This window comes from Peromyscus maniculatus, chromosome 6 (assembly GCF_049852395.1).
Source record: "Peromyscus maniculatus bairdii isolate BWxNUB_F1_BW_parent chromosome 6, HU_Pman_BW_mat_3.1, whole genome shotgun sequence".
Taxonomy (NCBI): Eukaryota; Metazoa; Chordata; class Mammalia; order Rodentia; family Cricetidae; genus Peromyscus; species Peromyscus maniculatus.
In genome coordinates this window covers 100,702,412-100,810,093 of record NC_134857.1, presented here as the reverse complement: position 1 = coordinate 100,810,093, position 107,682 = coordinate 100,702,412, and the positions used below count along the sequence as shown (strand labels likewise).

The 107,682-nt window shown below is 43.3% G+C and overlaps 1 protein-coding gene across 10 annotated transcripts; it reads left to right on the top strand.

The window, feature by feature from the left end:
• Nucleotides 1-1,291: 1,291 nt before the first annotated feature.
• Nucleotides 1,292-68,156, top strand: Tlcd4 (TLC domain containing 4). Of its 10 annotated transcripts, XM_042279811.2 has the most exons (10): nucleotides 1,292-1,489; nucleotides 4,288-4,337; nucleotides 12,712-12,796; nucleotides 26,816-26,954; nucleotides 44,746-44,911; nucleotides 47,983-48,072; nucleotides 50,443-50,501; nucleotides 51,944-52,038; nucleotides 67,498-67,571; nucleotides 67,821-68,156. In XM_042279811.2, exons 5-10 carry the CDS (start codon nucleotides 44,757-44,759, stop codon nucleotides 68,137-68,139), a joined length of 792 nt encoding a protein of 263 aa, XP_042135745.1. In that variant the 5' UTR covers nucleotides 1,292-1,489; nucleotides 4,288-4,337; nucleotides 12,712-12,796; nucleotides 26,816-26,954; nucleotides 44,746-44,756; the 3' UTR covers nucleotides 68,140-68,156. The 10 variants fall into 10 exon arrangements, with proteins under 10 accessions (XP_042135745.1, XP_006977910.1, XP_076430997.1 ...); XM_006977848.4 differs by lacking the exon at nucleotides 4,288-4,337; XM_076574882.1 differs by lacking the exon at nucleotides 12,712-12,796.
• Nucleotides 68,157-107,682: the final 39,526 nt, after the last annotated feature.

Here is a 107,682-nt window from a genome sequence, read left to right as displayed (position 1 = left end):
TGAAGAGGAAAATAATCAACTAAGAGATCAAATCTTAAAAAGAGAGTTGGAGGCCCTGGCAACCAAGAAGAACTTTAGGGATAAGCTGGATTTCTCCTTGCACCTTGTGTCTTGTTATCTGAAACCTGTGGGCTAAAATCAGCAGGCTTTCTTGCTCTGGTACTTGTTGGATGTGACTAATAGGGGCCTATCTGCTAGACTCTAGCAGCCAGAGGGAAGACTGTGTCCTTGAATTGGAGATCTCTGCTCTTTTTCGTCATTTTTCCTATGTATAGGTCTCCTGAGTCCTAATTCTCCCCTCGGTTAGACCATTTGGTCTAACCTCAGGTCTACCACTTCACTCCCCCTTGGTTACTGCACACACTATTCCTTGTGTTTTCTCTACTCCATTCATGCCTTTGCTAATGGTTCTTCCCTCCCTCCCTCCCTCCCTCCCTCCCTCCCTCCCTCCCTCCCTCCCTCCCTCCCTCCCCCTCTTTCCTTCCTTCCTTCCTTCCTTCCTTCCTTCCTTCCTTCCTTCCTTCCTTCCTTCCTTCCTTCCTTCCTTCCTTCCTTTCTCTTTCTTTGTTTTTTTTTCAAGACAAAGTCTCTCTGTGTAGCCCAGGATGTCCTAGAACTCACTCTGTAGACCAGGCTGGCCTTGAACTCAGAGATCTGCCTGCTTCTGTCTCCTGAGCACTGGGATCAAAGGCATGTACCTCCTGGCTTTGGCCTTTTTCTTAAAGCCTGCTTAAATGAATCTAATAGGCATGTATTATCAGTACATACAACAATATAAGACTTCAAAGGAACCAGAGTTTTTGAAAGGAGGAGAAAATGAGAAAGAGAAATGTCTTCCCCACTTCCTATGTGAATGTGAGAAACATGGTCTCTGTTTGAGAGACATACCAAGAAAATGTAGGAGAACGAGGGCTTGGCTTAAGCAGTAAAGGGGAAAAGGTGTTCCAAGATGAGAAATTCACAAGTTATATATCAAGAAAGGCAGAGGGGAACAGGGGAAGGATTTAGAGGATGAGGAATAGTGGTTGAATTAGATGGGGGAGATTTAAAAGAATGTAATTTAAAAGAATTGTGGAGATAAGACTCGATGGTATGAATGGTATGGGAGGCTTCTGGGAATTGAAGTAGTTGGGAATATAAGCAGGCTCACTTTTTTAGCCCAAATCTACCAGCACCTATTATATGGTGTTCACAAGGCTAGGCTAGGGATCCCTGGATAATGCAGTAACAGTTGACACCCAAGCAGTGACTTAACAATAAGCTGAGTATGTGGAGCACCTACCTCTTGACAGAGTCTCCTAGAGAAAAACCACCAACCCATGGGCTGCCAGTGTGTAGAGACTTGTAGAAACATAGGCAGCTAGATCCCTTCCCACCAGAGCACCCATTAGTCCTAGGAAAGACTGGCAAGTATGGACAAGAAGACCGCAGCTTTCCTGTAAGAATCAAGAAGACCGACCTTGGTCAGCATTTTGCCTTCTATGACAAGGTAGGACAAGAGCCCTCTATCTGGGTTAGAGACAGAACTGGGGCCATGTGACCACCAGGACTGGTGGTTGTACATCTTACACTAAGGTTCTCAGAAGGTTAGTGATGGAATTGTCCCAGCACAATCTCGGGACTCCTACAGACAAGACTTTTTCTAGTTTTATACACTAGCAGCTATTTTGAGTCATAACTAGTAAAGCCAGTATAGGACCCTTGAGTGATAACCCTTGAAGGAAGCATCTATGTAGTACTTTATTGTAAGTATTCTGATCATTTGTGTGTGCTCCTTGTATGCCAAGCACTCAGACCACGAATTATCTAATTTAATTCTCATAAAAATGCTATGAGACAGATACTATTAGGATCTTCCTTTTACAAATGAGGACACTGAGTTACAGAAAGGTCATGTCATTTTCTCTGGGTACAAAGGCAAGGGTCCATAAAATCAGGATTCAATTCTTATCAGTCTAATTCTATGTTTTATATTATGTATCATCTATAGTATCATTAAAACTATTGTAACTTGGGGTCTGGAGAGATGGCTCAGCTGTTAAGAGCAATAGCTTCTCTTCCAGAGGACTTGGGTTCAATTTCCAGCATCCACATGGCAGCTCACAACTGTCTAACTCCAGTTCCCCAAAATCCCGACACCCTCCCACACACAAATGTGCACATAAAATAAAAACTTAAAGTAAAATAAAAAACCATTGTAACTTATGTAAGTTACTATTCTATAAACAGAGTAAAATAGAAATATGCTATATGCTATTTTTTTTACTATATTTACTATACCTGACTTTTCACTTATAAAATTTAAAAGGAATAGATTTCTTTTCTTTTCTTTTCTTTTCTTTTCTTTTCTTTTCTTTTCTTTTCTTTTCTTTTCTTTTCTTTTCTTTTCTTTTCTTTTCTTTTCTTTTCTTTTCTTTTTCCGAGACAAGGTTTCTCTGTGTAGTTTTGCTCCTGTCCTGGAACTCACAAAGATCTGCCTGGCTCTGCCTCCCAAGTGCTAGGATTAAAGGCATGCACCACCACCACCCAGTGATTTCTTTCTTTCTTTCTTTCTTTTTTTTTTTTGAAGCAAGGTCTCATGAAGCTCAGGTTGGCCTCAGACTTACTATATAACTGAGGATGGCCTTGAATTTCTGATCTTGCCTCCATCTCTCCAAATGTTAGCATTAGAGCTGAGTCATAGGGATCAGGCTCAGGGCCTAGTGCATGCTAGGTGACCATTCTATTAACTGAGCCCCGTCCTCAGCCCAGGAAAAGTTTGTTTTGTTTTGTTTTTTAAACAATGTACTTTTAACATTTCAGTAAAGAATTACTTTTTCAAGCCACGTATGGTAGTATATACATCCTGGCACTCAGGAGGCTAAGGCAGGAGGATCATCTTGAGTTAGAGAATGTCTTGTGCTATAGAGTGAGACTCTATCTCAGAACAACAAAAATATACAACAGAGGTATGGTAGCACATACCTATAATCTCAACACAGTCGGAAGCAGGCTACCCTGGACAACATAAGACTCTACTTTAAAAACACTGCCACCACCACCACCAATCAGAAAAACAACAAGTATACAACAAGTATATTCCTAGACTATTGCGGGAAATAAACCATGACATTTTAAAAATGATAATCACAAGAGTGATTTTAGCTTTCAACGTTATCAGGTTTATAGGTTGTGATCAATAAATAAATGTTAACGAGGTTTTCTTCACTAAACACTCCTCGTCTTTGTCATTCAATCTTCTTGCCTTCCTGATCCTCCACTCATCACAAAACCTCTCCTTTCTTATGTTTACTGCCCCTGACACCCCTTTTTTTCCTTTAAAACATTCCTTTCTGCTTCCTCAGAGCTTTTTGTCATTGACAGAAATACAAATTCTGTCTTTATTCCTATCTAATTATTAACCCTTAACTTTAATGCAAAGAAAAAGCACAGTAAAGTTCTTGTGAAATTTGTGTGTATGTGTAATGGCCTCCTGCAGCCATCTAATGAATGTGAACCATTTTGTTAGTGAGGAAATGGAGACTTGACCATGCTAAATGAATACTGTTGGTGTCTTGATTTCCAGTGTTTGTGTTGTGGCCATCTAGTGGCTTCAGAATATGGTGGTAGTTGGGGAAGGTACTTGTAATGGCTATTCCTGGTTGTCAGTTTGACTATATCTGGAACAAACTGCAATCCAGAAATGCAGAGCACACCTGTGGGAGATTACTTTTTCTTGGTTTCAAGTGGATGAATCTACTTCTAGTCCAGACCTTTTTTTTTTTTTTTTTTTTTTTTTAAAAGATTTTTTTATTTATTATGTATACAGTGTTCTGTCTGCATGTATCCCTGCAGGCCAGAAGAGGGCACCAGATCTCATTACAGATGGTTGTGAGCCACCATATGGGTGCTGGGAATTGAACTCAGGACCTCTGGAAGAACAGCCAGTGTTCCTAACCTCTGAGCCATCTCTCCAGCCCCTAGTCCAGACCTTTGAAGTAGGAAGACACATACCTTTGATTTGAATCTTGAGGTGGGAAGATACATACCTTTAATCCAAATCTTGAGGCAGGAAGACATACCTTTAATCTGGGCCATACCTTCTGCTGGAAGTCTATATAAGGACATAGACAAAGGGAGCTTTTGTCTTTGCCTGCTTGCCCTCACCTTGCTAGAACATCCATTACACACACACACACACACACACACACACACATATATGGAGAGAAAGAGAGATTCATTCCTTAAGTTCTGTGACTCTAGAGAACCCTGACTAATACAGTACTTAATACAGAAAATATTTTACAGAAAAGAAAAAAGGATCAGAAAAATGGAATTTTCAGAAGTGCTACTTAAAGGTCAGTGCTATTTTCTCTGGGAACTTTTGTAAAATAATCAATGCATATACTTAACAGCAGGACTAAACAGATCTTATCACTTTTTAATTGTGTGTGTATGGTGTGTGTGTATATATGTGGTGTGCACATATGTGTGCAGGTGTAGGCGCACGCCCCTGTTGCACACATGTGGATGCCAGAAGAAGGTGTTGGGCATCCTCTTCATTACGCTTAGCCTTATTCCTCGAGGCAGGCCTCTCCCTGAACCTGGAGCTCACAGTTTTGACCAGGCCGAGAGTCAACAAGTTCCAGGGGTTCCTTTGCCTCTGCCTCCTACAACGCTGGGGTTGCAGGCATGTGGGACGTGGTATGCGGGTGCTGGGATCTGAACTCAGGTCTTCGACTTTTCAGCCCCTTACCCTCTCAAGTTAATCTGCTGGCTTCTCAGCATGACTGTGACATATGTAATATGCTGTTCATCATTTATCAACATTAGGTGCCCTGTCCATTTTGAATCCCTTCTCATTTTTTTTTAATGAAAACAGTCTTGCTAATTTACTAGCATTTAAAAAAAATATAAAACTTAGATGATGTAACTATTTGGCATGAAGATTGCCTCGTCCTCTACACCAGTGCTCAGGTGGACTTTTTGCTGATTGTGCTCACTTTGAGAAGGTTGAACATAAGAGAAAGGAGCCCAGGGAAGCAGTTTAACAGTTTGTAAGACTTGGTACATGTCTGCTAATGGAACCTCTATTTTAACTCAAAACTCGGAAGAAGCCAATCCCTTTCCCCCATCAATTCTGTCCTCTCTTCCTCTCCCTAATCTTGTCCCAGTAACTGTCAACTGTGTCCTTACTCTTAGCCAGCAAAACACTCTCAAATTTTTCTCATTAAAAAGTAAAGACAAAATCAATAATGTCCTCCTTCAGCCAGTCTGGCTCAGCTCGACTTCTGTGACCTCCACAGCCCAGCCACTTAAAAATGGCACCACAGTCTTTACCCCCGGCTTTTCTCCCTTTGATGGAGTGTTTGTCTATTTTTATGCAGCCAGACTATGTCACTGGATGGAAGCTGAGCACAGAGCAGAGTTGTATATCAGATGCTGAGATGTAGTCATCCCGAACACAAGTTCCCAGTGATTGGTTGGTTGATTGATACAGGGTCTCACTGTGCATCCCAGTCTGGTGAAGTCACCATCCTCCTGTCTCAGACTACTAGGAACTGAAAGTATAGGCAGGCACAACACTCCCTCCAGCCCTCAGGGATCTTGCTATAGGAGCTTATAATGCCACTCAAGAGAAGAACCTTCCAGATGAAGGGCTCACAAACATTTCCCCGTCCTTCCCTGTAAGCTTTCTCTCCAGGCTTGTGTTTCTTCTTTCTAAACTTTTCAGTCTGGAGACTCATTTCTTTTCTTCAACCATTTTCCATAAAAGTTTCAATCTTTTACGTATTTCGTGTCATCACGCCTCAGACATCACCTGAGCGAGCATTCAGTCAAGTCCTATGAATGAGGTTAAAGATGGATCTCTCAATGGCGACTCAGTCCTGTTCTACCCATAACAGTGGTACACATTGCAATGAGAAGCAGTTGCTTTCTGCAAAAACAAAAATCTGCATATTTCTCTACGAAATACATTTTCTTTTTTAGGGCAATTTTGTATTTATCTTTATGTACAGAAAACCTAACAATGAGCATTTAATCGTTTAGAAGTGTGTTCTTTGGCCTTTGCTTTTTCTTGCTTGGCAACCTGAGCCCCAGATTTGGGACCCAGGACATTGCCCTGCCAATGGCAGCAGATCTCATGGTAGCTGTTGTCGTTATTGGTCCAGATATCTTCTACCAGCTTAGCCCGAGAGCCTTTGCCTTCTGAGTTAACCTGTGTGAAGGCCACAGTGGTGCATTGTCTTCCTGAGCTCCAGCCGCCCTGCCCCAGCCTGGCCTTCCTCTAGATGATGCAATAGAGGACTCCCATCTTGAGACACAGGGCAAACAGGAAGACCAACAGCTCAATGGGGTCTATGTTGTAGGCAATCACCAAGAGGGGAGCCTTCTTGTTCTCTACCAAAGCTGTGATTGTCCTGCTTGAAAGGACAGGTGGTCTCTTAGTTGGGACATCCCCTTTGCCAGCAGCCTTTGCTTCTTCTCCTGCTTTGTTTCTGGCCTGTCCTTGTGGGCAAAGTTCAGCAGCTGGGTAGCTGTTTGCCGGTCCCAGGCCTGGGGGACCTGGTCAATGGCAGAGGAGGTACTTTGAGCCACTTATGGAGGATGGCCCTTTGCCGACGCAGCCTGAGCAGCTGGGCCATTTGACAAAGCAGGTGAGATCTCTTTTGAGCTGGATGTCCAGTCCAGTGCCGAAGTTCTTAGGCCTTTCCTCAGTGAGGACTCACCACCTTTTTGGCCTCCCGTTTCTTGACGATGCTGGCGGCTGGGGCTACCTCCTTCCTCTTGGCCTTCTTTTCTTTGGGCACTTTGCTCTGCTGGAGGAAGGCTTCCTAGCCCCCTTAAAAGACATTTGGGCCTTTTCATAGGAGAACAAGAGATTCCTGTTTTCTTTGCCACAAAAAAAAAACAAAAATAACAAACAAACAAACAAACAAAAACAACAAAACAAAACAAAAAACCCACCTCAACATTTTTATCAGTTCTTTGAGAATTTCATATACTGTTTTGATCATACCTCCCCCTCCCCCAAATCTTCCCAGTCACCCATCTTCCTTACCCTACCTTCTGTCTTTTCTTTGCCACTTTGAGAAAAAAGTTTTATGAACTTTAATCAGAATTAGACTCAATGTGTCTTCCGTTAGGATTTCTGAATAGCAGGTAGCCACAAATCCAGTTGAGTCCCTTGACCTTGATAAGCTTTATGGTTGCTGACCCATAGCTTTTTATCTGCTCAAACTCACTTGTGCAGCTGTGATAGTTGACCTGTGAGAATTTGGGTGGGAGTATGATTTCTGGAGGGCCCAGCATCTCATGCAACTACCACCCCCGTGACACTTTACATACTCTCTTCATGGGAAAAGGGCAATGGGGATGTAGACAATTTTAGAAGGTTGGTAATTTACTTTTTTTCAAGCCAGGGTTTCTCTGTGTAGCTTTGGTGCCTGTCCTGGATCTCGCTCTGTAGACCAGGGTGGCCTCAAACTCACAGAGGTCTACCTGGCTCTGCCTCCCGAGTGCAGGGATTAGAGGCGTGCACCACCCCACCCAGCAGTAATTTACTTTTATTACAAATTAACAAGGCCAGAAAAACAGACATGGCTTGGGACCTTGTTGTTCATCTGGCTTTTCTTCCTATCAAGAAGTAGAATTCAGGTTTCTACCTCCTTTTGTCTAGGTTGGCCGGGAGGCTGGGCAATACAGCAAAAGCGATGATAGGGAAATTATGGGTTAGGCCTTCAGAGACATTGTTCTCACTCTCCTGTTGTCACGGAGAGAAACCTGGGTGAGCCTTTCTAGGATGGGAGGTGACATGGAGAAAGATGCCCAGCTGGCACCAGCAGCAACTTCCAGAAGAGCCGGTAGCATAAGTTGCCTGGCCCAGTGGATTCCTTGTTCCACAACTATCAAGAGCTTCAAGATGCTGAGAGCCGAAAACAAAGCAAGCATGTGCTCTCGAGAGAACCAGTCCCGATCACCTGGAAGACTGTCTCGGGTCGAGTTCCAGTACGCTCCTAGCTAACCGTCAATACATGGTTGAGTCCATTTGAAAACAGGAATTATTTCCAAGTCCAGTCTAATACTGACTCAGGCTAGCTAATAAATGAATGTTGGTTGAAGCCACTAAGTTTATGATAGTTTATTAGGCAGCAATAAACAATAAATATAAACTCCCTTATCGCCTATCAAGGATTCTTGAAACCTGAGTTGTTCAGCTTCACCACGCTTGCCCCTATCTGAGGAGGGCTGGGGGATGCTTCACTCTGTCACACATTCCCTTTACACACCTACATGTGTGGACTATTACTAATTGTGTGACTTGGATCACACTTGAGTTTTTCTTTGATTTTGAGATAGGGCCTTGGTATGTAGGCCTTGAACTTGAGATCCTCCTGCCTCAGCTTCTTGAGTGTTGCAATTCCAGGTGGGCACCATGGGAGAATATCCCTTCACTTCCTTTTGTGCCCATATTTCCTCATGTGCAAAGTAGAGATAGGTCTGTGGAACTCGCATGTCCTGACACCTGAACAGTACTTAGCCAATGCCTTGTTGAACTGTGCTGTATGCAACCACACCGCCCTTAAAATCCAGGATGAGACTTGCAGCAGAGCCACAGAAGGCATGTACCCAGAGAGGTGAGAATGGACGTGGCCCCGCTTACTGGGAAGGACGGGGAGGAGGCAATGAGCCCTGGAGACAGTCAGGCTCTTCTTCCTTCATAGCTCAGCACCACCATTGTTCTGTTCCTCTGCATGACACTCCATCCAGCATTAGCTTTGTTGGTGTAAAGCATCAATAACAAAGAGAGTCTATGGAGTGTCAGTGGGAGGGTTGCACAGAGACTCAAACCAAGCTCTGGGGCCTATGCCTACCACATGATATTTAACATGTGAGTGTTGGTCAGAAATGCAAGCCAAGGTCACTGAGAGGAAAATGACCAAATTTGCTTTGTATTGGACAGTATTGGGAAACCTCGGGATGTATGCTTCCCAAGCCTCCGAGCAAACCATGACAGCCTGTTCTAGCAGCAACTTCCCTTAAAAAGAAAGAGACCAAGCAATCCCAGTTTATGATCTACCATTTAGGCCCCAGGAACACCTTCCATCTTTATCTTCAGCCTACTGCCCCCTTTCTTCCTTACTCTTAAGTTTTAAAAAAACCTATGTGTTCATCATTTTTTTTTTTTTTTTTGAGTGCTTGGGAGTACACAGTCATACATAGAGATTCTGATTAATAGGAGCTTCATGCCATGAACCAGCAATCTCAACACACCGAGAGCGTGAGAAGAGTTGCTGAAGGCTTCCTGGGGGAAGTCATATTTAATGTGTAACCTATAACATAGATGAGTGACATCAACTGAGCTGGGGGCTGAGGGAGAGTGGGGGTGAGTGCAGCTGATGAGAAAGAGATCGGAGGCATCATTTACAGTTGCGTAGAAGGAAGAGAAAACTTGGAACTTGGGAATTTTAAAGTAGATAGATATTGATGAAAAAATGAGTTAGAAAGTGGAAGTGGTCAGAAAGGAAGCTAATGGAGGTAATTTGTTTATCCGGTTAAGAAATTTGACCTTTATCCTAAGAGCAATCAATGGGAAATCATTTAGTATTTAAACAGAAGAGTGACATTTAGAAATAGCATTCCCTGACTATAATATGAGGAACAGAGGGCAGGTCAGAAGGCTTGCCACTTGTTATTGTAAATAAAGTTTTATTGGCAGCCATACACATTAATTTGTATTGTCTTTTAGGTCTTAGGCGTCCAGCTTAGTAAATGACCATCTGGCTCACAAACCCTGAGCTATTTACTACCTGGCCCTTTTAAGAATATTTGTTGAGTTTAGGTACTGTTAATATAACTTGGAGGAAAATAATAATAGCTAGCTAGCTTTGGGAAAGGCACAGGAGGAATTTTGTAAAGGGGGTTTGAGGAATTAATCACACAATTCTTGTTGGATTTTTAAAACATTCTGTTAATTATTCAGACATCTGATTTTAGCTTTACCTTGGGGACTCCACTCCTATAAGAACCAAGATTACAGTTGTAATATAAACAGCTAAGGGTTAAGTGTTGTAAATGAGAGAGAAGGCCAGGGGCCAAGCACAGTGGTTCATGCCTTTAATCTTAGCACTTGGGAACCTGAGGCCATCCTGGTCTACACAATGAGTTGCAGGCTAAGGCTACCCAGTGAGAACCTGTTTAAACTGTAGATTCCTTATAAATTATTATTATAAGAAAAAGATTCCTTAACACTCTCTCTCTCTCTCTCTCTCTCTCTCTCTCTCTCTCTCTCTCTCTCTCTCTCTCTCACTCTCTCTCTCTCTGTGTGTGTGTGTGTGTGTGTACACTCAGGTATGTACATCAGTTAAACAGTGTGAGACATATAGTAGGACACAAGATGTATTTGGTTAACTGAACCCTTAACATCATGATGTTCCTGATACCTGCTTTGTGGTCCTGAAACTCTGCTGTTTGATACAGATTGACCTACAATGTCTGACCAAATCAAACAAAGCACCTTTTTATTCTATTTTATTTTATTATTTTGCTTTTTAAACAACCTCAGTAAAACAACACCAGCAAGTGTCTTTAATTTGTCCTTCCTTCAAGAAGACCAAAGCTGGGTCTCAGTCTATTTACATCACAATAGTAATAGCAATAAACAAGTTAGTATAACTCCCATTGTTCATTGAGTGCCTACTAGATCTGAAATACAGCACAGACACTCACCTAGGTTCTTCAGTCCCTCTAGCAAACATCATTATTGTCGTCATGTGTAGATGAGGAGACTGTAGCTCAAGGGTTCTCTTTTCTAAGGTCATGCCCATATCAGTGTGTCTGACGTTAACAATCTTCCTCTCAGTCACACAAGCTCTTGCTGCCTCATAGCAGGTCACACTGCCTCCTCCTTCTCAGTTTTTTATCTCCTCAGTCCATTGCCTAAAACCCCCCACTGTCTTCTCATCTCCTGAGCAGAGTCTACATAATTTAGAGTGGCATAATTTATTTTTAATAATCTCTCATCGCCTTAGTGGCCTCGGCTTCTGCGGCCGTTTCTGTAAGTGTATGTCGTATACTCCTGATTTGGGGGGCTCTCGAGGGCAGGGGGGATATTCTGGGTCCCTCCATGCTTCTGTGGATTTACATGTTCCTTCTCTTTCTGGAGACTTCTTCCTTCACATCTGCCTGGGCTTTGAGCTAAAAATCCCAAGTTCTAGCCAGTCTCTCTTGTGAGATCTAACCTCTCGGTGTTTTATTCTCCTACTGGGAAATGGCTATCCGTTTCCTAGAAATGGTTATATGGAAAGAACTGCGGCTTTCCCATCCACTGCTTGATCTCTGGAAATGCCTGGCTTCTGTAAGCCATGTGGTTTTTTTTTTTTTTTTTTTTTTTTAAACCTTTTTATTTATAAAATAGGTTAATATGGGGCGGTGGTGGTACACACCTTTAATCCCAGCACTTGGGAGGCAGAGGCAGGCGGATCTCTGTGAGTTCGAGGCCAGCCTGGGCTACAGAGTGAGTTCCAGGACAGGCTCCAAAGCTACACAGAGAAACCCTGTCTCGGAAAAAAAAAAAAAAAAAAAAAAAGGGTAATATGATGCTTTGGTGTTGCCTGATACATTATAAGTACTCAGAATAAACAGTCATTACTCAGTTCCTGTGCAATTAAATAAGAGTCACATATATTAGTCTAGCACAATAATTTTGAGCACACTCTTCTTCCTTAGTGATGCTCTGGCCACCCTTTGAATAGGTTCAACACAAACTATTTTGTGATTTATTTGTTTCCATGTGTGTGGTAGGTTGCGCTTGTAGACATCTGTTTGTAGTCCTGAAGTTGACGTCAGACGTCTTCCTCAGTCATTGCACACCTTATTCATCAAGGCCAAGTTTCTGAATTACACTCAGAGCTGGTTGAAAAGACCAGCTCTAACTAGCCAGCTTGCTCTGGGAATCCCTTCTCTCTGCCTTCAGTGCAGTCTGCCACACCCACCTTTGCATCTCCAAGGGTGCTGGGGGTCCCAACTCAGGTCCTCCTCCTGCTCGCACAGCATGCGCCTTGTCCGCGGGGCCATCTCTCCGACCTCTTTTTCCGTAAACATTCTATACATTTAACCCATGGTTGGCCGTGTGTGTCTCAGTTCTCGTCTCCTCTGCTAGCCTGGAACTCTGTGAGCACAGGGACTATGGTTGATCTACCCCAACCTAGTAGACACTGGTATTTAATACACGTTGGCTGATTGGCTGCCTGGATATACCCATGAATGGACAAAAAGTGAGCCTCACAGGACTTAACTGAGTGACAGTATGCCCAGTAGTGTTGGTTTGATTTGGCAGTGTTTACTGAGTGTAGTTTGCTTCACCCTTTTCTCTTTCACAGTAGTGGACTTGAACCTAAGGCCTCACACATGCTGGGCAAGCGCTCTGCTGCTGAGGTCCATCCCCGACTCGACTCTCTCTCTCTCTCTCTCTTTTATTTTGAGACTGGATCTCCCAATGTTGCCCAGGTGGTCTCGAACTCATTCTGTAGCACAGCCTGGAACTTGAGGTTCTCCTGTTTCAGTCTCCCAAGCAGCCAGGAGACTGCACGACCAGATCTGGCTTCCATACCCAAAACTGTTGGAGCTCAGTGATTCCGTTTAATTCCCACAGAAACTCAAGTTAGGTCTTAGCCTCGTGAAATCTATTTAAAAAAAAAATTATTCAAGGTTATTATCACTGTTTTTCAGATAAAATAACTGAGGTCGACATAGCCTACTTCAAGTCCCACTGCTAGTAAGAGATGTAAAAACCGGCATTGCGTCACCAGCAAAGGTGAGAGGACACCGTCTGGGAGGCAGTTTTTCCCCTCATGGGTCCCAGGGATTGAACTCAGGTTTATCAGTCTTAGCCGCAAGCACCCTTACCTGCTGAGCCATCTTGCCAGCCCCAATGGGCTATGTGTGTGTGTGATTTTATGTGTTTATTTCTTTTCACAAGGTTCTAGTTATTTTGCCACAGCTGGTTTGAAAGATATAATTTTGAGCATCCATCACTATGATACCAGTTTACTTGTAAAAATAAAATATGTGTGTATGTAAAATGTACACTTATAAGCTTGTTGAAATTTTTAAAGGAAAGAGCATGAGGGGAGCTATGGGGACACGAAAAGAGGTTTATTGGAGGGACTGGTAGTTGCATTTGGGGAGACGGAGCTGAGACCTGGGATGAACATGTAGGGTATGGTGGTAGAGGGAGGTCTGAGCAAGAATGGAGGAATTTCATGCAAGGCAGCCCTGAGTCCAGTCCCCAGCACCACATAAACTAGGTATAGCTGCACCTGCGTGTAATCCCAGCACTTGGAAGTGGAGGCAGGTGGATCAGAATTTCATGGTCACCCTCAACTATCAAGTGAATCTGAGACTAGCACATGTGAGTCAGAGGACAGCTTGCGGGAGTCCCATGTGGGTTCCGGGGATCGAACTTGGGTTGTCAGGCTTGGCAGCGGGTGCCTTTACTTATTCAGCCACCTCTCTCTCACCGGCCCCCAACAATTGAAGTCTCTGAGTTGGATGACTCGAGGCACGATGCGTCCACAGCAGAGAAAGCTAGAGAAAGAAGAGTATGGCTTACCCACCATGCTACCCTGAATGCACCCCATCTCACCTGATCCTGAGAGCTGGACCTGACTAGTATGTGGGAGGAAGAATGAAGAACCTGGAGAGGAGAGACAATGTGTTCTATATTTTACTACACTGGATCTGGGAAAACATACCAGCACACTAGGAACGTAGGTCTGGAGCTCAAGAGAGTTCTCCACGGCTAGTGGACAGTAGGGTTGATGTCAGACATGTTGGGAGCATGGAGAGACAGGACAGACAGTAAGGTACAGATGAGATAAGGTTAGCAGTGGGCGAGGTCATCACCTGGGTCAGGAGGAAATGAACTGAGTTAAAGGTTAATTGCAAAACACCGATTAAGTACCAGAGGAGGAAAGCACAAATGTTCCTGGTTTCTAGGAGCCATGCATACTTTGACATGAACAGCCCAAGGGCTCAGGGATGTCGGCAAGAGCTTATTGAGACATAAGAGCTGAAGGTTGATCAAGTAAGACCACTGTGTGTGTGCGTGTGTGCATATGTGCATGTTATCTCTGGGTGGGGGTGTGCTTACCTGTGTACATGCATATGGAATCAGAAGTCAGGTCAAGCTGGATGTCTTTCCCCTCCTGTGCTCTGCCTCACAGAGCCTCTCACTGAAGCAGGAGCTTGCCATTTTGGTTAAAATAGATGGCCAGTGAAGCCCTGGGATCCGCCTGCTTCTCCTGTCCCCTGAGGGTGCAGGTGTGCGGGCACACCCAGCTTTTTTCTTTTTATTAAGAATTTTTAAAAATTTAAGCCGGGCGTTGTTGGCGCATGCCTTTAATCCCAGCACTTGGGAGGCAGAGCCAGGCGGATCTCTGTGAGTTCGAGGCCAGCCTGGGCTACCAAGTGAGCTCCAGGAAAGGCGCAAAGCTACACAGAGAAACCCTGTCTCGAAAAACCAAAAAAAAAAAAAAAATTTTTTTAAAAATTCATTTTACATACCAAAGAGTCCCCTCTTCCCTCCTCCCATCCCTCTAGCCTCCCCCTCCCGACACCTCCCCAATCCCTCCTACAAGAAGGTAAGGCCTCCCCTGGGGAGGTACATTTAGTAGGGGCAGGTCCAAGCCCCTCCCCCTGCCTCAAGGCACACACCCAGCTTTTTAAGTGAGTCCTGGATTCAGAATCAGATGAAAGGGCAATGAATTTGAGAATAAAAGACAATAAACCTCTTTTCTCGTCCCCATAGCTCCCCTCATGCTCTTTCCTTTAAAAATTTCAATAAGCTTATAAGTGTACATTTTACATACACATGCTACTACTACCTAGAATTCACCAAAAAGAAAAAAAAAAGGGAGGGGGTGGGAATTTCAAGGAAATGAAAGACAATATTGTAGGTAAGATTGAAGGAAACCCTGTAGTGTTCAATGTAACCAATGGAAAAAAGACTCATTCTAAGATACATTATTGGGAAGTTTCAGACTTTTAAGCATAATGGGAAAATCTAGGAAGAAAAGAAGTCAGAGAGGCGTAGGAACTGTGGAGACATCAGCTGTTTCAGCACCACTGAGAACAGGAAAAGGACATTTTCTGACGGTGTGCTTCTTGTGTGCCTCTCCGAACAAGGTGGTGTTGAGTCTGTGCTTCAGCAACACCAGAGTCAAGTCAGTGGCATGTTTGGGTGTTAGAAGACATTACCCATGGGTATTTGGTGGATATGTTAAGAAATTTGGACAGCATTTTGGCTAGATACATGTTCTAAAAGGCAAATAAAGCACGGTCAGTTATTAACTCCAGAGGGGAAACATTCAAGAAAAATGTTACCACGTACTCTACTTGGCAATGCATTCTGTTCACCTGGTCAGGATGATGTAAGCCTTAATTACTGTTTATCAACTGTGATGAGGCTAATTTGGGAGCAAGGGCAGGGCAGGTGTCGGGGGATGTGGCGGCAATGGTGCTGTGGGAAAGAGCTAGATCCTCAAATACAGTGACAAGATGTCAGTCAATAACGCCTGGAACTGAAAATCAAGAAACTGTACAGGAGTGGTATTAGGGGCTGGAGAGATGGCTCAGAGGTTAAAAGCACTGACTGCTCTTCCAGAGGTCCTGAGTTCAAGTCCCAGCAACCGCATGGTGGCTCATAACCATCTATAATGAGATCTGGTGCCCTCTTCTGGTGTGCAGACATATATACAAACAGAACACTGTATACATAATAAATAAATAAATAAATAAATCTTTAAAAAAGAATGGTATTAGAAAATAGGGAATACAAAGCAGGGGTTGAGGCCGGGCTGAAGATAGGTGAGAAGTGGGCAGGCTATGGCTTTTACTTGAAACTTTAAAAATTTCATATATATATATATTAATTTTATTAAAATAAAATGGAAATAAAAGTAATACATATATATTCAGTGAGAAAAGCATACAATGTAAGCAAAAAGAACCCAAAAGTTATCCAGACTGTCACCCCCACAGGGATAACATTTCTTAGTATTTTCAGACAGTTCCTTCCTAAAACACTGTTGAAAGTACTTTCAAATACTTGATGTCTGGCAAAAAAAAATTCTTGATATCCTAAAAATTCTAAAGCAGTTATTCATTCTTATTACTAACTGAACCAACAACCCCCCCCCATTCCCTCCCCTCCCCTCCCCTCCTCTCTCCCTCCCCTCCCCTCCTCTCTCCCTCCCCTCCCCTCCTCCCCTCCCCTCCTCTCTCCCACTCCTGTGCTGCAGATGAACCCAGGGCCTTGTACATGCCAGGCAAGAGCTCTGCCTCGGAGCCATATTCCTAGCTCTAGCCAAAACTTTCTGATCGGAATGTGTGGTACCATTTAGGCCCCATCTCTCCAATAGTCAGAGGAGAACCGAGGCAGTTTTTGGACACTTTTTCCTGAGCTACCTTGCTATTTTAAAAACAAAGTCATTTCCAGCCTCAATTTTACAATCAGCTCTATTTAGAAGTGTAAGGATTTTTTTTTGGGAAACTAATTCATCAGGGAAATTTGCAGCATTTAAGGGAATTTCTCTATTTTTTTCTTTTTAAGAGTAAATGAATAAACACTTTTACTTCCCTTGAGCTGTTTCTATGATCAAAAGCATTAAAAGTACAACTTAGCCTTGATGTCCACATTAAGAGTGCAGAAGGACTTCAGAGAGTAAACACAGAATTTTGAGGAAGTTTCATTAGTTTCCTTTATTCACCAAACTAGGATTTAAGGTGAATAAAGGAAATGAACTGTCTAAAGAAATTAAACTGCATAAAAATTTCAGAAAACATTCAGTTGATATTCTCTCCTAAAGTCATTTTTTAAATTGGTTTAAAAGTTTTAACATTCAAGCTGGGTGTGTATTACAGTGAATCTTGTATGAATTAGTTGCCAGCCTGGGATACCTGAGACTGTCTCCGGGGAGAGGTCGAGAAAAGTAAGTTTTGAGATTCAACTAGTATTTTCTGAACTCTTTGCAGATCCCAGACTTTGTCCTTAATATAGTCACTACGTATGATCTCAGTACACTCTTGCAGTTGGTGATGCATTCCTAGAGGCCTAATAGGAAGGAACAGTGAGACATCCAGTGTATTCCTGTAGGCTTGCTTGGCTTGCTTGAATTATAGATGTCAAAGGTAATGATGGTGCATTTATCAGGGGTGAACAGAGCAACTGACAACCCACAATGATAAGCGAGGCGAGTGCCTGTAGATGACTGACTCCGGAGATAGCACTGTGAAATTTGTCCTATCTGGACTGGCACCGCAGATATCTGCATATAACCATCACAAGCCCACAGAGTTATGAGAGAGCTCCGTGAGTACATGGAGCAGCTATGGATCAAAGCAAAACAGTCAAGGCCTATGCAGGTTGTGAAGTATCCATAATGTCACAGGTGTGGCCACAGCGCTGCTGTCCTGGAATGCTCTGAGTGTCTTGGGCAGAACGTGGGGGATAGCTTGCATAGTCTTCCTGGTTGTGTTTCTGACCCTGTCGCCGATTAGAGGTTTTTCTCCGGGCCAACACCTGGGGCTTTCAGAAATAACTGAATTGCTGTTCCATTTATATAGATGAAGACATTGAGCTTCAGTGAGGTCAGTTAGCTGAAGACAGCGCTACTAAAAGGAATTCTAGGTTCTAATAAATAGGATTTCAGTTCTATTACTTTCCTGTTGAATATAAATACATGTTATGTGATGTGATGTTATGTGTGCATTTTCTGGCCTAATTCGGCAGCAGATGTGTCGCTGTGTGTGTACATATTAGGTCAAATAATAAGCTTTATTGTCTTTCTCAAAACTGCCCTACGTCATTAGTGGTGGAATTTCTAAATGATTCCATTTATTTAGAACTTACTTCTTTCCAAAAATAGGATTTGTGACTGCATTTTGCAAATTATAGAGCTTATATGTGCTTTTTCATTATTATTATTATTATTATTATTATTATTATTATTATTATTATTATTATTATTTCCTCCCAGGCAATTCTGTCTGGTTGATACAGCAGATCAGAAAGCACAAGTTTATGAATTTGGCAACTTGGGATACTCAGCCTGTATAAAAATGTCCAGTCCTACTTAAACACCATGAACACAGGGGGGGTCCCGGATGTAGATAGATTGCTCATGTATCCATTTTTGTTACGTGGAAATAGAATCCAGGGCCTTGGGCATGCTAGGCAGGAGCTACACTCGCAGACTGCTTGCGGGCCCTTCAAGGGTGTTCTCCAGAGGTTTGGGAAGAGGCTGCTGGGGAGACAACACGCCTCTTCTGCACACACGCCTCCTACCCGGTTTGGCACGCACCTGCAGCCTCAAACCAGAACGGGGCGGGGCTCGACTTTGGCCATGTCAGACGTGGCAGGAAAAAAAAAAGCGATTGCCCTTTCGTCCCCTTCCCGATAAGCAAAACATGCCGATCACTTGCCCAGCATTTGGGCATATAAAGCAGAATTCAGCACTGGGAAAGGTTTTGGGTTACGTGGCGAGCCAGGGCGCTGACCGCCGCGGGGGCGGACTCACATACTTCTCCCCACTTGCGAGGTCTGTGACTTGCTGGGAAAGCCCGCGAACCACACACTCCCGGCCCCCGGGGGCGAGGGTGAGCTCTCGGGCTCCCATCGCAGCCCACCGCCGGAGCTCGGCCACTGCGAGCCCCCGCCGAGACCGAAGTTCCAGCGCGGGGAGGTGGGCCCCACGCGCGGCCTCCGGGCCCCGCCCACTCTGGCCTGGGGTCGGAGCCGCGGCGAGCGCCAGCCGAGTGCGAGCGGCCGCGGCCCCTTTAAGGAGCCGCTCTGCGGTAACCCGAGCCCGCAGTCCGGGCGGGCGGGCGCGGCGGCAGCGGCGGCGCGAGCCTCGGCGACTGCTCCTCCAGGCGTCCCCGGCTCTCCCGCGAGCATCTCGCGCGTGGCTCCGGCCGCCGCAGCCCTCGGGCCGGGCCGGATGACCAGGCGCCTGTGAGCTCCGCGGCGCTCTCCCGGCCCCGCGCAGCCGCCGCCCGCGCGAGTCATCCCGGGACCCGGCACAGGTGACGCCGTTTGGACGGGATCCGGGAGGAGGGCGGCCTCGCCCCAGCGCAGCTTTCGGGCACGGCGCCGCGGCGCACCGGCCTAAGGCGGCCGAGCTCGGGCGCCCGAGGCGGGTGGGAGCGCGCGGGAGGCTCCGGCAGGTGTGCGGCGGCGCAGCATCCTTCCTGCCGCCGGCCGGCCCCGCGACGCGTGGCTTGGAGCAGATGATGTCCCGGGCCCCGCGGCCCCCCGCGCCGCCCCGAGATCCACTCTTGCGGGCTGCTCGGTCCGGTGGTCCGTCCGGGCTTTCTGCTTGGCTAGCGGCGCCTAAGGGGTCTGAGCCCAAAGCGGGTGGGTGCAACCTCTGGGCCTGCAGGGGACGCTTTCTTTCAAGAGACCCAGCTCACAGTCGGGCGCATCAAGTGGCATTCCCCCCTCCACCCCAGCCTCTTTCTAAAACAAGTAGCTTTTATTTACCCCTGCGGTTCTCAAGTGGGTCCCATTTTTAGCAACCCCAAGTGCTGAAGTCTAGTGGAGGGGGAATTGGTTTTTCTTTTCAGCACTATATAATAACCACTGGCAAGTTGATTAAACTAAGTGCCTTGGTTTACCCTGTCAGGAAATAGGGTCTCTAATGCCAGTATTGATTTTTCCCACCTTTCCGAGATGGTCGGGAAGCCTCTGTGAAAGTAGTTTTGAGTTGTTCATGTTCATTTAAGGGTCACTTGCTGGCCTGTGTGGTTGTTGTTGTTGTTGTTGTTTTTCATTGCATTTGCGAGTCCGTGGGAACGTGTATGTAAAATTGCGAAATATTAAAAAGTGATCTTTGATGTTTAAATTAATTCAGATACCAGTTTGGAGGCAGTGTGGAAGAGTTTGTGTGGATGGTGGGAATTAATGTGTTTAGAGTAGACACAAGTCTGTCTTTGTATTTAGCAAAACCTTTACATGGTCCCGAAATTGAGGGAGGAAAGGATCTTGGATGGCGAAATGCTTCTGTACGAACACGTGCTGGGTGGAACATTGCTTTACCTTTATAAGAAGCTCCTAAATGAATAAATTCAGGAATCCCACTTCCCGTTTCTTAAGTGCTCTATCAAGTTAAAGATGTTTTCTCTTTTCTTTTCCTTAACTTGTGTGGATGAAACTAATTTAGAAACGTGTGCCCGCAATGTCAAACTTGAAAGGCTAGCTTGTGGAGCTTCCCTTCTGCTATGCCATGTGGTGATCCAGAGAATTTATTTTGAAGGTGCTTCTTTGTCTCCCTTCTGAGTCCCTGCAACTCCTCCTCCTCCTCCTCCTCCTCCTCCTCCTCCTCCTCCTCCTCCTCCTCCTCCTCCTCCTCTTCACCACACTGCCTCTGTCCAGTGTTTGGCTCTTTACTGTGTCATTTTGCACGAGTTTTATCTGTTTGGGCTGGATGCCTTTGACCCAGTTGCTTAGTCATTATTAGTAGCTTTGTGTTTCTATTCCTTCCAGTAAAAGCCTTCATCACTTGGGGAAAAGAATTACGGCTCTCACCACTCATGTCCTAGACTCACTTGGAAGGGACTAGGGAGGACAGTTGTCAGAAGGTTGGAACATCAGTCACCAGAGAAGATGGTCGTTTGCTAAGGGTTTTCTGAATAGACCCACAGAGGAAAGATGCAAAAGTTGGCCTGTCCTTGTGTGGTTTCCTGAAATCTCCGTCGGGGAGATTCCCTTGGATTGCCATCAGAGGCCCTGGGAGCACTGAGTTCTCAGAAGGCCTGCTGGAGTGCTCAGCTAGGTAAGAGCATTCCCTGCAAAGGACTGGGAAGAAGTGGTACCTCCGTAGGCAGGGTTGGCCGCCCTCCTGGCCTCACATAACTAATGGGCAAGAGAGCCTGGTTTCCGAAGGGAAACAGGAGAGGGGCTGCCGGGGAGTGAGGAGGGAGCGGAGTAGGCTTGAGGTTGATCAGTCACTCTCTGAGTATTTATTGTCCCTCACCATCAAGGGCAGCTGTGTTATAGTCATCAGACCTGTTCACTCAGCTCCCTTGGTGCTCTAAAGGAGACCTGGCATGTCTGCATTCTTCTCAAAGCCCTGCATTTATTAGAGGACACCACACAGTTGAGTTCATGAGAAACCCTTCAGACCTCAAATCTTCCCCCACCTGCTTCCAAGTTAATGTTCTTTATCTTATCTTTTGAGCTTGAGTATCGCTTGGGAGGTTAAGAAGACCGTGAAGGGTTAGTTAGGCTGTGGACATGAGATACAGAAAACGGCGGTGTTTCTTTTGAGGAAGGTGGTGAACTCGTCAGAATAGTGGGCGTATGTACAGGGGTGGGCAGCCTGGAGGGTAGAGTTATGAGAGTTATGTTGGATAGCTCGCACCATCATCCTTGAGCAGGGAAGGTGTCCCAGCAAGTGCAGTTTCCTCGTGCTTCCCTATGTCCACTTGCCCCTGTGAAGGGAGAGCCGTGTGGAGGTGGAGTAACCGTGTGTCCTTGGGATGGATAAACACACTTGAACTGGGTGATAGGGACCGCTATATTCACCTGACACTGGCCATGGTGCTCTCTGTATGAATACATCACATCAGGAAAGAGGTGCTTTTATAAGGAAACCTGAAGTACTTTGGCAGTGCTTTTCTTTGAAGGATGAAAGGTGGCACACTGAGAAGCCGAGCCCTGCTGCTCTGAGGCCTGTAGTTCCGTGGAAGGCCTTGGATGTGCAGCCAGCGGATCCCAGGCCGGAGAAGCTCCGATAAAGTGGAACTAGAAAAGGGGTTTCTTGGCTCAGATAACATGGGTGTATTTAGGAAGAGGTAATCCCGTGGAGACATAAGGAGCTTGGAAAGTAGTGTAAAAGGCCACTGTTCTTGAAAATACCCCCCCCCCCAGTAAGATAGCTGCACATCTGCTCCGAGCTTGAACCACATGGGAGAAGGGAGCTGGTGAACAATGGGACCGATGTCCTAGGCCTGTCTGAAGCAATGTTCCAAACTTCTGGGGCTAAGGACGTCAGAAAGTGCATTTTTACTTTGAGACCCAGAACATGAATAAGTACATGAGTGTCTGAAGCAAGTTTTGTTCTTACTCTGTTTCTAGTCTGAGTTTTTAGGAACTCCTCACCTCCAGTCCCCTATTTGTTTAATCAATGGAAAGCCATGTTTATTGGGGGTCAGGGTGGGGTGGAGGTGGAGATGCTGGGGGAGGTGATTGAGAGCTGTCTGGATCTGTCAATGGGGACAGAAGAGCGTGTGGGAACTCATCTGGTTTGTGAGGGTATGAGACTCATACAGACGCAAGGCAGCTGGATGGGGAAGATGGGAACAGGGACTTCCCACTTTGTCCCTTTTACTGCAAAGCCAAGCAATTGCTTTTGAAGGGCCAGGAGGAGGAAGAAGTGTGGAAAGGAAGTTGCGTTTGGATTTCAAAGCAGATTTCTTTGGAGCAGCGGCTTTCTCTCCGCAGAGTGAAGAAATAAATGGCCCTGAACAAAGTAGCTGATGGATTTAGGTCATGTCCTCTTCTGCGGGCTGCCTCGGGCAGCGCGGGGGCTTAGATGTGGGAAGATGAGTAGGAGGCTCCTACTTCCTGGCTTTGAGGGGTTCTGAGCGAAGCTCAGGGAGTGTGTTGTGTTGTTTTTAAGCCTCCCTTGGTGTTTGAACTCAGTAAGAAGTTGGCTGCTGGCCTCACCAAGAATTGGAACAGTTTTCTCATTCTCTTTTATCACACAGCGAGGCTATCAGGACTTCCTCAGAGGCCTATTTCATGACCCATGATCAAATTCAAGTTTCTGCCTCGGCCAGTGTCAGGCAGCGAATTCTAATGTGTGCCCTGGAGTTGACTAAGGGCCGAGACTCTTCTTTGGGTTTTTGATTTCCTTTTTCATCACAATTAACATTTGATTCCCAACACCTAACACCTTGACACTTCTCTCCGCCGGTGAAATGAAGCCTACCGAAAAAGGGACACAGGTATCAGAGTCCACCCTAGCCCGTTGCTTAGTGACTTCGTGCTTTCGTCATTGACATTCGACCTAGTTGGAGCCCCTCTTTGAAGCATCTGGATTCCTTATGTGCCGTTCTTTACTGCAGGTGACATTTTTTAGGTGTTTGAGTTCACCCGGTTTCATCTGCCTGGCATTTGTCCAATGCTTCCAGTTCTGGTTTCACTAATATTATCTCTCACCTCCCCTAACTTTGGGTATCTGCCCAGCGACTCCCGTGAGCCCAGTTTTGGATCCTGGATTCTAGAAACAACTATACACCAACTAGCTGTCTATACTGGCTTTCATTTGACTTTCAGTTTGGGGGATAAGGAGAAACGATCTTGGTCAAGTTCATTTTACTTAGTTTTTACCATTGAATCCACTGAGAGATATATTTGGGGGGCTGGGAATGAACACAGTAGGGTGACACAGCCCGGTTTAAGCCTCTGCATTTAGCCTCCAGCACTACAAAGGACGAGAAAAAGGAAAGTGTGTATAGACAGCGTTGAAGATGCCTTTCGTGCTGCTATGTATTTACTTAATGGAATGGCAGCAAAAAGAAATTTTAACTGATGAAGTTTTAGGGCTTTTTTTTTTTTTTTTTTTTTTTTTTTTTTTTTTTTTTTTGAGACAGGGTTTCTCTGTGTTGCATTGTGCCTTTCCTGGAACTCACTCTGTAGCCCAGGCTGGCCTCGAACTCACAGAGATCCGCCTGCCTCTGCCTCCCAAGTGCTGGGATTAAAGGCGTGCGCCATTCCCCCCGCCCCCTTGAATTTTTAGTTTTTTTAATTAAATGTAAAAGCCCCCTAGACAGAGTGTTGCATTTTTAAAATGGGACACAGTTTTTAAAACTAGTCTTGCTGGATTAACATGCTTGCTCTAATACATGTAAAAATACTGGGGCACATGAATTTAGTCAAATTTTGTCATTTGTTAATGCTTTTTTAAAAAAATTATGTGCATTTGTGTGAAGGTATCAGATCCCCTGGAACTGGAGTTACAGACAGCTGTGAGCTGCCATGTGGGTGCTGGGAATTGAATCCAGGTCCCCCTGAAGAACAGCCAACAGCCAGTGCTATTTACCACTGAGCCATGTCTTCAGCCCCCTGTTAAAGCTTCTTTAAGGACTCATAAAGATTACAGCTTTGCTCAGATTGAGCAATATCCTTTGTCTTTTTTTTTAAAATTTGTTGTGTGTGTATATGTAGGTGTGTGTGTGAGTGTGTGTGTGTGTATGAGTGTGTGTATGTGTGTGTGTATGTATGTGTGAGTGTGTGTGAGTGTGTGTGTATGTATGTGTGTGAGTGTGTGCGCGCGCGCGCGCGCGCGCGCGCGCGCGTGTGTGTGTGTGTGTGTGTGTGTGTGTGTATGTGTGTGTGTGTGTGTGTGTAAGCCAGGAATCCACATCCATGTCTTTCCCAAGCACTCTCCACCTTGTTTGTTTGTTTTTAAAGACAGGGCCTCACTCTGTAGCCCTGGCTGTCCTGAAACTCACTATGTAGACCAGGCTGGCCTCAAACTCAGAGATCCACCTGCCTCTGCAGACTGGAATTAAAGGCATGGGCTCTCTCATGCCCACCGGGTGCTTTCCACCTAGGTTTTAAAGACAGCATCACCTGCTGAAACTGGAGCTCAGTGTTGGCTAGACTAGTTGGCCAGAAAGCCCCTGGATCCTCCTGTTTCTGCAGGTGGGAGCCACCCCCGGTGAGGGTGGGGGCGGAGGTGGGGGTGGAGGTGGGAGGAGGCTGGAGATCCTAACTCACTCAGGTCCTCGTGACGGCACAGCAGCTCTTTACCCACTGAGCCATCCCTCCAGGTCCGCTTTTCAGATTTTTGAAAGCCTGTGTGTTACTGAAAAGATTTCTTACTTTTGTGTTTTGTAGAAAAATGAAGTGCTGTAGGGCAAGATAAAGGTTGGGGTGGGAGGCCAGGAGGGAGGACTTATCCCTGAAGCGAAGGCAGCCTTCTGGCAACTCCTAGATTCTCGTCTTAGAAGCAAGCCCTCAGACACTGTGGGTTTGGAGGGCTTGATAATGACTCCTTATGGCCCAGGATAATAAATGTTTTCCCAACCATGTGTGGTACATTCTCATTAGGTACTTAGGACTCTGAGGCAAGAGGATTGCAAGTTTGAAGCCAGCCTCGGGACTTAGTGAGACCTAAGTCTCAAAATAAAAGTGGGTAAAGAGGAAGCCAGCTGTGGTGGCACATAATCACAGCACTTGGGAAGCCGAGGCAGGGTCATCAGGAGTCACCAACAGTCTGTGCTTTGTAAGGAGTTGGAGGCCAGAATGGGCTATATGAGACCCTGTCATAAGTAAAGAAATACAGCCAGGCGGTGGTGGCGCACGCCTTTAATCCCAGCACCCGGGAAGCAGAGCCAGGCGGATCTCTGAGTTTGAGGCCCATCTGGGCTACAGAGTGAGTTCCAGGAAAGGTGCAAATCTACACAGGGAAACCCTGTCTCGAACAACAACAACAACAACAACAACAACAACAAAGGAATACGTGGATTGGGATGTAGCTCAGGAGTGTGATATGCCTAGCATATATCAAAGCCCTGAGATCAGTCACAGCATTGGAGCTGGGCGGAGAAGAAGGGATTTGGGACAACATGAAAATATATATACACTATAGCAACATAAACTAAATTTAGGGGGAAAACATAAAAGCAGTGAGGTGTGAGTAAAGCTGCCTTGTGTACTTTGCAGTCCTGTTCTCTCCTTGCTCCCAGCTCTGGTTGGTAGTACTCCAGTGACCAACAAGGATACTGCACAGGGAGACCAGAGAACTTGGACTGTTCCTGGTTCCGAGGATCCCAGGGCCTTTCTGACCAGCTAGCCTAGCTATTCACTGAGCTCCAGTTTCAGCGGGCTGTGTGGTCTTTGAAAACAAGGTGGGGAGTATTTGAGGAAACACTGAATGAAGACTCGTGGTTTCCACACACACTTTCACATGTGTGACACCCCCCACACCCCATACCTATACAACACAAATTTCTCCTTTGAGTTTTTACTCGAGGCAACACCGTATCTGCAGAGGCTATGTTCACACCAACCATCTGTGCTTCATACAGTAAAACCTCGTGGCTTGGCTTTCTGATGCCATTTCAGATCAAGTTCTCCAGTGCTAGCCAGGGCGCTCCGTAAAAGTCAGTGGGGTGAGGTGTAAGTTCATAGGCTTAACCCAGAAATAGCTTTAACAGGACCTAAAGGGACACATGACCAAAATAAACAGCAACGTGACACTCTTCCTGGATAGCTTTTCTTCACAAGGTAGTACACAGTATGTGATTCTTTTATATATTAGCCCAACCCTAGTTCATAAAGCTGGGGAAACTGACGACTCAGAAGTGCTGGGGGGTGGGGTGAGGGATGGGTCTGAGCTTCTGGACGCATAGTCACCAAATGCTTGTCTGAGCAACAGCGTCCTAGGGCAGATCTCTGTAGCCCAGGCAGAGCCTACCTGTGATCCTCCTCTTCAGCCTCTCAGGTAGCTGGAATTACAGACCTGCATCATCAAGCCAGGCTTTCAGAACAGCCCTTTGTGATGGAGGCTGTGGGCCATGCTTAGTTCCTTTTGCATGATTCACTGTGTGTCATGAATCCAAATGTGAGATTTGTAGTTAAACTTGAGGCCATGTGAAGTGAAATGTGTGACGTGAGTGAAACATTGCTCTGGCCTGCATGTTAACCCACTAGGTTATGAAGTGGTTAACAAACAAACAAAAACAAACAAACAAACAAAAACACATCAGTGGGGTGTGGTGGCACACACCTTTAATCTCACAAGCTGATCTCTGTAAATTCAAGGTCAGCCTGGTCAATATAGTGAGTTCCAGGACTTCCAGCTCTGTGTGGAGAGATCCTGTCTCAACAGCAAAAATCAAGAACGCCAACCACATCATTTTGCTTGACTACCTGACGGGTTCCACACTGGACACTGAATCAGGTCGGTAAATGTCAACTTCCTTGGCTAATAGTGTGGCTAGATCTGGCCTTAGGTGAAGGCAGTCAGTCTCACAGGAAGAGATTAGAAAAACTGTACTCAGTACTTTGAGTGATTTTAAGTGGCCCTTAGGTAGCAGAATAAAAGACTACCTAAAGAATGTGTATAATCCATGGAGGTCTTATTGTTTTATTTTTTAAAAAAGTTTATTTTTTCTCAAGTAGTCCTGTTTCTAGGACTAGGGGGGTGGAGCAGAGGAAAAGAAGGTGCTGGGAGGTGAATGTGATCAAAGAACAATGATAGGCATACATGAAGATGTCAGAATGAAATCCACCGTGCTGCATGCTAATTAAGACAGAGTTGCCATTTACATGTTTATAAATTGTGGGTTCCACACTTGATAAAATATGTAATATTTGTCATTTCCCCACTTCTTACCCTCCTTTGTTCCCCTCCTGAAGCTAGTTCTTTTCCCCCAAGTAGTTTTTCCTCTTGCCCCTTCCGCTTCCATGTCATTTACATTAAACAACAAATAACTAGATTCCGCACAGGACAGAAAACACGCAGGATCTGTCTTTCTGAACCTGGCTTGTTTCACACAGCATGGCAGTTTATAGTCTCACTCATTTCCTGCAGATGGTAATTTTGTTCTTTGTTATGACTGACTAGAACTCCATCGTTTTCTCTTCCTTTGCCTGTCGATGGACGACACCTCAGCTGATTCCATAATCGGCTGTTGTGACTAGTGTTGCCTGTAAACCTGGGGGTGCAGCCTGTCTCTGTGGTATGCTGACTGAGATTCCTTTGGGTATATCCCCAGGAGTGGTATGGCAGGGTCAGGTGGTAGTTCTAATATTGGGCATTTAAGGGACCTTCATATTGATTCTCTCAGTGGCCTCACTGATTGGCATTCCCTCAGCAGTGTGAGTTCCTTACTCCCACGTCACCCAGGTCCTGACAACCTTCTATTATTTGTGTTCTTGAGGAGAGCTTAACGACTGGGCCGAGATGGCTCTCATTAGAGTTTTGATTTGCAGTTCCTTGATGACCAAACATGTCCCCCATATAGTTCCTGGCCATTTGTGCTTCTTTTGAGAATTGTCCAATTCACTTGCATGTTTTTGGTTTTTTGTTTGTTTGTTGTTTGTTTTTTCCGAGACAAGGTTTCTCTGTGTAGCTTTGGAGCCTGTCCTGAAACTCTCTCTGTAGATGAGGCTGGCCTCAAACTCACAGAGATCCACCTGGCTCTGCCTCCTGAGTGCTAAGATTAAAGGCGTGCGCCACCACTGCCTGGCTGAGATGAAGTTTTTGTTGTCCCCCCTCCTCCCATCTGAGGACCGAACCCAGGGCCTTTCGCTTGCTAGGCAAGTGCTCTACCACTGAGCTAAATCCCAAACCCCTCACTTGCACATTTATAGATTGGATATCTTAGTATTTGTTTTTGGGTTTGTTTGTTTGTTTGACAGGGTTTCTCTTTGTAGCTTTGGAGCCTGTTCTGGAGCTCATTCTGTAGCCCAGACTGGCCTTGAACTCACAGAGATCCGCCTGCCTCCGCTTCCCCAGTGCTGGGAATTAAAGGCGTGCTCTACCACGCCCGGCTTGAGTTCTTTGTATATTCTATTAGAGTCCCCTGTTAGAGTATAGCTAGCAGAGATGTTCTTCCCTTCTGTGGGCTGTCTCTTCATGCTGTTTTCTTTGCTGTGAGATGTCTTCTTAACTAAGCTACCCAACTCAGATCAGATCATAATGTAGATGAGCTTCAGGGCCTTTAGGCCTAGGAGAAAAAGAAGGACTTAGATGCTGATGGATTTAGATACAGACTGCCAGATTGTATGATTTGGGGCTGCCAGAGAAGTAGGTGTGACATTTCTTGCTAAGGAAAGGACTTCTAGTACAAAGCACTGTTTTATATATATTTGGTTTTTTAAAGACAAGGTCTCGCTCTGTATCCTTGACTGGCCTGGAACATACTGGCTGGCCTCTGCATCCCCAGTGGTGGGATTAAAGGCCAAGCTCTATTTTATTTGGGTTTGAGAGAGGCTCTCTGCTAGCCTCTGTTGGCCTTGGGCTCCCTATGTAGCCAAGGATGACCTTGCTTTCCTGATCCTCCTGATTCCACCTTGCAAGTTTTCATGTGCCACCCCACAGGGATCACCATTCTTGACTGAGCAACTTAAAACAACGTTTTCTTATTTTTGAGATATAGGGGGTGGCTAGGAAGTTCCTCTGCGGGGTACAGACTCAGGAATTGTGCGCATTAGGGGGGTCACTGGACTGGAAGATTCCAGATGGCCTACTGATGTGGTTGGTTCTAACTGTTGGCTGCCAACTGCAATTTCCAGCCTCAGTTTCCTTCTCATGGCTTCACGGCCAGCACAACGGTCGAGGAGCATGCAGGGCAGACAGAGTGACTACAAGGCTGCCCCTGCCCTATAACCGTCACCCTCTCCCTTCTCCCGTCTTCTGTGGAGAGATGGCAAGGCCAGCCCAGATGGATGAAGGGAGAGACAGGCTCTGCTTTGGTTGGGAATGGCAGTGTCACGTTACAAAGTGATTGATGGTCATTAAGTGGTTTGTTACACATAGCTGCATGTATTGTGTGCTATACTAGGTACAGTTAAGGCATTATCTCACTTAAACTATATGATCACCTGGCAATCGAGGCATTCTTATACCTGCGATATAGAATTTGTAGGTTAGAGAGAATATCTCCTCCTCCTCCTTTTTAGAGGCAAGGTTTCTCTATTAGGTAGCTCTGGCTGTCCTGGAACTCACAGAGCTCCACCTGGGATTAAAGGTGTATGCCATCACTCCTGGCCTGGCCAGGCTGTATTCTTTTCAACCAAGGCCACTGAAAAGACCTGGGACTGCCTCCCACACATGTGCATACCTGAAGACACACACAAAAATCCGCACTTATGCACACAATAAAATGTGCTACCAGTGTTTAAAGGAAGAGTTGGGGCTGGGATTTGATTCTGGTTCTTCAGCTAAATGGAGTAAGTCTTCTGAACCCATTGAGTGGCTCTTCATCTTCTCTGACCCCACTTAATACTTTGTGGGAAACAGGAAGGAAAAGCACAAGGTAGGAGGCTGCTGAGGCTTGCCTCAGCCGCTTCTCTGCACACCAAGGATTTCCCCGTGGCCTGTTGATTTGGAGGTGAGAAGAACCTTCAGCTCTTTAGGTTCTGACTTCCTGGGAAGCCTGGCAGGTATCCCAATCCTGCCCTCCCCCACCTTAAAAATAGAACAAACTATGGGGGAGGGAGTGCGTGTTGTCCAGTCTTCCCTTGATTTCACAGTGTTGGCAGAGGGCCAGAAGATGTTCTAAGCCAAACAGCTCCTGCCGGGATCTCTCTCCGGGAAGGGAAGGGCACTGATTTGAAAATAAGCATATCAGAAGCTGGGAAGAAAAAGATGGCTGAGAGCCTTCCAGTTGATGCTGGGCCACCTGCGCCCTCAGTGTCAGGACCCTGTCAGTGCGGACTCCTGAGACTGGGGTCTCGTGCTGCATTGGAAATGTTCATTTTTTTAAAGGACAAGCTCTCAAATGGTCCCAGCTTCCTTCCAAACCTTCCATCCTTTTGATTTGTGCCAGCTCCCGCAGTTAGTAGTGTGTGTGACTTCCCAAATACTGTGGCTCCTGGCTCCAGACGTTCTGGTTTATCCAAAATTCAGTGGCTGTAATCAGGAACTTGGAAGGTTAAAGAACAAAAGCTTCTTTATAAAAAGTTTTAAGTGGGGTGAGACGAGAGAAAGCAGTGTTTATCACGGAAATCACATGTGCCGCCTGCACTCTGAGCCTGTGGGCCCTAGAAACTCAACTGATTTCCTATGAGTAGGTAGAATTTGTGGCAGTTGGAGGTGAGAAGCAGGGGGCAGGGGGAGAACTCACTGGTAAAGGGTCTTTGCCTGTGGGTCAGTAAGTAACCCATTACTTGTTAGACATTGTTGCAAGCGAAGTCAAAGTCTGGGGATTAATGCCTACTGCAAAGATGAAAGCAGGAAAAAATACGACAGGAGACAAACATTGATGTGCAATATGAATTCTACTAGATTTCATTTATTTTTAAAATAAAAGCTAAAACATGAATCATGGGGAGGAAGGCAAGGAAGACGGAAAGGTTAAGGCCACCCTGAGCAACTTAGAGCCTTTCTCAAATAGAAAATACGAAGAGGGCTGGAGATAGAGCGCAGTGTTAGAGTGCTTGCCTAGCACATGAAGGTTTAATCTTGAGTGCTGAAAACAAGCAAAACCAGCAAAACCCCCAGCTACAACAACAAAGTACCCCAAACTAAAGCATGTAAAAAACTTTGAGGTCGTTGAGGAAAATATGAATACAGATTGTTAAAATCCCAGTTAATAACCGCTGTAATAGAAAGGAAACCTGATCAGAGGGAACAGGGATTCTCAGGGAGAAACCAAGGATGGGGACCCCCCCCCCCCACTTGCCATGTCGGACAATGTTGGCAGGGACTAATGGACTCTGAGAAAAATCTTTATCTGAAATCCTTTTCCTCTAAAATAAACTTCAGAAAGGAAGACCTCAAGATGGGTGTGCTGGCTGGTCCCTGAAATCTTAGCACTTGGGAAGCAGAGGCAGGAGGATTGCAGGGAATTCAGACCTCTCCTTGGGTTGTTCCTAAGCTATAGAGTCCCTGTCACCCTCTCCCTGCAAAAGAGTAATAAAAACAACAGTGGCCACAGAAACAGTCCACAGGGCAGAGAAAGAGTCCTAGAGGGCATTCAGACTAGTAAGTAGCAAAGAGACAAGATTATGTCAGATGAGGCGAAATCTTTGGTTAAAGCAGTTTCAGTAGAGATAGGAATTGTTAAGAGTTCTCTGCCCTGAGGTGGCGAGGGTGGGGCCACCTGCATTGTAGACACTCTATGGGTGATCCACACAGAGCCTCAATTAGGGAATAGATTTCATTTCCTTCCTGTCCTGGAATCGAGAGGAAAAGACAAGCCAGTTAGAAATGTACAAATGTATAGCATATATACATATCTTATGCTTTATCATCATCTAAACAACTGTTAAGCATCAGTTGCCCCAGTCTGTAGCAGGCAGAATTGAAGAGTTTGTTTTCAACTTAAATTCTGTTACATGATGCTGGGTGCAGAAAGGTTGGAACGTTATTACCAGACTTAGGGGGTCACAGCCTACACTCCAACATGCCAAGTTTGGCTCAGTAAGCCAACTAAAGGAGCCAAATTAATAGTGGAAAGCAGTTTTTTTCAGCGTGACCACTTTGGGAAGAGGGCCAGGGAGCTCCTGTGAGCTCCCCAGTCTATCTGCAGGAGGTACTGAGGTGAGGGTAGGCCTTAAGGCGTGGTCTCTGGCCCACCATTGTCTGAGCAGAGTCTTCCCTGGAAGGTCATCTTCTCCCCAAGTTGTAACTCTCCTAGAGACAGGTTCCTCCTCTAAATACCCACAGGGCGTCCTCCATTTCCTGTCTGCAGGAGAGGAAGTACTAATTTCTTGGATTCATTCCTTAAACAGTCTAATTAGCTGAAGAAGAGAGTTCCTGACTCTCTAGAATGTATTCATTCCTGCCAGGCAGGTCAGTTACAGGACTGTCCTGTGAACTCACACACAGACCATGAAATACACACACTAAATACATACCTACACACACACACACACACACACACACACACACACACACACACACACACACGGCTTTTAGAGGGTTTTTATGGATTGCCTGCTGTTCCTGTGCCCTGCAGACTTTCAGCCATGCTGATGGTTCTTGAATTTGATGCTCAGGAAATAAAAAGGAGACATACTTGATGAACGTAATTCTCCTAACTTTTTCATGTAACTGTCAAATCATAATTTAAAAATAATAAAAACAAGGGTTAAGAGAAATCCCTTAACTGTTAAGAGCACTGTCTGCTCTTCCAGAGGACCCAGGTTTGACTCCTAGCACTTAAATGTTGGCTCACAACTGTTCCTAACTCCAGTTCTAGGGGATTGGATGTCCTTTCCTGATTTCCTTGGGCATTCAGCATACATGTGGTGCACAGATACTGGCAGAACATCTATTAAACATAAAATAATAAAACAGTCCAGGGCTGGTGGCACGCATCAGTAATCCTAGTTCCTTGGGAGGCCAAAGCCAGAATATATGAGTTCAAGGCCAGCAAGAGAACTCAGTGAGACCCTGTCCTTGTTAGGCGTGTAGCTCAGTGGTAGAGCGGTTGTTTTGCATATGGGAGGCCCCAAATTCAACCCCAAATACCACATAAAAGTTAAAAAGTAAAACAAAAAGGCAAAAACCAAAAGCCTGTAACAGCAGTTAGCTGAGATGTTTGTGCATTTGCCTAAATGCTTGCCAGTTTCTACATGGGTGGAAAGTTCCAAGTGTGGTGTGACGGTGTGGTGTACAGAAATTGTAAAACCCGTGATCAGTTATGGACCTTTTGTCAGCATTTGGACAGATCCTGCAATGAGCCAGGAGCCTCTCCTCAGCTTTCAGTCGGTTTCTAGTTTGTTGGGCTTGGAGTTAGCTCTCTTCGTTCATTTGCATGTTCAGTTTGCAGATAAGAGATCTAATTAGGTCCTACAGTGTTAGGCCCATGAGAATGGTAAATGACTCTACATTAATAATCAGGCAGTTGCTAAGACTTTAAAACTATAGTGCAGATTGTTGTATGTTTTTGAATGCATGTCACATGTTGGATGGAGGGAATTAAAGATGGAAAATATTGTAGCAGTATTAATTCATCTCTGTTGGCACTCTGCTTTTGGACATTTTTAGAAATGAGATCCTTTCAAAGTCAACATACATTTATGCTGTGGTAGCTGGGTTGTCAATTTAGAAAATATATGGTAATTGATGAAGTACTTGCAGAATAGCAATCACTTATCAGATCAGGAATGTCTACCAACATGGATGAGAGGGACTCATGAACCTCCAACCCTTCATGAGGAGCTGTTGACAGTTGGCGGCTGCTGGGGAGGGAAGAGTTAGTTTTCTTTAGGGGTGTGTGGTTTTGGAAGAACATTGGTAGGTTGATCAGTATGTGGGCTGCACAATTGGGCTCTGCAGGTTATTTTAAAAAAGGACATGAAGTTGGGAGTAGCCTGCACAAACACACACACACACACACACACACACACACACACACACACACACACACACATATATATGGAGAGATCTAGTCTTAGATATATCTAGTCTTAGATATATCTAGAGGTGGAGAGGAGGTGCATATGAGAGAAATATGTATATGAGCATGAAACTGTCAAAGAATAAATAAAAATAAACAATAAAAGGAACAAAAGGAATGGGAATGTCATTATTAATAGACATTGAACACATGCTGTGCACTTATGGCAGACCATACGTTAGATGTGGCGAGGGAAACGTGGCCAGCCTTCTGTCCTTATGGCACACACATTTGTCTGAGTTGCAGCTATAAAGGACTGTTGACAAAGTTCAGAGAAGCCTTCCTTGAGGAATTGAGGCTTGTCCCATTGCTGAAGAGCCATGGAGTTAAGTTGGGAGTGTGGGAGCAGGGTTGGGAGTTGGGGAATAGGATGTGCGAAGGCCTCATGGAAGGAGAAGGGAACCCCGAGTCTTCAATAACAGCAACAGGGTCATACAGTTGGAGAAGCAGCAAGCGAGGACAAGTGCCGGATGAGCCAGGGGAAGGCAGGGTCTTCCTCAGGAGAGCCTCGGGAAATAAGGATTTTGATGATAGGCTTAGAGGTGACATAATTGGAGATGCTCTCACAGAAGATTCCCCTGAGCCTTCCAGTCCTTCACAGTAAGGAGACCAGTGTGGACACATGCCAGGAAAAGGGAGGAGGTAGAGAGAGAGGGGGGGGGAGGGGGGGAGGGGAGAGAGGGGAGAGGAGAGGAGAGGAGAGGAGAGGAGAGGAGAGGAGAGGAGAGGAGAGGAGAGGAGAGAGATCTTTTTGAAAGCTATTTAAGGAGTAAATCCATAGGACCTCATGGTAGTTGGGTATGGTAGCACAATGGAAGGTGCTGGAAGCAGGGGACATGGGGATGACTTAGAGGTGAAGTTGTGACCTTGTTTGAGATGGCTGAGATGGCTTCAAGACCCGTGTAGTAAGGGCAAGTAGAAGCTAGCTCTGTGTACCTCAGGAATCACGGGTGCGGGGGTGCGGAGAGGGGGGGTGCAGAGGGGGGGCAAGTTAGAGGGAAGGAGGCCAGGTAGCCTAGAGAATTCCCTTATGCGATGGCCGAGTAGGGAAGCGCGGGGTTAGGAGGACACGGAACACAGAGTTTGCAGGAGGGTCAGTGGGGAAGTCTGATGTTGCTGGGAGCTCGGGTGGCGCACCAGCTGAGTCCCTGTTGATGTAATCACTAGCAGCGGCCAGCTGGCGTCGGAGAGTGATGAGGATGGGGATAAGGATGGCGAGGGCTGAAAAGTGAGATGGGAATGATGGCAAGTGTGTCTGCGAAAGAAGGGACCCGCCTTCCTAGAACCTCGTACAGGGGTGGGTGGAGCAAGAGAATGCTAGCCGGGAAGGGAAGCCAGAAAGAAGATTGAGGAGAGGGACAGCGATTATGGTGGCTACACGTCTCACCGCTGTCCATCATGATTGGAAAGGCGCGGAGGCAGAGGCATGAAGTACCAGGTTACACTGTGCCCAGAGTCAGGAAGTAGGAGAAAGGGAAAATGAGCCCCGCGGTGTAGTGAGGAGGCAGTTTAAAGTTGCAGACCAGGCACACAAAGATAATGTGTGAGATTGGCGTGATTAAAGAGGCTCTGCCTGCTCTCCAGCCAGACCAGAGGAGAGGTGCCCTGAGGGCAAGAGCGCCACCCTTGGAAGGCGCTGTCTTGTGCAAACCCAAACTCATTTGCAAAGAGATGAACGCAGGTGCTCAGCTCACTTTCTCCTTTTCTGCAGTAAAAGGTGTAGTCCACATTTAATTAAGGTGGTTCTTCCCACCTTAATTAACCTGGTCTATAGATTTCCTCAGATATGCCTAGAGGTTTATCTCCAAGGTGGTTCTAGATCCTGTCAGGTTGACAATATTCATTCCCAGAATCAAAGAAGAGGCAATGGATCTGTTGGCATCTGTTTTTACTGGGGATTTGAACTTTTCACAAAGTTAATACAGGGGCCGACATGACAGTTTGGTGGATAAAGGCACCTGCTACCAAGCCTGAGGACCTACCAGACTCCGAGTCCCAGGATCCACAGGGTGGAAGGAGAGACGTGATTTCTCTGCAAGGTGTCCTCTGACCTCTACTCATGTGTGTTATGTGTGTGCCCATATACATTTACACATGTACACACGATAAATTAAAATGTTAAAAAAAGAAGAAAGCTATGATAGCCAATTGAGGAGGAGGAGGATATACCGAGGAGGCCTGAAGGGATGACTCCGAAGCGCTCTGGTGAAAGAGGCAGGCTCCAGGTAGGCAGACAGGTAGGGCAGATGATGCAAGTGTTTGTGTGCTTGGCAATAGAGCCTGAAGATGTTCATAGCTTGGACTCTTTTATTTTTGTGCGGAAGGCTGGTGTTATCTGTTGTAATGGAGGAGACAGCTAGAGGTTTGGAGTTTTCCTGTGAAACATGAGGTTAGTAGGCCAGGGCAGTGTGCTCATAGAGCGGGTAGTCTAGAGGACTGTTGGGGCCTTGTATCCTTTCATGCTCACTAATTTCGATCCCTTCTGGCATATGGTTGCTGTGTTAGTTCCTTTTCTGTGCTGTGATAAAACAGCATGACTAAGGCCCCTTATTATAGGAGAAAAGAGTTTAGTTCGGCTTACTGTTCCAGAAGGTTACAGTCCGTAATGGTGGGGACAGCGTGGCAGCAGGCATTGGCCGTGGTACCTGGAACAGGATGCCAGAGCTAACATTGTGAACCATAGACATGAGCCAGAGAGGGAACTCAAGTGGGCAACCCCTGAAAGCCTGCCCCTAGTGACAGACTTCCTCCAGCCAGGCCACACCTCCTAAACCTCCACAAACAAAGCCCCACCCGGGGATCAAGTGTTCAAGGGATGTTTGAGGGACGTTTCTTGTTCAGACCACCACCGTGGCCTGCACCAGTGCTGTCGTCATTTGGGACTCATTGCTGAGTAAATAACTGGACAGATCCAGAGTTTGGACTTTGCCAGCCACTGACAAGGGAGTTAGAGGGTGTTAGTTAATAAGGTTGTTACTGAAATGATGGGCTCCCAAGTGTATCCACTGCCCACTGTACAGCCCCCTAGAAAACCAGAAACTTAATTAAAACACTAAGGTGGGGTGTGTGTGTGTGTGTGTGTGTGTATGTGTGTGTGTGTGTGTGTGTGTGTGTGGTAGTTCTTGGTTTGTAAGTCAGTTGTGTGGTTCTCGGTTCCACACTGATGACAACATCATGATGTAATGGAATGTCAAAAGATTGAAGTTAATAAAGGTCAAAGGGCTCACGGGGTAAAGGAACAATGAGTGATTGGAGGATTTGAAAGTGCCATTCAGAGCAATCTCGAAGGAAAGGAAGCTGAGGTCAACAAAGACAACACTTCAGCACTGTTTTGGAGGCATAACATGACGGTGAAGTCTGGAGTCTGCATGGTTGAGATGGCACACAAGTGCTATTCCAGGTGAGCTTAAAGGACTCCGTCACAGATGCTGGGCTGTCTAGATGGACAGCAAGTTACTCAAGATGATGACAGGCTTAAGGACGCCAGTGAGCTGGGGCCAGTGTCTCTGTGTGGCAGGAAGCACACAGGTTAGAAGATGATACAGATGAGAAGACGGTGGGTGGCATGGGTCCTTGGTGAAACCTAAAGGAATATTGGTGTTTTAGAGAGGCGGGAACAGAGGAGGAAGGCCTGAAGGAGAGACCATGAGCAAAGCAGGGACTTGGACCACATCTCAGTAAAGTGTGAGACCAGACTGCACTGAGAGCTGTAGGAGAAGAGGATGTCTTCAGGGTGCTTGGAAGAGACGCCAAGGGTGTGGTGCTGCATTCTGGGTATGGAGCATCAGTTCTAGGGAGCGCGTGGATGGGCTGGGTCTGGTGACGAGAAGGAATTGTGGGAGCATGGTGAAGATACTGCAGTGGATGCTGCTGACATTTTTAGTGTGGGCTGATAAAAACGGGGATGAGTTCAGGTCCAGGTGTGGTTGACAGAGGATCTTACCTCTTGGATGGAGTGACACCAGGCCCCATGAGAGCCATGCAGGGTTTGCTGTTGTGTCCAGTATGGGATGAGGAAACCGAGATTCAGTTAAGACGAGCTCAGTAGTTTGGTCAGGGCCACACAGCTGCCAACTGTGCCAGGGCAGCAGGCGTCTGTCAGCTGCCATGCCTGCTTTATATGGTGCTAGGTTTAGAAAACAAAGCTTCACTTATGCTAGGGAAGACCCCTAACCCACCGAGCTCCACTCCCAGTTCTTCCCAAGTCCTTTTGGAGAACTCTCATTCCAGAGCCCAGTAACTCTTCCCAGTGGGGTGTGTTTCCGAAGACCACTGTTTTAACAGTTCTACTGTATGATTACTGAGTAAAAGGCTACTCAGACTCACACTTTGATGGAAAGGTCAACTCTTCCCTGCCTGATTGTGAGTCTGAGGTTTGTTTCCTTGGCCATGATTTATTTATTATACTGTTATCTCTCATTGATTTGTGCCACTTAAAATATTAAGAGTCTCTCTCGCTCTCTCCCCCTGGTTTCTTAAGTGTACCTAACCGTATTTTTCCTTTGTGACTGGGAGTCATCATGTCAACTAGGAGAGAGACCCAGTTCTTTGTATGACCTGGTGTATATACTGTCTTCACTGCTGTATGTTCTGTGTAGATTAAGTCGTTAGCAGATAGAAATGGACTCACTGAAATGACCCCAAGGGGAAACCCATCGACATCAGGAGGAGCTAGCTCTCAAGTCTACTTCTTACAGGTTTACATCCAGCTTCTAGGTTTTAAGCAAAGGATTCACCAAGTTTTGCTAGCCAGTCACATTTTTTTTTCAAGTTAGCCATCAGTCCATCCCGAGAAGGGTTTGGAACTTTGCTGGAATCAAGTTGTCCTTCCTTCATTTGACATCCTCTAGGCCCTTAGGAGTTGCTGTTTGGTCACATGTGGGGGTAACAGCGGAAGGCGTCAGGGATGGCTGAGCTGATGTAGGTTGGGAAATGGGAAGTAGGATAGTGCCGTCCACTGAGCTGTGTAACCACGGAGATAGGGCTGCTTTAGGCTAGTTCATTTTGGGCCAGACAGGGGCACGGGACCTGTGTGATCCCATGTGGAGCCACCCAGAGCTGGTGCAATAGGAAGCGAGTGCTGGAGCTGTACGTAAGGAGAGCTGAATTAGGAGTGAGGAATGCATAACCAAGCGGGGTCTGGTGTACAGAGAGACGGTTCAGGGTGGAACGAGGCAGTGAACAATGTCGAGAACTCATGCCAAGTAGCCTTCATTTGCTTGTGAAATGGGAAAAAAAAAATACGTCTAACAGAAGAGAGGCACAACTGGAGATTTGGTGGTGGATGTATCTGGAATAAATGTGGGAAACAGGGAAGGGAGCTAGCTAGGGATGGAAAAGGAATGCTAAGCATGAGTGGCGCATTGTTCTCAGCTTCCTTCTGCCCTGCTGGTCTTAAAGACAAACACACAGCCCTCTCCCAGCCCCCTTTAAGGGTTTTTACCACTAAACGTCATGGCAGTGGTTCCTACTTGTTGTGTGTCTGCATGGGAACAGCTTTAGTGATTCAAACATGTTCCCTCAGGAATCCCTGCACTTACATGTGAACGCTGAACTGAGGGGAATGGGAGTCGGAGTTGTGGGGGGTGAGTGGCTGGTTCTAAACACTGCATGGAGCTGAGCTGTTTGAGCTTCAGCTGCGAAGCATCCGTCCGGTTGGTGTTTAAATAAAGGGGGAAGTCTTGGGCCGGGAGGGTGGCTCTTGCCTGGTAAGGTGCTTACCAGACAAAAACAGGAGGACCTAAGTTTGATTCTCAGAACCTATAAGCAGTTCTGGGAGTCAGGAGACAGGCAGACCCCGAGGCTCACTGTCTAGCTAGTATAGATTACTTGGGCTAGCTCCAGGCCAATGAGACAGCATGTCTCAAAAAACCAAACCAAACGAACAAACAAATGAAAGACAGAGTAGATGGCTCCTGAGGACTGACCCCAAAAGTTGTCTTCTGGCCTCCGCACACCTACATGCCCACACACATCTATACACAAAGAGAATGTCTTTTTTCTTTATCAGCCTCTCTTGTATTCAAGTTGTTCAAGCAGAACCTCCAACTCACTCCAGGGAGCGCCATCTCTCTCCAAACCCCGCCCTTAGAGAATCTCCAACAAGGAAAAGCCGCCAAAAGCCCAGTTCCCCATTCTTGGTGGCAGGCTAGCAGCTCCTCCCCGGAAGTTGCCAGCAGCCCACGACCCCGTCTAAAAGTGCGCCATAATCGGGCACAGACCCGGCTTGTGTCAGATCCGTCACCCAGCACCTATGGGGTATTTAAGCACCCTGCCTTAGATCGGCCATGTGGTTTTCTTCTGCCCCTTCTCCTGCCTCCATCTCTGGGGACTTGGGGGGCCACCCTTGAGCTGCTTTGCCCAAATAAATCTGGTCTTTTACATTTTCAATTTCAATTTACATTACAATTTCGGCTTGATCTGGCTTACTGCGTCGTCGTCGGAGAAACCTGTTATTGGGATACAGAAAACCTCTTATGTTGGTGTGGAAACCCGGGACAAGTCTTTGGATACCATTTGATATCTCTTCACTATGCACAATCTCTGCTAGGTTTTAATTCCTAGTGATCAAGGAGCATCCCATAGCACCCTGAACTTTAGGATTTTTGATAGAGACCCTTGCCTTGCTGCTGACTCACAAATGTCCCCCATTTAGCACTCCAAACACCAACCCCAAGCCTGGGATGTAGCTGACAAGTGACAGATGTAGGATGTCTTGTTGGTTCTGAAGTGAAGACGCAATCAGCCCTTTCTGTTATTTCCAGGGCCATGCCTCCAGAAATGAGAGTAAATGTCCTTCTGCAGGAGGAGGGCTTTTGTAGTGAGGAGAGAGGTCTAGGCTTGTTCTTGACCTAAGACACAGCTCCTGAAAGTTTGTGCCATCTTGTGGGAAAAGGACCAGCAAGCATCATTATACTCAGCAAGACAGTGGAAGTTTCTTTAGTGTCCACAATTCCTGTGAATCAAGACAGCTAATGATATGGTAGAATTCATTTCTTAAGTCTCGTTCATTTCTCGTGTCTGTTTCAGCCGCTTTTTTCTAGGACAGCTCCCACTAGGACGGCTTCCTATCTTCCTACCAGATGCTGCCACATGTAGAGGTGCGTGAATGAGGCTTAATGCTTCTCCACTCTCTCTGTGATCGCCTAGGCTTAGTGATTGCCAAGTCCGCAAAGGCCCTTTATCCAGGCTAATATTAGGCATCATTTGCTCTGTCCCGTTTTACCATTCCATCGTCTGATTCAGGCACCTGAAGTGAATGAACAGGGGCTGTTACTCTACCAAGAGGCCTTAGTTTTCTGGGGGGGGGGGGGAACGGGACATTTGTAATGATCTCTAGATGAGTCCTCGATGTGGCATGACTGATTGAGCAAGCAGCTGCTTATTAAGAAGCAGAGCTGAGAGAGAGTACAACAATTTAATTAGCTTCTGTCTGCTGAGCCTTTAATAGAAGTCACAGCTTGAAAATATATGGTGCTCTTTGTTTAGTTATAAATGAAACTTTTTTTTTTTTGGCAAAGAAATACTCTCATCATATAACCCAAGAAAAAAAGAAAATAAGTCTGTTGAAAATATAAAATATTGGGGGTTGGAGATGACTCATCAGTTAAAAGCACTTATCCTTGCAGAGGACCTGGATTCTAACCTCAGCACCCACCTGAGGACTGACAGCCATCCATAACTCTAATACCAGGAGGTCCGATGCCGTCTTCTGGTCTCTGCAGGCACCAGGGATGCACCGAGTGTGCGTACTTGCAGGGAAAATACTAATACACATGAAATAATAAATCTTTTAAAAGCTATAGCATATCATTCACTATAACAAATAATTCACAAAATCTAAGACTTGAGGGGAATAATTGTTTTTAAAAATCATATGTATTTAATGTGTGTCTCTGTGTGTTTCTATGCACACATGAATATGTGCGAAGGCATACATGTGGAGGTCAGAGGACAGGTTATGGGAGTTAAAGTCTCTCTTGACACCATGTGGATCCTAGGGGTGGAACTTGGTTGCCAGGTTTGGTGACAAGTACCCTGACCCACAGAGTCCCCTTTGAGCCCATACTGCTTCTCTCCCTCCCCCTCCCCCTCCCCCTCCCCCTCCCCTTTCCTCCTCCTCCCACTCCCCCTCCCCCTCTCCCTCTTCCCCCTCTCTCTGTCTTTTCTTTTGAGACAGGGTCTTGTTATATAGACCAGGTGGCCTTGAACTCAGAGAAATCTACCTACCCCTGCCTCCCTCATGCTGGGATTAGAGGCATGACCACTGGGAATAAAGGCCTGCATTTTCACGCCTGGCCCCATAATGCATTTCTTGATGGTGGATTGTTAGAATGCCTTATTTAGTGTATTAGTTAATTAATAATTCACAAACCTGGTAATAATGTGTGGTAAGTTTTATAACAACTTTCAGGAAACATTCAAGAAATGCTTGTGTATACATTGAATTTTGATGGAGTCTGCCAGCAGCCCATGCTCCAGGACCAGCGTCCCAAGTCTCCATCAAATCACCCTCACAATTGTGCTCAGAGCAGTGCTTCTCACCTGCCTAATGCTGTGAACCTTCAGTACATTTCCTCATGTTGTGGTGACCCCCAACCATAACATTACTTTGCTGCTACTCCATAACTATGATTTTGCTACTATTATGAATCGTAATGTAAATATCTGATGTGCAGGATGCCGGATACGCAAACCCCAAAGGGGTCGTGACCTACATATTGAGAACCCCTGGCTTAGACTCTCAGAACCTTCTGCTTCCTGATTCCATTTTCTTTAATTAGCCCTCCACCTGGCCGCCGGGTTTGTGCTTGCTTTGCCTTTAGAAAGGCACTTTTCCTTTCTTACGACGTCGCACATAATCAAGTACTAACACACTTAGTTGATGTACAAAGCTTAACTTTTATGTATTATTTGGTTAATAGTAAGCCTAAGCTAAAAGGCCACAAATTAATTTTTCTAATGCCTAGTACACACACATTGAAATAAAAAAATATAAAAAGTAAATGAGCAATAAAGTTAATGGAGTCTTACAGAGAAGAATTGCAATATCAATTTTACCAAGCATACACTCATAGAGAGAGGTAGTGATGGGGGGGGTATAATTCATTACAGACATGAATTCTGTCAGAAGGAGCCCCGTGGGAGACCGATTCAAATTATGATGTCCTGGTTGGCAGGGGATGAAGTGGGGTTATTGCTAGCTCAGGCAATGACTTGGTTTTTCTCTGGTGAATTGGCTTCAGTAAGTGACTTTATTTCTCCAAATTAGGAGCTTGAAAATGTGTATTGATTCATTTTCCTCTCATCTGAGGACTGGCCCTGTCAAAGGTAGAAACACTCAACTGCTGGATAGGAGCAGATGCCACAGCTCTTTTGTGAGAGGGTCTCAGGAAAATATATGGCTGTATGGTTCTGGCTCCTGGATCGCACTATGTAGATCAGGCTGGCCTCAAAATCATTGTTGCCTACCTGCTTCTGCCTTCCGAGTGCTGGGATTGAAGACCTGTCCCACTACGCCTGGCCTTAAGATTTATTTTTAGGAGTCAAATAAAAGTTCAGCCCAGCAACATAGAAAACATACTTCAAGTGTGTGTGTGTGTGTGTGTGTGTGTGTGTGTGTGTGTGTGTGTGTGCGCGCGCGCGTGCGCGCTATTCTTTTCACTAACTGTCCTTAAAACCCAAAGCTCCTTTTTTTTTTTTTTAAGTATGATAAAAGAGACAAAAAGCTATGGAAGCTTTTTGGTCTAAGGAAAAATGTTAACATTATCAGTAACTTAAAGTTACAGTGGGTTTTTTTTTTTTAAGATTTATTTGATTTTTAGTTGTGTGTATGCTTGTGGGCTTGTGTATGGTAGTGCAGTACCTGTGGAGGCCACAAGAGGGTGTTAGATTCTGTGAACCTGAAATGACAGGTGGTTGAAAGTCACCGGATGTGGGTGCTAAGGGTTACACCCCAGTCCTCTGCAGGAGTAAGCAAGGGCTCATAACTGCTGAACCGTCTCTCAGCCTCTATAGTTCTTTTTAATTACTTACTTCTTCTTAAGATGTAAATTTTGTCTTCAACATTGTGTCTCATAAAAGCAATCAGTTTTTAACTTTGTAATTTATTTTTTGTTTGTCGTTGTAGGCAATATTCTATGATTTGGGGCTTAAATATTTCTTAGAAATTACCCGACCAACTCTCAATTTATAGATGAGAATATTGAGTCAAAGAGTAATCAATTTGTCTAAATAGAATTAAAACAATATTGTTAAAAGAATAATTTCAATTGCATCAATTGAAATTTCCTCTTAATGTTAAACTCCTAAGATTAGATAAGTTTGAATTGTGATGTATAAATTTTTTTTTTATAACATGGAGATCTTTAAGGTACTAGGGTTCCTTAAAGTATTTTTGTTTTAAATAACAGATGTATGACACTTGACACACAGATGGTAAATGCGGAGAAACAGGAGGCTTGCAAATTCTCAGTTTATTTTCCTTAGACTGAAATTTTTCTTATATTCTTATAGGTGTATTAAAAATACTGAGATAAATGTATACTTGTTAAGATTTTAAAAAATATTGTAGGCTTATTGTGCGACAGCAACTTAGGGCGTCCTTTCTCTTGACAGGTTGAAGAACTATGGAAGCCAACCCCGAGCTGGTCGCCGGCACTGTTTGTGGTAGCTTTGCCGTCTTCCAGGTTCTCTTTCACTTTATAAGTTACTGGTTTTCAGCAAAAGTCTCTCCAGGTTATAATAGTCTTAGCATCGAGAAGAAGATTGAATGGAACTCAAGGTAAAGCCATGAAAACATAATGGATTGATTTAAAAATAGTTTTATGAAGTGAAAAAGTCTTCCTCTAGGTTTTTAAAAAAAGATCAAGGTCAAAATTTTTGTGTGGTCTTGGGGCTAGAAGAAAGATAAAATGTCATACAAGGAAAGTGTGAGAATTCTTACATCAGAAGATGTTGGGGCTGGGGGTGGCTCAGTGGTTAAGAGCGGTGGCTGCTTTTCCAGAGGACCTGGGTTCAGGTTCCCGGCACCCACATCCTAGTTCACACCTTCTGTAACTCCAGTCCCACGGGTTCTGACGCCGCCTTCTGGCCTCCCAGGGCAGTAGGCACACATGCAAGCAAAACATCCATATACATAAAAGAAAAATGCTAGGGACAGATTTTTCACTTTCAAGGTAAATTTGGGAACATTTAGTAGACTCCAGATGACTCTAGGAAGTTCTGGTTTGCATCCCTCTCTGAAAAATTCACAACAACAAACATGTATTCTTTTGTGGTGATAGTAAAAGAACATATTTCTTGGAGTTGTGAATAGCCCATGCAAGTTAGCCACATGCAATTTGATTGGATTTTACAGACTAGAGGGCAGAGTGTATAATCTATACCCTATCATGAACTTCTAATTACAATTTATAGCCTTCTAGATTTATCCTTTTTTTCAAATTTTTATTATTTTATGTAGTATGGGTGTTGTATGTGTGCTTTCATGTGTGTCTGTGCACCACATGCTTCATGAGTGGCTGTGGAGGTCAGAAGGGGGTGCTGGATCCCCTGGAACTGGAGTTACAGATTGGTTGGTTGCGAGTCTCCGTGTGGGTGCTGGGAATTGAACTCCTGTGCTGTGGAAGGGCAGCCAGTACTCTTAATCACTGAGCCACCCCCAGCCCCAACATCTTCTGATGTAAGAATTCTCAAACTTTCCTTGTATGACATTTTATCTTTCTTCTATCATTTTTTTTAAAAACCTCTTCTAATATTTGAAGATAGAAAGAATGGTGGGAGAGATAGAATTTCTGAGTAAATTTCGAACTCTTTTTGTTTCTCTTTCAATGTGGTTAGAATATGTAAAAGCTTTTGAATCGTGTGTAGCTGCCAACCAAAGAAATGGGGAGGGTGCAGAGAGATAGAGGCAGACATGAAAATGGAATTGGAAACTACTTTGCGTTACTCAGTCTCATCACCGTTCTGTGATGCAGGAAATTATAACATGTGAAACCAAGTTCTGCTTTGAAGAAGGAGTCTGGCCTCATACAAGATTCATTTAGCTGTTCAAATAGCGTTTTCTCGTCTCTCTCTTTCCTGCTTCCTGCTCCAGCTTGTATACTTGGAACTTAGAGATGAAGAAGAGTACAAAGGAGAGTCGGGCTGTTTCTAAAGTACATATTTATGTCTTAAGACTCAGCCTCCAGACTTGACATATGCTCCAAACCGCAGACAACGCTTTTTCGGAATCTTTCCCTTTGGTGGTTCTTTTTAGCTACTACATTTTTTGCTTTTCCAGGAATATGGTTTTAAAGAGATAAAAATTTCAAATGTTTACCAGCAGCAGTTTCTGCAAGTATAGACTTTTATTGTTGTTATTTTGCATTTTTGAGACAGAGGTTCATGTAGCCCAGGCTAGCCTGCAGCTCACTATGTAGCTCAGAAATAACCTCCTGATTTTCCTGCCTCCACCTCCCCAATGCTGTCCCGGCACTCAGCTGTAGAAGTGAAGAGTCTGGTACAGACTGATAGGTGGTTTGGAGTGTCTGCCCAGGATATGGAGAGCTTTTGACTAAACCATCTGAGAACGTACCACACTTCCGCTTACCATTTAACCCCTGTTAACACTTAAGGCCTGGGTGACAGAAATAAAATTTAAAAATCAGATTTTATTTTATAAAAGGAAACCTAAGTATTTGTATGCTTTCTGTATATTTGTATGTTTGTGGGCACATACACCATTGCATGTGTGTAGATTTTGGGAGAGTTCCTCCCTCCACCACGTGGGTCCTCCGGAACTCAGGCTCAGCAGCAGGTGCTTTTTACCTGCCGACCCGTCCTGGGAGGGAGCTGAGAAGGAAACGTTTTTGACATACGGTTACTAATCACTATTTAGGACTTCAGGAGAGGCCACTCTTTCCCCTCAGAGGATTTTGAAGAGCTGCAGGAAGCCCTCTGTGTGGCGATGTAGATGCTGTGTTTGAATGCCTGGTGGTGGTACAAGCTCTCTCTCTCCTGCAGCTGTCCTGCTGCGGATGGAACTTGGAGGTCGGAGGGTCGTGGGCCAGTTTAGGCAAGGCTGTCAACAGTGCCATCAAGTGGGTTTCCACTTTAGAACCTTAACACAGAGAAATGATTCCCCCAGAATTATAGAACTTGTTCACTTGAAAAGAAAGCTGTGGCCCTATGATTTCTAAATGACTACACTTATTATTATTACTATTACTATTATTATTATTATTATTACTGTGATGATGATGATGATGACGATGATGTTTCTTTTTTTTTTTTTTTTTTTTTTTTTTGGTTTTTCGAGACAGGGTTTCTCTGTGTAGCTTTGCGCCTTTCCTGGAACTCACTTGGTAGCCCAGGCTGGCCTCGAACTCACAGAGATCCACCTGGCTCTGCCTCCCGAGTGCTGGGATTAAAGGCGTGCGCCACCACCGCCCGGCCGATGATGTTTCTTGAGAGAGTCTTACCATATAACTCTGACTGGCATAGAACTTGATACATAGACCAGGCTGGTCTCAAACTCACAGAGATCCATCTGCCTCTGCCTTCTGAATGCTGGCATTAAAGGCGTGCACCACCACCCTGGCCCTTAATTATTAAATATGAGTGGTGCTGGGGATTGAACCTAGAACCTCATGCATGGTAGGCAAGTGCTCTGCTGCTGAGCCATGCCCCTGTCCCCTCTGGATGACAGTGTTTAGTCATCCTCAGATGTACACTGCTCCCACATTTCACTCTTTCACGTTTAACTTTTAATGCTTCGAGGTGTGAATTTTTCAGAATGGAACATGTCTTAGAGAAAGAAGTCGTTTATTGCAAGGAATCTGAGATCTGTGCGTGTGTCCTGTTTCGTTTCAGGGTAGTGTCTACGTGCCACTCTCTGCTGGTTGGGATTTTTGGCTTATACCTCTTCTTTTTTGATGAGCCTACCATAGCCGATCCACTCTGGTGAGACGCTTCTTTCCTACTTATTCATTTTGATTTATGCTTTGCTATGAATTATTAATAACAGCCTCATTTGCATTACTTAAAAACATCGATTATCTTTGATGTATGCCTTATTGAAGTGCTTCTAGTCAGTCCTACTTCAGCCAACTATATTAAAATGATTTTAGATGTGAACACAAATGGTGAGGGCCATTTTGCTTTCATATTGCAATTGCTCCCCAAAACAATGAGAGTATGATTAGTTGAGCAAAACCAAGTTACTACAAACACTGTTGTGAGCAAAACAATGTCATCATGGAGCTAGGGCAGTCATCTGGAGTAATCACGAAAGACTTGCCGTTGAACTTGTGGGTGACCTATTGTTTGCCATCAGAGAATTGAAAAGAGATTTACATATGGCCATGCAAGAGGGATTAAAATCACAGGAGAAACACTTATAAACATGATCACTGAGTACATGTAATAATCTAAGGTAACCATGAGGATGGCTCTTCCTGAAAACATTAAATATGGTTGCAATTGCAGAAATTTTGCCAACTTAGGAAGATTTAAGTTGGCTTCATGTCAGGGAGAGGCGTGTGGGAAGTACTGATGTGAGGTGACTGTGTTCTGTGGAATACAGGACAGTTTAACCAGGTGTTTGGACGACCACCATGTGACTACAAGGATACCACCCCTGCCATAGGTGTAAAATTATCCCTTTAGGATCATACTAGCCAATTCATTTTCATTAGGAATTTTTTTCCAAAGTGACTCAATTTAGCATACTTTATACCTTGACCAGGTTTTTTTATTCTTAATCTAAATAAATTGTAGCTTTAATTCCCCCATGTTTATTTTTTTCTAACATGATTGGAAACAGAACTAGTCCTTTGAGAAGTACATTTTATTAAAAAAAAAAAGAGAGGTGTGGCGCCTTGGTCAAGCTTGGCCTTGGTGAACTTTAACCTAATGTGAATTTTGTTGTTTTTTTTTCCCCCTTTGGTTCTGTGATTTATTCCAGGTCTAATTTTCCTGGATTGCATTTAAAGGTCAGAATGTATGAAGAAGATGTGACTTTTCTTCTTCATTTCCATTTTAGTTCAACTATTAACAGTTTTATTTTGTGTTAATTTTAAAGTGACACATATTATAAATCATATGAAGGATGGCGTGGAGCAAATATGTGTCATCCTAGGCTAGTGCCCAAGGCTGGAAACCTGAGTTTAAACCCTGGAACCACATAAAAGGTGAAATGAAAGAGCAGACTCCTGAAAGTTGTCCTCTGACCTACAGACACACACACACACACACACACACACACACACACACAGTAGCATGTGCACGCCTATACTCACAGATGTCATACACATATGCACAACACACATATACTACTAATAATAAATGAAATAAAACATTTTAAAGTAAATTCATTATATTGATATGCATCTGTGACCCTGGTCACAACATCGGGTCAAATTGTCCTGTTCTGATCATATTCTCAGGTAATAGGCAAATCCCTCTCATCCTCAGTACAGTAATATTGATAGGACTGTATTGCCTCAAAAAATCAGAGATGAAATAGATGATTTCTTCATTTACTTGAGTCCCTTATTCAAAGTAAGGAATTTTAAAACTCAGCATATAAAACTCTATTTCAGTCCTTATATGAACAAATCATATGAAAACACATTTATAAGTCTATATGTATATGCATGTGTAAAAAATTATGTCTATTTGTGCAGTCAGAAGTATTATCTTAACCTAACACTGTGCTTAGATAGGTTTAGAATGGAGTCTAGAATTGTTATTGACCCACTCCCCACATAGGCCAGTGGGTTCTCAGGTGTCCTCCAAAAGCTCATTGAAACTGGTGGATGCTGCCTCTGCATTTAAAGCAAAAACATACCGTGTGTTGTGCCCATGGATTGAAGCTTCTGGAATAGTTCTAAGCACTCCAGAAAATATATAGGCTGCTCTTGACCATCCTTAGGAGCTCTGTTTTTTGACACTGCAAACCCCAGTGTAGATTGGTGTTAGATGGTTTCCTAGATTTCAGCCTAGTTTAAATGCCTACAATCAATGACAAATCATCAGGAAGATTCTGGAGGCTGACTTAGCCTCTGAGTAAACTCTGTGGGAAGGATGGGCAACAGGTCTGTGATTAGAACACAGACTGTGTCGGGTGTGCTGGTGTATCCTGTGATCCCACAGGGCAAGTGGAGACAAGACTTCAGGGAAGCTAGTGAAGGCTGGCCCTAGCAAGTTTGAGGCCAGCCTGAACCACATGAAGCCTTGTCTCAATAAATCAGATGGAAAAGAAAACTGTCTGAATGTTTAAGAAGATAATGTGGTGGGTTTTTGTTTTGTTTTTGTTTTAAATATGTATAGGGGTGATTCAACGCTTGTGAAATTGAATATTGCAACTGCTTCAGGCTACCTCATTTCTGGTATGTGATAGCATTTTTTCATTGCTTGTTACTTGTTAAACTATTCATGGAGTGATGCAAAGAATCTATTGTTGATGCTTTTGGCTTATTTGAAAATTAGCTTTAAGGTTCTGTACAGGAAAAAATACAACCTTCAGTGGTGGCAAGCCTGAAACTTACTTTTTGGCTTTCTAGATTAAGCAGGTACCACCATGTGGTGCTGTGGACCAAACCCGGGCCTTTACGCATGCTAGGCAGGCACTCTACAGAGCTGCTTCCTCAGCAGTTCCGGGATAGAGTACAGAGTAAAATTATTATTAAGACTCTCCTAAATAAGATAACAATTCATGAAACACTGATCACACAAAGTAAGGTCATCTCAGTCTCTATAGAATATGCCACAAAATGGTCATAGCTTGTGACCAAGGAAAATGCAGCCAAAACAGACAGGGAAAATGGATATATCGAAAGAAAGGTATTCACTGATATTCTTATTTTTCTGGTAGTATTTAGTTTCTCTTTAAAATTTACAACTTGAATCCTCTTTCAAAATGTTTATATCTAGTTTTGTGCTAGCAATGTTTGCTTTTGAAAATGAAATCTCTATGTCCTAGAGGCTCTAATGCCACAAACGTGACCCCTCAGTGGCCTTCAGTTTCTCAGTCTATGTTTGATGTTCAACCATTTGCTAAGGGAAAGAGTTGTGTTAATATTTTGAGCAGTTTCTATTTTGTTAAACTGAACTATTTTCTGAGTCATGATATGTAGACTGAGTCTCTTAATGAGAAATTGATGTCTTCCCTTTATTTGTAGACTTTTTGAATAGTCATAGTTCTTGGTGGTTTTACTAGTTTTCCTTAACGATTATCTGTATCTTTTTTTTTTTTCCTGTTGAGGACATGGTAAGGTAGTGTATGCCTGCAATCCCAGAATTGAAATAGGAAGATTAGGAGTTCCAGGTGAACCTCAGCTACATAGCAAATTGGAAGCTAGTTGAGCTACATGAGCTCTCTCTCAAAATAAATAAATGAAATGAATAAGAAAGATTAGTATTTTAAATATGAAGGGATAATTTTGTACCTTTTATTGATATTTTACTTGTTTGCCTTGCTATAGGACTAAAAGTCAACAACTTAAACTTACATTCAACTTATTTTTGATTGATCATATTTTCAACATGTTTAACTCTGGAAACAAGTTATTTGCTTATACTTCTAGCAGTTGTTAGTACTGTTGGGTATGGCCGCTGGATTCTTTGGCTGTGAAGCTTCCCCTAGTTTGACCTTTGTGGGGAGGGCAAGGCAGGTAAAGGGAGCGGAAGTGGGTAGAGTCAGGGACTTGAAGGCTGAACTAAGCGCAGTGGCGTCAGAATGGACAGCCAAGGGTTAGTGGTCAATGAGATTAATACTCATAAACCCAAGCAGCTTTTTTCCAATGTGATATCTCATTTTTCTTTCTTCCAGACTTATTGATTATACTTTTGAATTGGAAAGTGATCGGCGACAAGTTTTTTGTAATTCACCATTGTACCGCTCTAACGGCATACTACTTTGTCTTGGTGAGTACCGGCATTCACAGCAGCCTAGCTAGCAGACAAGGCTGGAGAGAGACGCTTAAGGCTGAACACAATTCTAAGCCTGTAAGTCTTTTTATTTGTTTGTTTTGAGACAGGTTCTCTCTGTGTAGCTCTGGCTGTCCTGGAACTCACTATGTAGACCAGGCTGACTTCAAACTCAGAGATCTGCCTGCCTCTGCCTCCCGGGCTAAGGGCATGCGCCACCATGCCCAGTAATCTGTAAGTCTCAATTCACGGTGGCCGCATTCAAATGCATGCAGGGATCACTTTTAAGATAAGTTAACTTGTTTAATAACTAAAATAATAAATTCATATGTATTTTTCTACTAGTGTCGATTTGTTTAGTTTGGTTTTGGTCTTTTGAGATGGGGTGTCATGTAGCGTAGGCTGGCTGAACCTAATCTTGAATTAACACACTCCTCGCCTTCCCCTTCACACCAGTTGAACCAAATATATATTAAAAGGAAAGGCAGTTCATTGCATTACCATCTTGTCAAGGTGACTTAGGGGTCATATGCATTTCCTTAATGCTTATGGGTTCTTCTCTTTGTCTTTTTGTAACAGTCATGCTAAATTCATAGTAGGTAGCAGTGAGGCGGAAGGTACCATTAGGGTATTTCTTTTTTGAGAATTTCATACTTGAGTATACTGTATTAACATCATTTCTATCCCCCTCCTCTCCCAGCCAACTCCTCCCATGCCCCCTAAACTCTTTGCCTTCCTGCCTCCACCTCTCAAGAGGTAGAGGGATGACATGGGCCACCGTTCCTGACTTGGTGTGTCTATTTACTCCTAAACCAAGTCAGGCAAATGACACTAGTTATTTGAATTTCCACTTAAAAATCCTTAGGACCTTGCAGATGTAACTACTTGTCTTTCTAGATGCATTTGTGGTTTAACAGCCTTGGATATGTATAGATTTCTGTGTGCTATAGAAAAAATATAAACTGATAAAGTTAACGGGTCCTTTACGTGCATCTGTAAGCATAGATATTATGAACTGCTGTTCTGTCTTGACCTCTGAAATCATCAGCTTGGTAAATGGCTGGCTGTGTGTAGATTGGCAAGTTAAATGCTTAATTATATGAGATGAATACTAGTTTCCCCTTTGGACTTTTATGCCTGCTTTTAAAAAATCAAATGCATGCTGTTGTTTTAAAGGAGAAATTAACGGTTGTCTTATTTGATAAGCAAGACCCATTGCAGTCTTGCTGTTTTAATGGCTCCTTTGCTATATTGTTTTACTATGAAATATATCTAAGTTGAGTCTGTTCATAGCAAAGCAAAATGAGAGAAAAAGAAATGAAAAGATTTTGTTGTTGTTGTTTTGAGACAGGGCATCTCTATGTAGCCCTGGCTGCCCTAGAACTCTATATGTAGTACAGTTGGTCTTGAGCTCGAAGAGATCTGCCTGCCTCTGCTTTCCAAAAACTGGATTAAAGACCCTGTTGTTGAACAGTCTGCAACCAGAGTTTAGGGCAGAAATATCAGCTCTCACAGCCCAGTCAGATCATTTAATAACACCAATGGAAAAGATCAGTGATGGTGAAAAACAGAAAGGAGATGTCATTGATCCGGAGAGGAATGGATGCCCCAAGTTCATCTTCAGATTGCTGACATGAGCTTCAGTTTTAAAGAAAGGAAGACTCGGGGCAGGACTGTAGTGTGACTAGGCAGTCCTGGTCAAGGTATAGCCCTTTATTTAGATCACTTGCAGGAGGTGGTCCTGCAAGCTGGTCCACTGAGAAGTATTCATCCTCACTGTTGAGAGGACTAATCTGGTTACTCGAAGATGATTTCTCCTGCTCAAGGTGGCCTCAATATCATCACCCCTGCCCTCAGTGGGTGGGGGTCTGTCTTAGACTTGGCTGTCACTCTGGGGTAGTTTCAGTCCCCTCTTTTTAAGGGTCCTGTTGTTCCGAAATCCAAGGTGACTGCAAGTTTAGGATAATGACAGAGACCTGTGGGTGTCTTTGGGATCCTGGTGCTTTGTGAAATGCCTGAGGAGACAGAAGGAAAATGAATGCAGAGGTGCCAGGGCTTCACTGTGCTCCTAGTTATCTTGTGGACCCAAGGGAGGAGTCGGGGCTTTTTAGCAAAAGTAGTTTCTAAGTGTCTGCTATTAATAATCCTACACTTCTTTGAATATACAAAGGGTTTTTCCCCATGCAGTGAACTCACAGCCCATTCTGTTACTCTAAGAAGGCTAACAAAATAAGAATTCCTTTTTCTGGAGTAAAATGTTACAAAATTCTTATTTATAAGAATCATTATTTAAAAGCACTTTGACTTGACATGTCTGCCACTGTCTAAAGATCTTTTTACTTAAATGACCTTGTTATTGGAAGTAAATAAAAAAGCAGGAGTAGTAGAAGCAGGTTTCCTCCAGGTTTTAGATATATCCTCTAGTGAAGAAATGGTTTGAATAGCAAGATGTGGATTCAAGATATTACAGGATATACTTAGGAATTCTAAACACACTTATATATACCCATATATTTATACATATGAATGTTTTACCTACATGTATGTATGTGTACCGCATGCATGCCTGGTGCTCAGGGAAGTCAGGCAGGAGTTACAGACAGTTGTGAGCCACCGTGTGGGTGCTAATAATTGATCCTAGATCCTCTGCAAGAGCAGCAAGTGTTCTTAACCATTGAGCCATCTCTCCGGCCCCTTATACCTGGGTTTTTCAATGACCCTGTGCATGTGTCTGTACATGCTGTATGTTTGTGTGTATATGTGTGTGCATGTATGTGTGCACATGCCTGTGGAGGTCAGAGGTGCTAACCCCCTTGGTTTTTGAGACAGCATCTCTCACTGGCCTGGAACTCACCAAGTAGGTGAACCCGGCCCTTGAGCCCTTGGGATGCACCTGCCTCTTTGTCTCCCCAGAGCTGGGATTCTAAGTTCTGTGCCATCGGGCCTGGCTTTTGTATGTATGGGTGCTAGGTATTGAGTTCAGCTCCTCCTGTTTGCAGTATAAGCACTTCACTGGCTGAGCTTCTCCCCAGCCTGGGTTAGATAATATTTTCAACACTCCTTTTGCACCCCCCTCTACCACACTTACTAGATTAATTTTTTTTCTACCAGAGTAATTTAAATCTCAGGAATGCTGCTTCTGTCTGCATAGAGAGACAAACAGGTGACAGCTTTTTAAGCTCAGCTTTCACCATGCTAAAGGATGCTGATCAGCAAGGGAAGAGAGGTTATCTCTTACTGTGCGGATGTGGGTTGATTTATGTAGCTGGAGTTTTCTCCAGCCCTGCTCGGGCCCACAGCCGCTCAGACCCAAGTGAACACACAGAGACTTGTATTACTTATGAACTTGCTATCTAGTTCTTATATCTTAAATTAACCCCTTTCTATTTATCTATAAGTTGCCACGTGGCTTGTGGCTTACCCATACATCTTGCTTCTCACAGTGGCGGTGGCTGGCAGCATCTCCTGACTCAGCCTTCTACTTCCCAGAATTCTCTTCTCTGCTTATCCTGCCTGTACTATACTTTCTGCCTGGCCTCTGGCCAATCAGCATTTTATTTTTCAGTCAATCAGAGCAACACATTCACAGCATACAGAAAGACATCCCCAGCAGATTTATGCTTTAATGCATTTAAAAATATACGTATCTATTTATTTTATGTGTGGGGGTGTTTTGTGTCATGTATGTCTGTGCACTATGTATGTGCTTGGTGTCCTTGGAGACCAGATGAGGCATCAGATTCCCCCAGAACTGTAGTTACAGATGGTTGTGATCCACCATGTGGGTGCTTGGGGTCGAACCTGCGCCTATCTCTTCAGGCCCTTAATGCTTTTTTTTTTTTTTTTTTTTTTTTTTTTGGTTTTTCGAGACAGGGTTTCTCTGTGCAGCTTTGTGCCTTTCTTGGATCTCACTTCTTAGACTAGGCTGGCCTCGAACTCACAAAGATCCGCCTGCCTGTGCCAACCGAGTGCTGGGATTAAAGGCATGCACCACCACCTCCCGGCTTAATGCATTTTTTAAAGGACACTTCCCCATACTGTAGCTGCCCATCCTGATTTCCTTGGTATGCTCAGTTTTTTTTGTTGTTGTTTATTTTTCTTCTTATGACTCAATGTGCTCAGTTTCTCTTTTCTTATGACTCGCTGCATGGTCCAGCCAAACCACACCTGCGTATAATTAGTTAAGGTTTTTCCCGAAAACATGTAAACTTGAAAATCATATTGTGTGCATGCATCATTCTCAACTCTGCATTGTTGCAGGGCCCTGGTGTCTAATTATTAAACCAGTCTGCTGCAGTTTAGGGAGAAACTTTGGTTTCTGGTGGGTCTTCATGAATTTATTTAAAAGTATTGATTGCAGTGTGGTGTCTGAAGGGTCAGAATTTCTGTGCAGACTCCTTTTCTTTGTTTCATGCTTTACCCCAGTTTCTGTATTTTAAAAATACTTTTAAGCAGTTGTGTATGAAGTCCTATTGAAAGTGGAAGACTTTGTTGTGCCACGCTCACTGAAGTGGTAGTTTTCCATAGACATTAAGGATTAGGAAAATATTGGCCCCCCCTTTTTTTTATAGCATTCGCAGAAATTTCCAGGGGTTGGAGAGCTGTTGCCCAGTAAGCACGGGGACCTGAGCTTGATCCTTAGCTCTTGTGTAAAAAGTAGACATGGCAGCTCACACTTATCATCCCTGTACCGGGGAGGTGGAGCCAAGTGAGTCCTCTAACTACCTAGTTAGCCAAATAGGCATGTTCCAGACCAGCGGAAGACACTGTCTCAAAATAAATAAATAAATAAATAAATAAATAAATAAATAAATAAATAAATAAATAAATAAAAAGGGGGATTGTAACTGCAGAAAACATTGACCGCAAGCCTCTGCATGCATGAACCTGGACTCCTGCACACACACATGCATGGACATGCAAACATATACACAGCATAAATAGCTCCATACCAGTGCCATAGAATAAATGCTATTCACTAATCTTTTATGGTTAATGGAGTTAGGAAGCAAAAGCTTTATTTTAAAAAAGTTTTGGTTTTGGGGACAGGGTTTCAGTCTGCAAGCCTGACTGTTCTGGAATGTGCTATGTAGCCCAGGCTGGCTGAACTCACAGAGACCCGCCTGCCTCTACCTCCTAAGTATGTGTGGGATCATCTTAAGCTGAATTTGGCAAAGTAGATCATCCTTCTTTCGGAGTGGCAGGGCAGTTTGGGTGGTTCCCTAGCTCTAGTTTCTTCTAGTCTGGAGTCTCCTGAAGGCATTAGTGACTGGGTGAGAGTCTCCTGCAGGCATCTATGAGAGTTGTTAAACCATTGATTGTCCTGATAGCCATAGAAAAAGTGGTCACCTGATTGACAGCTCCCATTGCCTCTTCAAAAATGGCAGGTGAAAGTTTTTATTGTCACCATCTCATAGTCAACCTGTTAAGAGTTTCGGCAATGACATTCACAGTCTTGGCCGACTCTGGAACCGAAGGCGACAGCAGTGTCCCTGATCGAGGCTTCTTCTCTACCTACCTCTCCTGGTGAAGCCGTTCATTTTCCACTCTGGGCAGTTGCTGCCGTGGCTGGGCATGTGCGATGGACCTGACAGCTGTCAGTCAAGCTGCCGAGCTGCTTACAGTGATAGCTCCAGTCATTTAAAAGGAAAGATTGTGAATGCATTTAACAATTTTCTTCAGCAAGCTTGAAAAAAAATTCTTAACTTCTAGCCACTAAATAACATTAGCCTGGGCCTCCTGAGCTGTCTCAGGGTTTGGTATATGATGATAAAAAACAAAACAAAACAACTGTTAACCAAGAAGACCGAAATGTGCATCCTGCTCAGTATTTTATTCTTAAAGTAGATTTTCCTAAAAGCAAGCTTATCATGACTCCACTTATTTGAGATGCCTAGAGTAACTAAGTCCAGGTTCTGGGAGTAGAGGTGATGGTTGCATTACAGTATGAATTTCTTCATGTCACTGACTCTACACTTCTAAAACCTTCATGATGTGGATATCTTATCACAATAAATTAAGAAAGCTTATTTATGAAAAGTTTGGAGAAAAACTACTGTGTTGGACAACATATTATATTTTTAAAATAAAGCTACATACTAGAATGATAAACCTAAAGAAATGAGCTTAAATTTGCATTTAGATGTAATAACTTGTAAAAGAGAGAAATACCCTGGAGGTGGTCATTGACCACATTTCACTTCTGTCAATAGTATCTATCGCCTCTGAAAATGAAAGCGGTTTTCAGATTGAGGCATCACCAGGAAAGGCTCAGTTTCAGTTAGAAAATGTTCTAATTTGCCTGGTCAGAGCACACCCAAGGTAGCCCTTAGCTGGAGCCCCTAATCTTGCATCCGTTCAGGGGAGAAATATTCAGGGGAGCAGCCAGTTGACTGTAGAGGCAAGATTAGATTAGGACCCAGAAATGAAAGCCTGAAAAGGAGAAGTAGTTAGAGGACACTTGGAAATGTCCAAGGACTGGGAAGTGGGAGAGGGAGGAGGTTTACCCTGGTTAAGCCAGACTTTGCAACCAAAGCTGATGTGAATGGTCATGTCAAAGTACCTGGAACTAAGGTGTCGAGGGGGTGGTTGTCTCGGGTGAGGGTGTGGATCATAGAGCCTGTGGTTTCCACTGGAGAACTAATTGAGAAACAGCCAGGAGTGGTGGTGCATGCCAGGAATCCCAGCATCCTGTTGGCTAGGGCAGGAGAACACCGAGTTTGAGGCCAGCCTGTGCTACAGTATAGCAAGACCCTTTCTCAGTAATTAAGTAAACAATTAAGTAACCAATGATATGTCAGTAATACCACAGTAACTTAGAGAATGAAAAGATGTTTCATTAGCTTCTTTCTTCCTCCAAACATAGATATTTATAAAGACATTTTCTGAGTTTGTAGAAATTTATCCTTTCCTGTGTTCTCTAGGGCTCTTTCTCCAGGGCTAAGTATTGGCTGTACTTGACTCGTGTTATTACAGTTGGTGTATATCGCACTTATACACATATATAGCTTTCTGAATTTTCTGAGAGCTTTTGAGAGATGTTGGACTAAACTAGGCCTCTAAAAATACTCATATTGGGCTAGGTGTTGTGGCCCATGTTCTTTAATCCCAGCACTCGGGAGGCAGAGGCAGGCAGAACTCTGTGAGCTCAATACCAGCTAGAGCTACACAGTGAGATCCTGGCACAGCAAAAATTTATATTTAGATTGGCAGAAAAAAGTCGAGAAGGTCAGAAGACATTGTGGAGAGAATCCTTGGAAGAAGACATGCCCTCTTCCTAGGGATAGCCAGGAGTTGGGCTGGCAGGAAACGGGGTTTGTGGGGGCAGAGTAGGGGTGCACATTTGGGTAAGATGTAGCCACCCGAGGGATGGAGTGGAAATTCTAACTTAACATGTTCTGTATTTTTACAGTTCACAAAATGGTTGTAGGATCTGTAGCCAGAGAACTTGATAGAGCTGGCAAGCTGATGATGCTATGCAAGAAAGAAATCAGAACCAGGAGTGGTGGCTCACGCCTGTAATCCCAGCACTTGGGAAGCAGAGGCGGCAGATCTCCTGAGTTCGAGGCCAGCTTGGTCTGTAGGATGAGTTCCAGGACAGCCAAAACTACACAAAGAAACCCTGTGTCAAAAAGCAGGTGGTGGGGGGGGCGGGGGGAAGAGGAGAGAGAGAGAGAGAGAGAGAGAGAGAGAAGGGGAGGGGAGGGGAGGGGAGGGGAGGGGAGGGGAGGGGAGGGGAGGGGAGGGGAGGGGAGGGGAGGAGAGAGAGAGAGATTAGAATTGGGGAGGATATTCTTAGCAGGTTTCATGCAGCTGGCAGGTGCTGAAGGCTCTCTGGTGAGACCCCAGTGAGACCTGTAAAACAGCACCAGTGTGTGGTTGGTTCCTCGTTGGTTCCTCAGAGAGGTTTCAGCTTCCTGCACCTGGCAGGTTTTTCTAAAAAGGATGTTTACAGGAGACCTGGGGAGGAAGCAGGGCTTCTCCTGCGCCAGCTGTGGAGCACACAGAACGTAGATACCACAGTACTCCAGCAATCAAGTGAGTGGCCAGTGGCAACCCAGTTCAAAGAGGAGGAGGTAGCATTTCCACCCTTGCTGGGAGGAGCCTGCATGTCCCAGAGAGAAGGAATCGTGATGTCCATTTTCAGAGATTGCTCTGTCTTGGTCTGCCGGTGTTAGATAAAGTGCAGTGGAAAGGTTTTAACCCTATGTTTCTAACTGGCTTTTCTGCAGAGGTGAGTGAGCTCTTGGCCTCAGAGGTGAGGCTCCTGTTTCGGGCAAGATTCAGCTCAGGAAAAATGTGTCAACTGCTGTGCCAGGCTTTGTGGACAACAAGGCATAGGATTATAGGTACTTGGCAGGTTCTGGTCATTGTAACAGACAAGCTGAGAGATCTGCAGAGAAACTGACCTCACTGGGAGTTAAAGGGTCAGGAGGAAACTTTGCTAGAGGAAATGCAGCAGATTCTCCTGGAAAACACTGTATGGTATGGTGGAGGTGCTTGTAAGCCATCGTTAACCACAGCGAAGGGAGTTAGCTCCTTGGCACACAAACATCCCAAGCATCTCGGTTTGCTATGTGCTGGACTCACCTGCAAGCCTGTGAAGACACAGATGACTGGTCTCTAGCTCCGGGGTTGCAGAGTCAGTACGTGTGGGATCAGGCTCAAGAATATGCATATCCAGGCTTGGGGAGATGGCTCAGGGGCAAAGTGTTTGCTGTGTAAGCGTTAGGACCTGAGTTTGGATCCCCAGACCCCATGTAAAAGCCTGACTTGGCGATGTGAATCTGTTACTCCAGTGTCGGAGGGAGGGAGATAATCAGATTCTAGAAGGTAAACTCTAGGTTCAGTGAGAGGCGGGGAGGGACAGTGGGAGACAGGTGATGTCCACCTCTGGTCTCCACAAGCACAGGCATAGGTGAGTACATCCTCACACACTCATTGAGACACATGCATAAAACACATGAACATTAAAGAAAATAAGAGGCGTCGTTGAGATGGCTCGGCAGGTCGAGGCGCTTGCTGTTCAAGCCTGAGACCGTCTCTAGATCCTACAACATGGTGGAAGGAGAGAAGTGATTTTAACAGCATTGTCTACTGCCTTCCATCCATGCCATGCTCCACATGCACCCCAGACAGCCATCTCTCACACACAGTGATGATCCTTCAAAAACAAACAAAAAACCAGGGCTGGAGAGACGGCTCAGCAGTTGGGAGCACTGTCTATAATCCAGCTCAAAGTGATTTGACACCCTCATACAGACATAAATTCAGGCAAAACACCGATGCACGTAAAATAAAGAGAAATAAACCATTAAATCAAACCCTGTGCATCTCCATCAGGTTCCCAGGCCCTCCATTCCAAGCACCGTACTTTGGAGCCGCTGGAACCAAACGAGAGAGTGGAGATTTCCTTGGGGAGGACAGAATATAAAAGGCCTCAGCTTTTCTTTAATGTGGAGAATTTGCACATTGGGTGAATATGGTTAGAGAAAGATGTTTTCCAATGTACTATTTTTAGCAGTAACATGATATTTAAAGGACATCATAAAGTTATGTTGCCTCTGGTACTAATTTGGTGCCTTGGTTAACAGCCACATTTTATTCTATGACGCTATGAAAGGAGTTGGAGGAAGTGATCAGCAGCTGTTTTCAATGTAATGTATTTCCTGAACATACTTTTGAGCTTACCATTAACCAGTAAATTAAAATTAAAAATTAAAAATTAAAAAATATTGTTTCATTATCTAAAGAAAGAAAGGAAGGAAGGGAGGGAGGGAGGGAGGGAGGGAGGGAGAGAGAGAGAGAGAGAGAGAGAGAGAGAGAGAGAGAGAGAGAGAGAAAGAAAGAAAGAAAAGAAAGAAGAGAGAAAGAAAATGAATGAATTAGGGTCACCTGGAGAGATGGCTCAGCTGTTAAGAGCACTGACTGTTCTTCCAGAGGACCTGGTTCAATTCCCAGCATCTATATGGCAGCTCATAACTGTAACTCCAGTCCCAGGAGATCTGTCGCCCTCTTCTGGCCTCACTGGCACCAGGCACACATGTGATGCACATATATACTTGTAGGCAAAACACCCATACACATAAGTAAATCAGTCAATAAATAAAAACTTTTAAAAACCCACAAATTTTAGCAGTGGCTCTTACCTTAGGGCAAGCTTTGTTTTGGAGGACACAGGAAGTCATTTGTCAAGGAAGTTGGTATACTTTTGAAACATACTAGGTCATAATAGTTTGTAGATGTCTGGTTAGTCACATTCTGTAAACACTGAACATAATTGTGTCACGTGCTACAGCCTTAAAACACCTGACCCAAAGAAGAAGAAAGCTGTTAGTGAAAAACAGATTGGACGAAGAGCTGCCCTTAGCCAAGGGGAGAAAGATGATGTTGTGAGTGAGGAAATTTACCCTACAAAACAAGAACTCATGCTTATTGTACTTGTGAGTCCACTGTAGTGAGGAATAAGTCAGCGAGATGTGGTGGCACACATTTACAGTCCCTGCACTTGGAGGTCGAGCCACAAGGATCACAGGTGAGGGCTAGCCTTGGGTATATAGTGAGACTGTCTCAAAACAAAACAAGAAGTGGAGTGAGCAGAGGCAGACAGAGAGAGAGAGAAACAACCAGAAAATAGAGGAATTGTTGTAACAAAATATTTCTAAGACTTTTGTATCTGCTTCAAGTGAGAATCCCATTAAAAATAACTTTTTTCTTTGCATAATTTACTCCAAGACTTACAGATATATTTTCAAAGTTCATTTCTCTTGCTTTAATTCAGTACAGAACTTATAGAAATTCAGTTTCTTATTTCATTTGGATGATGAACAATTAAAACAGTGTTCTTCTAATCTCTTTTTTCTTTAAAAACACATTGTTTTCTTTTGACACAGGGACTTGTTATGTAGTGTAGTTTGGCTAGAACTCAGGATCTTCCTAAGTGCTAGGAAATAGATGTGTGCCAATACGCTGAGAGTCAACCTGCTTCTAAATAGAATACTCCAACTAATTGACTTTTAAAAGATTTATTATTTTTTATATGTATGTGTGAGTATGCCTTAGTGTATGTGTGGTGCATCATGTGGGTGCCTGGTACTTGCAGAGACCAGAGAGGATGTCAGGTTCCCTGGAACTAGTGTTACAAGTGGTTATGAGCTGCCATGTGGGTGCTGGGAGCCAAATCCACATCTTCTTCAAGGGTAGCAAGTTCTCTTTACAGCTGAGCCATCTCTCCAACCCTTCTAAGCAATTCTTCTGGACAGATTCATCTGTGCTTTTAAGAAGTCACCACAATTTTTTTTTTATTAAGAATACACATAAAATATGCATGAACTTGCAATGTGAGTAGCAATTTGTTTCCTGTTATTTTTAAAGTGCTTCTTCATGCTGTGCAAAGTAGAGGGGTCAGGCTGTTCTGTTTTTCATCCTTGTGTTTCCTAGCTGCAAATGTGACTTCTGTTATGTATGAAAATGAATTTATAGTAAAACAAAAATGAGTGTGACTTACCCAAGGAAGATGTGCCTCTGAAAATCCTACATCCCAGGAAACCCATGCCATGATGGGAAACTATCCATGGCAACTCTGATTTACGGTTTCTAATAATGGATCATTCATCACTGGGACATTCTGATGCAACTGAAGTATGTTGTAATTGTGAACAGCAATAGTCCCTCATAGACTTTGGGTGTTGGACTGACAGTTGTGATTTGCACTGTTTAATCTATAAGGTTGAGTTTTCTAGAGTGACTGTATTTTCTCAGAGTTTATGTAATGAAAATGAGATGGCTTATGATACTACTAGAATGCCCAGACATCACTGATAAAAGAAGGTCATCATTCTTGTATATGGAAAAATATATACTATTAATAGGCAGATAGAAATACTCATAACATTGAATTAAAGAGAAATATAGTCAAAACAGAAAATACTATGTAATATGCAGGAAAAGAATTGGGGATTCCACATTAGTATGAATTGAATTATGGTCCCACTAAGATTGCCATGTTGAATTCCTAGCTTCCAGTACCTCTGAATGTGTATTTGGAAATAGGTCCATTTGCATATATAATTAGTTAAGAGGAGTTCATTTTGCAGTAGGCTGGGTCTTTAATGAACTGTTACTGATGTCCATATTAAAAGGAGTGGGTTGGGCCAAGGAATTCTGTGTGAAGATAGAAGTTAGGCCACCAAAGTGGAGGGACCATCCGAAGCTGGCAGCAAGCGTGGAGCAGAGAATTCCTTTGACCTTCAGAGGTTTGCACCGGATGGCACCTTCACCTCAGACCTCTGGCTTCTAAAACTGATGCATTCTCTTGCTGAAACATTGTACTTTTTACCCACAACCCATTTCTTTGTTGCAACCCTCCCAGATTAATACACTTTTGGCTGAAGAGATGTAAAGGCATAGAAAGACGTGGCCTTCACAAGTCTGGGATGCAATGGGCAGCTACATCTGAATCAAGCTTGCCCTTTCCATCTTCCAGAAAGATGTTGATGCTCAGTTGAAAGCAGCCAGCTTTGAGTTAGCTTAGACAATACCATATGAACATACACATTGTGTGTTTGTCTTGATTGCTACATAACATTGAGCAAACTTGCATTTCCTAATGCCAGGGCGGCAACTCAGAAATCTTCTTGACAAAATGGGTACAGGGGGAGGATTGTGGGGCTGAAAAGGTGTTTTGACCTCTTGCAACACAGAGTTGATTGTGTCAGATGTCAGATGGGGGCAGTGTTCGGCTCTTCAGTAGTCACATCGAGTCATGGCAACAAAAAGTGCCCACCCCAAGCCCCGCTTTTGGGTGTGTTTTGAAGAGCAGAGTTAGACACTGAAATCAAAATAAGAGTTGGTGGTACGTTGTTAACATGAAGATGAGGTGTCGCTCATCTTATGTTTGGCAGGGAACACATACACATCTTTGGCCAATTTCTGTGTATAAATGTCTTGCCAAAATGGGGAAAGATATTACCTGTTAAATTCCTTGCATATCTGTACACAACTTCTGATTTTGAGGATTTTGTATTCAATCACTTATAAATTTCACCAAAACCCCCAGAACAACTTAATACATTGAGGATGAAATGTAGAAACATAGTACAGTAAAGCAAATGTTTATGGACAGTCTCTCAGAGCTCTTTGGTTTTTGAGGAGGCCACAGGAAGAAACCATCTTCATTTGAGTTGTTTAAGGTGTTTGTTACAAGAAAATAAAATCATACAATGAAGCAATTACTCAGCTTTTGAAAATGAGGTAACTTCAAAACTTCAATATGAATTATGGGATGGAAATGTAGCTCAGTGGTTCAGTGCTTGTCTAGCACACAGAGAGCTCTGGGTTTTGCCCATAGCAGCACTTAATCTGAGGCATGGTAGACGCAGGAGGTAGCACAGGCAGAAAGATCAGGAGTTCAGGGTCCTCTTTGGTTACCTAGTGAGTTCAAAGTCAGCATGTGCTGCATATGACACTGTTTCAAAAACAATAAAATTTACCAGCAAATGGGAGCCACATCAAGCAGGAGTCTATTACAGCTTGTCAGGGAGTCCCGTCTACTTTAAGTATGAAAACACCATGGCTATTCAGAGATATGCAGTGCAGCTGATGTCCTTCTACCTCCAAAGGAACTTAACAGCTAGTCCCCTAAAACAAGATTTTAGATACAAAGTGACTAGATGTTTCTGGGGAACAGGAAACTTAATAACACATTCTATATCCTAGCATCTTTGTTGGGAAACTATATAAACTAGGCTTATGTCGTAATGGATTGACAATAGAAACTGGTGCTTGGTTGGCTGAGGAGCTGAAATGCAAGTCAGAGTGAATCTCACGTGTCATTGTCGTAGTTTTACACACCGCGCTTACAAATTTCCCCTCGGGCTGCAGGTAGTCACTGGAAAGGAAGAAATGTTACTGAGAAAGAAAACAGAAAAGAAATATCCTGTGTCATGGGACAGGGAAAAATGTTATCTTTAAACTCACTCTAATTCTAATTAGTTTATATTATTCTTAAAATGTGTTATATATTCTAGAATCATATAGTATCGCCTGTTTAACTGTTCAACAGAGGTAAAAGGACAGAAAAAATGGTTGTAGAAGTACTGTCATTAAAAAACAAACCATGTTGAGTTGGTGTTGTTACTAACGGGCACTGTTACCTTTCACCATATCTAGGTGAAATCAGTAAACCCACACACAGCCTGACATCTACACATGGCTTTAGTGGCAGTGTCCCCGGTCACTGTGACAAGTTGACCCCTCATCTTGCCTGCTGGTTTGCTCTTTGGCCATCCCTCATCCCTTCCGACTCATACATTCCAATCTCACTAACGACAGTGAACTATAAAATGGGTGGGGGGAATAGCTCCAGGAAAGCTAATTCTATGGTCAAGTGCTGAATTGCAAACTCCCCAAATAATTATGTAGATAAGTAGTTTAAAAAGAAAAAACAACTTTAGATTTTTAATGCTCCGTGTTGCTTTAATTTAGCATGTCATACCTGGCCAGAAAATAGTTTACCAAATTTGGTGTGTATCTACTGGATTGGGGGTGGGGAGACTTTTCTCTGAGATGTATTACAACTCTGATAGGATTAGACATGCTGGAGTGACCCCATTTGCCTCGTGGCAATTTTAACACCCCCCCCCTCCGTGTGTGTGTGTGTGTGTGTGTGTGTGTGTGTGTGTGTGTGTGTGTGTGTTCTAGTTCTGGGATCTTCCATTGACAGGTATATATTTCTAGATCTAGTGTTGTTGTGTTTAGCAAAATATATACTTGCTTACAGATTATCACAGTGTAGGATAAATACACTTTTGAGATGTTTAAACACTTTTATTTCATAATGGATATTAAAGGAATACCCAGAGGCATTTACTATAAAACTCTTTAACTTTAGAAGTCCACATTTCTATGTGATCATTTTTCCTAGAGTAGTTTGAGGATGCTGTAACGGTGGGTGATAGAGTGTGTTACTTCAGTGTCAACCAGTTGCTTGATTTCTGTTTCCCTGGGTGAACATAAAGTGCTAAGTGAACTTGAATATGTGATGGACCATCTTTTATCACCTGTAGAATTCTAAGCACATCTCTAAAGTCTGAAGAAGAAAATCAGGAGGCTGGAGAGATGGTTTAGAAGTTAAGAGCACTGGCTGCCCTTCCAGAGGACCTGGGTTTGGTTCCCGGCACCCACACGATGGCTCACAACTGTAACTGCAATCTAGGAGACCTTCTTCTCTGGTCTCCCAGAGCACCAGGCATGCATATGGTGCCCATACAACCATTCAGGCCCACATTCATACACCTAAAAAATACTTTTAAAAAAAGAAGAAAATTTGTTTAATGATAAAAGGTAGACACCTGGTCTGTTTTTATAATGATGGCCTATACATAGGGGTGACTGGCTATTTCTAGAACATCTGTATATTTTGATGAGTCCCTGACACTGTTTCTGTCTCTTATCCAGAAAGATGGAGTGCTTTCATACATTGCCAATTTTCGCCTGCTTGCTGAGCTCTCCAGCCCCTTTGTGAACCAGAGGTAGGTTACAAATATCAGTTTGAAATTGTGTGGTTTCATTTTAATCTGTGGAAACTTTTTCTCCAAGATGCAGAACTCAAGTCTCTGTGATCACACAGAAACCACCTTATCCACACAGCCACTCCCCAGCCCCTGTATGCAAATTGTTAGATGTTCCTTGAATTCTTTTATAGCCTAAAACTTGAGAGTAAGGTGGTAGATTCCCAAGCTGCAGAAAAAGTGTGATGTTTCTCCCTTTCTCTTTTCCAGGTGGTTCTTTGAAGCCCTGAAGTACCCCAAGTTTTCCAAAGCCAACGTCATCAATGGAATCCTCATGACAGTGGTCTTTTTCATAGTGCGGATCATTGCAATCCCGCCTCTGTATTTCTTTGTGTACTCCGTGTATGGAACAGAGCCCTACATAAGGCTTGGATTTGCAGTCCAGTGTACCTGGATCACTACTTGTCTTGTTTTGGATGTGATGAATGTCATGTGGATGATCAAAATTACAAAAGGATGCATCAAGGTCATCTCTCTCATCGGACAGGAGAAAGCCAAGACTAGCCTTCAGAATGGGAAACTCGATTAAAGGCGTGCTTCATCAAACACCTTTGCTTCCATAAGCCATTTTCATGCCTCCTCACACCACGTCTACTAATAGATGAGTTCCTGGCATGCTCTTATGCTGCTCTATTAGTTATGATTGTTATTCAGGGTTTCAGTGTTTTCTTCTCTCTCTCTTTTTTATATTTAGAAAACAGAAAATAAAATTTAGTTTTCACTCCCAAGAGTTCTTCTTTCCTTCTGCATTTCGAGCATGGATAGGAATTGAAAGGTTTGAATAAAAGTTGTAAGTAGAGTGGTAAAGCGTTCCTGAACTCTCAGTGCACGTGGGGATTATTCTCTGCAGAAAAATGACTGGTAATTTGGTGGCCTTGATATGCCACCCATCTTGCTGAAGGAATGAGAACTGCTTTTGAGTCTGTAAGCCGCTCGGGTTACTGTGCTGTGTTCTCTTCTAATGTCGGTGCCTGCGTAGGGTTTAGTTTCTAAGTTGCTAACGCATCCTTCCCTCCAGGCCATCAGAAATGACACAGTTTCATCTGGATATGCATTCATCTGTTATGATGGAGTATTCACTCACTTTGACAAGATCATGTTTGAAAATATTTCTTGCATTTTAAGATTTCAGATGCCACTTTTTTTTGTATGTTTAGTGCTTTATCCAATTATATTTATTTTTTTATTTTATTGTCAGGCCAGGTTTAAGACCCATTGTGTGGACCTTAGGGATGAAGGTCTTTTAAAAGTGCATGCTGATAATGACTACTTAGGCTACCAGGAGGACGCACTAGGAACGTGCTTCAGTACTACTACCTTTCCCTCTGTTTCCTTGTACTTTTTCCATGAAAAATATATTTCTTCTTGCCAAATCTTCCCTGAGTTCCAAGCCTGACACCAGAATACCAGTCTTTCCCAGAATGCATCTGTCATGCTCCTGAAATCAGCCTTGTGTGGGTGAGACTGAAACTACAGACAAGTCAGTGTTTGTGTTTTCTTCCTAGACTTGACTCAGGCTTGCTGATTTCCTCTTTGCTTTCTTATTCTTGAGCAGGAAGGAAGGAAGAAGGGTTTAACCCAAGTATTCAGATTATCAAAACTATCATTTTATGTGAAGGAAGTAGTGTGTGTGTGTGTGTGTGTGTGTGTGTGTGTGTGTGTGTGTGTGTGTGTACATGTGTATACATGTGTACTTTTACTTTGGTTCTTGTAATCCAAACAGAGAATTATATATTTAGCTCTTATTGCCTTTATTTATTTTCTTCTGAAGTACTTGACTTTAATGATTGTTCTTAAGAAAAAAAGAGTCTTAATTCAATTAGTGGTGAATACTTGAATTTAACTGAACCTAAGCCAAAAGATCTAATCCATATAGAGTCTCGGATTGAAGGAGAGTGTTTGACTCTCTTTCATCATTCATCTTACGATGAGGAAAGGAGGCTAGTGGAATGTAATCAAAATATTTAATGTAATGCAGCTTAATTTAATTGTCTAATACAGATAGAGTCTGGCAAGACTTAGTTTGTTTAAAGATGGGAATTGAAATTTCAGTCAATCAAATGATAAAATCAGGTATATTTACTTTTGAAAGATAAGGTAATGTAAAAGACAGGGCTGCTTCTTTAAAGCAGCTAATGTTACATTGATAATGGCTTGCTAAGTTTATTGCTGTCTGCATCATAGGCACTCAAGAGTATTGGTTGTCTAAAGGGTGAAGATGTAGGAATGCAAGTGGTTTTATATTGCTCTCAGCTCTTACAAGAAAAGTGGTGTTTTTTGTTTTGGAAAGAAGACATTTATATTATAAAACTATTTTGGAAATTCACTAAAAAAGGAATAAATCTTGAGATAAATATTTTTGACTCTTTGGATATTGCTACAGTTCTGAACACAGATTTTAAACTCACCATCAAAATGATGACAGCATATAGCTAGGAATCTCCATGTAGGCAATAATTGTTTCCTGCTTGAAAGGTCATGGCCATTACTTTTCATTGATTGGTGTAGCCAGTCATCAAATAAGTATATTCAGAATATCAAACGTTAGACTAAGGTTTGTCATCCTCTTAGTCAGCAATCCTTATTAGCAGCAGCATCCAAAACTCTCCACGCTCTTTCATAGAAGAGAAACATCATGGCAATGCTCTGTAAACTGCCACTGTAAGCCAGCCCTTCAATGGTCTGGATTTTGCTGTTCTGTGATTATGTTTATCAACCTAAAATACAAATAAAGACAGAACATAATATTTACTAAAACAATGAAATTTTCATTTATTGAATGACAAATTTTTGCTAGATATTTTAGATATTAAGTATTTTGGCTACGTGGATTAATTTAAATGAGTCTATTAGGCATTCTGATATTTAACAACTCTTAAAATCTTTATAGAAAATAAAAGCAAATTGGTATAAATTTTTAAGCAATTCTATTTTTCTAGAAAAAAATTAGTGACAATCTGAATGTGTAGCACTCTAGAAAATGTCTCATGACACTTAAAAAAGAGCAAAAATAATTAATAGCATGCAAGATCGTGGATCCTGCATTCAGTATTTTACGTGTGAGACTGAAATTTTCAAGCTTGGGTTTATAGAATTTGCACTTTTGTGTCTAATATCATTTAGAGGATTGTCTGCATTTATTTGAATTCAAAATGGAGTTATACATGCATGCAAAGAAATTAACTCAAACTACTATGGTATGTTGGCTTTTTAAATTTTAACTACTTTTTGTTGTTTCATGGGCCAGTTATGGAATAATGGTGGGTTGTTACCATCTCTGAGAGTCAGTTTACTGTATTATGGATAAACTGGGTCCATAAGGGTCTGGTTGGAAATTGTCTAGTTTATAGGTATTTGGATGAAACTCTTTCATGAATTTTAATAATTTGTTTAACTCAGTTTTTGTTCAAGTGTCAGATTTTTTAATTGCTTCCTCTGAGACCTTGGGCATTTGGAGACAAGTTTTTCTTGAGGATTCATGGACTGCTGGTGGCATTTCTTAGGCATTTGGAAATGTCGTTTGTCACGGAGGCACAGAGGGAAAAGTACTATCCTAGTGCACATGTTTCTTGCCTTTCATTTTTAAGACATGCCAACATGTCCCACAAGACTCTATTAACAGATCTGGATAAGTCTGTTCCTGCATTGCTCCAAGTATGTAAATCAGCATCCTAGAGGCCGGTGTGTTTGCATTGCCTTGCTTTGAGTACTTCAGTGGCTTGTGCAGTTGAAAAGCCCACGTAGTTATGGGCATCAATAATGTTTCATGAAGCTTATGTATTTGTGTGTTTTGGATTTCATCGAAAGCAAACTTTTTTTTTTTTTTGTCACAAGAATGGCACAGTGCTTTCCGGCAGGTGTGAGCCAACACCAGTGAGAATCTTCCTGTGTGAAGAGACTCTGAATGCGCACACACACACACACCTCCTGGCCTTAACTACAGTTGGCTCATACTAAAGCTACTGAGAGCCAACCCTGATGCAAAACTCTCCTGATGTGAGCAGAAATGAGAAAAGCCTCTAGGACCTGGCGTGGGGGGAGACAGCAAGACTGCTGTTGCTTTCAAAGATGGTATTTTCTTCCTCCGTTGAGTGTTCTGTGTGAGCTCACCTGGCTTGCCCTTCCTTCTCTAATGCCCACAGACTTCACCACCCCCTTTCCAGATGCCAGGACCTTTCCGTGTCAACTTCTGAGACATCCCCACTCATCTCTGTGCTTCTCAGTCTCTTGTGGCAAGTTTCAAAGTTTACAAATAGGTCCTTTCATGGAAACAAGCGTTGTAGGAAGTTTAATAAAGAAAGATCTGACAAACTACAATTATTAATAGGCTACAGGAAGCCAGCAGCATGTAATAATACCTGTTTACAACATGAAACAAAGGTAATTATAGTTTTATTAAACATCTGTAAGCTCTTTCTTAAACTGGTTTAGCAATAAGAGTTTTATAAAGTGTTTCAGCTAGGGATTTATTGTAGGTGTGTTAATGATCTAAATGTTCTTTATGGACCCCTTGGCAGTATTGAGGTTGTAAAATGGAGCTGTTTTGGTGAGGACAGGGTCTGGCTTGTGGCAAATTGTTTTAGAGTCTTGCTCTTCAAATAGAAAAGCCTTCTGTGGTACTGTTTATTTAAAAACAAACTACTAGCTGATGAGTTAATGTTTCCTGGAGTTCAACACCCTGGTTCTTGAGCCCTGGTACCTTTGTGGCCCAGACTTGAGCTTCTAGTTTCTTGACAGTATGTCATACTTTGTTTTTGATAGCAGTAGGCAGCTTCAAAAGATGGATTTGTTTGCATAAAAAAGTTTACATTCATTTATCCACTCTGAGCAGCAGTTTTGATATCAGGCCCTACACAAAAGACCAAACACAATGAAAATGATTTCTAAATCACAGATTTATAAGCTCTATACCTCTGGCTGGAAACTTGTTAGACACCATCTTAAACCTTTTTCTTTGCATTTTTTATGTAAGTCTGTTATGTGTGTTATAATCATTTATTCCTTTTGGCTAATTGAACCTAAAAATGTAGCTGTAAATAAAATGTGCTCTGTATTTTGTTTCCTGCTTGATGGGTTTCTGTAGGATTATGTCTGCTTTTTACTTAGGGAATTTTTGTGTAAATGATAGTCCTAAAAGTAGGGTAAGCTACGATATTTTTTCAGTTATTGAATTTGTAATAACATTTCAATATAGATCTTATTTGCAAAGGCCACTTTAAAACTGGGGTACATGCATTAACTGTAGTGATATGTACAATTTTTCTCTGATGCTATAATATATAATATTGTCATAAAGATTTTGGAAGCCTCTCAAAATATGCTTAATAACTTATTTCCATAAGACTGAAGAGTTTTATTTATAAAATAAAAGACCAGATAATTTATAAACCAGTATTACTAAGATGTATCAGTAATTAAAATACAATTGAGTTTCTTTGATTTTGGTTTCTGGTTGTGCTTTGTTTGAAGGGATAGTAAGTATCTTTTCAGAACTTTCAGTAAAATTTTGAAATGTTTGTAATCTTTGTATTGTGCCATTTTACAGTTTATGCAAGTTCTAAGCAATAACCTGCATGTTCTACCTGGTCAGCATCCGTTGTCATGACAGTTTCCTTTAATATTAAGAATGACACAAATCAACATTGTATAACCCACCCCTCCCAATGAACACCTTGGGATTTTCTTGTGTTAAAACACTACTATAACGTGGTGCAACACTTTGTATTTTGTGAAAGAAAAATAAAGCCACAATTATTTAGTGCAAAAGCTTGTCTGGTGTATGCTTAAATAGTAGTGAGCGGATTGATGAGATTGCTTCCTTCCAATTGCATAATCACCCCTAGCACCCACATCCTGAAAGTGGGTTTTTACACCTCAACTTCCTTCCCTCCCTCCCGGATGAGATTCCAGCCTCAGAGAAAACCAGAAGTTGTAAACATTTTAGTTGGTGCTTATTAATGGGAGGATTGCAGCTATCCAATCAATAGGCTTTTGTAGAGTAAGTGACACTTGGCAGTTAGACTTTTGATCTCCTTTCTTTGCCCCTCAGACCTCTCTCTTGTGTTCGAGTGCTTTTTGCCGAGTGTCTTGGCTGAGATTTCCTGCTTCTCAAATTGCAAGCAGTGTGAATCTTGCACCTGAGTCTGGAGCATTAGTAGATCAGGAAGCTGAGCACGATTTGAAAAGACCACCGGAGCGGTTTCGTCTTGGGAGAGTATCATGAGTCATGCTTCTGAACATGCCTAAAATGTTGCATCAAGACTGTCATAGGAGCAGCTGAATTTCAAAATGAAAATAGCAGTCCCAGCTGTCAGTGGTGAGAGGCCACAGGTGCAACTGCATGGATCAAAACCCCTTGCAGCAAATGGAAAGGGGTCTCCCACACCTTCAGCTGTCTCCGATGTGAGTCAGTTATTCTAGTGGCCAGTCTTTACCAAAGTCTGTTCACTGTCCCGCCTTCCTCTACATGGTCCCTAAGCATGCCCAGAGTAACCATGGTGTAACAGATTTGTCACTTTCCCCTATGCAGGTAACTGGTAATCTGCCACATATAACAAGGCTCATCATGGAAGGACTGTGCATGCTTGAGTGGCTGGTGGCCATTGCTATGGCACAGTGTTTCCAAGTCCTTGCCCGTGGCAGGTAGCCCCTTCCCTTTCCTTTATTTCTTTTCTTTTCTTTTCTTTTCTTTTCTTTTCTTTTCTTTTCTTTTCTTTTCTTTTCTTTTCTTTTCTTTTCTTTTCTTTTCTTTTCTTTTTCTTTTCTTTCTTTTCTTTTTTCTTTTCTTTTCTTTTCTTTTCTTTTCTTTTCTTTTCTTTTCTTTTCTTTTCTTTTCTTTTCTCTTCTCTTCTCTTCTCTTTCTTCTCTTCTCTTCTCTTCTCTTCTCTTCTCTTCTCTTCTCTTCTCTTCTCTTCTCTTCTCTTCTCTTCTCTTTTCTTTTCTTTTCTTTTCTTTTCTTTTCTTCTCTCTGTGTAGCCCTGGCTGTCATGGAACTCACTCTGTAGACCAGGCTAGCGTTCAACTCGCTGAGCTCTGCCTGCCTCTGCCTTCCGAGTTCCGGTTTTGGGGGCATACACCAGTGCCACCTGGGCTGCCACTCCCCTTTTCATCTGCCTCCAGCTAAATACCGTGGCCTCAGCTCTTACCATCTCAGCACAGCAGAAATCACCTAGGCTGTCAAAGGCGGCTCCTAGTGAGTAGTGCAAGGGAACATGGACAGTGAACATTTCTAGTGAGGGTAAAGGTCAAGGTTAAATGGGAATTTGGAAGAAAAAACACAAAAGGAAAAAGGAAATGACTTCAGAGAATAGGAAAACTTGAATGTAATGCATGTATTACTATTTAACAAAAATAAGATGAATAAAGTTCTTATGGTATTACAATATAAGAAATTCTGTAATTTTACTATTAAAATGCAATAAGTACACCTATGTCCTACCTATGTAGGGCATGATCTTACCTGAGTTTTCAAGATCATTGATTCTAAGAGCAAATGTTTTCAGTATTCAAATACCCAATAATTAAATTTCCTGGAAAGACCTGTGTTGCAGGCCAGCTTCCCATGGGAGGTTTTAGAAGAGGAAATGAACAGGGTTCATGCTGTGTTTTGGACAGATAGGATATATGGATGGATGCAGACCTTCCGGAAGGACTGAACTGGGGAGGTGTAAGGTGCCTGAGCTATGGTAGCCATGACTCACAGTCTGAGTTTTATCATCAGTAGCATGATGTTTGAAGCGTCTCCGACACTCCCTCCAATTCTCCCTGCTATGTAGGAAGTGCTTTCATGTGCAACAAGGCCATTAGGAAGGAACAAGTGGAGCTTTTGAGGGTGGCTTAGGGAATCCGACTTAAATGGCATCAGAGGGATGTCCTCGGTGTCAGATGCGTGAAGAACAGATGTAGGTTATGTGCCAGACAAATGGCTAAAGAATTGTTAGTTAAGCCATCGGCGGTGGTGGCGCACGCCTTTAATCCCAGCACTCGGAGGCAGAGGCAGGCAGATCTTTGTGAGTTCGAGGCTGGCCTGGTCTACAGAGTGAGATCCAGGAAAGGCGCAAAGCTACACAGAGAAACCCTGTCTCAAAAACAAAAACAAACAAACAAAAAGAATTGTTAGTTAAGTCTGGTGGGAGAGGGAGGGAGGGGGCATTTAAAAAGTGCATTCATGAAATTCATGAATAAGGCTGTGGAACTGACTGGAGACAGGGGCCCCTGAGCTACCTACTGAGCCACAGACTCCCGGGGTGGGGGTGGGGGGCTGGGGCTCGGCAGGCTGGCAGCAGCTCTTTAGGGGACCCTGTGCCTCCCAGGGAAAGGGATGAAGCCTGAGTCTGAGGCTTCAGGGATCTTGAGTACTTTAAGATCTCAGCCACCAGGCATTGACTCCATTTGCACACAGCACTCCGAAGTCTTTTGCTGCGCTCACTCACGGCTCCCCACCGGGTCAGCCCTGTCCATCAAGTCTTGGCTCTTTAGAGAAGACTGGAGAGTCTTTCTCTGGTCCGACTCTGGAGTTTTCAGCTAAAGGTCCCACAGACAGGGACAGCAGTGGATCAAGGAGACCCCATCCTTGCTGTGATTGACTAAGTCCCAAGGTGTCCTGAGCAGACAGAGCCTTTGTGACCCCGGCAGGTTGTCACTTTGTGAGTTGTTCAGAGGTGAGACCACAGAAGGGCTTTACCATGTTTCCTCACGGGACACCACCAGTCTCCCGGAATCCATCGACTTAATCTTATCATCTACCTGTAAATTCTACTGGTGTGTGTGTGTGTGTGTGTGTGTGTGTGTGTGTGTGTGTGTGTGTAGGATGGGGTGGATGGTGGGTGAGATGGGGTGGAGGGTGGGTGGGATGGGGGGGTCACTGCCTACCTGTTCCTGGCTCTCTGGCCTGCAGCCCCTTCCTCCCTTATTGGTCTGTGTCCTCCTTCTCAATACCACATATGAAAGGGTTTGGTTCCCTTTTCCCTCCTAAGAAATAAAACAAATATGTTTATGGAACTGGCAGGTGGTTCAGTGGGTAAAGGCCCTCGCCACCAAGCTTGACAACCTGAGTTCTATCTCCAGGACTCACATGGTGGAAGGAGCCATCCTCTGGACTGGCTGTTTTGTGTGTCAACTTGACACAAGCTAGAGTCATCAGAGAGGAAGGAGCCTCAGTTGAGGAAATGCCTCCATGAGATCCAGCTGAAAGGCACTTTCTCAATTAGTGATCAATAGGGGAGGGCCCAGCCCATGGTGGGTGGAGCCATCCCTGGGCTGCTGGTCCTGGGTTCTATAAGAAAGCAGACTGAGTAAACCATGGGAAACAAGCCACTAAGCATCCTCCTCCACGGCCTCTGCATCAGCTCCTGCCTCCAGGATCCTGCCCTGTTTGAGTTCCTGTACTGACTTCCTTTAGAGGTGAACAGTGATGTAGAAGTATAAGCCAAATAAACCCTTTCCTTTCCAGCTTGCTTTATGGTCCTGGTGTGTCATCACAGCAATGGAAACCCCAAGACATCCTCTTAGATGGCCTCTAACTGCCACAGCTTGCCATGGTACACATGTCCCCTCCCAGTAGATAAATAGAATAATTATATGTATATTATATGCATAAACATATATGTTCAGATGGAAACATTAGGAACCGCTCATCTGTCTTAACATTTGTGGAGGACTTGCTAGTTGTCAAGTTAGTCACTAGAACGACTAGATTAGTCCATCACCCCTTGGGTGGGAGCACAGGCTGAGGTTCCATGTGGAATAGCAGATGGGAAGCCTCCTCACCTGGGGGTCTAGATACTGATGTTCCATTCGGCCTCTCCGATAGATAGGTGGCCTGTAGACAGGCGATTTCACCTTGCTGGGGTTTCCTTTTTCATCTGGATATTGGGAATTTGAACCTTCCACTTTCTCTTTCAAAGTCCACAGTCCACTCGCTCTAGTAAGTAGAATCAAGGTGAGGTATTGCTCAAGGCGCAGCAGGCTGTACGTAGGAATACCATCAGAGAGAGATTTTACAATACTCTTCTTACTTGTGTAAGCTTTTGGAGTTAACCTAAATTCTAATTTTTTCAAAAACTGTGTGTGTGTGCGCGAGTGTGAACAAGGAGGACAATTTCACATGCTGGGCACTGCCTTCCACCATGTTGATGACAGAGTGTCTCCCTTGCTGCTGACTGTGGAAGGTCCGCAGGTGCTTGAGTGTCCAGGGATTCTCCTGTCTGCCTCTACTCTTGGGGTAGGAACACAGGGATTATAACACCTGCTACACATTTGCCTTCACAAGGGCTCTAGGGATTTGAACTGTGGGCCTCATGCTTGTTCAGCAAGCCTTTACTCACTGAGTCCTAATCCCTCCCACCCTAAATTATGATTTTGATTGAGGCTTTATGGCTCTGAGTGAGGCTACTTGTTTATGATTCTATGTCCATCCCTTGCAAGAAGAGAAGGTATGACTTGGCAATTGATGAACCCAGCCAAAAAGGCTAAGTGCTTCAACATTCTTAGGAGAAACATAAAGTTTTAATGATGTTGATCTTAAAAATATTAATCTTAGCATTAACCTTTGGAAAATATAAACATCTTTATCATGTTATCCAAATACAGAGCCTGTTTTCCTTGTTTACATAGTAAAATATCATCAAGATGAAAACTGGATGGCTAATAAGAGTATAAATAGTAAGTTATTTATTCTTCTCTTATTAAAACAGTCTGAAGCCTCTGTTATTATGAAAGGCCGATCTATCACTAATGGGTCAGTTGCCTTGGCTGACCCAGTATTAGATAATCAGGACTGTTGATAAGACTTTCTTGTTCTTTTGGTGTGTGTGTGTGTGTGTGTGTGTGTGTGTGTGTGTGTGTGTGTGTGTGTGTGAAAGAGAGAGAGAGGGAGAGAGGGAGAAGGAAAGAGAGAGACAGAGATACACACAGACACAGAGTGAAAGAGACACACAGAGAGAGACAGGCAAAGAGAGAGACAGACACAACAGACAGACACACACAGAGAAAAACAGACACGCACAGAGAGACAGATACACACAGGCAGGCAGACAGAGAGAGAGACAGGCAGACAGAGAGAGTAGGACAGGCAGACGGAGAGAGACAGAGACACAGAGCAAGAGAGAGAGACACAGACACAGAGACACAGACAGACACAGAGACACAGACAGACATAGAGAGACAGGCAGACAGAGAGAGGGAGACAGACACACAGAGAGGCAGTCAGTCAGACAGAGAGAGAGAGACAGACAGACAGAGAGACAGACAGAGAGAGAGACAGACAGACACACACACACACACATGCACACACACAGAGATTCTTTCTTTTTTTTTTTTTTTTTTTTTTTTTGGTTTTTTCGAGACAGGGTTTCTCTGTGTAGCTTTGCGCCTTTCCTGAGTCTCACTTGGTAGTCCAGGCTGGCCTCGAACTCAAAGAGATCCACCTGGCTCTGCCTCCCGAGTGCTGGGATTAAAGGCGTGCGCCACCACCGCCCGGCTACACACAGAGATTCTATCTGTTCAATGCTGGAATTGTTTGGTGGACTTTGTAGAGAGTCAAAGCTGGGACGAATTGGTTGGGGGAATTATTATGTCAGAGTTAATTGTTGCTTACAGCAGACTGGTACACTTGTTTTTTGCAATACCATTTGTCTGATTGGTGATGAAGTTATCTGTAGTACATACCTCATACAATCAGTAGATAGACTGTCTAACAGACATTTTAATATGAAGGAAAGTAACAAGAGGAATATATCTGTATTCTTTTAGAAAAGTAAGAGTATTACTGTATTGAGTGCAAACGGGCTGGGCTGATGGCTAGCAAGCTCCTGGAAGCCTCCGATCTCTTCTTCCCCAGTGCTGGAATCACAGGCACATGTCACCAAGCCCAGTCTTCTACATGGGTGCTGGGGATGAAACGCGGGGCCTATGTGTGTGCAACAAGAACTTCAATGACTGAGTTATTGCCCCAGTCCTAGCATAGGGTTGTATTGAGTAAACCAGTAAATCAAAAATATGTATTCGCTATAGAAGTACAGTGAGCTGTGTTTTAGGTTTTAGAGACACATCAGCAAAGGAGACAGAGAAGGCTCTGTTCCCTAGGGACTCCATTCTAGTAAACACAAGGTCGGTAAAGAAGTCTGAAAACCAGAAATAAATCAGGTGGTTTCAGATAGGAGTAGGTGTAGCAGGCTTTTTTTTTAGGCCACCAGCCAGCTCCCAAATCATGACATGGAGACTTCTTATTAATTATGAATGCTCACCCTTATCGTATGCTTGTCCCACTAGCTCTTAAATTTAAATTAACCCGTTTCTCTTCACCTATGTTTTGCCTCAGCACTTTTTGCTTTCCTTTCCTTCTGTATGTCCTGTCCTACTCCATGTGTGTCTGGCTGGCAGCTGCCTGGCTGGCTGGCCTGGACATCTCTCCTCTTTCTTTTTCATTCTTTACTTTCTTCTCTCTCTCCTCCCCAGCCTAGACTCCTCCTCCTACTTATTCTCTCTGCCCATCAGCGCCACCTGTCCCTCTACTGCCTAGCTATTGGCCATTCAGCTTTTTATTAGTCCAATCAGGTGCCTTAGGCAGGCAAAGTGAAACAGCAACACATCTTTACTGTAGCAAATTCAGCATAAACAAATGCAACCCATTTTTGCCTAGTAAACAAATGCAGCATAAACAAATGTAACACACCTTTACCCAGTTAAAATAATATTCCACAATAAGTAGGTGCTGTGGGGAAAACAAAAAAAAAAAACAGAAGAAAGTAGAGATGGGGGGGCATTAGAAAGGGAACTTTACGGAGGTGATATTTGCCTTAAGATCAAGGGGGAGCAAGTAGAGAATCCCTGAGCTGGGGACACGTGGGTGTTTGTTCAGTGGCAGGGAGGCTGGAGTACAGTAAATGGGAAGAATGAGAGAGACAGATGTGGCAGGACAGCTGCCGGCTCATGCTGCGGCTGTTCTGCCACTGAAGGCTGTTTGGCTTCTCAACATCCTTGGGTAAGTGTTCCAGGATCCAGGCAGTTCAAGCAAGAAATATGTGACCTTAAATCTAGGCTCTCTCTCAACCTTTTATTATTCCTGGCCACAAGTGATAATACTTCATGAGTGACCCAGCACATAAACACATACACACAAGCAAAAATTCCACGGCACGGTACGCTGACTGTGAGGGGTACACCCTGAGGTTTTGTAACCCCTCTCACTGTAGAAGAAGAAAGGCTGGTTGTCACCCTCTAAACTGAGCCCATAATTCATCCCTGGGTTGCAGTTCACACTATAAAATGTTGGTTCAGACTCAAGTGCCAGGAATAGAGATGGAGGGAAATGGAGAGATGCGGGGTGGCTTGTAGAGGGGGACCTCTTGTGGGGCGGGTGAGGGGAAAGCCAGATAAATGATGGTTTCTGTGATTGCAGCTTGAACAAATGGGAAGACAGTGCTCCCACATCCTAAGAAAATGAAGCCCAAGGAAGGAGCTGGTGTGAAGGGGGCAGTGGAGGGGAGATGTTAACCCTCTCGATATTTAAAGATTCTGACTAAAATAAGTCTGTGTGCTTAGATGTGTGATGCTCATTATTAAATTACAAACCAATTACAAAATATATGTGTGTGTGGGGGGGGAGCTGGAGGGATGGCTTAGTTTTTAAGAGGATATATGGCCTAAGACAGTTTGGTTCCCAGAATTCATGTCAGGTACTTCACAACAGGCTGTAACTCCAGATTCAGAAGGTCCAGCTCCTCCCTCAGCTTCTGAGGGAACTGTCCATATCTACGCACACTCATGCATGCACACACACATGTGCACACACACATACACGCTCACATACACATGAACTCACACACGCACATACACATGCATACACACAATTTTTTTTAAGTCTAAAAGAAATTTATGTGGACTCTAAAACTACTTTTTTTTTTAGTGACCAAGTATCAAAGGATTTTGTGTAGCCTCAGTTGGTCTGGAATTCACTATGTAGCTGAAGATGACCGTGAATTCCTGATTCTCCTGCTGTCATCTGCAGAATGCTAGCAACATAGCTCTGTCTAGTTTATGTAGTCCTAGGATAAAATGCAGGCCTTTCTCATGCTAGGCAAGTACTCTACAAACTGGGCTACATCCTCAGGCCTAAAACAACTTAAAGTGTTTGTGTGTGTGTGTGTGTGTGTGTGTGTGTGTGTGTGTATAAGAGAGAAAGAGAACTAGAGAAAGGAGAGAGAGAGAGAGAATGGTGTGTGTGTGTGTGTGTATAAGAGAGAAAGAGAACTAGAGAAAGGAGAGAGAGAGAGAGAGAGAGCATGGTGTGTGTGTGTGTGTGTGTGTGTGTGTGTGTGTGTGTATAAGAGAGAAAGAGAACTAGAGAGAGAGGAGAGAGAGAGAGCATGGTGTGTGTGTGTGTGTGTGTGTGTGTGTGTGTGTGTGTGTTTAAGAGAGAAAGAGAACTAGAGAGAGGAGAGAGGAAGAACCTGATGTGGGGGGGGGCATCAAACTCAGGTCATCAGACTTTCACAGCAAGCAGTCTTCCTCACTGAACCATCTCGTCAACCTAAGAAACTACTTTTTAAAACTCACTTTAATTTTAATCACAGAAATAAAACTGCTTGCTAAAAATCAAACAGAAAGGAAAGTGACCCACGATTCAGTTACACAAACATGCTATTTAGGATTGGAATTATATAAGCAGTGTTTTAATCTGGCCGGGATACTATAGTAAAATACCGCAGACTGGACAATTGATTGGAAAGTTCTAGAGATGAGGAAGCTCAAGACAAAGGCGCTGGCAGATTTGGCTGCTGAGTTTCACTTACTGGTTCATACGTGTCTTCTCATTGAATTCCCACGTGACAGAGGAGGCCAATGAGCTCCTTTGGACTTTCGTTCTTCAGAACTCCTCCTGAGGACCCTGCTTTATAGTACCATCACTGTGAGAGCTAAAATTTCCATATGTAGATGTGTAGGTGATAAAGCATTTAGAAGATTGCAAGCAGTTGAGAGATGACCGCTGGATCCGCAGATGGCCAGCTTTGAATATTGATTAGTTCCATTTTCCTAATGATAAAGTAAAAACCCAATAATTTAGCCCAATGGTTCTAGAGCTTTAAGGATTCTTATACATGTCACCCTGTCATTTCCAGGCGGTTTGGATATTTCTCATATTTGGACATAAATATTATATAATATCCACCTAATACTTAGCCTAATCCCAATAGATACACAGATAGTTTTCTTCCATTTTTCAAATATAAAGTCATAAACATGCATTTCCAAGGGCTGGAGATGTAGCCCTGTGGTAGAATATGTGTCTATCATATGTCAGACCCTGGGTTTGATCTTCAGCATGGGGAAAACAAATAAATATGCTTGTCCAAAGTAGTGTGCCTTTTCTGGCATGCACCATTCCTTTTTTGATGGCCTTTTAAAACTGCTACACAACCGCCAGCATACCCCATGACCCCTCCCTGGATAAGTGCGTATTTCAAGCCAGCTGGTCTTTGCACACCCCAGTGCTGACAGATCCATTAGGTGCTAACACAGAGGTTCTCACGGCTGAAGCAGGGGGATCAGGAGATTGAGACTGGCTTGGACTATGTGGTGAGACTCAAGTTTTAAACACTTAAAAAATCCAAGAAATAAACAGTGAAAGTATTAAGAGAGACTAGAATTCCAGGTTATATCTGGCAAAAAACTATGTCTACAGCAATTTGAAATCCACCAAAATATTCTCCTATTTTGTAGTTCAACACTTATCAGGTACTCTGTGAGAGCTGTTTTTCAAGGTTCCATGTTGAAGAACACTTGATTCTCTTATAATCTAGTCTTGTCCAGCAATTTCTGAAAACAAGCTCTTTTATTAAAAGTGCTTTTTACCTTAAACTTACAAAACAAAAACAAAAACAAAAAACAAAAATACCAAAAAAACAAAAAACTGTGGTGATAGTGCATTATGCTCCACATGCCTGGCTCAGTTTCCTTTTTAATAACATCTTACACTGACAGGGTGTGTGGCTTTATAATTAATTTAAATCATGCCATTTACAGGCCAGAATCTTGAGTGCTGTATTATTTCCAATTGAAATGAGTATCCTGCATATTGAGTCTGGATTGCGTTTTTTAGATGAGGGAACTGATATGCAGAAAAATCTTAAGTGTTTTGTCGAAGATTAGAATTTAGAACAGACCATCCTTACCAGCCATGACTGAGTACACTGAGTGACACATGACTACTTTTCATCTTCCAGAATGTTTTGGGCAGGGAATGATAATAACTTCATTTAGCCAACCAATAATCGTGAGTGCCTGTGGAACATCTGTAACTGCTGCTGGAGAAGCAGCAGCAAACCCCATCTATCGCTGGACTTTCTCTGGACCTCCAGCTCCCAAATAATGACAAGGAGACTTCTTAGTAATTATGAAAGCATGGTCTTAGCTTAGGCTTGTTCCCAACTAGCTCTTAAAACTTAAATTAACCCGTTTATATTAATCTACATTCTGCTCCGTGGCTCTTTACCTCCCCTCAGTACAGTATATCCCACTTCCACCATGTCTGTCTGGTGAATCTTGCACCTTCTGATTCCCCACCTCCCCCACACCCCCGAGTTCCTCTCTTTCCCCAGAAGTCCCACCTATTCTCTCCTGCCTAGCTATTGGCCATTCAGCTCTTTATTAAACCAATCAGAAAGTGCCTTGACAGAGACACGTCTTCATAGTGTACAAAAAATTACCCCTATTGCTAGTAGTCTAAGCTGGGGTCATCCTTATGGATTCCTGGGAATTTCCCTAGCACCAGGTTTCTTCCTATCCCCATGATGTCTCCCTCTATCATGGTATCTCATTCATTGCTCTTCCACTCTGTCCCTTTTCCAGCTTGACTATCCCATTCCCTTATGTTCTCATCCCCCATCCCCTACCCTCCATAGTCCACCCCACTATTTCCCCTTCCCAGGGTGATTCATTCATCTCTCTCTCTCTCTCTGGGTCTTCCTTGTTAGCTACCTTCTCTGGAGCTGTGGGTTGTAGTCTGGTTATCCTTTGCTTTACATCTCGTATCCACTTATGAGTAAGTACATACCATGTTTGTCCTTCTGAGTCTGGGTTACCTCCCTCAGGATGATATTTTCTGGTTCCATCCATTTGCCTGCAAATTTCATGTCATTGTTTTTTACTGCTAAGTAGTACTCCATTGTGTATATGTACCACATTTTCTTTATCCATTCTTCGGTTGCGGGGCATCTAGGTTGTTTCCAGGTTCTGACTATTAGGAATAACTACTATGAACATGGTTGAGCATGTGTCCTTGCGGTGTGATTGAGTATCCCTTGGCTATATGCCCAAGAGTGGTATCATTGGGTCTTGAGGTAGATTGAGTCCCAATTTTCTGAGAAACTGCCATACTGATTTCCAAGGTGGTTGTACAAGTTTGCACTCCCACCAACAGTGGAGGAGTGTTCCCCGTGCTCCACTTCCTCTCCAGCATGAACTGTCATTAGTGTTTTTGATCATAGCCACTCTGACAGGTGTAAGGTAGTATCTCAGAGTTGTTTTGATTTGCATTTCCCTGATGGCTAAGGATGTTGAGTGAAATCCTTAAATGTCTTTTGGCCATTTTTTTTTCTTGGTTTTTTGAGACAGGGTTTCTCTGTAGTTTTGGAGCCTGTCCTGGAAGTAGCCCAGGCTGACCTCGAACTCACAGAGATCCACCTGCCTCTGCCTCCTGAGTGCTGAGATTAAAGGTGTGTGCCACCACCGCCTGGCGTCTTTCAGCCATTTGAGATTCTTCTGCTGAGAATTCTGTTTAGCTCTGTAGTCATTTTTTAAATTGGTTTGTTTGGTATTTTAATGTCTAGTTTCTATAGTGGAGAGGGTGCCTGAGCTTGTCTACCCCAGTAATCAGATTGTTGACTACCCTGTCATCATAGAGCCTTCATCCAGTAACTGATGGAAACAGATGCTGAGATCCACAGCCAAGCACCAGCTCTAGGAGTTCAGTTGAAGAGAGGGAAGAGAAATTCTATGAGCAAGGGGCGGGGGTCAAGATTATGATGGGGAAATCTACAGAGACAGCCAAACAAAGCTAGTGGGAACTCATGAAATTTAGACCAACAGCTGTGAAACCTGCCTGGGACTGGACTAGGCCCTCTGCACGTGGGAGACAATTGTGTAGCTTGGTTTGTTTAAGGGCCCCTCTGTGGGAGCCCATTCTCGGGTTCCTCGTGGCTTTACCCAGCAGGTTCGAATAGAGGATGATCAGGACCACAGGCCTGAGTGCAGGTGTCTGAGATGGTCTGCACTTGGCTGTGCTGGGGGAGGAGGTCTTTTGCTCCACCCCTTGGCGTCTCTATAAAAACCCTGGGGCAGAGATAGTCTGGGCCCATTGGAATAGGTTCCAGGCCTTCTCGAAGCTATTCTTTATTTTCTGTTTATCTCCGCAAGATTCTCCGCTATAAATCCTTCTATCTAATATTTCCTGCTGATTGCACTCAAGAAAACTCTGGGGAACCTTGGGGGTGGTGGGTAAACGCCCCACACCCCCCATGGCAGTGGGATCAGGATCTATCCCTGGTACATGAGCTGGTTTTTTGGAGCCCACTACCTATGATGGAACACCTTGTACAGCCTAGATACGGGGTTGGGGGGGGGGCTTGGACTTGCCTCAATTGTATGTGCAAGGCCTTACCTTGTTGGAGGAGGGAATGGGGGCTGGAGTGGGGAGAAGGCTGGGGGTGGGAAGAGGGAGAAGAGTGGGATCTATGGTTGGTATGTAAAATGAATTTTAAAAAATTTCTTAATTTAAAAACAACAACAAAAAGATTACCCCACAAGACCCAGCAGTCTCCATCTCAGGTTTACTCCTTTGACATTGGTAAGGTGGGGGGGGGGGCGGTCACAGGACAAAAGGACACTGAGTTTCTGCCTTACCTTGCAGAAAGTGTTTGGAAAATGGGAGACAAATCATTTCAGAGACTGGTTTGCCAAGTTAGCTAATGCCCCTGCAAAGATGTCTATCTGCTAATCTCTAAAACCTCTGAATCTGTCACCTCACATGGCAAAGGGACATTGCCCATGTGGTTAAGGATCATGAACATCTTGGATTACATAGGTACCATGGAGCCACGAAAATCTTTCATGGGAGAGAGAGAGAGAGAGTAATTCCAGATCCCTGGGGTTTACTAGCCAGTCTAGCCTGCGTGGCAAACTTCAGGCCAATGAGAGATCCTGTCTCTATGTGGTTGGAGACTGAGGAATGGTACCAGAGTTTGTCCTCTGGCCCGCACATGCACACGAGCACATATGTGTGCACCTACACACACACATACACACATGTACCCACACACAGGAACATGCATGCACACACATATGCACATGTGCACCTGCATACACACACATGTACCCACACACAGAAGCATGCATGCACACACACATACATATACACATGTGCAGCTCCATACACACACATGTACCCCCACACAGGAGCATGCATGCACACATACATACACACATGTACACCTACACACACAGAAACATGCACATAAACACACACACACACACACACACACACACACACACACACACACACACACTAAAACCTGGCAGAAGTGAGATAAAAAGTTTATGCTGAAGCTTCCAGAAGCCTTGTTGACACTGAATTTGGTCCTTACAGACCTGTTTGGGGCCTTTGATTTCTAGAACCCTCTGAGGACAAATTTGTCTTGTAGAGGACTAAATGTGTGGTGATTTGGTTCAGCAGTGACAGTCACTAATGAGCTGGCTGTACATAGACTGTTTTGTTTGTTTGAGGCAGGGTCTCTCTATGTAGACCTGGCTCACCTGGAACTCATTATGTAGACCAGGATGGACTTGAAACCACAGAGATCTGCCTGCCTCTCAAATGCAGGGATTAAAGACATGCAACCACCATGCCTGTTGCAGGCACAGAATTATAGAAAGTTATGCTCCAACGTCTGTCTATAATAGCTTCATATTTGTAATAGAAAAATAATGAAAAACAATTTATCTGCCAGCTGTTTTCTTGTTAAAACCATTTTTTTTAACTTCAAGTCATGTATATGTATGTGCATGATTCATACTAGACCCAAACTGGAAACAACTCAAATGTTATCAGTAATAGAACAGAAAGCCAAAGTGTTGCATATTCTTACAAATGAACACAATTTGAACTCATTCTTCTCTCTCTCTCTCTCTCTCTCTCTCTCTCTCTCTCTCTCTCTCTCTCTCTCTCTCTCTCTCTCTCTCTCTCGTTTGCTTGCTTGCTTGCTTGCTTGCTTGCTTGCTTGCTTGCTTGCTTTTTGAGACAAGGTTTCTCTATGCAGCTCTGGCCGTCCTAGAACTTGCTCTATAAACCAGGCTAGCCTCGAACTCGTAGATCCAAGTGCCTATGCCTCCGAGTGCTGGGATTTAAGACATGTGCCATCACCACCCAGCTAAATGCATCCCTTTGTTGAAAAGCAAGAAGCAAAAGCATGATTTCATTTACATAAAGCTACGACCTAGGCACAAGTCACCTATGATGCTGAAAGTTGCCTAGGAGAAGGATGTATGGAGGGGTAGAATGGGATTCCAGCAAAGTTTGATCTCCTCATTTCTGTGTTGGTTGTAGGGATGAAGTCACTTTGTAAAAACCTGTATGATTTGTATTAACTTCTACGTGTTAAACATTAAAAGTTTGCTCACTACTACAGAAATGTGTATACGCTCAGTGGTTATTTTAGCAGTCATTCACCTGAAAGAATACACACTTAAAACAGAATCAGTGAACACATTATTCTCTTGGGCTCTTCCCTGATCCACGACCCAAGAAGGAGCTAACATTCCCCTTCACTTGACTTTTGAAACTAGGTAGACAATTTCAAAAGACATTTGAACCACTTATGGATTGGCAATCTGTTCTCCCCCAGGACAGATCATTTTCAAGCTGGTGTTTTAAAATAATATTTATTTGTGGGTGAGTAATCTTGGCCAGAAAGAAAGTCCTAAGTAAATTAAGGTAAAGAACCATTATTTTTATGATTCTCTGGAAGAGTGAGCCTGGTGTGTTTGCAGCCCTGCCTATGAGATCCAACCCTTGAGCTAGCTTCAGGGTGAAAGTCAAGGTCAATATCTGCCTAATGAAATCCTTCACACTAGGTGTTGTGACCAGATAATTAGCTGATGAATGCATTTTAAAAATGCCAAATAATTCCTGTATTAAACAGCTTCGGGCTTAAATAAGCATCTAAACAACAAACATCTTTAATAAACAAATATTTATTTCCTGGCAGAACTTCTTGTACTTCAGCAAATGTTAACTCTTCAATTAAGATTGAAGTAAGTTCTTTCTCCACCCACGGGAGTGCTAGCTCTTTGTTTATTGTGTTTTTGAGGTCATTGGTGTGTACTTCCAGTATTTGCCTATCTCCAGAAAGAATGCTCAGAGCCAACTCAGTACTCAAAATTCTCAACATACTTAGAGTAATAAGATTACTTCTGCACAAGGTTCTTGGCAAGCGTCATTGTGACCTCTAGTTTTCCCCTTCTTTTTTATTTTCCAGTTTACCTCAGGCTGAAAACACTCAAAAGGGTGAACATAATTTTATCTCACAATTTTAAGGAGGCCCATGTTATAAAGTTAAATATTGCCAATACTGTTTGATTTTTCCCCCTTTTATTGGGAATAGTTTTTTTTTCTCACATAATACATCCTGATTAGAGTTTTCCCTCCCTCCATTCTCAGTTCCTCCCCGCTCCCCATTCAGATCCACCCCCTTCTGTCTCCCATTAGGAAACAGACTTCTAAAAGATAATAATAAAATAAATTAAGATAAAACAAAAACTAATAAATCAGAGTAGGACAAAACAAACAGAAGGAAAAGAACCCAAGAAATGGAGCATGAAACTAATCTAGTAGAAGAAAACCACTTGTTCACATACTCGGGAATCCCATAAAAACAACTGAACCGGAAGCCGTTTTATATATATATATATATATATGCAAAGGATTTGTAGGGTAAAAGGGGAAAAGGAAAACACACACATATATGTGTGTATATATATATATATATATATATGATAAAAAGAAAAATAAAACATAAGATTTTTTTTTTTTTTGTTTTGTTTTTTCAAGACCTTAAAGTTTCTCTTGTCTTGGCTATCCTGGAACTCACTCTGTAGACCAGGCTGGCCTTGAACTCACAGAGATCCTCCTGCCTCTGCCTCCCAAGTGCTGGTATTAAAGGTGTGCACTGCCATGCCCGGCTAAGATAAATTTTTTAAAGAGGCCTTGACACAATATTATGAGACAAGGAAACTCTAATAATGCTGTTGAGTTTGTTTTCCAGTGGCCATCTATTGTTGAGCAAGCAGCCTACCTTAAGAGTAGTTTGTTTCCCCGGTGAGACTCCTTGGAAGAAACTAAATTTTCATTTGCAAGAGGTTATCAATTGGAGATTGCTTCTGGATTAGGGATGTGGGTATATGTCCACTTTTCCTTTCAGTTCTAGGACCCTATCTGGTACAGACCCACGAAGGCCCTGCACATGCTACCTTAGTCTCTGAGTTCCTATGTGCATCATTCCTGTTGATTTGGACGATCTTGTTTTCTTGTCCTCCATCCCCTCTGGCTCCATCTTCATCCTCTTCTGCAGGGCTCCTTGAGCTCTGAGGGGAGGGATTTGATGGAGATACTCCATTTAGGGGCTGTGTGTTCCAAGGTCTCTCATTCTCTGCATACTGTCTGGCTGTGTGTCTCTGTATTTGTTCTCACCTGCTGCAGGAGGAAGCTTCTCTGATGGTGGCTGAGCAAGGCACTGATCTACAAATACAACATAATGTCATTAGGAATCACTTTATTGCTGTTTTTTTTTTTTAGAACAGTAGTATTTGGTTTTACCCTAGGTCCATGAACTATCTACTCTCAGGGTCTTGGTCACCCAAGCAGTGTTGGGTATGGGTTCCATCTCCTGGAATGGGCCTTAAGTCAAATCAGATATTGGTTGGTGACTCCCACAAGCTTTGTGCCACCATTGGCACATTGTGCCACTGTGTCTGGCAGGCCACCAAGTAGATCAAAAGGGTTATGGCAGGTTTAGTGTTTACATTTCTTCTTTGGTAGCACGCAGAGTACCTTCCTGTACTTCCTGTACAGATGGAAACACACAGGGGTGATGAAGGTTCTCTGTAGGCACCTGCTGGACTTCCCCATGTTCAATGGTTGTGTCTTCAGCAGTGGGGCTTTGCCATCAGTTTGTCTTGGCAACAGCCTGGGTTCTTTGGGGGTTCCCATAAGACCACCTTTGGCTAACAACTCAATATGTAACCCAATCCCAGTACTGGAAGCTTCATTTGGTAAGAAGAGATGTTCATCTGGGGCGCTGTCTCCCCATTTATGTTACGATTTCATTTAGAACACCTTCATATATGACATCTATTTTAGAAAACTTCTACTGTATTAGGTTTCCATACTACCTCCCAAGTGTCCCTTAATTTTAGCTGTCTCTCCCCATATTCCTTCCCTCATCTTCCTCTTCACTCTCTCCCCTACTTGGTCCTCCCATTCTAGTCCCTTCCTCATCCATCTATAACTATCTGTCCTATTTCTCTTTCCTAGAGAGGGCTATTTGCCCCCACTCTTAGTCCCTTACTCTATACCTAACCTCTGTGGTTCTATGGATTGTAGCTTGGTTATCATTGACTTAACAGCCAGTATCCACATGTAAGTGAATATATACCATATTTGTCTTTCTGAGTGGGTCTGGGTTACCTCACTTGTGGGAGCCCACAGAGGTTTCCTAGTGAGATCTGAGCTTGCTTTACCAGCAGGGCTGCATAAGAGGATGATTTGACCATGGGCCTGGGTACCAGGTGTTTGGAAGGGTCTACACTTGGCTGTGTCTAGCAAGGGGGAGGTCTTTTTTCTTACCCTTTGGCATTGTTATAAAAAGCCCTTCTGAATAAAGTTCAGGATCCAGGCCATCTGGAGCTATCCTGTGTTTCTATCTGTCTCTCTCCCCTCTATTCTTCTATCCAAATATTTCTCCCTTCTCCCTTCTCAAGAGTACCCTGGGGGTAAAAGTGGGAGTGGGTCTCCCACCCTCATTCAGGATGAATTTTTCTGTTGGCAGCACAGAGGTCCTTGTACTCACAAAGAAGCACAAAGAGAACCAGGAATATTAATTATGCAGGGGTGTCTCCTTAACGGAGGAGATACAAATCAAATACCTATATTCCATCCATATAGCTGAGAGCAGATTTTGTTAATGACCTGGTGACTTTTTTGCTATCTGTGGAGGCAGACTTCACCTACCTTTTACTATAGAATCCAACATCATCCAAATTCCACAGATTGATTATTCCAGACTCTTCCCACCCTAGACCATTACCTATCCTTAGCGGAGGTGTTAACATGTGCTTTATGGCCTACTGACCTCTATGCTATTGGTCAGAGACCATACTAGATACTAGATACTAGATACTAGGCCTTTTAGGTATAGAATCCACCCTCATGGTCACATGTACCGTGTAAAAAAGTTTCTAGGTAGTCACAGCTTTATTTAAGCTTTATTGTGCACCTGGAATTGATTAGACTGATAGTTGCCTGGAAACCTTTTCCCAAACTATACTGTGTTTTAAATATGCTGACAATGAACTGCCTAGCATTAGACTCCCCGAAGTCTGATCCAAGCCGATGATATCAATCTACACCGGGTTTTCATTCTTATCTCTTCTTGGGGTTTGCCTCCCCGTATGACACTTGCAGGGACCTCCTCATTTTCCTTGTTCTATTCATTTACCTGTAAATTTCATGATTTCCCTTTTTTTTTCAAACAGCTGAGTAAAGTACATTATGTAAATGTATAGTGTTTTCTTTATCCATTCATTTGTTGAGGGACATCTAAGTTATTTCCAGTTTCTGGCTATTATGAATAAAGCTGCTATGAACATAGTTGAGCATGTGTCTCTGTGGTAGGACAAAGCATCCTTTGAGTATATGCCCAAGTGTGGGATGTTCTGTATGGCAAATGTGTTGCTCTGATTGGTCAATAAATAAAACACTGATTGGTCAGTGGCTAGGCAGGAAGTATAGGCAGGACTAACAGAGAGGAGAAAAGAAAGAACAGGAAGGCAGAAGGAGTCACTGCCAGCCGCCGCCAGGACAAGCAGCATGTGAAGATGCCGGTAAGCCATGAGCCACATGGCAAGGTATAGGTTTATGGAAATGGATTAATTTAAGCTATAAGAACAGTTAGCAAGAAGCCTGCCATGGCCATACAGTTTGTAAGCAATATAAGTCTCTGTGTTTACTTGGTTGGGTCTGAGCAGCTGTGGGACTGGTGGGTGACAAAGATTTGTCCTGACTGTGGGCAAGGCAGGAAAACTCTAGCTACACCCACGAATGGTATAATAGATATATTCCATCTTCCCGAGGGACCTCCACACTAATTTCCATAGTGGCTGTACAAGTTTACAGTCCCACCAGCCATGGATGAGTGTTCCCCTTACTCCACATCCTCACCAGCACAGGCTGTCATTTGTTTTTATTGATCTTAGCCATTCTGATGGGTGTAAGACGAAATCTCAAAGTAGTTTGGAGTTGTATTTCCCTGTTGACTAAGGGTGTCAAATATTTCTTTAAGTGTTTCTCAGTGGTTAGAGTTTACTCTTTTGAGAATTCTCTGTTTAGAACTGTATGCCATTTTTAATTGAGTTATTAGTCTTCTTGAGCTCTAGTTTTTAAAGTTCTTTTTATATTTTGGATATTAGCCCTCTATCAGATGTGTAGTTGGTAAAAATATTTTCCCACTTCATAGGCTGCCACTTTGTTCAAATTATGGTGTACCTTGCCTTACAGAAGCTTCTCAGTTTCTTGAAGTCTTTTTATTAATTGTTGATTTTCACACCCAGGACAATGCTGTTCTGTTCAGGAAGTTTTTTTCCTGTGCCAATGAGTTCACAGCTATCCCCCACTTTCTCTTCTATCAGGTTCATTGTATCTGGTCTGTTGAGGTCTTTGATCCATTTGGAATTGAATTTTGTGCAGGGTGATAGGTATGGATCTGTTTGCATTCTTGTATGTGCAGACACATTTGACCAGGATCAATTGTTGAGGCACACTTTTTTCCCAGTGAGTATTTCTGGCTTCTTTATAAAAAAAAAAAAAAAAAAAAAAAAAAAAGTAAGGTGTTCATAGGTATGTGGATCTATGTCTGTGTCTTCAATTTAATTCCATTGGTCAACATGTCCGCTTTTGTGCCAATACTATTCTTATTCTGTTTTTATTACTATATAGTTCTGTATACACAATTTGAAGTTGGGTATGGTGATACCTCCAGCAGTTCTTTTATTATGCAGGATTATTTTGGCTGTTGTGAGTTTTTTATGTTTCCACATGAAGCTGAAAATTGTCCTTTCAAGATCTCTAAAGAATTGTGTTAGAGAGCCGGGCGGTGGTGGCGCACACCTTTAATCCCAGCACTCGAGAGGCAGAGCCAGGTGGATCTCTGTGAGTTCGAGGCCAGCCTGGACTACCAAGTGAGTTCCAGGAAAAGGCACAAAGCTACACAGAGAAACCCTGTCTCAAAAAACCAAAAAAAAAAAAAAAAAAAAAAGGATTGTGTTAGAATTTTGATGGAGATTGCATTGAATCTGTAGGGTTTTATAATAATCTTATTGATCCATGAGCATGGGGTATCTTCCCATCTTCTGATATCTTCTTCAGAGTCTTAAAGTTTTCACCATACAAGTCTTTCACTTGCTTGGTTAGAGTTACCCCAAGATATTTTATATTATTTGAGGCTATAGTAAAAGGTGTTGTTTCCCTGATTTCTTTCTCAGTCTGTTTGTTGTTTTTATATATGAAGGCTATAGATTTTTTTTTTAGTTAATCTTGTAAACAGCCACTTTTCTGAAAGTGTTTATCAGCTGTAGGAGTTCCCTGGTGGAATTTTTAGGGTCACTTTTGTATATGCTCATATCATCTGCAAATAAAGATACTTTGACTTTTTTCTTTCTAATTTGTGTCCTTTTGATCTCTATTGTTCTCTTACTGCTCTAGCTAAAACTTCAAGTACTATACTGAAGAGATATGGGTAAAGTGGACAGTCTTGTCTTGTTCCTGATTTTAGTGGAATTATTTTGAGTTTCTCTCCATTTAATTTGATGTTGGTAATTGGCTTGCTGTTAATTGACTTTATTATGTTTAGGTATGTTCCTCGTATCCCTAATCTCTTCAGAACATTTACCACAAAGGGGGGTTGGATTTTTTCAAAGGCCTTTTCTGCATCTAATGAGAGATGATTTGTCTTTTAATTTGTTTACATGATGGATTATATTTATTGATTTTTGTATATTGAACCATCCTGGTATCTCTGGGATAAAGCCTACTTGATCATGGTGGATGATGTTTTTGATGTGTTCTTGGATTCAATTTGCAAGTATTTTATTGAGAGTTTTTACATCTACATTCATAAGGGAAATTTGTCTGTAATTCTTTGTTGGATCTTTATGTGGTTTAGGTATCAGGGTAACTATGGCCTCATAAAACAAATTGGACAATGTTCCTTCTGTTTCTATTCTGTGGAATAATTTGAGGAGTACTGGCATTATGTCTTCTTTGATATTCTGGTAGAATTCTGGGCTAAAACCATCTGGTTTGGGGCTCTTTTTTTGTTTGGTAGCTTTTTGATTACTGTTTCGATTTCTCTAGGGTTGTAGCCTTGTTTCAGTTGTTTAAATCTTGATTTAGCATTGGCAGGTGGTGTGCATCAAGAAAATTATCCATTTCCTTTAGATTTTTCTCTTGTGGTGGAGTACAGATTTTTAAAGTATGTCCTTATGATTCTCAGGATTTTCTTGGTGTGTGTTGTTATGTCCCCCTTTTCATTTTGTTAATTTGGATTTTCTTTCTCCACCTTTTAGTGAATTTTGATAAGGGATTGTCAATCTTTCAGATTTTCTTGAAGAATCAACTCTTTGTTTCATTGATTCTTTTTACTATTTTTGTTGTTTCTATTTTATTGATTTTAGCACGGAGTTTGATTATTTCCTGCTGTCTATGCCTCTTGGGTGAAGTTTCCTTTTTTTGTCTTAAAGCTTTCAAGGGTGCTGTTAAGTTGCCAGCATGAGATTGCTCCAGTTTTTTTTTTTTCCCCTGTAGGCACTTAGTACTATAAACTCTTTTCTTAGAATCACTTTTATTTTGTTTCATAAGTTGGGATATGTTGTGTATTCATTTTTATTCAATTCTAGAAAGTTTTTAATTTATTTCTTTCTGGACCCATTTTCAGCCAGCAGAGAGTTGTTCAGTTCGTATGAGTTTGCAAGCATTCTGATGTTTCTGTTGCTGTTGACATCCAGCTTAATCTATGGTGATCTGCTAAGATGCAGGGGATATTTCAATTTTCTTGTATCTGTTGAGATTTGCTTTGTGTCCGAGTATATGGTCAATTTTGGAGAAAGTTCTATGAGGTGCAGAGAAGAAGGTGTATTCTTTTGTGTTTGGGTGAAATGTTCTGTAGATATCTGTTGGGTCCATTTGCTTTATAACCCTGTTAGCTCCAGCATTTCTGGCAGTTTTTGTCTGGATGACCTGTCCAGTGGTGAGAGTGAGGTATTGAGGTCTCTCACTATCAGTGTGTGAGGGTTGATATGTGATTTAAGCTGTAGTAGTTCATAAAAATGAACTTGGATGCCCTTGTGTTTGGGGCATAGATGTTAAGCATTGAAGTGCCAGACTCAGAAAAACAGACATGGTATGTACTCACTCATAGGAGGATACTAGATGTAAAACAAAGATGACTAGACAGCTCCTCACAACTCTAGGGAGGCTACCTAGAAAACAGGACCCTAAGAAAGACACAGGGATCGCCCAATGACAGAGAAGTGGATGAGATCTACATGAACAACCTGGACATGAGTGGGGGTAATGAAGGGCTAGGGTCGAGGAAAAGAGAGCTTGGGGGAGCTGGAGATCCCAGCTGGATCAATAACAGAGAGGGAGAACAAGGAAAGAGAGACCATGATAAATGAAGACCACATGAGAATAGGAAGAAGCAAAGTGCTAGAGAGGTCCACAGAAATCCACAAAGATACCTCCACAGTGACTACTGGCAATGGTTGAGAGAAAGCCTGAACTGACCTACTCTGGTGATAGGATGGCCAAACACCCTAATTGTCATGTTAGAAATCTCATCCAATGACTGAGGGAACCGGATGCAGAGATACACGGCCAGGCCCCAGGTGGTGCTCCAGGAGTCCAATCGGCAAGAAAGAGGAGGGTTTGTATGAGTGAGAATTGTTGAGACCAAGATTGGAAAAAGCACAGGGACAAATAGCCAAACGAATGGAAACACGTGAACTATGAACCAATAGCTGAGGAGCCCCCAGCTTGATCAGGCCCTCTGGATAAGTGAGACAGTTGATTAGCTTGAACTGTTTGGGAGGCCCCCAGGCATTGGGACCAGGACCTGTCCTCAGTGCATGAGCTGGCTGCAATTTGGAACCTGGGGCTTATACAGGGACACTTTGCTCTGCTTGGGAGGAGGGGACTGGACCTGCCTGGACTGAATCTACCAGGTTGAACTCAATCCCTAGGGGAGTCTTTGCCCTGGAGGAGATGGGAATAGGGGGTGAGCTGGGGGGAAGGCAGGGGTGTGGGAGGGGGGAGGACAAGGGAATCCGTGGCTGATATGTAAAATTAAATTAAATTATAAAATAAAAAAGAAAAACATAAACAAAAAAATAAAAATAAATAAAAAGAATTGAAGTGCCATCTTGGTAAGCCATCTTTGATGAGTATGTAGTATCCCTTCTCTATCTCTTCTGATTAGTTTTGATTTAAAGTCTATTTTGTCAGATATTAAAATGGTTATCTCAGTTTGCCTCTTAGGTCCAAAACAATCTTTTTGCATCCTTTTACCTTGAGGTATCCATGTGACCTGCTCTCATCATTCCTGAAGTCCCCCAATTCCATAAGCAGTTGCAGAAACGTGTTTTGCAGTTTACCTGTATAGAGGGCAAAATGTTACCAAATCTCTGTAGCCAACAGAAAGACACTTGGATTGAGTAAACCCAGGTTATTACTCTGGCAGTGAGGAAAAAGCAGACCATAGGCAACTGTCTGGGCAGTTCAGTATGACAGCTTTACACAAAGGTCTATTGTATGATTCTGACTCATGTGAAGTGCTTGGGGGAGGGCTTGTGTGTAGGATTGGCTGTTGTTAGAAACTGAGTGTAGGCCGGTCTTTAATCCCAGCACTCGGAAGGCAGAGCCAGGCAGATCTCTGTGAGTTTGAGGCCAGCCTGGGCTACAGAGTGAGTTCCAGGAAAGGTGCAGAGCTACACAGAGAAACCCTGTCTTGAAAAACAAAAAAAAAAAAAAAACAAAAAAAAAAAAAACAAAAGAAGAAGAAGAAACTGAGGTTAGTCTTGTGAATGGAGATCGCAATAAACCTGCTCTCAAAGAGACAGAGGCTGTGGACTGCTTTATGGAGTTGTTTTGTTTCTCCACTGACCCATCTCTGTTATGGGTTGGCCTTATTTGAAGGTAATGTATTACAACATTATGTTTGACAGAAGAGTTCCAGGCCCTACCTGATAGCATCAGAAGGAGCTTGGCTATTTCTCAATATATTTTTAGAGGAAAACCATCATTAGCCTAATTTAACATTTTTCATGACATCACATTATTCATTCATTCATTCATTCATTCATTCATTCAGTGTGCATAAGTATGTGGGTGAGTGGGTGTGTACCTGCCACAGCACATGGGTAGACATCAAAGGATAGCTTACAGGAATCTGTTCTCTTTTTCCAGCACATTGGACCCCCAGGGAATGAACTTGGGTAGTCATGTCTGGAGACAAGTGCCTTAATGCAGGGAGATATCTTGCTGGCTCTAGCCTAACTTTTTTTCCTTCTCAGAGTAGTATAAAATGGAAACTTACTTGAGAAATGATCCTGTGAAAAATAGGAAGACAAGTGTTGAGATTTGTCTTCAGATCACATAAGGGGAACGGACTGTGATGGACAGGCTGGAGGAAGAGAGATGGAAAGGAAGGAATGGGTAATCATCACTGAATACATGCTTACGTGTCGTCTGTGGGACTAGACTGCAGAGCCACAGTTAGGAACGAGGCAGCATTGTCTCCCAGAGCACATGGTCTAACCTGGAAGATACACCATATCCAGGCATCGCCATCTATTACTGTGACCACTCACTGGAGAAAGGACATCTAAGGCAGACTTCAGGAGCAAAGGATGCCAGATGGGGCAGATGGGAGCATTTTCAACCAGTGCCAAGGCTCTGAATCATTAGAAAGATGGTCACTGGAGGCTGGAGAGATGGTTCAGGGGTTAAGAGCACTGTCTGATCTTCAAGAGTTCAATTCCCAGCAACCACATGGTGGCTCACAACCATCTATAATGAGATCTGGTGCCCTCTCCTGGCATGCAGGCACATCTGCATGTAGAACACTGTGATAAATCTTTCAAAAAATGTTTTAAAGAAAGACAGTCAGCAATGAGAATAGATTTAATTTGTTAGTTGATGGAAATGGGCAACCCAAGGAAGCTCCAGAGTTCTGCCTAGATGAGTTCCACTACAAGGTTAGAGAAAACAGATTTTCTTTGTATATATAGTGTACTTTGGGGAAGTACAACCGTTTTTCAGACAGGCTAATGGTGAGGTCCTCTGGAAAAGCCAAATGAAACTAAGAAGGCAAATAGAGAGAATGGAAGGGAGTTGAGAATTTTTTTGGGCATTTGTGTGGAAGACACTGGATTATTGATGATTGGGGGAGTACAAAATCTTCAAATATAACAGCATTAGGTGAAGTCAGAAGGACTTGTGGCTGACGTGGTTGCCACAAACTTAGGATACATTGATTCCTGTTGCTTTGTTGTCTTTCTGCCATTCCCTTGAACTCTTTTGATCTCTGGTTCTGGAGTTGTTTATTTAGTCCAGGTGTGTTTGTCCTCTTCAGAGGCAGATGTTCCTCCAGTAGCCTCTGTAAAGCTGGTTTAGTGACCATAACTTCATCTCTTTTAGTCATGGAAAGTTTTTAGTTTTCCTCAAATATATATAAAACAATATTTTATGTGTGTGGGTATTTTGTCTGCACGTTTGTGGACCATGAGCATGTCTAGCACCCACAGAGGACAGCAGAGGGCCTACCTCTCTTTCCTGCAGTTTTAATGCCCTTTATTTCCATATATATATTTTTAATTAATTTTGTTTTGTTTTGTTTTTCGAGACAGGGTTTCTCTGTGTAGTTTTGGTGCCTGTCCTGGATCTCGCTCTGTAGACCAGGCTGGTCTCGAACTCACAGAGATCCTCCTGGCTCTGCCACCCGAGTACTGGGATTAAAGCCATGTGCCACCACTGCCCAGCCTATTTCCCTTTATTTTTAATGTTTTAACTATGCTATGTCACTGGAAGTTTAATTTCTGGTCCTACCTATTTGTAGATCTTTTGCACTTAGATAATTGTGGCAAGGCAAGACAGTGCAGAGGATCCTCCATTTTGGATTCTTGCTGAGGCCATTTCAGGTCTAGCTAGAATTTGATCTCCTTGATGAAGAATCCCATGGAAAATTACCAAACTCTATTCTAGGAACCTGAGGTCAAGATCCGCTGGCTAGCTTACCCTAGCTTCTGTTTAAACTGCTTGCCTATGTGGAATCCCCTCCAACCAACCATTTATCTCAGCTTCTGATAAACTGCTTGCTTCTGCAAAGTCCCATTGCAGCTGTGGAGTGAGAGGCCAAGATGTGGTTTTTGACTTAAAAAACCTTGTGATTTGGACACTTGGGACTACACTTAGGTCCTAAGTACCTGAGTGTAGTCCCAGCTAGCTGGAATAAAGACCTTCAGTTGGCTATAAACTGTGTCTGAGCGGTTGCTGTTGGTGGACTCCCTGTAACATCATTTCTTTTTTCAGGTTTGGAAATTTTTCCTCTATGCTTTGGCTATGGCATTCTCCCTCTATGCCCATAATCCAAAGATTAGGTCCTTTTATGGTGTCCAGAGCTCTCGTGCTCTGCATGTACACACACACACACACACACACACACACACACACACACACACACACACACACACATCTAAGTTTATCACTGACCTTTACTGAGTGACCCAGTTCCTTCACCTTCTCTTCCAGCCTCTGTTTCCCATGTGTTCTGTTCTACTAGTGAGACTTGCCAGTGAGAATTTTATTTGACCTAGAGAGTTTTTCATTTTTAGCATCATTTCAGTTTGGGTTTTCTTCAGCAGTTCTCTTTGCTGAATTCTATTTTCATATTTTTAATTGACTCTTCTTATTTCACTCTTCTCTGTTTTTGTTTGCATATGCTCATGTCTTCTCTGAGTTGCTTAAGCATACTGATAAGTGTTCTTTTTTTTTTTTTTTTTTTTTTTTTTTTGGTTTTTCGAGACAGGGTTTCTCTGTGTAGCTTTGCGCCTTTTCCTGGAGCTCACTTGGTAGCCCAGGCTGGCCTCGAACTCACAGAGATCCGCCTGGCTCTGCCTCCCGAGTGCTGCTGATAAGTGTTCTTTTGAATTCTTTGCCTGGAAGTTCTTTCAGGTCATTTTCATTAGGTGCCATTATTATGGGATTGTGATTTGGGAAGGAGACATGTTGTGTTGGATTTTCACATTGTTTGTTTTTGCCCTGGGAGAGTTGACATCAGGGGAAGTTTATGGGTTAACTTTTAACTTTTCCTTCCTTCCTTCCTTCCTTCCTTCCTTCCTTCCTTCCTTCCTTCCTTCCTTCCTTCCTTCCTCCCTCCCTCCCTCCCTCCCTCCCTCCCTCCCTCCCTCCCTCCCTTCCTTCCTTCCTTCCTTCCTTTTTTCGTGCTAGAGATTGAACCTAGGGCTTCATACATGGTGGACAAACGCTCTACCACTGAGTTTTACCCCCAGCAATAAGGACATTTTCATGTGAGTATATATTGTGCTCTGAGCAGATCCCTTCCCTACTAACTTCGCCACTAGTTCCTCCTAGATAGTTTTGCTTCTATTTTTGTGTACATATATGGACATTTTTTTTCTAGGAACCATAAATGAGTGAAAACACGATATCTGCCTTTCTGAGTCTAAGATAGTGAATTTTTAATACTTAGAAAAAGACTCTATGACTTCCTGCTTTGCTTACTAAGACTAAACTCAGATAAATTTCATTCAGGAAGTCAGTGATTTGGTTCATACTTTTCAGTTCACATTACTTGCTGACGGTTGCAGAAGCTGCCCCAGAAGGGTTTCTTTAAGATAATATCGAATGAGTCGGATGCACATGTTTCTTCCCTCCAGCAGTCGACATTTCAATAGGCCAAGGCAGTCACTCGATGGAGACTGCTTGGAGTAGCAATTCCAATGACAGGAAGCTTAAGTCCTGGCTCCAACATTTCATCTGCTGCTTTTCCTTTTCTGATGTCTGCCTAGAGAGCACAGATGATTTCTTGTTCTTGTAATTTGTATTTGGAACAGAGTAAGAAAGAATAGGCCAAGCTAGTTGTGTGAACCAGCCCTAGCCTTAGGTTCTCTTATTATTTGCAGTGTGAGTTGATGGTTTAACATCTGTAAAGATCTGTTTTCTCACCCATGCACTGAGAAATTCAAGGATTAAGTAAGATAAATGCTTTGAAATGCACCTGCAAACTCTGGATGCTCTCTTTGTGCTCCTGAGCAGGGACTGTGATAGCCAGGCTGAAGACTGTGGCTGGTGGTGTTTTGTAAGCTGTTCAGGTCCCACACTCCATCAGCAGGTACATATTTTAAAATCACTGCTAGCTACCAGTGAGTCACAGAGTCAACTTCCTCCTTGCTCTCTCCCAGCCATTTAAATACAGTTGGGACGATCTGGGTGTCTGTCCCTCACTTCATGAGAATGACTGAGATTCTCTGATGTTTGTGGGCGTGAGCTAGAGATTTCCTTTGATGGGCTTTGAAAGATAAAGTTTCCTCAAGAGATGTCCTGGCTATCCCTCCTCTTTCTCCACTCCCTGCCCCCCCCCCATCCCCCAGTCAATAAGGAGTGTTGTACAGACCTTTAGAGTATACCACAGACAAACAGACATCCTCCTAGGTTTCCTTTGCTTCTATGGATGCCCGTCTGCCAATATAAACATTTAAGGTGGTGGATGTAGTTGTAGATAGCGCCCCCTCTCGCCCACCCTTCTTGCTTTCCCTTCATGAAAATATTATCCAAAGTAATAAAGTCACAAGGGAAATCATGCCCTCTGAATAATTTATTGAACCAGTAAGTTAGACAACAGTACAGAGCTCTCCAAAATTCAGGCTGGAGAAATGACTCAGTGGTTAGGAACCCCTGTTGCTCTTGCAGAGGACCCAGGTTCACGTCCCACATTGACCAAGTGGCTCATAACCATCTGTAACCAGCTCTAGGTGATCTGATGCCCTCTTCTGACTTCCATGGGCACCAGGCACACACGTCATACTGAGACACATGCAGAGAAAACATTCATGCACATAACAAAATGAATAAATTTTAAAAAACTTTTTAAAAGCTAACAGAAAGTTTAATCTGTATTTACTTCTAAATTTATCACAGTGCATGACTATACTAGAAAATTACATGGTATTTTCATATTTTTAAAAAGTTAAGTAGTAGTTCTTCTAATACATGTATAAACCGAGGGTTTTGGCAGCAGATGTATAAACTGAGGCCATGACCACTCTATTCTCCAGTGATTGAGAAGAAGGTTTTTTTTTTTTTTTTTTTTTTTTTAAAGATTATTTATTTATTATGATTACAGCATGTATGACTGCAGGCCAGAAGAGGGCACCAGATCTCATTGCAGATGGTTGTGAGCCACCATGTGGTTGCTGGGAATTGAACTTAGAACCTCCGGAAGAGCAGTCAGTGCTCTTAACCTCTGAGCCATCTCTCCAGCCCGAGAAGAAGGTTTTTATTGTAGATATGAGGGAGAGAACAGCCAGAGGCATCTATCTGGAAAAGTCCAGAGCAAGGAGAGAAGTAGTAGATGCAATGTGGCCAGCAGATTGGACCGGGGCTTGAGAGAGGAGAGAGAGGAGAGCAAGAGAGGAAGACAGACCGAGAGCAAAGGAGACCGAGAAAGAGGAACAAGAATGAGGTGACCAATAGAGAAAGACAAAAAAGAGAGACTCGAGCTAGCGCATGATGGAAGTTCGTACAGGAATGAGAAGCTGAGGGAGGGAAGGCCATGCACTACAGAAGTTTAGGCTATGTCGGGGGGCTGGGAGAGTGGAGCTGAGAAGAACCACAGGTACTGAGTGAGCCTGGAGGTCAGCATGCGCTTTGGAAGGCTAATAAGGCACCACAGATAGATTGTCCCCCCAACAATGGAGGAATGGCTCCTTTGGTAGAGGGGAAGGGCCCCAGAATTTGGGGGAGTAGAGTTTTCTTTGGACCTGACAATACGTCATAACTTGAAGGCAGTTTGTTAAATTAACTTCTCTGTTGTTAGGGGAAAATGTTAGTACTTTTTGGAAGAAAAAAAATTGCAATTTTTCAGTGACATTTCATGTTTGTTTTCTACAGGTCTAGATTTTTGGATGAAGAGTTTAATTTTTTATTTATAAAATTATATTGATTAGTTGAGATTGAGTACCTGATTTTTTATATAATTGCAAATCTTTTATTAATGTGGGCTTTTAGATCTTTATTTTTTGGGGAAAAAGAAATCTATACTTTATTTTGGTATTAAAAATTGAAATCAATAGTCCATAAAACAGAACAAAGCAAAATATTGTGGCTTCTTTATCCATGCTTTGTGTTAAAGATCTGATTTCAGCCACAAGGTCAAACACTCATATTCTAGGGCAAAGGTGTCAATTCACTGAACCATTCCAGAAGTTCTTTGTGTGTGTGTGTGTGTGTGTGTGTGTGTGTGTGTGTGTGTGCGCGCGCGCGCGCGCGCGCGCGCGCGTGTGCAAACATGCATATGCCTATGTGTGATGTATGCATGTATGTGCAGCTCACCAGCGCCTTATTCTAGAACTTGGTAGCAATTTTCTGTCCTCAGTGATAATTCCTGTACTATGCTTTTGTCCTGGAGGTGAGTTATATTATCAACTTTTAAAAACAATTCAATCCAGAGGTTTTACATATATAAAGAGAAAAGGAGCTTCTTAAGTGATCACAAGTTACACAGTGAAAGGTCTAGGAGTGTTTTAATTTCTTTCCTTCCTTCCTTCCTTCCTTCCTTCCTTCCTTCCTTCCTTCCTTCCTTCCTTCCTTCCTTCCTCCCTCCCTCCCTCCCTCCCTCCCTCCCTCCCTCCCTCCCTCCCTTTTTCCCTTCCTCCCTTCCTTACTAAAAAAGATTTATTAATTTATTTTGTATATAGTGTTCCACCTGCATTCCAGAAGAGGGCACCAGATCTCATTATAGATGGTTGTGAGCCACCATGTGGTTGTTAGGAATTGAATTCAGGACCTCGGGAAGAGTAGCCAGTGCTCTTAACTTTCAAGCCATCTCTCCAGCCCTGAGTGTCTTATTTTAAACAGCTATGTTTGCATTGTTTTACATCGAGAGGCATTTTCAAGTGACTTAACCATTTTATTGTTTGTTTTTTTGAGACAGTTTTACTATGTAGCCCTGGCTGTCTTGGAGCTCTCTATGTAGACCAGGCTGGCCTTGAACTCACAGAGATCTGCTTGCCTCTGCCTTGGGAGGAGCAATCAAAGGTGTGTGCCAGTACACCTGGTGACTTAACTATTTTAATAATGATTAACATTAACTAGCATAGTAATAAAACATGACACCTTAGCCACTCATTTAGGTGAAAATATTTTGTAAAACTAGCCTGGATCAGATGTAATCCAGTTTCTCATGTCAGTATGGGACATAGCAATACACAGATTCACCCAGCAAGGGACTTCTAGACAAGGTCTAAGAATGCCCAAATTCTATATTATGTATGTGCTCTAAGGATGTTAAAGTCATGTTTACATAAACATATGGAAAGTTTCATGGCAACCGTGAACAACTATTTGAGTGAAGTATGAGAAGTCTGCCCTTTTCATGAGTTCTGCATTTTGCTGCGAGACTTCGTGTGTAGAAAAACCACCGGACCCGCTGTCCATTCCTACTTCTTCATTTCTCCGAATGTGAATCAAGTGAAGACTTGGACAGCGATCCGCTGGGTTAACATTGTTGTGTGTCAGTATGTCGACATGTTCAAGGGATAAGGAAATGGAGTAGAAATCAGAAAGGAGGTAGTAAGAGCATGAATCCTAACCTGTTTAATTACATACTGTATTAAAGCACTCATTCCGTTGTGTGTGTGTGTGTGTGTGTGTGTGTGTGTGTGTTTATGTGTGTGTGTTTGTGTGTGAGCATGCGCACGCATGTGCAGATGCACACGAGGCCAGAGGCTGACATCAGTTGTCTTCTTCAATCTCTTTCTCTCTCTTATTTCTTTGAGACAGGGTCTCTCACTGAACCCAGAACTTGACTTATTTAGACTGGCTGGCCAGTGCACTCAGGAATCCTCTTGTGTATGTGTCACCAGAGCTGGGGTTTTAGGTGAGGGCTGCCACCCTGCCCAGCTCTTTACAGGAGAGCTGCAGCACTTTATATGGACTGAGCCACCTCTCCAGTTCCCGCCATTCATTCACTCTTGGTTCAGTTTACAACCGAAAGCCTTTTTTATACGCTGGGCACCGTGTTAGGAGTTAGAGGTACAGCTCACGTTGCCATGCTCCTGTGACTCGTGAAATCCCTCTGTTGTGGTTGACACAGGAGCAATTGCAGTGTGGTCTGGCAAGTTGGGAACACAGGGGATGGAGAAACAGGGGAGCGGTCCTAAACTCAGATTCAGAGGGAGTATGGGATTCAGACCTTAAGAAAGAATGGACGGGGACTGGATGGTTGACTCAATGGTTAAGAGTGTTTGTTGCTCTTGCAGAGGATCAAGGTTCAATACCCAGCACCCACATGACAGCTCATAACTATCTGTAAATCCAATCCCAGGGGATCTGACCTCATCTTCTGGCCTCCTTGGATACCAGGCATGGAAGCAGCACACATGCACACATGTAGGCCAAACACACACACACATAAAATGAAACAAATAAGTCTTTAAATATTAGAAAAAAGTTATAGAAACAATTTAGATTTTAATATTTAATTAAAAAATGAAATAGGAGAAGCCAGGCATGGTGATGATCACCTCTAAATCCCAGCACTCAGGTAGTAGAGGCAGGAAGTTCTCTGTTAGTTCTAGGCCAACCTGGTCTACATAGTGAGTTCCAGGCCAGTCAAGACTACATAGTGAGACCCTCTATCAAAAAACTGAAAAACAAAAACAAAACAAGAAGAATGAATGAATAAAGTGTGGGGTTGGACACATGGCTCAGTGGTTAAGGAGTGCACCGACTGCTTTTCCAGAGGATTCGAGTTTGATTTCTAGCATCCACATGGTGACTCAAATTCATCCGTAACTCCAGTTCCAGATGACCCAGATACACTCTTCTGGCCTCTGTGCACACCAGGCATGTAATGCTCAGTCACGCATGCAGGCAAACGGCCCAAGAAAGAATGAATTGGGATTCTTTAGGCAGAAAGGTGGGGGAAATGTCTTAGAAGACAGAATGAGGGAAGGATAAAACAGATGTTAATAGAACCCTAAAAGTCGGGTCCTTCATGTGGAATTATGGAACTATGACATAATCCATGAAGAAATTCATGGCTCATCAATAACTCCAAGGGCAAGGAGGATCACATCAATAGAGCAGGGTTTTATCTGCACAGGAGAACAAGTCTCCATCTCACCTCCTCTCTCTCTGTGTGTCCATGAGTGTGGAGGCCAGAGATCAAAATCAGGTCTCTTCTTCAACTGCTCTCCACTTTATTTATTTATTTTTCAGTGACCCCGGCATTCACCAGTTTAGGTAGACTGTCCAGTCAGTGAGCCCCAGAGAACCTGCTGTCTCTACCGACCAAGCGCCAGGATTACAGGTGTGTGCCACAATCCTGGCGTTTGGCATGGGTGCTGGGGATTGGATTCAGGTCCTCATGCGTGTTGTCCATTAACTACTTTATGGTCTGAACCACCTTCACCCTGAGCCAACCGCCAGCCCAGCATTTTATTCTTAAAG

Excerpts from the sequence above, each read along its gene's own strand:
- Tlcd4 (XM_042279814.2), top strand. The coding sequence starts at position 44,757 with ATGGAAGCCAACCCCGAGCTGGTCGCCGGCACTGTTTGTGGTAGCTTT. Across the intron at positions 50,502-51,943 it reads TTCAGGCTACCTCATTTCTG|ACTTATTGATTATACTTTTG; the intron begins GTATGTGATAGC and ends TCTTTCTTCCAG. Across the intron at positions 52,039-67,497 it reads CGGCATACTACTTTGTCTTG|AAAGATGGAGTGCTTTCATA; the intron begins GTGAGTACCGGC and ends TCTCTTATCCAG.